Raw genomic sequence first — 138,634 nt, forward strand, 5'->3', positions numbered from 1 at the left:
GCTTTTTGGAAAACATAGGGAAGGGTTATCACCCCTGTATAATTTGTTTTGTTGTCCATCTTTTTTCATCTCACTTGCTGCTGTCTCCTTGCGTTTGCAAGTAGGAGATGTTTGTAAGTTGGATGTTTGAAAGTAGGGGCCTGCCCTATATTATAGCGGTATGTACTGGGTACAGAGCACGCAGACAGCACGCACTATCTCCTAACACTACTGACTGCAAGCTCTATTATTAACCACTTGACCACTGGGCACTTAAACACCCTTAATAACCAGACCAATTTTCAGCTTTCGGTGCCCTCACATTTTGAATGACAATTACTCAGTCATGCAACACTGGACCTATAGGAAATGTTTGTCCTTTTTTTCACACAAATAGAGCTTTCTTTTGGTGGTATTTAATCACCTCTCAGTTTTTTATTTTTTGTGCTATAAAAGAAAAAAGACCGAAAATTCTGCGAAAAAATGAATTTTTCTTCGTTTCTGTTATAAAATTTAGCAGATTAGTAATTTTTTCTTCATAAATTTTGGCCAAAATTCATACTACTACATATCTTTGGTAAAAATAAGTACAAATTGGTGGATATTATTTGGTCTTTGTGAAAGTTATAGAGTCCACAAGCTATGGTGCCAATATCTGAAAATTGATCACACCTGAAGTACTGACGGCCTATTTCCTTTTTTTTTTTTTTTCCACAAAATTGTCATATTATCAGGTTATTTCACACACAGCATATGCATACCAAAAGACCCTGGAGAATACAATGGTGGTCGTTGCAAATTTTTATCTCACACGGTATTTGCACAGCAATTTTTCAAACGCGTTTTTTGGGGGAAAAAAACTGTTTTGTGCTTAAAAAACAAACAAAAAAAACAGTAAAGTTAGCCCAATGTTTGCATAAAGTGAAAGATGAAGTTATGCTGAGTAAATAGATATCAAACATGTCACTCTTCAAAATTGCACATGCCCGTGGAATGGCGCCAAACGTCGCTACTTAAAAAATCCCCATAGGCGACGCTTAAATTTTTTTTTACTGGTTACATGTTTTGAGTTGCAGAGGAGGTCTAGGACTAGAATTATTGCTCTCGCTCTAACGTTCTCGGCGATACCTCACATGTGTGGTTTGAACACCGTTTTCATATGTGGGCGGGGCTTACGCATGCGTTCGCTTCTGCATGCGAGCACATGGGGACATGGGCGCTTTTTTTTTTATTGTTCATTTTACTTTATTTATTTTAGTTTGACATTTTTTTCCCCAAAAATATATTTTTGATCACTTTTATTCCTATTACAAGGAATGTAAACATCCCTTGTAATAGGAATATGGGGTGACAGGTCCTCTTTACAGTGAAATCTGGGGGTCAATATGACCCCACATCTCACCTCTAGGCTGGGAAGCCTGAAATAAAAAATAAAAAAAAGATTCTGGCTTTGATCGTACTGGCGAGTTGGTAGAAGCACCGGAGGGCGGTGAGGGGTGGGGGGCGTCTATGGCTGGGTATTTCAGGGTATCACCGAGTATGGCTGGGTATCTCCGAGTATGGCTGGGTATGGCAATTTATGGCAGGGTATTGCAGAGTATTGGCGGGGTATTGGCGGGGTACTACAGAGTAATAGCAGGGTACTGCAGAGTAATGGGGGTTACGGCAGAGTAATGGGGGGTACTGCAGAGTAATGGCAGGGTACACCAGAGTAATGGCAGGGTACTGCACTGCAGAGTAATGGCGGGGTACTGCAGAGTAATGGCGGGTACTGCAGAGTATTGGGGGGTACTGCAGAGTATTGGGGGGTACTGCAGAGTAATGGGGGGTACTGCAGAGTAATGGCAGGGTACTGCAGAGTAATGGCAGGGTACTGCACTGCAGAGTAATGGCAGGGTACTGCAGAGTAATGGCAGGGTACTGCAGAGTATGCACTGGTATTGCAGAGTATTGGCAGGGAATTGAGGGGTTAAATTTGGTGAGCAGCGATGTGGGCACTGCAGATGCAGCCCACATCGCTGCTGACACCGATCTCTTTCCCCTCCGCTGTACTGATCGGTACAGAGAGGGGAGGGAGGAACCGGCGTCATAACATGACGCCGGTTTGTTTACAAGTGATCACTCCGTCATTTGACGGAGCGATCACGTGGTAAACGGCCGCGACGAGCGGCCGTTTACCGTGATCCGTGATGCGCCGGGTCCTGTGGACCCGGCGGTCACGGATGCTCTCGAGTGCGCGCCCCAGGGGGCGCGCGAGAGCAGAATTCTGGGAGCCCGTTAATTAAGGGCCTCTCAGAGTTAAACAACCGCCCTGAAGCCGTTAATCGGCAATGGGCAGTTGTTAAGTGGTTAAAGCTAGATCACTAGCTATATAGGTGAGGTGAATATAGTGGTGTATACTGCGGTCAGGGCACAGACAACAACCACTACACAGCAGCAAGATAGGAAATCAGCCAAAAACGATTGGTGTGTACTGTGTTGAAGGTACACAGAACACCCACTGCTTCAGATGCTAACACACTACACGAGGCCGCCTCAAAGGCGGCCTTATATAGTGTGGGGCGTGCACTACACAACCTGAGCTATGATTGGCCACAGGCAGGATGCCTGTGGCCAATCATGGCTCTCCTCGCTGCTGGCGCTACGATTGGCCAAGCATGCGGGGTCACAGTGCATGCTTGGCCAATCATGAGCCAGCAATGCACTACGCCACCGCAGTGCATTGTGGTCCGCGCGCGCCACTCGAATTTTGCACGAACGGCCCAAACGTTCGGAATTCGCCGAACAGCCAATGTTCGAGTCGAACGTACGTTCGACTCGAACACGAAGCTCATCCCTAGTGCTGGAATAGTGTTGTAAAGTGAGCATTAATAACCATGACCAAAAGAAAGGTTAGTACCTGATTATTTTGTTGGCGTTGTTCATACACTGTAAAAACCAGAGTAGGTATGCAGTGCCTGTATAGTCATATCAAAAAGAAATGAATGCTGCCTCTAAATTCGAAAAATCCACAATGAGCTAATCCGTTACAAAGACAAACTTTATTTCGAAACTAATAAAAACCCAGCAGAACGCCAACATCTGTCCTTACCCATTCATCATAGCGTGCAAATCACTTCGCTCTCACCGGGAATCAGCTGTATAATCCTGGTAAAAGACACATCTTAAATACCTTACTTTCTTTTAATTAGAAATCATCCACAATCACTCCGGGGGAGGGGGGCCAGTGAGCCTCTGATCACGGCTCTTCTGTGGCCACCTCGGCATTCCGGAAGGCAAATCTGCCCCGCTTTCCTCGGTCGCCTCCAATGCAATCACATGACAAGGGAGATGAGAGGTGACGCGCACGCGCTGCGGGGAATGCCCACACTTCGTGCGGCAAACGTACAGCGCAAATGCGCGTGACATCACATACCCATCTGACGGCGATCACATAATGCCGCCGACACGGTAAGTGCTCCCCACAGTGGTGGATGTTAGAATTGCGGGGATGAACAAGTCTAATACACGTCTCGGCCCTGTGTCGGGAAGCCTAATAGGTCTAAGGTGTCGCCACCCAAGGGCGAGAGGCAGACAAGACAGTGGAGGTCCAAAGGATCTATGAAGGAAAAAACAGTTCTATGTTTTATAGTAAACTTTACACATGACCAACAAAAAAATCTAACATAGTGACATCAATGTTTCTATGTATAAACATATTCATTTAATAAATTGTTTTTAATGACCAAAAAGAATGGTACGTTGTGAAATATATGGCAAACATTGAAAACATTTTTATAAAGTATGATTTCCTTGAACCCAGTTTGAGGAAGTATAGACCAGTCAGAAATGACTTGGCATGGGAGTAGATCTACAATTCCTAAAAAAAAGAAAAAACAGGGGGGGGACAAAAATAAAAAAATCCTCTTTAGGAGCCTATATTTGTATTAATAGTTCTTGATTTTTTTGAGATTTTTTCCGAAGAAAGAAAATTACTTTTATATCTAGGAAGTAGAACAATATCTTGGATATATTTGGCAAAAAGACTATTGTCATAAAAAGGTAACGCCTGCAATCATAACAATAGGACATTTCCCCATCCTTTCTCCCTTTGTCATTGCTCCCATAGCCCAGCCATCCTAGCTCGTCTTCCCAGAACTGAAACCTTTTAGGAAAGGTACATATGAAATGGACTCATTCAGGTCTGGATAAATCGTGGCCTGAAGTCTATATATCCATTTTTGTTCGATTTGTAAAAGTTTTTTATTCCAATCGCCACCTCGACCTGGAAAGTGTATCCGGTCTAAGGCGGCAAAATAAATTTTTGGCATTTTGTAGTGATGCTGTGTGACTGTGTGTCTCCCTAGGGGAAGATGGATGTTACCAATCTCCATGCTATAGACATGCTTAGATGTTCTGCACCAGAACCTCTGCCTCGTTTTGCCCACGTAAAATGAGCCACACTCACAGGTCATCAAGTATACCACTCCACAAGTTTGTCAGTTTACAAAGTGTTTAGGTTTAAAAACCTGACCGTCTGGGAGAGTAAATACTTTCTCCTTTCTAATTAATGGGCAGTGGGCACAGTGTGCACATGGGAGTGGTCCATGTACCTGAGCAATGTTTTTTGTTGAACTTATGGTATTCACTTTTTACCAATTTGTCTTTCAGGGATGAGGCTCATTTGAAGGTGACAGAGGGGACTGGTGGTACAAAATGCTTCACCTTGTCGTCATCTGTGAGGATCGACCAATGTCTCTCAATGATGTTACGAATCTGTTTATGTTGTTGGGAAAATCGCATAATAATGGGCATTGAGTCTGTCTTTTTGCTGCTTTTTGTTTGCGGCCTAAAGAGCAAATTTTCACGGGTTTGTTGAATTGTTCGATTGTATGCCTTGCACAAACAACAATGACTGTAACACTGATCCAACAGGCAAATTTGAAGCTTACCAGTTTCCATTTTAAATAGTGTCTCATTGGAACAATTCCTCCGCAAATGGAGGTATTTTCCATATAGGATGGAATTCTTCAAGGGAATTAGGTGGAAACTATCCACGTGCAAAACTGTATTCCCTGCTGTACATTTCCTATATAGGGTGCAAGTTAGATTACCCTGTGAATCTCACTCTAGCTTTGCGTCTAGAAAAGTCACAGACCTGGCATCGAGCAACCAAATCTTCCTCAGTACCTTCCCAGATGAGGAAGATGTCATTGATAAACCTGAGCCATGTGAGGTCCTCGTCATGGAAGAGGGACCGCTCCCACTTCCCCAGGTACAAATTGGCATAAGATGGGACACAACATGTCCCCATCACTAAGCCTTGCACCTTGATGTAGTGGGAGCCGTCAAAGGAGAAATAGTTATTATTCAGACTATGGTCAGGTCCATTGAAAATTAAATTGTTAAGAGCCCCATCATACCGGGAGCCCTGTTGCAATACATTCTGGATGGCCAACAATCCTTTCCCATGTGGGATTGAGCAGTATAGAGCCCCAACATCAATTGTGGCCAAAATAGAATTTTCAGATACTGTTAGTTCATTTATTGTCTGTAGAAAGTGAATGGTGTCTTTTGTAAATGAGGGTAATGCCACTATGAATGGTTGTAGATATGAATCAATCACCCTACTTAAATTTTCTGAAATTAAGCCATTTCCAGACAGTATTAGTCACCCTGTTGGCTGAGTGGGATTCTTGTGAATTTTGGGAAGGCTGTAGAAGGTGGGCGTCCTGGGATGCTTAGTTATAATGAAATCATAAAGATCTTTATTGATTGTCCCATTTCTATGGGCTGTATCAATAAGATTATAGAAAGCCTGATTTGATTTATCTATGTGTCTGATATGGATGGTTTTATACCATTCCCTGTTGTGAAGAATGTTTCGGCACATTTGTTTATACATAATGTTGTCCATTAGGACGACGTTGCCTCCTTTATCTGATGGCTTAATTATAAGTGAATTGTTCATGCGTAGGGATTCAAGTGCCCTACTTTCATCGACCAATACATTTTGTGGAATGTCGGTATTATAGGTATACAATGATGGAAATTTGGTTGAGGGTTTTTTTTAAAAGGGTCACTGGATTCTGAATGGACTTATTAACCTCTTTGAACAGTTTATCTAGATCCAATTGATCAATTAGATCGTCTGAGTTACTTTCTTGGAATAACAAGGTCAAATCCCTCAAGGCTTTGAATTCTCTCATGGTGTATTTAGACCCATCTGTAGTGTCTATTTCCTTATCTGTTTATTCATATTGACATTTTAGTAATAATTTTCTGGCAAACAGGTCCGTAGCCAATTCAAACATATCAACATTTTGTTCTGGGCAGAAGCTCAAACAGTTAGATAAAAGGCGAGTCTCCGCTTGTGTGATCACATGGGAGGACAAATGAATAACATTTAGGGGTTGTGTTGAAGGCAGATTACATGTGGTTCCATCCCTTTCCAAATTTTGTTGGATTGTGGGGAGCTCACTCCCCGTTTGGAGTTTAAAGTTTTCTGAGATGTTGTGCGTTCAAAAGAGCTCAATGATCGATTTGTTGCAATGGTGGCATCCGATAGAGACGAATCAGATTCACCTGGTGTTGCATGAGAGGCTTGGCCTCCTCGCAACTGCCCACTGCCCATTAATTAGAAAGGAGAAAGTATTTACTCTCCCTGACGGTCAGGTTTTTAAACATAAACCCTTCGTAAACTGCCAAACTTGTGGAGTGGTCTACTTGATGACCTGTGAGTGTGGCGTATTTTACGAGGGCAAAACGAGGCAGAGGTTCTGGTGCAGAACATCTAAGTATGTGTATAGCATAGATAGGTAACACCCATCTTCCCCTAGGGAGACACGCAGTCACACAGCATCACTACAAAATGCCAAAAATGTATTTCGCCTGCCTTAGACCGGATACACATTCCGGGTCGAAGCGGCAAATGGAATTAAAAACGTTTACAAATCGAACAAAAATGGATATATAGACTTCAGGACTCAATTTACCTAGGCCTGAATGAATCTATTTCATATGTACCTTTCCTAAAAGTTTTCAGCTCTGGGAAGATGAGCTAGGATGGCTGGGCTATGCGAGCATTGCCAAAGGGAGAAAGGATGGTAAAATGTCCTTCTATTGTTTCAATTGCAGGTGTTACCTTTTTATGACGATAGAGTCTTTTTGCTGAATATATCCAAGATATTGTTCTACTTCACAGATATAAAAGTAATTTTGTTTCTCCTGAAATCTCAAAAAATCAAGAATTATTTATACAAATATAGGCACCTAAAAAAAGAGTTGTTCTTTTCGTCCCCTCCCTGTTTTCCTTGTTTAGGAATTGTAGATCTGCTCCCATGCCCAGTAATTTCTATACTCGCCCAAAGTGGGTTCAGGGAAATCATTAGACATGTACAATTTGTTTAATTCCAAATTCATTTTTTAACTAATTTTGACAAATTTGTTCATTCTGAAACTTCAGAATTTCCAAATTTCCAAAATTCGGACTTTTCAAAATTACGAATTTCCGAATTTAGAATTTCCGAAATTACGAAATTCCATATTTCAAATTTCCGAATTTTCAAATTTCCATATTTCACATTTCCGAATTTCACATTTCCGAATTTCACATTTCCGAATTTACGAACCTTTTTATTATTTATTATTAATTTGTTCCTTTCCATTTGTTTAGATGCAGTATTTGTTATTTCAGATAATTTGTAACTTCAGATAAATTTCTATTCGTTATGTTGAAAGGAAATTCCAATACCTATAATTTAATAGTTAGTTATTTCAATTTTAAAGATTTTCTTTCTTTTCTTCTGATTTTTGAATTTTTGGATTTTCAAATTTTTGAATTTCCGAAAAATTCGAAATTTGGAAATTCGAAAATTTGGAAATTCGGAAATTCGAAAATTCGGAAATCTGAATATTAAAATTTTCGCTTTTCTGAATTTCCAAATTTCCGAAATAAGCAAAAAAACGAATGAAATGAAAATGAAAATTTTTTGTCAGTGCACATGTCTACCATTTACTCCCATGGAACTAGAACACGTCAACAAAAAAAGCATTTTACATAAACTGAACAAATTTTAATTGTACAAAAAATTAAAAGCAAACGTTCTAAAACATGCCAATTCTCTGGTTTTACTACTCAACGGTACATACAATGTGCTATAATACCCCTATACCCTCTGGTAGGGTAATTATATGAATGTACAGTGCTGTGAAAAAGTATATCCTGATTTTCTTACATTTTTTTGCATATTTTTTTATTAAATTTAAATTAAATTAAATGATTCAGATCATCAAGCAAATTTTAATATTACACAAAGATAACCTGCGTAAATCCATGATGCAGTTTTAAAATGATTATTTCATTTATTAAGGGACAAAAGCTGTTCAAACCTGCCTGAGCCTATATGAAAAAGTAATTGCCCCCTCCCATGCTGAATCATGAATGAACTGTGATTGAGCACAATTTTTTTCCAGAATTTGTGACACTGATAGAGAGGATAAGTCCTCCTAAAAATGGACACCAGAGTGGCTGTCACCTACATCAACAGGCACCAGAAGCTCCTTCATGATGCAGGAAGTTCGCCCCGTGAAGGAGTGGGCACAACTGAACCTACTGGACTTGAGAGCAGCTTACATTCCGGGTGTCGAGAATCTCCTGGCCGACTCACTCAGCAGAAGCTTTATATCCAACAACGAGTGGTCTCTGAGTCCCCAAGCCTTCACTCTCATATCTCAGACCTTGGGCCACATCGAACATAGACCTTGCCACAACACCAGCAAATTCAAAGTGCCAGAGATTCTTATTGAGAATACCCTTCACTTCAGCGGAGGGAACAGATGGCCTCCAACACCACTGGAACTTTCGTCTTGGCTACATCTTCCCTCTGACTCCCCTCATAGCGAGATTCCTTATGAGGCTCAAGAGGTCGGCGACACTGTTAGTGACTGTGATCCCTTTTGGCCGAGGAGGCCATGGTTCACTACCCTAATACAGCTGAACACGGCAGACCCACTTCTTCTCCCGCTGTCAGCAGACTTGCTCTCTCAAGGCCAGCTACTTCATCTGAACCCGGAGAAACTACATCTGGCGGCCTGGAGGCTGATAGGGCTAGATATCTAGATCCGGGCTGCTCCTAGAGGGTAGTGGATACATTACTCTAGGCCAGGAGGCCTACCACCAACAGCACCTACTGAAGGGTCTGGGAAAAGTTTGTTACCTTTACTCAACAGCAAGGCATACCTGGTCATCTATCTGGACAGAATAGTACTAAGGCCTTTGGATCGCTTTATCCCTAAAGTATCCTTCTCTTTTCACTTTAATCAAGAGATCAACCTTCCAGCCCTTGTCATGGACCAAGGCGACCCTCATCCTCTGGATGTCAAGAGCAACATCCTGGAATACCTTTTGTCAACCAAGCTTATTAGGAGAACGGAAAACCTCTTAATTATTCCGTACGGCTTCAAAAAAAGCCAGGCGGCGTCGGCTCGTACCATCGCTTCATAGCTGGTGAAGACCATCAAAAAGGCCCATTCGTTGAGTACTCTACAAATTCATGAGGGCTTGAAGGCGCATTCCACCAGGGCAGTGGCAACCTCATGGGCAGCCTATTGTAGGGTCTCGGCGGAGACCATCTGTAGAGCAGCTACTTGGTCTTCCAGAAACGCCTTCATATCTCATTATAAGGTGGATTTCGCATTCCTATCAACAGTGGATTTCGGAAAGTCCGTTATCCAAGCCAACTCTTCCATTCTTTGTTAATATACTTGTTTTTCCTTGCATTCCCACCCAGTCTGTGAGTTACTCCCCAGAGTGTATGCTGCCATCTTCATGGCAGCATACAACGACCCACCCTTTTTTGAGGTGATTCATATATACGGAGAATACTGGGGAGGGGGCCATCTCGCCATCTTATAGCTATATGGTCCTATCAGGTTGTGGAGGCGGAGTCACAACCCAGAGTGTATGCTGCCATGAAGATGCGACAGGAAAGGAAAATTACGGAAAGGTGAGTATACAATTTTCCGATTTCGGCACACTGTGCTCAAAAGGTGGCCTACCCCTGGTCTATGGCGATGAAACTCTATCTGGTCTAAATTGTGTTAACAAGTTACAATTTCTTGAAAACCTGATATGAATGTTTTTTTGTTTTTTTTTAACATAAACTGTGCATTGTGAAAATTCAAATATCAAACCCTGTAATTTTCAGTAAATTGCTGTAGATTTACCCATCAGATATCGGTGATGGGTACAGAACATAAACAAAGATGCTACTTTGCATACAGCCTGGCAGATCATTGTCTTGGAAATGTTACAGATAGGCAACTTCTATCCAAAGGCGGATCCAGAGTCAAGTCTCGGGAGGGGCACTGCCAGAAACTAAGGTGTTGCTTACAGAACTCTAACGTATTGTACAGTCCTAACCTTGTTTAAAACAGTGATACTTTTATCATTCCAGATTAGATTATTACATTACAAACAGACAAGATAGGTTTAACCACATATAACTTTATTATTACAAAAAGCATAAGCAGTTTGTATACTTATAACAGAATATTACCAGACAAAATATTCACAAACAATATAAAATTATGTGTAAAAAAACAAATAGCAGAACCCAAACATTATCACTCTCCTCTGTCTCCAAACACACACAACAGAAACATTTTATTTGTAATTTACATAACATGAAAAAGTCACAGAATTAGCTCAAGTCTTCGTTTTCCTTGTTTGGCAAACAGCTCAATAACTCGGTCAGTATTCACAGAAATATCTCTATGAATGTAAAATAAACACAAGCCATTTAACCGGTCCTCCGCCATTCGTGAACGAAGCCATGTTTTAACACGACAGAGGGTTGAGAAAGATCTCTCTGCTGTGGCCACACTTACAGGGAGAGTAGCTAAGATCAGAAGTAAACTTCTGATGGTTGGGAAGAGGTCCTGTTCACACAAGTCCAACACTTCAAGAACTGTTTTTGGAATTTCCTTATGTTGTGATAACTCTCGTTTCCACTTTGTAAGCCATAGACTTAGTTCTCCCTGCAGCAATGTCTCCATTATCTTCTGCTTACCATCAGCTAGAAGAGGGTGGAAACGCTTTGATAATGATTGCACAGCCACAGGAACCATGCTTTCCATTTTTTTACCAAAAAGTACTGCTGGCATTAAGATTTGAATATGGAAACACTGCATCGAATTTTCTGGAAAACGAGTTTTTAAATCATTAATAATGTTGTCCAGCAAGGGAATATACAACGATTTCCTGTAGTATTCTTCAGTTGATTCTACATTGCAATTGAATCTGTGCACTTGCCTGCCTACAAGATGCCAATTCTGTAGCCTCCATATGCAAAGTGGAAAAAGTGCCATCAGCGTTACATTGCATATTCTCCATTCTCCATTCTTGCCATGGTATCAGTCAAACAGTCAGATGCGCTTGTTAAATCAATTGTTGGGGATTGAAGGAAACGACTCAGAGGAAGGGTTACTTTAACCACTTGCCGACCAGCGCACGCCGATGTACGTCGGCAGAATGGCACGGGCAGGCAAATGGGTGTACCTGTACGTCCCTTTAAATTTGCCGCCCTGCCATCGGGAGAGCGCCGCTGGCGGCACGCTCCCGCGCTGGTCGGGACCTCCGTGAGTCCGGTCACGGGACCCGCGGACTCGATCGCCGCGGGCATACCCGCAATCGTCTCACGGAGTGGCCGAATTAAGAACGCCGTTGTAAACAACATTTCTCCATTCTGCCTAGCAACTAGTGACGCTGATCTCTGCTCCATGTGATTGGAGCAGAGATCAGTGTTCACTAAATTAAAGCCCAACCCCCCCACAGTTAGTAACACACCCCTAGGAACACTTAACCCCTAAACTGCCACCCACTGGTTAACCCTTTCACTGCCAGTGTCATTTACACAGGAATCACTGCATTTATATAGCAGTGATTATTGTATAAATGACAATGGTCCCAAAAATGGGTCAGAAAATGTCCGATGTGTCCGCCACAATGTCGCAGTCACAATAAAAAATCGCTGATCGCCGCCATTACTAGTAAAAAAAAAAAGAATACAAAATTATTAATAAAAATGCCATAAAACTATCCCTATTTTGTAAACGCTATAACTTTTGCGCAAAGCAATCAATAATCGCTTATTGCGATTTTTTTTTACCAAAAATATGTAGAAGAATACGTATCAGCCTAAACTGAGGGAAAAAAAGTTTTTTTATATATTTTTGGGGGATATTTATTATAACAAAAAGTAAAAAATAATGCGTTTTTTTAAAAATTGTTGCTCTATTTTTGTTTATAGCGCAAAAAATAAAAACCACAGAGGTGATCAAATACCACCAAAAGAAAGCTCTATTTGTGGGAAAAAAAGGACATCAATTTTGTTTGGGAGCCATGTCGCACAACCGCGCAATTGTCAGTTAAAGCGACACAGTGCCAAATCGCAAAAAGTGGTCTGGTCTTTGACCAGCAAAATGGTCCGGTCTGTAAGTGGTTAAGAACACTGATGAGTGAAATCAAGGAAAATATGAATTCTGTACTGCACAGAGAATGGATGAGAGTAGATGCTGTTGAGCTAGTGCTTGAGCATTTCCATTGAGATATTGCAGATAGTGCACTCACCACTTTTACAAGTTCATCTCGAAATCTTATGAGAGAATCATGGCGCTCTACCCATCTAGTTTCACAAAGACTGGTAAGCTGCTTTAAAATAAAATGACGCTTTGCTGATTGGTTAAAGAATGAAATGGTTGATTTGACCACTGCTACTGCATTGCGAACTGCTGACACTTGTGAGGACTTTGAAATTGAATTGTTCAGACAATGATTGTAGCAAGGGCATCTGCAACTGTTGGGTGCTACATGGAGAATCTCTGATACAGCACCAGCCACCTCTGAAGACATAACACTGCAACTGTCTGTTCCAATGCCAACACAATGAGTGATGTCCAGGGAGAGGTCTTTAATTAGCTGGATAACCATCTGGCCTAAAACCTTTCCTGTAAGCCTTGGTTCTGAATTATCAATTCCCGATTCGTTCTGGGTTGCAAATTCATAAGCATCTACAAATTTTATAAAATCCTCACGAATCGATCCATTGTAGACATATCTAAAGTTCAGTGTAAGTTGCTCAATATGGGAAATGTCTGTAGTTTCATCAAATATTATACTAAAATAGCAAGCCTCTTTAATTCTAGCTACAATGATATTACTGATTTCCTCACCACAACACCCGATTATATCATTTTGTGTGGATTTTGAAATGTATGTAGCGCGAGAAGATGCAGTAAGGAGGTGCTTCTCTAATACTTTGTCTCCAGATGCAACACGGTACCTCAGCAATTCCCGAAAGTTGCCTTCATTCACCTCCGGGGTGGAGTCATCCATTAAAGCACCATCATCTCCGTGGCCACGCAGAGGTATATTTTGTCTACCCAAGAATATAATTGACTCGACGATAGGACGAATTCGCTCTCGGTTTTCTTTCACTTTCTGAAGTCGATGCAAGTTTATTTGATTAACAATTTCATTTTCCGGTCCATGGTAGGTTTTTAAAAATGCATTTCCTTCAAATACACTCTCCTGGTGATAAACAAGCCTTGCATGGACTTCCAAATCTCCATCCTTGACCTTAAGCTTTTTAAAATTAGTAAGGGGCTCCATGACCAATTTTCCAAGGGCCATGCCTTTGTTATGACCAGCTTTCCGATGTTGTGCAAATAATGCACAGTACTTGCAAAACAATCCCTTTTTGGCAGGTGAATATACTAGCCAAGGAAAACTGTCAATATGTTGTTTTGACAAGTATCTCTTTATTTCCAGAGTTTCTTCATTTTTGGAAGTCATGTTCTGAACAGAGAAAGGTAATTCATATCCAGGAGGAGGTTGCCATGGACTTTCCAATAGCAAGCATTTCGTGTAGTCACTGATTTTTTTCCCAAGATGTGTGCCAATGTCATTAAATAACATACTGCTGGTTTGAGGCAGGGTATCAACACAGTGGCGACACATTAGGATCTGTTTCACCAGATATTCTCTCTGCAAATGCACCAGAACAGGATGGGAGGGTAGTGTCAATTTCCATACGTGAAGTGCTTTCTACTATTGTATGTTCTCCTGATAACTTTTTTGCACTGGCACTGAAGAAAGAATCTATAGTCCTGCAGTTCACTCTTTTTTCTGACTCATTTTTCTGTTTCTATAATTAAAGTACAAAAGTGCACACTACATAAAGTAATTGGCTTTATAGAACAGCACAGCACTGCACACACATTGTTGACATGTACATGTACAATAACTGAACTGATTTAAATATGCAAGAATACATTGCAGACATGATACAAGAGATGATCAGAGACTGCAGACATGATACAGGAGATAATCAGAGACTGCAGACATGATACAAGAGATGACCATAGACTGCAGACATGATACAGGAGATAATCAGAGACGGCAGACATGATACAAGAGATGATCAGAGACTGCAGACATCATACAAGAGACGATCAGAGACTGCAGACATCATACAAGAGACGATCAGAGACTGCAGACATCATACAAGAGACGATCAGAGACTGCAGACATGATACAGGAGTTGACCATAGACTGCAGACATGATAAAGGAGATAATCAGAGACTGCAGACATGATACAAGAGATGACCATAGACTGCAGACATGATACAGGAGATAATCAGAGACTGCAGACATGATACAAGAGATGACCATAGACTGCAGACATGATACAGGAGATGATCAGAGACTGCAGACATGATACAAGAGATGATCAGAGACTGCCACCATGATACAATAGATGATCAGAGACTGTAGACATGATACAAGAGATGATCAGAGACTGCAGACATGATACAGGAGTTTATCAGAGACTGCAGACATGATACAAGAGATCAATGCAGCCTCACCAGTGCCCATTAAATGCAGCCTTATCAGTGCCCAACAGCAATAAAAAAAATTTGTCAGGAGTTCTAATGATCAAGTCTGTCGGTCAGTTTTTCAGGGGGACCTGACTGGAAAGCTCAATGCATTCCTATAGACAGGCAGGTGTAAATGGCCCATTTATACCTGCCTACCTCCTCTCTGATTTGCTCTACAAAAATGGAGGGGGATCTGTCCTCTTCTGTGTTGGCAAATCGGATTAGAAGTAGTTGGGTGTAAACAGACAGCGAAGTCCGTTTACACCCAGTCGCTCATAGAGTAGAGCAGGCTTAGTCTGTGTTTGCTCTTCATAAAGTTGGCGGATACAGATGTGTCATCCGCCCACTCTCATCCAATCAACAGTCAGCCACTCCCCTGCTAAATTAAACAGAATCCGTGAAAGGGGCCTAATGTTCTTCCTAAAATGACAGCAACATTGGTTACATTGTTTTCCTCAAAAACTCACCTGTTCTGTTTCCTTTAAGCTATAAACTTTTGTACCACAAAATACCAAAATATTGCACGGAAAACCTGACAATTTTTGCTCAATTGCCATGTCAGTGTTTAAAATTCAGTGTTAGATTTATTGATTTAACAAATGTTTCCAAAATGTAAATATGAAAAATAAATTCAGGTGGCCAGATTAAAGCACTGTTTGCTCTTCTGCAGCTCCACATTTAAAGAGGGATTTCACTGTGAAAAAAAATATTAAAAGCCAGCAGCTACAAATACTGCAGCTGCTGACTTTTAATAAATGGACACTCACCTGTCCCAGGATCCAGCGATGCCAGCAGCCGAGGCAGATCGATCGCTCGGCTCTCGGCTGCTGCCGCCACCATTCTAGGTGAGGGAATCCGGAAGTGAAGCATTGTGGCTTCACTTCCCGGTTCCCTACTGCGCATGCGCGAGCCGCGCAGCTTAATAGGAATGGTATGTGCTGTCTCTGGGACCCGTGTGTGTCAGGGGCGGACTCCAGAACTAAGATTGCTGGCGCTCTGCAGACTGTGCTGGATGCCTTAGTTTTTTAGCGGAACACCCACTCAATGTCTCAGTCACACTGTGATTGATTATCACAGTCACTGGCATATAACATTGACTCCTCCGCTCTCCCTGGCTGCGGCTGCCTGACTTGTTCTCCAGACTCCAGGCTCCAGCAGCTCTGCTCCGCTGAGTCTGTGTCTGTCTCCCTCCCACGTGACTCACTGTGACTGACCGTGACGTCACTCGTTGCTAGACGCCAGGCGTTAGCAACGAGTGCAGGAGAGAGGCTCCACCCACCGCTGTTCCTCCTCCTGGTATCTGATTCTTTCAATGGCCAATGAGGAGGGGGCGAGGCTGATCCAGCTTAGAAGTGTCCATGGAAACTGTCAAAGCTTCAGGATCTTCTGACTCAAGGTCTCAGTGCTGGGCGTAACTACAAGTCTCTCTCTCTCTCTGCGACGCTGATCGGGTTATGTGAGAGAGAGAGACTCGGGCAGAGGAGGCAGCGGCACGCGCGAACAGAGCAAGTGAGAATGGAACAATGACATGTCACTGTCTCACTCTCACTGCTACTATTTCGGGGGGGGGGGGGCAATTGCCCTGTTGCCCCCCCCCCCCTGGATCCGCCCCTGCTTCTATCCTAATATTGATCAGTGGTTCCAAATTAATAAAAACTACTGCAGTAGAGACCGGACACAAAAAAAAACACTCAGCATCTTTCCAAATAACTGTTCTATTTATTCGATGTATTTTTCTAGTTTTTTATAACCATGCTTATGAAGATATCACCTTAATATTACAAATATAGGCAGTATGTAGGTGGGCTAGATTCTTATCAGTGTAAAGAATATGAATATGTGCCAAACATTAATAGTGCCATGTGCAGAATATGAGTGCAGTGTGCAAAACATCAGCAAAGCATAGAGAATGTAATACAGTTTTACTAAGAATTTAAAATTTCTTGCATATTATACTGAAAAAGTAATCACATTCTTTTGTGATTTACCACTGTTGCACTTCTATAGATGGTGTTTTCACCTGGAAAAAAGAGTGACATAGGCCAGTGTTACGACAAGGCTTTACTAAAATGTACAGTACAAAATATGTCAGTGTATCATCTCACCATACGGTGAAGCCAAAAGGGATCCAAACACAAAGCAGAGCTATTAGAGTAAAGTCATTACTATAAAGTAAAACAGAAATAGATGGGTATCAGTGCTAAGGTCAATATAAATCATATTCAAAAGCTATAGTTTGTATATCAATGTCAAAAGCAGCCAGCACAGTTTGTTGATCACCAAACAAAAAATAAGATATAGTCTAAAATGCAGTGTTAAAGAGGAAGTAAACCCTTCAGAAGACAAAGCAAGAAAGGACACTGGGTTTTCAAGACAACACCCGGGGACTTTTAAGGTGCTAAACTAATAGTTAGTTAAGGTCATATAAGCAATATGCTCAAACTAAAAAAAAAATTTTTCATTTACAAACAATAAAAACAATAATATTATCAACATACACCTTACCGTAAATACTCCTGAAGAAGCTGAACAAGCGAAACATGTAGAGTGGTATATTATGGAATGATCAGTGGTTTTATGGTTACGACAAAGATTCGACAAAGCAGCAAAAAACATACAAACGTTGAATCTTTGGCTTATGGTGTCTGTCGAAAGTTCTAAGAAGATTCGACGGAGCAGCTAAACTGTATGGAGTCATACAGTTTATCTGCTCTGTCGAATCTTCTTTGAACATTCGACAGACACCATAAGCCTTCAATGACAGATTCGACCTTAATTAATTTTGATTTTTGGATGAATGCAATTTTTAACCAGTTCCCCACCGGCGCACGCCGATGTACATCAGCAGAATGGCACGGGCAGACAATTGGCGTACAGGTATGTCCATTTTTAAATGCCGCCCTGCCGACGGCGCGCTCGCGTGCCGGTTGGAACCCCTGTGAGTCCGGTCGCGGGTCCTGCAGACTCGATCACCACGGGCATACCCGCGATCGTCTCACGGGGAGACTGAACAGGGGGATAACGTTGTAAACAGCATCTCCCCATTCTGCCTAGCAACAAGTGAAGCTGATCTCTGCTCCATGTGATTGGAGCAGAGATCAGTGTTCACTAACACAAAGCCCAGCCCTCCACAGTTAGTAACACGCCCCTAGGAACACTTAACCCCTACACTGCAACCCCTGGTTAACCCCTTCACTGCCAGTGTCATTGACACAGGAATCAATACATTTGTATAGCACTGATTGCTGTATAAATGACAATGGTCCCGAAAATGTGTAAAAAATGTCTGATGTGTCTGCCATAATGTCGCAGTCACAATAAAAATAGCTGATTGCCGCCATTACTAGTAAAAAAAATTATTAATAAAAATGCCAAAAATGGTCCCAAAAATGGGTCAGAAAATGTCCGATGTGTCCGCCACAATGTTGCAGTCACAATAAAAATCGCTGATCGCCGCCATTACTAGTAAAAAAAAATAATACAAAATTATTAATAAAAATGCCATAAAACTATCCCTATTTTGTAAACGCTATAACTTTTGCGCAAAGCAATCAATAATCGCTTATTGCGATTTTTTTTTACCAAAAATATGTAGAAGAATACGTATCAGCCTAAACTGAGGGAAAAAATGTTTTTTTATATATTTTTGGGGGATATTTATTATAACAAAAAGTAAAAAATAATGCGTTTTTTTCAAAATTGTTGCTCTATTTTTGTTTATAGCGCAAAAAATAAAAACCACAGAGGTGATCAAATACCACCAAAAGAAATCTCTATTTGTGGGAAAAAGGGGACGTCAATTTTGTTTGGGAGCCATGTCGCACAACCACGCAATTGTCAATTAAAGCGACGCAGTGCCGAATCGCAAAAAGTGGTCTGGTCTTAAAGTGGTTGTAAACCCTTACAAACCACTTTGACCTACAGGTAAGCCTAGATTAAGGCTTACCTGTAGGTCCAAGTAATATCTCCTAAACCTACACGGTTTAGGAGATATTTGCCGAAAGACAGGCACCGCAGGCGCACTGAGAGCGTCACAGTTAACGGCGATATCCCGTGTGCATGCGCGGGAGTGACGTCATCGCGGCTCTGACAAATGACAGCGCCGGAGCCGCGAGACCCACCGAGAAGATGGAGGCTCCGTACACAAGGGGACAGCGGTGACTTCGCTGGCTCCTGTGTCAGGTAAGTGACACATAATGGACTACTATGAGATGCATAGTAGTCCATTATGCTTTACCTTTGCAAGGAATCAAAGAGGAAGTAAACCCATCAGGGTTTACTTCCTCTTTAAGCCAGAAAAATGGTCTGAAAGTGGTTAACGAAAAACTAAATTAATTAAAAACAAATTTCGGGAGTAACTAAATAAATGTATTTTTCAGACGAAAACGAAATTCCAAAACAAAATATTTCAGTGTGCACATGTCTACTTATTATGCACATGTTGTTAGGTAGAAGACATATACAATTTACATTTGGAACCAAGATTTGCTTTAGATATGAAAAGTAGCATATCAATAAATTTTGTGGAACTAAAATTCCTTTTCACACTTTCTGTGAAGGAGAATTGTGCTCCTTTCTAATACTCACTTGCGTTCCGCAAAATCACTGACACGGGACAACTCACACGTCTCTCCCAAAAAATTGTCCATACATTTACACCTTCCACATTCACATATTCCTCTTCCATTACATAGCTGACCATTAGATGCCATGCATGTTGATTTATCTTCTGAGCAATCACAAGCACTACCAGAAAAGTTAGGGAAACACTCGCAAACTCTGCAGTTGCAGACTCCATTATCTGTAAGAAAACACATGTTTTAGGGAACAATCCAGTTTGAAAACCGACACACGTAACTACCATATTCACCCCTTTGTAATTAGCAAACACCTTTTCATTTCTGTCTGCAGCTACCCATGATTGTTACTTCTTGTTCAGGGGAATTCACTTTTCCAAAGTGCTTTCCTCCATCCAAAAAGCAAAAGTCAAATGGCAGGCTGTCTGGTAGCAGAGTCTTTGAGTAACAGCCCAACTACAGAACAGTGCATGCTTATAAAGGAATGTTCAATCTCCACTCTGGAGCATGAGCATGAAAAAAATAAAAAATTTGGCGACACGGACAATTGTTAGTGTTACTAAACCCAGGACCCTGCATTCACTATATCTGGTCTCCCACAGTACACAGAACATGGAAATGCAATTATTTAGTAAATATAAACTGCTAAATACCCTTTCTCATCAGCAGTATATAGCAGTCTTGTAACTTCTATCAGTGTCTGGTTAAAGCTTGTAGGATGAGTTTTCATTCTTCCACGATTGTCCTATGAGAATGCAGGACCCCTGACCCTCTGCCTGGACCGTGCAGATTGGCACTGTGCTGATCACATGCACTCTCCAAAGAAAAAAACTCTCCAGAAATACATACCAAACTGAGCATGTGCAGACTGTCACCTGGTTCTGTAAATATCAGGATTTATATTGGAGTCAGTGGAAGAAGGAGGTGATCAGAGAAGGCAGGATCGAACAGCCTTTTTAGGTTCCACAGTGAGTATAACAAGCATTCTTTACTGCATATAAAGACTGATTTTGATGTTGTGGGTTTAGTAACACTTTAAAATGTTCGTAAAACTTTTTTTTAATAAAAATAATAAACATGTTATACTTACCTGCTCTGTGGAAGTGTTTTGCACAGAGCAGCCCTGATCCTCCTGGCTCCTGCTCATCAGGGGGCCCCAGTGGAAAGCCACTTTTCCTTGGGGAACTGTGCGGACTTGCTCCCACCCCTCCCCACTCCCGTGTCACAGGATTTTATTGACAGCAGCGGGAGCCAATACCTCCTGCTGTTATCAATCAATCCAATAAGGAGAGAGACAGTGGCTAGAGCCACTGCACTTGTGTGCATCGCTGGATTGGATCAGGCATATGCATTTCACCTTAATGCATAAAATGCATTAAGATGAAAAACTTTGAGACTTAACTACTTTAAAGGGTAACTCCACTTTCATGGGGGAAAAAAATAGCAAATAAAGTAAAAATAATATAGCGTATACAATTGCAACACTAATAATATTGTAATTTCCATTTCAATCTGCAGCTGCTGTAATTTTCTGAAAATGCAATGCAATATGCCTACCTGGAGGTGTTCTGTACACAGAATGTGTACAGGACGCCCCCCAGAAACATAATTTTCTGTTTTTTGTAATTGGTTTACTGATTTCCCCAGAAGTCTGCCCTAAGATACAAGTCAGATTTCAGGCATCCTCTGGAACAAAAAATGAATGTCCCTTCAAAGGGATGCAGGTCCAGCAGCTTTCCTCATTAGAGACCTGCAGGTGCACAGTTGATTGATAATTGTGAAACCACTCCCATTAGACTCTCTCAGCCTAGAGGCACAGAGGAACAAACAGTGATTTCTTCTGAATAACAAAAGGTAGGAATCTGCAACAAAAATGTGTTAAATCCTTGCAGTGTACATAGATCACCCAGAGGGGATTTTAGTTAGTGGTGCTAGAGTGTACGTTGGGTTTTTCTTTGGTTGTATACGCCGGTGGCGGTATATTGGGGGGGGGGGGAGGGGGGGGGGGTTTGTTGTTATTGTTGACTCAGGGGGTTGTAGTAGTAATCAGCCTGGGTATGCCCAATAGGCTGTAAGTTGTTTTATGTTATTGCAAACTCAATAAAAAGAATGAAAAAAAAAAAAAGAAAAGTGGAGTTACGCTTTAACCACTTTCAGACCGGACCAATTTGCTGGTCAAAGACCAGACCACTTTTTGCGATTCGGCACTTCGTCACTTTAACTGACAATTGCGCGGTCGTGCGACGTGGCTCCCAAACAAAATTGACATCCTTTTTTTCCCAAAAATAGAGCTTTCTTTTGGTGGTATTTGATCACCCCTGCGGTTTTTATTTTTTGCGTTATAAACAAAAATAAAGCGACAATTTTGAAAAAAACGCATTATTTTTTACTTTTTGTTATAATAAATATCCCCCAAAAATATATAAAAAAACATTTTTTCCCTCAGTTTAGGCCGATACGTATTCTTCTACATATTTTTGGTAAAAAAAAATCGCAATAAGCGATTATTGATTGGTTTGCGCAAAAGTTATAGCGTTTACAAAATAGGGATAGTTTTTATAGCATTTTTATTAATATTTTTTTTTTTTTTTACTAGTAATGGCGGCGATCAGCGATTTTTATTGTGACTGCGACATTGTGGGGGACCCATCGGACATTTTTGACACATTTTTGGGACCATTGTCATTTATACAGTAATCACTGCTATATAAATGCAGTGATTCCTGTGTAAATGACACTCGCAGTGAAGGGGTTAACCAGTGGGTGGCAGTGTAGGGGTTAAGTGTTCCTAGGGATGTGTTACTAACTGTGGGGGGGTTGGGCTTTCATTTAGTGAACACTGATCTCTGCTCCAATCACATGGAGCAGAGATCAGCGTCACTAGTTGCTAGGCAGAATGGAGAAATGTTGTTTACAACGGCACTTCTCCATTCGGCCGCTCCGTGAGACGATCGCGGGGATGCCCGCGGCGATCGAGTCCGCGGGTCCCGCGACCGGACTCACGGGGGTCCCGACCAGCGCGGGAGCGCGCCGCCAGCGGCGCGCTCCCGATGGCAGGGCGGCAAATTTAAAGGGACGTACATGTACGCCCATTTGCCTGCCCGTGCCATTCTGTCGACGTACATCGTCGTGCGCTGGTCGGCAAGTGGTTAAACATTGAGTAATATTGTTGCCTACAATAGGTTTATACACTAGCAAACAAACAAATTTAGGCCAGCCCAGGATAACCCCTCATACTACTAGCAGGTCTCCATTTGGTGGAAAGGCAGTACAAAGAGCATAATCATAAACAGAGGAACTGGACTTGTGTTCCTCAATGGTTTTCAGGAAAAGGATGTTATAGCAAGTACAAAATCAAATTTTCATACTTTTCCATTGAGGGACACAGAACTCTAACTTTTGGGATGCCCAAAAACAGTCCAACTGAGGGATGGGAAATACAGCAAACAAATACCAACAGGGCCAAGAAAAAAAAAAAACAATAGAACTGGGGGATACCTACAGCTCAAGCCTAAAAGGATTGTAAGCTCTAACGAGCAGGGCCCTCTGATCCCTCCTGTATTGATTTGTATTGTAAGTGTACTGTCTGCCCTCATATTGTAAAGCGCTGCGCAAACTGTTGGCGCTATATAAATCCTGAATAATAATAATAATAATAAAAGACTTTGTACCCTTTGCTGGCATCAGACCAGACTGAAATGTTGACCTGGTAGAACATGTGAACCAAGAAACAGTTGGCTGATGCCGAAAAGCCCAAGAAGACTTCATAGAATGAGCAGAGTAGCCTTGACAGGAAATGGTGGAACGTGATCATTGAGACCATAGGCTTGGATGATAGTCTTTCTGAGCCATCTACAGCTAGTTTAAAAAGAAGCCAGTGCACCCTTTTGGGGTCAATCCTAGATGACAAGAAAATAAATCAGTCTGACAGAATCAGTGGCTGAGAGGACTCGACAAGGCCCTATGTAAAACAAGAAAGCATTACTTGGAGGATAAGAATGCCAATTTAAACACTCACATTACACAGGTGATGACTGCAAGAAATGGCATCTTGTGGGCGAGTGCAGAGAGGAATGTCTAATGAGTTTAAAACAGCAGTTTCTAAAGTGCAGAGAGAACCAGTCACAGGTGAAACAGACGGGGGGTGCTACATGAGAGACACCCTGGACAAAGGTCTTAATCAAAAGGATGAGGCCAACAGTCTCTGAAACAGACTAGAAAAAGCAGAAACCTGACCCTTGATAATGCTGAGACAACTACAGGAAGTAGAGGATTCATGCCATAGAGTAGAAATCCACACAGACTCGACTCATACCACCTGAAGTATACTTTCTGTGTCTACCTGTAGATCTTGAAGGAAGTGGACTCCCTAGGGTTGAAGTAACACAAATCAGAGACTTAGCTCTTGTACACACGGTCGGAGATTCTGACGGAATGTGTCCGATCGGACCGCTTTGTCGGATATTCCGACTGTGTGTGGTCTACATCGGACTGTCGGATACTCCGACGGACCAAGTTTTCCAACTTGTTGGTAAAACTTTCCGACAAAATGCTCTGATCGGACATACTCCGATCATGTGTAGAGAATTCCGATCGGACAAAGTGCCACGTATGCTCAGATCAAATTCCTACACCAAAGCTATTGGCTACTAGCGTGAACTTAGTCCCGTCGTAACGAAATAACGTCATCACGTCGGATTTTCCGACAACTTTGTCCGACCGTGTGTATACAACAGTTTCGGACAAAATCCGTCGGACAAAATCCGATGGACAAAATCCGACGGATTTGATTGTCGGAATCTCCGACCGTGTGTACAAGGACTTAGAGATGCCCCTATACATCAGAACCTGGGCTTGAAAATTCAGTGACCATGAAGAAGGATGGAAAATTAGTTCCTGGGACAAAAGATTCTGTTGATCTGGCAGTACCCCCGAAGCATATGCCAAATGTCTTACAAGTTGGCCAACCACACTTTGGCCTGGGCCAGTCCAGAGCAATGAAGTCCATTTGGAATCTTCCCATCTTTATTTTGGAAGAGGTTTTAGCGCAGTAAAGGCATATATCAAGGTATACTTATTCCATAGAGCCACCAGAGCATCCACTGTTTCTGCTAGAGGGTCCCTGTAATTGGAAACAAATCTTTCCAGTTTGTTGTTGAGCCTGGAGGCCAGGAAGTGCATATCTGTTATCCCCCACCTGTGACACAGTTCTGGGAAAATTTTGGCATGTACTGACCACTGCATCAGGTCCAAGTACTGAGGAAATATGCCTGCCAACTGTATATGACCCCGGAATATGGACAATATGTCAAGTACTTTTCTGCAGAAGAGAATGACCTTTTGCGACCCGATTTTGGGGCCACGTATCTCGGGGCCACTTGTAGCTAGGAACCCCAAATTTGGTATGCAAACATAGTAGAACTAGCATTACAAAATCACCAAATTTGGGGTTATTTCAACCAAATTCGAAAATATTTCTACCGGATTCGATATGATTTCAACATGATTTGAAATTATTTCAACCGCATTTGAAACTATTTCAACCGGATTCGAAAATATTTTGCGACCCGACTTTAGGGCCATGTATCTCAGGGTCACTTGGTGCTAGAAACCCCAAATTGGAGATGTTTTAGTGCTAGTTCTATTGTGTTTGCATACCAAATTTGGTGTTTCTAGCTACAAGTGGCCCCGAGATACGTGGCCCCAAATTCGGGTCGCAAAATGTAATTTTTTGAATTTGATTCGAATTTCGTTTGAATTCGTTAGCATTGTAATTCGGTAATTGCACAATGAAAATTCGTCCGAATTTCGTTTCGGAACAAAACGAAATGCACATGTCTAGCCCTTGGCTTCTTCTGTTCCACCCTCAGCGGGATCAGAGATGGAGATACAAGAGAGGCCGACCTCGTCAATTCAATCTCCTTTCAGGTGCGTGACGCTTACCTGGTAAATGATCCTATCCAGTCCTGTGTTGTCAGTACTTCCGTCTGTCATGGGCACTGCCAAGTTTTCCTGGTCTTTCTTTTGGACAAATTTTTCAAGATTATGTTACTCCCACACATGCGCATGGGATTCACATCATCACACCCAGAGCAGTGCATAAATGCTCACTGAGCTGCGCATGCCTGGCTTATAATACATAAATTCTGACAGGCAGTAAGAAGGGTTTATGACAAAAGGGACCAATAGGGTCTCTTCTGTCATAAAAAACATTTCCTGTTTGCCAGTGATTTTTTGTTTTTTTTATTTTTTTAGGTTTAATAACAATTTTAACAAACAAAGCTGTCCAGGAAAAGTGGCAGTTTAGACAAACCATTTAACACTGACAAGGGTGCTTACAATGATCAGCTTTTATTCATTTATGCAAAACTATAATCCCAAAAGAAAAAAAAAAAACAACTGCTTAAAGTGTTAACCCTCTACCCAGATTGACAATGCTGCTGTCCAAAGGTGTCTCAAGGAAAATAAAAATAAAAATTAATGCAGCTACTACATTTAAGGATTGTTAAACTGCAATAAATGACAATTTTGATTTGGAGTTTAATAAAGCTTTAAGTATCTAGGGTTGTATTTTTCTAGGGTTTGTAAATATAGTGCTGAACTCACCTCCACAAATTAATCCATTGTATCGGTCACAATTGAAATTGTCACATTCACAGTATTTTCCAGAGTAGACCTCATTGGGATTTTCCCTCTTCTTACACACACACTGGCCACAGATACAGTCTCCATTGTTACTGCAGATATCTGAGTAGTTCTCCTTTCTGCACAGAGCATCTAAGTCTTCAATTTCAATACCGGCTTCCTTTGTGCTGCATTCACATTGTTTTCCAATACGACCCTCATTGCATCTGAGAATAGAAGAATCCAGTGTGAAAAGCCAACGTACACCAAAAATAAAATAACCAATTTTTTGCCTCCATGACCTGAAGCCCGCACTTCTAGCAATTTATAAAATGTAACTTTGTAATCTAACTGTAGCTCTGCACTTCCAATAAAAAAAAAAAAAGTAAGAGGTACGTAACACAAATACCGTATATGCATATATGATTTGCTTTCAAAGTATCTTACCCTTCATATCTAAAAAGTAAAATTCCCAGGAACTAAAGCTGGCCAAGCTGGCCAGCTTTAGAGAGAAATAATGCCTTCGTTGGCCAAATCCTGCCCGACATCCCAAGATCGAAGGAGCCAGTGAAAAAGTGATAGCAGAACAGCACCTGATCAGGTATGTTGACAGCTGGCAAAGCTGGCTGTTAAATTACAGTAGGTGCTGCCGATAATGTGTTTCCAGGGCGATCCTGTCGTGCTGGTTCCCGGCGACAGGCTCCTCTAACCAGCGTCGTGCTGGTTCTCGCACTGGATGCAATAGGAAAATTACATTTTCCTATAGTAGCGAGCGAGAGAGATCAGCGACAATGTCGCCTCACTAATGAGACCTGCATGCCTTCAGGGGCATACCAGGCCCTTAGGTCTGGTAGGGATTTTAAGGGGAAGCCCCTACTCTGAAAAAAAACAGTGTGGGGGTCCCCCAAAATCCATACCAGACCCCTATCCGAGCACGCAGGCTGGCTGGTCAGGAAAGGGGGTGGGGACGAGTGAGCACTCCCCCATCCTGAGCCGTACCAGGCCGCGTGTGCCCTCAACATGCACCCCCCCCCACCCCAAAGCACCCTGTCCCCATGTTGATAAGGACAAGGGCCTCTTCCCGACAACCCTGGCCGTTGGTTGTCAGGGTCTGCGGGCAGGGGGCTTATGGGAATCCAGGAGCCCCCTTTAATAAGGGGGCCCCCAGATACCGGCCCCCCACCCTATGTGAATGAGTATGTACCATGTACCCCTACCCATTCACCTGGTGAAAAAAGTGTAAATAAAAAACACAACACACGTTTTTAAAATACTTTATTAGACAGCTCTGGGGGTCTTCTTCCATCTTGGGGGGGTCTTCTTGCCCGACTCCTTTGCTATCTTCTGCTAGCTCTTTAACTACCAACGGAGCGCAACTTTCTTCTTTGTCGTCGCCGCCGCTATTCCGGGGGTCTTCTTATGACTTTGGGGGTCTGGTCCCCCTCTTCGGGGGTCTTGTCCCCCTCTTTGGTTCTTCTTGTCGGGCCTCCGATATCTTCTTATAGCTATTTTACTAGCGGTGGCCCGGTCTTCTGTCGCCACCTTCTTCTCTTCTTCCGACTTCAGGGGTCTTGTCCCCCTCTTCGGTTCTTCTTGCTGGGCCTCCGCTTTCTTCTTCCAGCTCTTTTACTAGCAGTGGCCCGGTCTTCTGTCATTGCCACTGCCTTCTCGTCTTCTCTTCTTCCTTTCGATGTTGACACGACTCTCTCTCCGGCCATAATGGCAGGGGGGCATTGTGTGGCGACTTATATAGGTATAAGGGGCGGGGTCACCGGGTGATGTCACATGGTGACCCCGCCCCTTATGATGTCACAGTCCCAGCATCATCCGTGGCTGTGACAACATAAGGGGGCGGGGTCACCATGTGACATCACCTGGTGACCCCGCCCCTTGGCCCTATATAAGTCACCGCACAATGTGTCCCTGGCATTGCGGCCAGAGAGAGCGTTGAGTCAACATCTCAAAGAAGAAGAGAAGACGAGAAGGCGGCAGCAACGACAGAAGACCGGGCCACCGCTAGTAAAATAGCTGGAAGAAGAAAGCGGAGGCCCGGCAAGAAGAACCGAAGAGGGGAACAAGACCCCCGAAGTTGGAAGAAGAGAAGAAGGCGGCAACAGAAGACCGGGCCACCGCTAGTAAAAGAGCTATAAGAAGATAGTGGAGGCCCAGCAAGAAGAACCCAAGAGCGGGACAAGACCCCCAAAGTCGGAAGAAGACCCCCGGATGGTGGCGATGACTAGGAAGAAAGATGGGCTCATCCGCTAGAAAAAGAGCTAGCAGAAGATAGCAGAGGAGTCCGGTGAGAAGACTCCCCAAGACAGAAGAAGACCCCCGGAGCTGTCTAATAAAGTCTTTTAAAAACTTGTGTTGTGTTTTTTATTTACACTTTTTTCACCAGGTGAATGGGTAGGGGTACATGGTACCCCATACTCATTCACATAAGGTGGGGGGCCGGTATCTGGGGGCCCCCTTATTAAAGGGGGCTCCAGGATTCCGATAAGCCCCCCACCCACAGACCCTGACAACCAACAGCCAGGGTTGTCGGCAAGAGGCCCTTCTTCTCATCAACATGGCGACAAGGTGCTTTGGGGGTGGGGGGGCCGCCCAAAGCACCTACCCCCCCATTTTGAGGGCACGGCCTCGGCCTGGTACGGCTCAGGGGGGGCGCTCACTCGTCCCCTCCCCCTTTCCTGACCGGCAGGCCTGCGCGCTCGGATAGGGGTCTGGTATGGATTTTGGGAGGGCCCCCACGCCTTTTTGTTCTGAGTAAGGGGTTCCCCTTAAAATCCCTACCAGACCTAAGGGCCTGATATGCTTCCTGAGGGGGAACCCATGCCGTTTTTTTATTTAAAATTTAGCGTGGAGTTCTCCCTTAAGATTCATACCAAATACAGTGCTTGGTATTGGCGGGAATACAATTCGGATCCCCGCACCAGTGTGAGCCCGGCCTTAATGTCAGCGATGCTTGTTGCTTATCGGGAAAGGAAAAGAAACATTTTTCCTTTCCCAATGCGAGCCGGCTTGGCGCTGGCTCCTGTGACGGGGCTCGCAGGGTGTCAATCTCACCGATAAAAGCAAGGCACCTACTGTACAAATGTCCGCAGTGGGAGATTTGTCCATCCGCACTGTGTAGTGTGGACAGAAGAATGTTCAAGGTCTGCACTTGTCTGCGTGTTGGTACAAAACTGGGCCAGTCCCTGCCCTGCTTCTTCTTGGCTAGGACAACAATCCACCGGCTGGTAGCTGGATGCCTTCACCATATTGTACCAAACTCCTGGCCATGGGCCTGCTCAAGGCAGCCCTGTCCATTGGCCTTAAAAATAAAGGAATGTCCACACAAGGAAAATGTTTCCCACACTTTACTGTAGCTTTCAAAGATGGCTGTGACATCTAACATCATAGGGACATAATTCTGTAATTTGGGCACATAACACCAACACATAAATAATAAGCAAAATAAGAAAAAGAAAAGAAAACCATGATTGTGCTAAAAATTATCACATAAAAGCAGCTGCAAGCACACCCTGAGATACTATCATAGTCAGAGATTTTTTTCATTGGGAACGTGGGGGAACGCAGTTCCGGGACCTCCAGCATTAAATATATGTAAGGGGTGTGGGGTGTATTGGAGGGTCTATGATGCTGGCAGCTGGGGGATCTATTGTCACTGCTGGGGATCTCTTTTTGTGTGAGGGTCTATTGTTACTAGTGGGGTATCTATTGTTGCTGGGGTCTTATATCACTGGTAGGAATCTACTATTGAGGGAGAGGTCTATTGTTGATGTATGCTGATGAGTCTATTGATGCTGGCAACTGGGAGATCTGTTGTTGCTGCTGGGGTTCTAATGTTGCTGGGGTGGATCTTTTGTTGCTAGGGGTGGTATTTTGTCATCGGTTTGTCCATTGTTGCTGTGTGGGGGGTCTATTGTTGCTGGTGTTGGGGTCTATTGTTGCTGGGGGTGTCTATTGTTGTGTGAGGGATCTATAGTTGCTGTGGTGAGGTCTATTGTTGCTGAGGGACCTATTGTTGCTGGGGTGCGGTCCAATGTTGCTAGGGGAGTCTGTTTTCGTGATAGCAATCTATTGTTGCTAGGGTGGGATCCTATTATTGCTGAGGGAACCTATTGTTGCTGGGGTTCATTGTTTCTGGGGTGGGGTCCATTGTTGCTGGGGGCGAGTCTATTATTGTGTAAAGCAGGGATATGCAATTAGCGGACCTCCAGCTGTTGCAGAACTTCAAATCCCATGAGGCATAGCAAGACTCTGACAGCCACAAGCATGATGGGACTTGTAGTTTTGTAACAGCTGGAGGTCAGCTAATTGCATATCCCTGGTGTAAAGGATCTATTGATGCTGGGTGGGTTCTATTGTTGCTGGGGGATCTATTGTTGCTGGCTCCAGGGGATCTATTTTACTGCTTTTCTTGTTATTAGATAAGAGCAAATTCCATACAAATGATTTAGAACCACAAAATGGCACTTGGGAGGAGCGCAGGGTGCGTAGACAAGGGGGAACTCAGAAGGAAGGAGTTCCTGCACCTATTCTCTGAGGAAAAAAAGCCCTGATCATAGTAGATAGCATTCACAAAGATGATCCCACCAAGGGACTCAGAGAGTGGACTGCTAACATTACCAACTGGAGTGAACCCCATAAAGTAATATATATCATAAAACTTTAATTATAAGTTCATACATTTCTGGTAAGAGTACATTTGAATCTTCGGATGTGATTCCATTCCAAGAGGTGACTGTGCTGATTAGACATGTGCACTGCCAAAAAATTAATTAATTTTCGTTTCATTCGTTTTTTTTTTTTTCATTCGTAATTCGTAAATTAGAAAATCCCCAAAGTTCGGAAATTAAAAAATCCGAAAAATAGAAAATGTGAAAATTAGTAAATCCGAAAATAAGAAAGGAAAATCTGAAAATTCACAAGAACAAAAATCCGAAAATCCAAAAGTTTGAAATAATAACTAACTAATAATAACTATTATAAATTATAGATATTGGAATTTCCTTTCAAATTTGTCTGTTAGTGAACGTAACGAATACAAATATATCTGAAGTTACGAATTATCCAAAATAAAGAATGCCACATCTAAACAAATGGAATGGAACAAAGCAATAATAAATAATAATATTAATAAGTTTTTATAATTATTATTAATTTTTTACATTCCATTTGTTTAGATATGGGATTTATTATTACGGATAATTTGAAACTCTGATAAATTCATATTCGTTATGTTCACTAACAGCCAAATTTGAAAGCAAATTCCAATACCTATAATTTAATAGTTAGTAACAGTTAAGTTTATTATTAGTTAGTTATTATTGCAGATTTTTTAATTTTGGGGTTTTTGAAATTTTGGATTTTCGTTCTTATTTTTGGATTTTCATTCTTATTTTTGGATTTCCGAACTTATGGATTTTGGATTTTCCGAATTCTCTAATTTTGGAATTTTCAAACTTCCAAAATTTAGAATTTTCGAATTTTAGAATAATTTTTGAATTTATGAATTTTCAAATATTTGGAAAAATTTGGAAATTCGAAAATTCGGATATTTCTGAATAAACAAATTGTTTTAAATTCGTTAAAAAAAGAATTTGGAACTAAACGAATTGCACATGTCTATTGCTGATTCCTTTCCATGTATCTGTTTAAACAATATTGTAGTCCCGCTAAGTCGCTGATCACCGCAATTACTAGTAAAAAAAAAAAAATTATGTTTGGGATAATTAATAAACCATCTTCCCTAATTAACTATGTAAGGTAGCTCTGTCCCAAATTAGTGTGCTAAAGTATGCAATTGGGTGTTAGGCCCCCTTTTAAAGATTTAGTGATGTAATAGGTGAGGTTAGTACCCATATAAGTGCCAGGAGGGGAGGAGCCATAGAAAGACAGGGCATGGGAGCCAAACACCCCTGAGTTATTCAGTAGTCAGCTATTGCCTTCACCTACTGGCAGACTATCTAACTGCTCCTGCAGGCTGAACAGAAAAAATCTATGTGTGTATGATCAGTTTTTTCAATTTATCAGCTTTCACATTAGTGGAGCTTTAAGAGGAACTATGGACATTGTTAGAAAAATTAAATGTCAGCAGCTGCAAATACTGTCGCTGCTGACTTTAAAAAAACAGACACTCGCCAGCCCAGGGTTCCAATGCTGCCTTCACTCAGGTCGCTTCCTCACCTTCATCAGATCCCCAGCACCACCATTGTGACTGTGGGAACCTGGCTGTAACTCCCTGCTCTTTCGCAGCTAGGTCCCCACTGTGTATGCATTGTCTTATTAATTGACAACTTTGTGTAAAAGATAAAATGTATTTTCTTTCCACATTTTTAAAAAAAATTGTGGAAAAAAATAATCACATTTTCAAAAGACTCACTATGCCTCTTAGAATCTACTTTGGGGTGTTTTCTTTCCAAAATGTGGTCATTTTGTGGGTGTTTCCATTGACCTTGTGCTCCAGGGCCTCCAAAAGTGTGATAATATCACACAGGAAATTAGATACGTAATTTATGCCCCATAGAAAGCTTTAAGGTACTCTATGGATTTTGGGCCTCTTTGAAGAAGTCGCACACATGTGGAGGAGTAGCAGATTTTGTTTTGGGGTGTAAATATGCCAATGCTGTGTGTGAGAAAAAAATTGTTAAAATTACAACTTTGTGAAAAATAAGACTTATGAATATACACCTATTTTTTCTTCACCAAAGAAATGTAGCGGAATCATATCTAAATTTATGAAGAAAGATTATTTAATTGCAAAATGTTATGGACATAAACTAAGGAAAATGTTTCCTTTTTTTTTCATTTGTCCTTTATATAGCAAAAAATAAAAAACCTAGTAGTGATTAAATACTGCCAACATAAAGCTCTGTCTTTAAAATTAATTTGGGTACAGCGTTACATAACAAAGTAATCATCATTCAAAGTGTGACAGCGAGAAAACTGGCATGGACTGAAAGGGGGTGAAACAATACAGTATTCAAAAGGTTAAAATGTGCTGCATATTAAAAGTATTAAATTACAAAAAGGCTTTAAAACTTTTCAGTTCTACCAAAACTGTCCGTAGACAGCTTACAGCTTCAATACATCAAAGAAACCCTCAAAAAACTCTCATGTGTCAGCAAGCAGTAAATGTGCATTAGGGCATCCATAAAAAGCTATTTACAAAATGAGTTAAACTGGTAGGGACAGTCCAAATTTCTATCCATGTATGGGCACCCTGGTTGTACACAAGTTGATGATATAGAAATGAAATACAATTTATAAGGTGTTTTTTTCCACAACTTTTTTTTTTTCAATTACATTTTTTAACATTTCTTTCTTTTATTTATTTATTTTACATACTGTCATCAAAATAGTTCATTGTAAGCATAGTGACACTTTACTACTACTACTACTGTGGTGGGGAGAATCAGGGATTTGTTTTTTTTTACAGTGTGATTGCTTGTTACAGTGATCACCGTAACAGCAATCATTTGAACTGTCATGAATGGCTCTCATTGACTTGTTGTTTGCTATCTTGATGCTGTGATTTTCCCATAGCTATCACATAGTACACAGTGCTGTGATTAGCCCAGGTACCATGTGATCACTGGTGACCAATCACAGATCCCACAGTAGTAAACAATGATGTCATGAATATATTCCAAGCACTCAGGATGTGTGGTGGTAAGTGGTTAATAGCGTATTTTCATGTAAGGCTCAAACGTTTTTCATCAACCAATCAGCTGCCTTTACACCTTTGTAAATGGGGAAAGAAACTGTATATCAAGTAAAGATTTTTTTTGCACAATTTTTATTGAATTTTCACAATAATACAACAAAATTATCCAGAAAAGTAAATCCAGATAAGAAAAAATTTAAATAACCGTAAATAAACAGCATAAAATAAGAGAGAAAAAAAAAAAAAGAAATAAGACTTCAAATTGTCAAGTCAAAGAACACTAACCAGCCATGTTCCTATTTAGTTTGTTTATGTGAGCTTCTGACAAACAATAGAAACCAAAGGCCAAAGACCCTATGTATTGGTTATTATACTGACTCAACCTGGAATAACCAGGGAAAGGGAGCTGTATCCATAGTGAAAGCATGGACTGAGAAAGCAACCTTGCTTATATCAAAAGAGGTTTTCCTAAAATATCTCCTAATAAAATAAAATAAAATTAAATTAAATTAAAATAAATAAATCCAACAAATTAACAACAACTGCTATCTCAAGTAGTAGTATATTGTGGGTTGTAGCTTTATAGTATACAGTATGAGTGTTTTGTTTTCGTATTCTCTTAAAGTGGTTATATACCCCTTTTTTTTCCATTTTTACCTACAGGTAAGCCTATAATAAGGCTTACCTGTAGATAAAATTAATATCTCCTAAACCTGTACGGTTTAGGAGATATTCACTTTGCATGCAGACGCTGACGTCAGTGGAGCATTGTGAAGGTCTGGGCAGATGCTGCCGGAAAGAAGTCTCCCACATGTATGCATGGGAGTGACGTCATTGCGGCTCTGGCCACTCACAGCACCGGAGCCCCGAATCCGGAAGACACGTCAAGGGGGAAATGTCAGCTTTTGCCTTACAGGTTTTAAAAAAAAATAATAATTTGTGCAAGTATACAACCGCTTTAATGGGTAAGAGCTGTGAAATGTGGTGTATGATTTTGTAAGATCTTAAATCTTCCCGATTGATTATTTAAGTTTTCCTTAGAATACCAAGTAAAGATTTAGATTGCTAGAGAGGTATTAAGGAAGGACGGGTCTAGAATATAGCATATATGGAACCCACCTAAGTGTATAATATAGATTGGGCATATATGATGGATGGAGTGTCCAAATGTTTATGACAGAGAACTGGGTACTCTGAAGGCTTTTGGTTATAGTATTATTTTGGCAAGTACTCTGTTGGACTTCTATTTTGGGATCTAATAAATGCTTATACTTTTGGATTGAAGGTGTTTTCATTATATACATGTCTCCCAAAACCCTGACAATATTACGCTTCTTCTTGGGACTGGTGGGGTAGTACAGGGGTTTTATACCCAAGTTTGCCCAAATTGCAGCACCCCTCAACCAGCTGTTGTGTGGACAGCCTACCCAGTCAAAGAGCAGAGAATCGCCATCCATGCAGGTCTAATGACATGAACCTCAACAGACTGATTTTAAGACTCCTTAAAAATGGTTGACTTCATCCCGTCTACTAGCTTGTGTGGACTATACCAAGCCCTTTAAAGTCTACACTGCCAGAAGCCTGCAGGGTTTAGGAGCGGTACTGGGTCCAGATCAGAATGGGCTTGCATGAATCATTGTGTATCCTAGTGGCAGTCTTCAACCCTTGCAGCGTAACCCTCACAACAACAGCTCTTTTAAACTGTAACTATTGGCCCTCAGTTGTGCTGTAACAGAGGAATTTGCCGAGTGTGTTACAGAGGCTCAAGTCAATATTTATACTGATATTTATCCCCTTGCCTTAAGTTGATTCAGGTAAACCGGGGGTACTGGAGCAGAGATAGATGGCCTGGCTGGCCCGCTTCAATTACAAAGTTCACTACAAGCCAGGTCGTCTACACTTCTACATAGCAACGTGGATGTGCTGCCTCGCTTTCTCATGGAGGAGCCCCAGGGGGACGTGAACCAATTGCAAGAAGACTTGGAGGTAGTTCCCATACTGGCATCAACACAACCGGAAAATAATGTTTTGGTAGTCAAGTCTTCGCAACGACCTTCCACTGTGGAAAAGGTATACACCTTGGAAGAGTAGGCTGCCTTGCAGCAACATGACAAAGATATCTCTCAGATCTGTGGGTTTCTATCTCAGTACATCAGGCTATGTGGTTCATGCCCTTTTTCTTGATGTTTGGGCACAGTGGTCGTCTGCCTGTGGACTTGATATTTGAGAACAAGGAATCAATCCCTCTTTGTATACCAAATGACTGGGTCCAGGAACAGTGGACTCAGCTGAGGGCCAGACAGGTGGTTCTTGAATGTCACAAAGATTTGTCAGTTAAAGCTACTTTTGTCCTGATATCCTTAGGGTGGGCAGACAGCGTGCTAATTAAAAATCCAAAATTTGAGAGAAGTAGCAAGTCAGAATTCTGCTGGGGAGGCTTGTCCATACTAAGTCCAGAAGCAACCTTTTCTATGTAATGTGGTTGAGAGTCTGGGAAACACTCAGAAATGCCTCCACTGGAACTTGATCAGACCTTGTGTAATGGGTGGGGGCTGTTCTGCAAAGCCCAATGTTGATTTAGGGGAAGACAGCACCATGGATATTCCACTGATACAAGAAGTTTGTCACAAGGTTCAATCACAATCATCCTGCCATCACCCAATTTGTAATTGTTCCAGGTGAATATGTCATATATGTTTTAGTTTGTCCATATTGCATGTACTAAGCAAACCTTAAAAATAAGAATTGGGGTGCACTGTAGGTTCATAAAAAGCAGGTCCACCAAGGGAGTGGAATGGGGGGGGGGTATATTACAGTGTTAGGCTCTGCCAATGTATGAGAATAGGCAGACGACGCACAGGGTTCTCATGAATGTAGTGTGAAAAGCTCCAGAGTATTGTTTTCTGAGTGGAGAACACTGGCTTGTGTTCTTTAGATTTTGTAATCGGGGGCCTGGAGTTTGAATGCTTCAGAGTGTCTTGGGTGTGATGAATCAATCCTGTGTCTGGGTCTTGCTGGAGAACTGGAGGCTGTGGGAGTGCACAGGTGTGCATATTCATTATAGGTCAGGAGCTGGTCATACCTCAGGGTCCTTATTTGGAGATAGGGGGGTACTCCAGCCAGGGGAGGTGAACCACTTGGGAGACGAGACTCCATGTTGGAAAGAATCACTACCCATAGGACTATGAGGGATAGCTGAGTGAGTTCGCTGGACTGAGAGAGCTAAGGAAACTAGCAAGTCCAGAGGGGGGCTGGAAGGATTCTGTAAGTCTCGGAAGAATGGGAACACTTGAGGTCTAGAGGCCAGGAGTAGGCCCATGCAGTGAAGTGCTGTATTCTACTGTATATGGCTGGATAAGCCAGAGAGTTGTCTATGACGACCAGTGGCAATAGCAGTGGTGCGTCTGACTAGAGAACCAGGTGGCTCTGCATTTTTGGTTATATCTTTGATGAATAAATTCCCCTATGTGGGCATTTGTGTTTGAACTTTTACTTTCGTTTGCTTTTCCTTTTTTATGAAAAATGGGCCAGAATGCCCTTAAACCACAGTTCAGACTGGCGTGACTCATTTAGGCTGAATTCACACTGTGTGTGGTGACAGACTTTTTACGGCATTGTAGAAAGCCTGTCATTGCAAGGACCCACAGAAAACAATTGATTCCTGTGTGCCCCATTCACACTGCAATGCAGCCTGGCGCTGCATTGCAGCGTGCTTTGATAAATTGCAGACATGCTGCATTTTATCGCAGCGCAGTGTGCTGAATCACGTAGTACTGTACAACACCACAGCCCAAGGTGTTACTGTACATGAATGAAGTGTCATTTTTTGTACACTTCATGTAAAGTTTGGAAAAAAGAATTGTGAGCCGTGTGATGTGCTGAATCGCGTACCACAATGCCCCCTACCTCAGCCAGGAACTGAGAGCTGCTGGAGCGGCACTAGCACTGAGTTTATTCACCCTATATCACAATTAGGTTAACTAATCAGGGGAAACATCAGGGGTCTCCATAGGTACCTGTCCCCTGACCAAAGCTATCGCAAGGGGGCTTGTTTTCCTCTTGTGATAGTAATAAAATTAAATGAAAAAGTTAAGTTAAAAAAAGATTTTAAAAGCACCCCTGTGCACACGTGGCATAGGTCCATCACACATACAGTTATGTCCATATTTATTTGGACACTTTTGGCTCTGTATGAATCCAGAATAAAATTAAAATGGAACAATCCAAATTAATTTGAAGTGCAGACTTTTAGCTTTAATTCAAGGGGTTGAATATAAATATCAAGTACAAATGTTAGGAACTACAACCATTTTTATAGACAGCCCCCCCCCCCCCCCCCATTTTTATGGGCTCTAATTTAATTGGACAAATAAATATATAATCATAAATAAAATGTTAATTTTTAATATCTTGTTGAGAATCCTTTACTGACAATGACTGCCAGGAGTCTGGAACCCATGGACATTACCAAAGACTGGGTTTCCTCCTTTCTGATGGTTTGCCAGGCTCTAACTGCAGCTGTCTTCAGTTGTTCTTTGTTTGTGGGTCTTTCTGCCTTTAGTTTTGCCTTCACCAAGTGAAATGCATGCTCAATTGGGTTGAGATCAGGTGATTGAATTGGCCATTTCAGAATATTCCACGTCTTTTCCTTCAAAAGCTCCTGGGTTGCTTTTGCAGTGTGTTTTGGATTATTGTCTATCTGTACAGTGAAGCGCCGTCCAATCAACTTTGCTGCATTTGGCTGTATCTGGGCTGACAGTAAATCTCTAAACACTGCAGAATCCATCCGGCTGCTTCTGTCTTCTGTTACATCATCAATAAACACCAATTTTCCAGTGCCACTGGAAGCCATGCATGCCCATGCCATCACACTGCCTCCACCATGTTTTACAGATGACGTTGTGTGCTTTGAGTCATGAGTTGTTCCAAGAATTCTCCACACTTTTTTCTTCCCATCATTCTGGTACAGATTAATCTTAGTTTCATCTATCCAAAGAATGCTTTTCCAGAACTGGTCTGGTCTGGCTTTTGTAGATGTTTTTTGGCAAAATCTAATCTGGCTTTTCTATTCTTCAGGCTTATGAATGGTTTGCACCTTGTGGGGAACCCTCTGTATTTGCTCTCTTGAAGTCTTCTCTTGATTATAGACTTTGACAATGATACACCCTCCTGGAGAATGTCCTTCACTTGTCTGGATGTTGTGAATGGGTTTTTCTTTACCATAGAGAGGATCCTGCGATCATCCACCACTGTTGTCTTCTGTGGGCGTCCAGGCCTTTTAATGTTGCTGAGCTCACCAGTGCATTCTTCTTTCTTCAGAATGTATTAAGCTGTTGATTTTGCCGCTATCTCTCTGATGGATTTGTTTTGTTCTTGAAGTCTTACAATGACTTGTTTCACGTGCATGGACAGCTCCTTTGAACGCACGACGTAGGTTCACAGCAATAGATTTCAAATGCAAATACCACACTTAGAATAAACTTCAGACCTTTTACCTGCTTAACTGATGAAGAAATAACAAAGGAGCAGCCAAAATCTGGCCATGAAACAGATTTTGATTCAATTGTCTAATTACTTTTGGTCTCTTGAAATTTAGAGGGTAACTCCACTTTAGTGGGAAAAAAAATAACAAAGAAAAAAATAATACAGCGTATACAATTGTGACACAAGTCATACTGTAATTGAATGTTATTCAAAAATTACCTTTTCTTTTCAATCTGTAGCTCTGTAATTTTCTGAGAATGCAATGCAATATGGGTACCCCGGAGGTGTTCTGTACACAGAATGTGTATAGAACCCCCCCGAAACATTTCCTGCTCGTGTGATTGGCTCAGCAATTTTCCCAGAAGTCTGATTTCAAGCATCCCCTGCAGTAAAAATTTCATTTTTGGAGAGATACTTCCAATAGGAAATCACGTTGAAAGGGATGCAGGCCCAGGAGCTTTCCTCATTAGAGCCCTGCAGGTGAACAGGTGGTTGATAATGGACACAGACAAACACACAGGGATTTCTTCAGAATAAAAAAGGGTAGGAATCTGCAACAAAGTTTGTTAAAATCCTTGTAATGTACATAGATCATCCAGAGGGGAATTTTGTTTTCTCAACCAAAGTGGAATTACGCTTTAAGTGTTCTTCATTGCTGTCCCCCACTTGTGTCACCTTCTTCTCCTTCATTACTGTCCCCCACTTGTGTCACCTTCTACTTCATTACTGTCCCCCATTTGTGTCACCTTCTTTTTCTTTTTTTTTCCAAGAAAAGTTTTATTGTAAAAGTTGCATAAAACTTACAGTTCAGCACATCAGAGCAGTATATCACAGTGATGTCACAGTCGATTAATAATCAAGGAACATTGAAGGAAACAAAACACATGTCTACAAGTTAAGGCAAATACCTTTAGAGGAGACAGGGGTCATGAACAAACTGCCCCGTGTACCTAAAATCTCCTCTAGATCAAGAACCGACACAAAGAAAATTTGAACAATACGTGTTGATAAAACAAAACAGGAAAAGTACGTGCTAAGGCATGCGTAACAAACTTAACAATGGGTCATCATGAGTCAAGCATAAAGGTGACTGGAAACTTTAATACCCAGGAGCTTGGGGATTTAATTGGTAGCAATTATGCCGTATTACTATGCCGGGAGAGGTGTGGGGGTGCGGTCACGGACCCCTAGCGACCCCCCTGTGATTGCTACCCGAGAATACACATATAGCTACACAGCAGAAAAACTAAAACAAAGACGAAAGAGAAAAAAAAAAGAAAAAACAACCAACAACAAAACAGGGGAGATGGAGGGGAGCGGGAAGAGAAGGGACATGGAGAGATCCAAGAGTGATGCATACAAACAAAGGGGGTACCCAGACTAGGAAGTAAATGCCCTGCTTACACACGTACACGTCAGATGTGGTATCACTGCTAAGGGATGACAGCTGCCCTCAGAGCCAGCCTGAGGGTGGTAGGGGGGGCTATACCGCAATTACCCTAAGCTATCGAAAGCTGGGGATGCATTCTCTCATTGTGAAAGTAGAAGTTTATATTCATCAGATAACTTAAAGTGGTTCCAGCAGGACCATATCTTCGTGAATTTAGACGCTGTGTCTTTAGCTTGGTGTATGAGATCTTCCATTTCCGCAATTCTAGAAATGCGGTTGAACCAATCCGCAATTGTTGGTACTTTCGTGGAGTTCCAAAATGTGGGAATACACATCTTGGCCGCATTGATTAGGTGGAGAGCTAATGAACGATGATAATGATTAAAGGGGATCGAAGAGTGATGTAATAACATTTGCCCAGGAGTGTAATCTAACTGGTAAGTCGTGATCTTGGAAGTCAGTCGGTGTACAGTTTGCCAGAAGGGTTGGAGTTTGGGGCAGGACCACCATATGTGTAGCATGGAGCCTGTATCCTGCGAGCAACGCCAGCATTTGGAAGAGATATTCGGGGAGATCTTGTTCAATTTGGTCGGAGTTTTATACCATTTTGAGAAGATCTTAAAGCCATTCTCTTGGGTTGACACATTAATAGAACCTTTATGAATCAGCGTGTAGATATTTTCCCATTCGTCTGGGGAAAGATTAAGGGCGAGATCTCTTTCCCAGCTTCGAACGGCCACATTAGATTTAGGATCATGGGTCAAAAACAACATTGGGTAGATATTAGAAATTAAGTGTCTTTGCTGTTCTGTTTGCAAGCACAAATTTTCAAACAAGGTGGGTTGTCTAGAGAAGTCACTGCGCTTATGGGGATCATTTAAGAAGTGTCGCAATTGGAAATAAGTCCACATAGGGCAAGCGCGATCAACATTCCGTGAGGGGATATCAGCCCGGTCTAAAAACGACCCCGCAGAAAAGAAGTGTCTTGCCTGCATCTCATCATGGGGCCAAAATTCCGACAAAAAAGAGGTTGACATGCCCGCAGGGAATGCCGGATTCTGTCTAATTGGGGTTAGGGGACCATTTAATGAGGAAATACGGTGCCCCTTACAGGCCTTCCGGAAACATTTGAAGGGTGCAACCGATTAGTGGATGATGTGTACACGAACTAGGTATGTGTTCTGAGGCCAACCATGGCAATGAACTTATCGGCAGTCCAGTAAATTTTTGTTCTATATTAACCCAAGCTTTCGAGTGAATATGGACATTCCAGTCAATAATACGAGTCAACTGGCATGCCCAGTGGTACTTAGTCACGTCTGGTAAGCCTATACCTCCTGCTATTTTGGGTAGGGCCAGTCTATCAAGACTAAGTCTGGGACGTTGAGAGCCCCATATGAATCGACGTATGGCCATTCTATATGAGGTAAAAAAAGTCTGGGGTACATTGATGGGAATAGTTTGAAAAATATATAGCAAGCGCGGGAGGATATTCATTTTAAGGACAGCAGCCCTTCCAAACCACGAAAACATACCGGACGACCAGTCATTAAGATCTTTTTGAATGTTTCGAATGAGAGGGATATAATTAAGCGCATATAGGTTAGATAGGTGAGTAGGGAGCTTGATTCCTAAATAAGTGATGGCGTCTTTAACCCATCTAAAGGGGGAATTGGCTTTGCATAATGTGAGCGTCTCAGGATCTAAAGATACATTTAGGGCTTCTGATTTGGATAAATTAATTTGAAGATTAGATAGGGTGTTAAAAGTAGCGAAGTCCGCAAGTACATTAGGTAGGGATATATGAGGATCCGTCAAAAATAGGAGAATGTCATCCGCAAAAGCGGCTAACTTGTAAATAGAATCAGATATTGTAACTCCCTTGATGTCAGGGTTAGCCCGTAGTCGATTAAGCAATGGTTCCAGGGTTAACACAAAAATCAAGGGGGAGAGGGGGCACCCCTGGCGAGTTCCATTAGACACGGAGAAGGCGTCCGACAGGCGGCCATTAACTCGGACTCTAGCTGTTGGGGACGAGTACAAAGCTAAGATAAAATGAAGCATGTGATCCCATAGTCCTATCCGCTTGAGAACTGCTGACATATAGTCCCAGGCCACCCTGTCAAACAACTTCTCCGCGTCAAGGGAAAGGAAGAAACCTCGTTGACGGGAGGACGATAACCAGTGGTGAATGTTGATAGCTTTGAGCGTATTGTCTCTTGCCTCTCTGCCCGGTACAAAGTCACCTTCTTTTTCATTACTGTCCCCCGCTTGTGTCACCTTCTACTTCATTACTGTCCCCCAATTGTGTCACCTTTTTCATTACTGTCCCCCGCTTGTGTCACCTTCTCCTTCATTACTGTCCCCCACTTGTGTCACCTTCTTCATTACAGTCCCCCACTTGTGTCACCTTCTTCTTTATTACTGTCCCCCATTTGTGTCACCTTTTCCTTCTTTACTGTCCCCCACTTGTGTCACCTTCTCCTTCATTACCGTCCCCTACTTGTGTCACCTTCTTCTTCATTGCTGTCCTCCTCCCCCACTTGTGTCACCTTCTTCATTACTGCCCCCCACTTGTTGCACCTTCTCCTTCATTGCTATCCTCCACTTGTGTCACCTTTTCCTTCATTACTGTCCCCCTCCCTCACTTCATTACTGTATACTACTATTTCATTCAATGGTATGGTGGTGGGCCACGGGGAGATGAAGCGGTGAGGTGGAGACACTGGCATGAAGAAGATCACACACACACACACACACACACACTGACCAGTCCCTCCCTACTGCCAAGTCACTCCCTCTCATGCTGCTGTGCATCGGAGAAGGAGGAGGTGGGTGGAGACAGCTGTGCAGTGCAGCACTGGACACAGGCCTCTCTTCACTCAACCTCAATCTAAGTGTGACTGTAAAGTCACTGGTTGATAGATGCTGGGGCCTAGCAACCAGCACCGGCAATCTAGTTTAGAAGGGTGGCTGTGTCTCGGAGTCGATAATATTTTCTGGGGGGGGGCAATTGCCCCTGATATTGTAGCTTGTTTGCAGTCTTGACCACAGCTTTTGCCATGCTGTAGTCTGACTATGTCCTGTGGCATTTCAGCAGTCTCTGACCATCCCCTGTAGCATGCCTGTAGTCTCTGACCACGTCTGCAGTTTTTCACAAATTCTTGGGTCATGCCCATAGCCTTTGACCATTTCATGTTTTGCATCTGCTGTTTCTGACACTGAATATGCACTGAATTTTATATGTGGCCCTTTAGTAAAGCAAAAGCCTTCTATATCAAGAGAGTTGACAACCACTGCACTCGAGGAAATTAGAAGCACACTGGATTTTATTTCCAGGCATGTGTTGCAGGGATGTACTGCATTTATTGTCCTCAGCCAAGTAAATATGAAGGCAAAATACCCCCCCCCCCCCCCCCACAGAGTATAATGCTGCCTCCCCCACAGTACATGTGACACATAAGAGTAAACATAAATTATTGTGTACAAATCAATATAGTTTCAGCATGTAGATAAAGAAAAAACAGCCAAAAACAATTACCTGTATATTCCACATTCAAATACACCATGCCAAAAATGATATTCTGGGCTATCACGTGTTCCTGACTTTTCACAATCACATTCACAGATAAATTTCAGAAAAATCTCAACTTCCTCAGTAAATCCCAATGGCTTAATTTTAATGGAATGTCTTTGGTCCTTTTTGGGGCACTTGTGAGCAGTTACACTTATCTCAAATTCAACCTTAAAGAAAAAAACATAGTCCAGCTGATGCCATGTTGCCATACAATACAGATCTGTCCAAATACTACAATGTGATGCAGATCTTTTAGTGTAAATTGAATGCATAGGATATCATTTATATGTCATGTTATCTGCCACTTTGTACCCAGCTTCCTCTATCCTGCAAGAACAAAAGTTTTAAAGCGATATTGAACCCAAAAACAAACTTTTATTATATTGCGCTTACCAATTCTTAGTTCTAGTGGTTGCATTTGTTTTCTTTTTTAGGCTGTTATTTGTATATCTTCATCTGGTAATCCAGCCAGTAAGCCTGTTGATTTTCAAAAAAACTACAAAAAATACATATTATATCTGAGTGTTACTCACCCTAGTACACTCAGTATTGGGACTGCGGGTATACCATACCAGCTAATTTATTTGTCCCTTTATCTATTTATTTTATTATTTCTTTGGCAGTTTTTGTCCAATCGTTCTACTGTGACCTGGCTCCCACACTCATCCGGGATATTGCCTCCTTGGGGGCCTGTAGATGCCCTGCTGGTTTGGTCTGGTCCAGTCTCGGTAAGCTCCCAAATATCCATCTTATATGGCAGTGCCCATGTTTTCAGGGATTACCTATTTTATATGGTTGATTTGATCGCTGGATATTGAACTGGCCCATTTCTATGGCAGAATTGATCTGGGTTTACATATGTTCTAATCCATGCTATCTCTAATATTTACATGTTTTTTGTTTTGTAAACTGATTATCTATTATCTGTTCCTTGTAGAGATATCTACACACATTTTCCTCTGAAGTATACTCCTGAAGAAGCAGATAGGTATACCACGAAACATGTCGAGGTTGAACTGACACAGGTTAAAATCCATGGTCCCCTTGTCTGGGTGGACATGTGTCCAAGTGTCGGGTTCTCCTTCAGAGATTTTATACTGTGTATTATATATTTCCCTCTACAGGCAGTCCCCAGAGTTACGAACAGGTTAGGGACTGCCTGTTTGTTCTTAAATCAGATTTGTTCGTAATTCGGACGCGCATGCGCAGAACGGTGTTTTCCGATGTTTTCTGCTGTTTTCCAATGTGCCCGCCGGCGCCGCCTGCCGTTCGGAAGTAGGAGTTGTTCGCAAGTCGGAGGTTCATAACTTGGGGACCTCCTGTATAGACCTTTTTTAATGATGATTGTCCTAAATAAATTTATATTTTTTTACAAATACGTATATGAGTCCTTGTACCATGAAGAGTCCATAGTTGCCTCAAATCTTTTGCCTCAAATTAATAGGATGACGGTACATTATGTCTATGTTTATGGTTTAGTAGTGATATTATTCACATCTAATGATTGATAAGCTGCAATATAATACATTTTTGGTTTTGGGTTTAATAATGTTTTAAGTCACTGTCCACCACATTGATTGATTGTTGTGTGTGAGATGACATTATGATCAGTGATGTGTTGTTGGTATCTGTTTCTATCAAAATGAACAGAGAATAGTGATTAGCCGAATGCCCAGGGACATGCAGGAAAAATAATAATGCTTAAGGCTGGGTTCACCCTGGTGCTTTGTGGTTTGGCTACAGCGCAGGTCCCATAGAATTTGTGCATTTTTGGCACATTTTCTGAAAGCCCACTAAAGAAAATATGGCAAAAACCTGCAACTTAATAGAGGTCTATGGAACCACGGATAAAATGCATGAAAATGGTGGATACACCAGTGCTGCAGCCAAACCGCAGCATACCAGTGTGAACCTGGCCTAACTCCAGTCAAATAGTTAAATACATCAAACAGATGAAATACATACACTATATTACCAAAAGTATTGGGACACCCGCCTTTAAACGCGCATGAAATTTAATGGCACTCTGGCCTTGGTTTGGAGGGTTCAATATTCAGTTGGCCCACCCTTTGCAGCTTCAACTCTTCTGGGAAGTCCATCCACAAGGTTTAGGGCAGGGACATGCAGTCAGGGGAGGCATGAATATAAAAAAAAAAAAAAAAAAAAAAAGAAAATCGATCTTCGAGGGTTTGTTTTGTAGCTTGGCAACCTGAGGTCATAGAGACCCCAAATTTGAGGGGTATGTAACCTAAGTGCTACCCCACCACTTGGGGCTCCTACGACCTATGGTTTATGGTTCCAGAGATACGGGGCTCCTTGCACAGCCTGTCAGAAACTAAACACAGAGCGGCCACTTTAAGTACAAGCTGTTTCTCTGTTTCTCAGACTGAGAGGTTGAGCTCACAGTGCCTCTCCTCACTTCTTGTCAGAGGCACTGAGCTCAATAAACAGCTTGGAGTCTTGGTCCAAAGGTAAAGTACCATTGGTCCCAGCTGTCCAATAAAAATGCTACAGTGGAGGCATGCCTCTCACTGCAGTGTCATAGAAGGGGGAATGTGTAAAAGACAAATGCCCCCTTCCAGCCCAGCCCTCTTAACTAGAAGGAAATAACATAGGTTTATGTGTGTAAGATTTACCCATAATCCCATTTTTTTCTCACACAGTTAAAATGGTTGTATAGTCTTTTTTTACAACTTATAATAAGGCTTACCTGTAGGTATAAAAAATATCTCCTAAACCTGTACAGTTTAGGAGATATTCTCCTCGCAATGTGCTGCTGACTGCAGTGGCGCATGCTCACAGGGGATTCTCGGCTGAAAGTCCGGCAGACCCCGGACCCAGCCGGAAAGAAATCTCCCACGCGCGCGGGAGTGACGATGCCGCGGCTCAGGCCACTCACAGCGCCCGATACCCGGAAGACATTCCGAGGGAACATGTCAGCTCCCTCAGCGTGGATTGGGCCAGATGTCAGGGCCTCGTTCTAAGATAAGTATTTCATAATGAGCTAGTAGGCGATTGACACCTCGCAAGCCCCGTCACCTGGGATGGACTTACAGGGGAAGCCCTACGCCAAAAAAACGGTGTGGGGGTCCCCCCCAAAGTCCATATCAGACCCTTATCCGAGCACATAGCCTGGCCAGTCGGGAAAGGAGATGGGGACGAGTGAGCACCCCCCTCCTGAGCCGTACCAGGCTGCGTGCCCTCAACATTGGGTGGTGCTTTGGGGAAAGGCGGACCTGCGGCCCCCCTACCCAAAGCACCATGTTGATGAGGATAAGGGTCTCTTCCCGACAACCCTGGCCGTTGGGTGTCGGGGTCTGCGGGTGGGGGCTTATCGGAATCCGGGAGCCCCCTTTAATAAGGGGGCCTCCAGATACCGGCCCCCCACCCTATGTGAATGAGTATGGGGTACGATGTACCCCTACCCATTCACCTGGTGAAAAAAGTGTAAATAAAAAAACACAACACAAGTTTTTAAAATAATTTATTGGACAGCTCCGGTGGTCTTCTCTTTTTCCATCTTGGGGGGTCTTCTCGCCGGACTCCTCTGCTATCTTCTGCTCTTTTACTAGCATCCTCCGGGACTGTGACCTCATAAGGGGCGGGGTCACCATGTGACATCACCCGGTGACCCCGCCCCTTGTCCCTAGATAAGTCGCCACACAACGCATCCCTGTCATTGCGGCCAGAGAAAGCGTGGAGTCAACATCTCAAGGAAGAAGAAGAGAAGGCGAGAAGGCAGCGGCGGCCACAGAAGACCAGGCCAACGCTAGTAAAAGAGCTGGAAGAAGAAATTGGAGGCCCGGCAGAAGAACCAAAGAGGGGGACAAGACCCTAGAAGAGCGGGACAAGACCCCAAAGTCGGAAGACGACCCCCGGACAGAGGAGATGATGAAGAAGAAAGCTGGGCTCCTCCGCTAGTAAAAGAGCTAGTAAAAGAGCAGAAGATAGCAGAGGGGTCCGGCGAGAAGACCCCCAAGATGGAAGAAGAGAAGACCACCAGGGCTGTCCAATAAATTATTTTAAAAACTTGTGTTGTGTTTTTTATTTACACATTTTTCACCAGGTGAATGGGTAGGGGTACATCGTACCCCATACTCATTCACATAGGGTGGGGGGCCGGTATCTGGGGGCCACCTTATTAAAGGGGGCTCCCGGATTCCCGGATTCCGATAAGGGGGCTCCTGGATTCCGATAAGCCCCCCGCCCGCAGACCCAGACAATCAACAGCCAGGGTTGTCGGGAAGAGGCCCTTATCCTCATCAACATGGGGACAAGGTCCTGTTGAGGGCATGAGGCCTGGTACAGCTCAGGAGGGGGGGTGCTCTCTCGTCCCCACCCCCTTTCCTGACCGGCCAGGCTACGTGCTCAGATAAGGGTCTGATATGGACTTTGAGGGGGACCCCCACGCTGTTTTTTCGGCATAGGGCTTCCCCTATAAGTCCATACCAGGTGACGGGGCTAGCGAGGTGTCAATCTCGCCGATGGAGGCAGCAACATTGACTTCCTGTGCTAGTCCCATCTACCTGAAGCCATGTTCAAAATGAATGGACTTTTCTCCATGTGTGGGCAAGTCCGTTCATTTAAAAGTCCTCCGGAAAAGTCCAGTTGTGTGTGGGCAGGTTCGGAAAGTCAGGCGGACCTCCGCTGCAAAGTACAGCGGTTTGTCCGCCGGACTAAGTCCGCCGGATAGTCCGATCATGTGTACGCAGCATAAGAGACACCTTCACATTTTCCCATCTTCACTAACCAATCCATTATTCATCACATATTCCCCACAGGATATTATCCAGGCTACTTGTACACACATCACCTTGGATCATGCGGTGACCACCTTGCGTTCCTTGGGTGCTCTCCTTGCCCCTCGGGGGGCTTCCCTGTCTCAACCCCGGGGAAGATGTTATGCCCGGTATCCCCACTCTCCTGTGCAGACACCGGGTCCAGCTTTAAGGCCATGCAGTAAGTTCTCCATTTTTTGTTCCTATTTTGTTGGAATATATATATCTCTCTACTCCCACTTCAATAGAGGGTATCTTTAACAACCAATATCCCGTTTCTCTTTCTAGTATATTACATAATTTACACTCCTGATGAATGGCTGAAATGGCAAGAAATGCGTTGAGTGCCACTAGATGTCCAAAGATACCTGGTTTCATTATGTATTTTTATCTTTTCATGTATATTTTTCTTATCTATTCATCAATTGTATTGCATGCTATGAGCAGCATGTTTTAGTGTAAGTCATGTGACTACCTATATATTTGATACAATGTTTTTCTCATGAATCAAAGTTTGAGAGCTGGATATAAAATTTTCCGACAACATGATCCGATCAAACTTTGTCCGATTGTTTGTAGAGAATTCCGATCGGACAAAGTGCCACGCATGCTCAGATCAAATTACAAGGCCAAAACTATTGGCTACTAGCTGCAACGTAGTCCCGTCGCAACGATAGAATGTCATCACGTTCCGAACGATCAGATTTTCAGACAACTTTGTCCGACCGTGTGTATGCAACACCAGTTTCAGAAAAAATCTGACGGATTATGTTGTCGGAATGTCCGAGTGTACAAGGGCTAACGATCGTGGCATATGTAACCTGTGTGTATCTGGCTCTGATACTAGCCAGTGTCTCACCAGCCACTGACCTTACCGCACGTCCCTGGTTTAGGAGTGTGTCTATGGGAATGTTTGACCATTCTTCCAGAAGAGCATTTGTGAGTCAGGCACTGATGATGGACAAGAATGACAAGAAACAAGAAAGACCTCTTTCCACTGACCTTCCCACAGTCCTCTCTTCTGCACCCATCTCAAACTGCATTCTCCCAGTTCTCTCAGATGTGCCTCCTCAGTCCTCCCAACTGCGCTCACTCACCAGCCCTCCTGGCCGTGACCAGTTGTCCTCCCTGGAGGCTCTTAGAAGCGTTCTGTCCCACTATCCTCTCCTTGCTCTCTCATGTGCCTCTATTTCCAGAATCTCTTCACTTCCTCCTGGATACACGTGGTCTCCGACCAAGGGTTACCTCCCCTCCCCCCAGACTGGGGAGCTCCCCATGGGCCCCAAAAGCCTCCAGACTTTCTCACTCCAGCTCTTCCACCCAACAACTCCTCCCCAGCTGGGCTGACCTCAGGTATTTAAGGAAGCCTGCCGACTGTCAATCAAGTCAAGGCTCCTTAAGAAACCTCAGGTAGCTCCACCTCTCCTTCCAGCACTTTCTACAAGGGAGAGGGAGTTGACAGTGATGCTACCTGTGAGTCAACAGCTGCTACCCTGAGCCACTCCTAGCCCAGAATGAAAACAAACAGGCCTAGCCACCAGCTAGACCTACCTAAATTTTCCTACTCTACAGAAAAATCCTCACTCTAGCACCTACCCAACTAGAGGGTGCTACAGTTACAGCAGAACTTTAGATCCACTTTAGGAAAATTAAGTACATGCAACATAAGTTATTAACCTGCAAATTCTTACCTGATCTCCAATAGAGATATTGGAGCATTTCCTTCCATTCTCTCCTGTTCCAATCTCTCCGTTCTTACAGAATGACTTATAATTGATTGTTACACCTTTTGGCAATTTGGTGTTTTCTAGAACAAGCTCTGAAGACAGTGACTGGATTTAAAATATAAAAAAATAATTTTAACATAAGAAGTGCATACATCCCAATCTTTGAACTTCAGAATGAGGGACACTTAAGGTGGGGGGATATCGCATCATGCAAAATGTGAGTGTGACCAAAGTCTTACCAATCGGAGGGGCTTAAGAGGTTAAACAAAACAAAGTTTCCTTTTCCCTTTAAAAAATGCAGGGGGTAGGGTTCAAGGGTACACTATGTACAGAGTGCAAAGCCAAGGGGTACACTACATACAGAGTGCATGGTTGAAGAGTGTGCTACATACAGAGTGCAGGGTTAAGGAGTGAGCTACATATAGAGTGTAGAGTTCAATAGTGCACTACATACAGAGTGCAGGATTGAAGAGAAAGCTAAGTACAGAGTGTAGAGATGAGAAGTGCGCTGTGTACAGAGTGCAAGGTTAAGGAGTGCGCTACATACAAAGTGCAGGGTTAGAGGAGCACACTAGATACAGAGTACAGGTTTGAGGAGCACGCTACATAAAGAGTGCAGGGTTGAGGAGCACACTGTGTACACTGTGTACAGAATGGAGGGTTGAAGTGTGCACTACATACTTGTAGGGGCTGTAGAGGTTGTATATGGAGGGGATCCCCCTGTCGTCCCTTAGCAGGGTGAAGCTACCACTGACATTGTCAGAGAGCCACCGGTGGTGGTGGAGGGTAGGGCGGAACTTGTCTGACATGGTGGAGATAGGAGGCAGTGGCTGGAGTGGCATTACGGTGGTGTAGGTGCTGCTCATGCACAGAGTCACAGAGTATGCTCTTGGCATGGTGCAAGGGGATAGACAGCTTGAAATGATAGTCCCCAGTTCCATCCAGGATGGAAGCTATGGTGGAGACCATAGCAGACCTGAACCTTGGAGAGGACAGCTCCTGGTTGATCCTCTGGGGGATGATGGTGGTGGTAAGCACTGTGGCTGCTCATTGGATCCTGTTTGTGGCTGCTCCCACACAGCCGTATGTCACTAGGGTTGGCATCTGACACAGGGCTCCACTCCGGGACTTAGCCTAGATTCGCCCGGGACGTCAGATTTACATCAAATCCCGGGACAGTCCCGGTGAATCCAGGATGGTTGCTAGATATGGAAGTACCACAAAGATTTGAAGGAAGCAGACAGAAGCCGAGATGATTATCAACCAGAGTCAGAAGTGCATACTTACATTATAGGTATCAATGATCAGCTGAATTACATCACTAGAGTTTGAAGACAGAGTTGTGACAGCTGATTTAGGGATCATGTTTGTCAGCTCCTAGAAATAAAAAATAACACTTAATTACAATTGTAGCCACTTTTTATGGGGGAGTATGGAAAATAGACATCACCAAACAGAATATTGCACTAAACTGTAGGTAAATAAGAAAACTAGAAGATTCCCTTCCTGGGAAATTAATTCATAATCTAATATTGGGAGCAGGAGAACTACTGCAACCAGCATATAACATTAACCATAAATATGATAATGCCTCCATGCCTCTGGTTTCCACCCACGCCCACTCATAACTTCTATACCCTTTAGCCAGTACTTGCGTACTAGATGAAATTGCTCCCATGAGAAAACTTCACAGATCGAAGCAAAAAAATTGCAGATTCGATTATTGGAGAGAGGATACTCTAAGCCCTTGTACACACGGTCGGAGATTCCGACGGAATGTGTCCGATCGGACCGTTTTGTCGGATATTCCGACTGTGTGTGGTCTCCATCGGACTGACGGACACAGTTTTCCAATTTTTCCGACAAAATACTCTGATCGGACATACTCCGATCATGTGTAGAGAATTCCGATCGGACAAAGTGCCACGCATGCTCAGTTCAAATTCCTACATCAAAGCTATTGGCTACTAGCCTGAACATAGTCCCGTCGTAACAAAATAACGTCATCACATTCTGAACAATCGGATTTTCTGACAACTTTGTCCGACCGTGTGTATGCAACAGTTTCAGACAAAATCCGTCGGATTACAAAATCCGTCGGATTACAAAATCCGACGGATTTGGTTGTCGGAATGTCCGACCGTGTGTACAAGGGCTAAAACATGCCTCAAGAAGGCCTATAAAAAAATCATTAGAAAAGACCAGATGTGAACTTCTATATTCCCAAAACCCAAAGAGAAATGGCCAAAATGAAAATGTGTCTAGATTAATAGTACCCTATTCTAATCAACATGATAAAATCCTTAACATGGTGCAAAAGTATTGGCATCTTTTGTCCATGGACCTGAACCTGGGCAAATTTGTGTCAACTAAACCACTTATTACATTTAAATGTGCCGCATCAATTAGGGATTGCATTGTCCAAAGTGAGCTTAGAGGTGAAACCTGGGGCGACCCTTGCAAGAGCAAAGGCACATATACATGTGGGGGTTGCACCTTTTATCAGTTCATACAGCTGGGACCCACATGTATACTGCCTAATGGAAAATCTTTCAAAGCAGCACATTTTGCCAACTGCAAGACCAAAGGGGTGGTGTATTTGTTACTCTGCGACTGCGGTTCATTTTATGTGGGCAAAACTAAGATTGAGCTGCGCTCCAGGATGTCTAAACACATCTGGAGCATGAAAAGATGTAATCCAGATCTCCCCCAGGGAGGACACGTAACATCTCTGCATGACACCTTTCTGAGAATCAAGTTTTTGGTTCTCGATAGAGTACATCCAAGTGCATAATAAAATCATATTACAAGAATTTAAATGGATTTTCCTGCTCCAAGCCACAATCGTTCCAGGTCTAAATGAGGCAGTCAATTACAAGCCCTTTCGTGAAGGCTTTGTATCTGGAGGGATGGAAAAATAGCCCAATCTGTATTCACACATTCTTTGTTGTTTGTGTTTTGACTTTTTAGGGTATAACTCGCCATGGGACAACCAAAGCTTTTTATTTCTATCTGTTTAGATATGGTGATATTTATTGTGATTGAGATGTATATGTCAATGCTTTGCCCTATGATTGTGTATTCGTTCATATATGGTTGTTGCTATATGTACACACAGTGTATATTTGTATGCTTTTGAGAAAAAAATCAACTCTAATTCTGCTTTTCTGCTCTTTTGTCTTATTTAAATTCTCTCCTCCTCCCCCCCATTCTTGTTCTTTATTATTCTTTTGATCTCTTTTTGGTAGTGGGATTCAGAGTGGGTCATGTGATTGATCTGCGGGAGACCGCATTCCAGGACCGAACGGCTGTCCAAATCAGAGAAGGGGGTTAAGCGTGCAGCCCTAACAGTACGGTAAGCATATTGTACGACTTCTCTGATTGGGTCGGTTGATTTTGTCTCATTGGCTCCTTTAGATTGTTCAAAGAGGCAGGTAACTTATTTCTCGCCTGGTGCTGTTTTAACAAACCTGCTAATGGTTTTCTGCTGACTGTATTATCTGTTCAGTGTCTGTCATTCTGAAAGACTGCAAATCAGCAGACTGAAAGTGCAGCTGCACGTGTGTGTCCATCCTCACCCCTAGATTCTGCCTCTAATGGTGGGGTGGAATTCTGCAGGTGTTTATAGATGGGTTACTCGAGGTTGGCTGTGTAGGACCTCTGAGGGGTTTCTCAGCTGCGGAAATTGGCAGTCTGAATGAAGGCTTGCTGGAATTGGGCAGTCTTGCAAACGTCTATAAACGGTTTTGTCGGGTGAGCTTTTCCTGAGGGTTTTTCTCAGCTGCGGGAATTGGCAGTCTGAATGAAGGCTTGCTGGAATTTGGCAGTCTTGCAACTCAGGTGAGCGGCTCCTGAGGGCTATTTCAGCTGCTGGAGCTTTCCAGTTCAAAGAGTGGCAGGTGTAATGTCTTGTCCTAAATGTGTGTTCAATACCGCAGGAAGTACTTGACAGAATCCCTGCGTGCCTATGATCCACAGGACCGGAAGACAACTGTCACTTAAAAGATGCCACCAGTTTCAGTCAAGTTCAAAGAGGGTACATCATTGCCCCGGAAACCACAATACCCCCCTTAAAGTTAGCTCAATCTGCAGCTATTTTAAAGCCTGTCAAGGCCCTCGTGTCAAATGGAGCCCTGATACCCTGCGCATCTCCATGCAACACACCTCTGTTCTCTAGGAAGAAGAGAACCCCTAAAAGAGAACCAGCTACTTGTAGGGGTGTCCCTGACTGCAAAGTACCTCACAGTGGTGGACCATGCAAACGCTCTCTTCAGTGTCCATCCTCACCCCTCCTGCTGGTACCTTTTGCATTCACCCACAAAAAAATAAAAAATCAGGAACATACCTAGACAGTTATGCCAAAAAGGGCACAGAACTCTCCAAGCTAGTTTGCAAAAGCTATGGCTATCATCCTTGACACATAACAAGAGGATCACCTGGAAGCGATTCTCCTCCAATATGTTGATGACCTTCTCCACTGTGCAGCTGACTTACCCACTGTTGAAGTCGCCTCAGAAAGCCAGTTGTGCTATCTTGCCAAACAGGGTTGCAAAGCCTCAAAGCAGTGGTGCTCAACATCTGTCATTTTTTCTTGGACACTGTCTTGTCCCATGGGACAAGACACCTCACTGAAGACAGGGTGAAAGCAATCTCCAACATTCCACTGCCACAAGGCCAGAAGCCCCTTCATTCCTTCCTTGGACTAATTTCCTATTGCAGAGCATGGATTCCAGAACTCTCCCTACTGATGTAACCTTTGTATGATGCCCTGAAATCAGACCCCTTCCAGATGTCTCCTGAAGCAATATCCAACTTTGAGGCCCTCGTGCATACCATCTCTGGCGCTAGGGCTCCCAGACTATGACAAAACGTTCAAGCCCTTTGTATCCGAACATCTGGGACATGCTACAGGTGGACTCACCCAATCACACGGCATCTGCCTACGCCCTATAGGATATTATTCCTGTCGGCTGGATGCGATAGCAAGAGGAGGCCCATCCTGTCTGCGAGCTGTCTTTGCTGCAAAAACTGTTTGACAAAACTTCAGGATTGGTCCTCGGACTCTGCCTCGTTCTGCTTGCTCCCCATGACATTGCTCCCATACTCAACCAAGATCCAGCTGAAACATCTGTCCACTGCTAGACACTTGAGACTCCTGTGTTCCTACCTTCTAGACAGCATTATTCTATTACGTTGTCAAACACTGAAACCTACCACCCTTCTTTCACTTCTCGAGGGGGGAAAGGAGGAGGAGTCGAGTCTTGACTTGTCACCCCATGACTGCATTGAACTAATGCGGCTGGAAACCACGCATCTCCCCACCGTGAGTGAAATACCCCTGCAGGATCCAGGTCACTACTGAAAACTCGGTTCTCCAAACTGAAACCTTACCACCGGTGATGTCTGCACAGGTGGCAGAGCTGAAAGCACTTACTACAGCATGTAAATTAGCAGAGGGAAAGAGCCAACATTCATACGGACTCAAGATATGCTTTCAGCGTTGCCCATGATTTTGGTGTTATAAGGACAGAGGGTTCCTGACGGCTGCAGGAACACCTGTGAAACACAGCTCAGCCATCAAGAACTTGATGGACGCCCTGCTTCTCCCAACCCAAGTGACTATTCTAAAAGTAAAGCACACAACAAACTCAACTCGAAGGAAGCTCAAGGCAATCTAGCCGATTCAGCTGCCAAACAGACAGCCAGAGGTCTACGGGAAGTGGACAGCGGGGTGGTAGAAGAAGACCATCATGTGCTTATCCTACAGACTTTCCCAGTGGACAGAGTTTATCTGAAAGAATTACAGGAAGCAGCAAATTCGGATGAGAAGGAAAGCTGTAAAACGGAGAGGAGCAACTCTCAGAGATTGACTATTCGAGTGCAACAAGAAGCCTTGTCTACCCAGGAGTATGTACCCAGCCATGGTGCAATGGGCAAATGGAGCTGCCCACTTGACAAAGACTCTGATGAACTCTCTAATCAAGTACTATGTAGCACCAGGAGTTACTCCATTGACCAACAACTTCTGCAGATCATGCACTATCTGCAATAAATGTAACCCAGAACGTAAAGAAAAGGCACAGAAGAAGCATTTGGCAAAAGCTCTATACCCCTTCCAGAGGATACAAATTGATCACTCCCAAATGCCAAAGGAGTGACAGATTCGAATACGCCCTAGTGGAGGTGGACATGACTGCCAGGACCACAGCTAAGGAACTACTGAGTGAGATAGTATGTAGATTAGAGAATGGATCGATCAGGCCCAGCCTTCACAGCAACCCTTACAAAAGAGATTTGGGCAGCACTGGGGGTTCAGTTGGCTCTGCACACCCCTTACCACCCTTAAAGTAGCGGGAAGGTAGAAAGGATGAAAGGGACACTAAAAAAACAGGATGTTAATGATGACCCAAAAGACTAACATGAGTCGGCCAGACAGTTTGCCCATTGCCCTGTTCAGTGTCAGACACACTCCTCGGGGGAAACATGCTCTATCCCCTTATAGAATGTTGTTTGGTTCAGCCCCCAGACTTGACTGTTACTTTCCACAACAGTTACAGTTGCAATCTGATGTGTTGACTAATTATGTAACCGCATTATCACGGGAATTAACCCAAATGCATGTCCAGGTATTTTCTTCCATTCCAGATCCTGAATTAGATACAGGAACACACCAACTACTGCCTGGAGATTGGGGGCTGGTAAAGAAATTTGTGAGAAAACATTCTCTTGAACCCAGATATGATGGTCCATTCCAAGTTTTGCTGACCACAGCCACCTCAGTTGAATTGGCCGGGAAGAGCACCTGAATACACACTTCCCACTGCAAGAAAGCTCCAACCCCTGAAGACAAAATCCCGCTTGTCCAGATAGGGGTAAGGGTACTAATAATCCTGGTTCTTTTACCCCCGATTGTATGCTGTATTCAACCTTTCGTAAAGAAGTTAATGAGCAAGGCTGTAGACAACAGCACACCTACATTTCTCCACCAAGAAGAAGAAGACCCTCTTATGATGGAGGATGACAAACCCTTCACTCCTCTACAGTCACTCCCTGTCCAGAATCTCACAATCTTGTCCTTGGCGTTGATGTTCTTTTTTCCTAACATCTATGTCCCAGCCTCCACAGCTGTGTAGACTGGCAGATTCGCTGCCTGTCTCTGCGTAGGCGCTGTCTGCCGGCTTGGAGATGATATGTTACTTCTCTTCATCTCCTGCATCGCATACCGTGGTCTCCTAGGTGACCATGCATGCATGACATCTTGGATGTGGGCAGGGGGTGGCGGCTATTTCAGCACACATGCATGTGTGGGTGATTACCATCACCCACACCTGCTAGGAGGGTGAGGCATTTTGATCAGCCCCTATATATAGGGAGGGCTATCAATGGTTCAATCAGTGCTGTGGCTTTTGATGAGGCAACACACCTATCTATGGTCGCTGCTGACACCCCCTATTCAGTGCCAGGCCATTCTTTTGGGTGCTGGCCATCTGAATTACACTGGCGAGGGTGTTTTTTGGAAGCGCCCGATTAGAGCCATAGGCTTGAATAGGTGTCAAAAATGTGAGAAGCAGGCGTAACGCTGTGCGTTGCTTCTCACTCAGCTGTATGTTGGCAAAGCGAAACATTGAACCACCTCTCAGCCAATCTGGTTGCCGGGTCTGTGTTACCTGTCACCTGATTTGCTGAAATGACAGGCGCTGTGATTGGACGCCTATCAGGCATCCAATCATAGCAGGAGCGGGCGAGAGAAGACATCGGGTCGGAGAAGAAATGGAGGACACCGGACACTGCTCACCTCCTGCTGCCATCACCTGCTGCCCACCCGAGACAAGGTACGTGCCAAGCAGATGGCGGGTAACATTTGACACTGTGGCAGTGGCAGCACTTGGGGCACATTGGCGGCACTTGGGGCACAGTGGCAGCATTTAATGGGCACAGTGGAAACATTTGGGGCACAGTGGCAATATTTGGGGCACAGTGGCAGTGTTCAATGGGCACAGTGGCAACATTTGAGACACAGTGGCAACATTTGGGGCACAGTGGCAGTGTTTGATGGGCAAAGTGGCTGTGTTTGATAGGCAAAGTGGCTGCGTTTGATGGGCAAAGTGGCAGCGCTTGATGGGCACAGTGGCAGCGCTTGATGGGCACAGTGAGGTTGCAATTGATGGGGGGGGTTTTTTCAGAAATTTTCAGTTTGTTTGCAACCCCCCAAAAAATTTGAGCACCAGCCGCCACTGGTCCCGAGTAAGTAGTAGTACATGGCTGGGAGGATGTAGTTCCAGATACTATAATCCTCAATGACCACGAGGACTCTACTTCTCATGCCTCTGCAAACTTGCGTTGCATGGGCTCCCTTATTCTTCAAAGCCTGCGAAAGGACCTGAGAATTATTGGCATACTTGACCACTGATGCAAGGGGAAAGTCTCGGAACTCATCCTCCCCTCGCAGATGGAGTATAGGATTAATATCTTGAGGGCACCTTAAAGAGGACTTTATGCCTTTCCAGACTTTGGTAGGTTACAGTCTCATGGAAAAGCTAGTTTTAAGGCTTCTGTTGGTCAAAGGAGAAGCGGTGGAGAAGGGGGCCGCCTCAATGATGCATTTTTAAAAACAAAATTGTCCTCCGTGCCCAGAGCTGTCAGCTTCAAGATCCCAACAGTAGTGTCTGCATCATATGCTGGAAGATTATTTAGGGGCAAAAACGGACATGGACAGCTTTCCAGTAGATGATCCACTGGGTTTCTGGGTCATGAGAATAGACCACTGGCCAGAACTTGCCCAGTATGTTGTTGAGCTGCTCGGCTGCCCTGCATCCAGCGTACTTTCCAAAAGGGCATTTAGTGCTGGCGGAGGTTTTGTGACAGCTAAAAGAGTGTGTCTGTCCACAGACGCCATTGACCGGCTGATATTTGTCAAAGTGAATCAGTCCTGGATTAGCAGCAGCTATCGAGTCCCAAATGCTGATGTCTCTGATTAAGTGTTTTTGGGATCTCAAATCTCTGCAAGACTGTCTAGCTTTGTAGGTGTTGATTTTATCTTGAAGTAATTTTTTGGTATAGGTTTCGTGAGCACAATTAACATCCAAGGACCAATTTTTCTGCACCTGTTTGACAGTGCATCAAATTTAAATTTTTTACAGAAAGGTCAATTCTTGCTTTCATCAAGAGTACTTCTAGAAGGTTACGGGGTGAAGGCACCACCAACACCCAAAGACCAATTTTTCCACAACTGTGTGACAATAGCATTGATTTTCAACTTTTTACAGCAAGGCCAATTTTTGTTTTCGTCAAGAGTACCTCTATAGGATTATGGTGTGAAGGCACCACCAACACTCAAAGCCGAATTTTTCTGCACCTGTTACTTCTATCTAAAGTCTACGAAAGGGACACTAGACTTTATCTAAAAAAAGGTGTTAAACTTGGCCTGAGTGTACTATAATTTGACTTCTTCTTTTAAAGCTTGCTTACTGTGGTGCAAAACTTTATTTCCATCCAAAGTTTGCCAAAGAGACACCAGAATTTATTCAAAAAATCTCTAATCTTGTTCCAAATGCACTAAATTGTGACCTCATCATACAGACTGGATCCCCAAGTTCACAACTCACCTTCTCCCTCCTCATTCACATTCTCTCTTCCCATGCACAACACACCTTCTCCTTGCCCCCCAGCTCATATTCTCACCCCCTTGCCTATCCGTAGATCACATTTTCCCCCCTCCATCCACAGTTCACCTTAGCATGGCCCCCATCTACAACTCACCTTTTTATTCCCTGTCAACATTTCACCTCTACACATCTCCCTATTCACAGCTTACAACCCCCAGTCCACAACTCACCTCTGCCCCTCCCATCCACAGTTTATTTATGTCCCCATCCACATTTCATTTCTGCACACCCCAATCCACAGCTCTCAACCTCTGCAACCCCACATTTTCCCCCACAGCTGTCTTAACTTTGTACCAACATCCACAGCTCTCACTTTGCACAATATAACCCCCCCCCAGCTATCACCTGTACACAACACCCCCACCACCTCTCCACAGCCATATCTCTGTACAACTGCCTCCACAGCTGTCACCTTGTGACCTTGATGCATTAGAGCGGTGCAGGTGGCACTGATCTATTAGGCATGAACTGTTTTTTTTTTTTCTCAGATTACTTCATGTTCATCTGTGCAGGCGGAGACAGAAGCTGCCCCTGGAATCCACACATTTAAAAAAAGGCTAGTGGTTGCAATGTTGGGACCCAGGCCACCCATCAACAGATGTGGGGCACCTGCTGGATACTGGAGCTAGCACACAGAAGCCTGTGGAGAAAGTGATTAGCACAGAAAACCTCCTCTACTGGCTTCTGTGTTAAGTGACAGGCTGAGGAGGACAGGGCTTCCAGAGGCGGTTAAAAAAAACTCTGATTCTTTGTTTCAGAGACCTGAAGACAAGATCAACGCTGATGGGGAGATCCTCCAGCTGTTGTCCAACCAGCGTGGAACACAGCTTCTCATCAGCAGAAATCGGAGTGTGGCACTGAATCTCAGAGTCAGCCTATCTACTATGCACTTTAATCTCTCACTAGTAGTATCTAATCTGACATGTAATCGGAACTCTATCTACCAGAAGTGGCTGGTGGATATCTAACCTGGCTCTAGCCTATGCTAGTTATTGAGCCCGAAGCCAAGTATAGTTATAGAATCCCAGACCAGAAGAGACAGGGTTAACAAAATAACAGGAGCTACATATAAACTCTACTGTAATAAACCGGTTCATCTATTAATACGGTATACTGGAAGGTGACTACTACATATATACAATAGCACGGACCTTGCTATCTGGCAATGTGCATGTGAGATAATAACAATAGGACAGAGGCTTGTCTGTCACTAGGATTCAGATCAAGAAGTTATGGGCAGTTATAGTTAAACAGCCAGAACACAGGAACAATTACCTAATACTGTAGTCTCTGTTTCTGGTTTGGATATAATATGCAGCTACTGTATGTGGACATGTGGTGTCAACCCTTCCTCTCTCTCCACTTTCTCCTTCTGGGGTTTTTAATCCCTTGGCGCCAGCCTTGCGTGCTCCCAGCACAGTTAGCATCCCCTAACTGAAAGTTCCCGATTGCTTCAAAAGCTTTCAGACCTTGTGACCACCGTGACAGCCAATCACAGCTGTTACGTGATCTTAAGCCGCGCCCCGCCTCCCGGTGTCATAAACCTCTTAAAGAGGTTAAGCTTTCCCCTCAAGACAGGAAGTGCTAAAACATAATTATACATAACACTGTGATATTAGCAGCTAACACTAGAGAGCAGTAGATCCCTACACTATTTATAAAAATAGAACTATTCTAGTGGGGTAATTATCTGGGATGCTCATACACAAAGTACAAAAAAGAAAAAACACTTCACATACCTTGTAAAGAGGCTGAAATTCCTCAGTAACAACAAAGACTGTTTGTATGTTGTTTTCTCTGAGCTTCTGGACCAAGTGTGCAATTGATGGGTAGTCCTGTGAATGTACGTACTCAGTAAATATATACAGTATATATTTTGGTTGGTTTAAAAGTATATCACTATGCCCATGTTAAACAGGAAATTGTGCAAGCTGTTCTTAGGGGACCTAGAATTCAGACATTTTAGATTCTTTTTCAGCTATCCAGTCCACTAAGATCTGTTCTAGAAGTATCTAACTATACTCCCTGTTTCTTCCACCAAAAGCCTAAACTTCAGCCACGCATGCCAATAATATAGTAGGCAGTAAGAATATGCCAGCATATTTGACCCTTATATATATATTTGACCCCCATGGCCAGAATTACACCTAGCTGACCTCCTGGACAGTAATCTGGAAGAAAGGTTGACAAGGTAAAATTGTAAAGCGTCATGCAAACTGTTGCACAATATATGGCACTATATAAATCCTGTATAATAATAATAATAACAAGGAAAAAATGGAAAGGTTGCACTCAGCAGGTATTAGCTTCATTTTTGCATTGACATTGAAGTGCCAATAGCTTCTGTATCTTGAGCTGTGCTAAGGGATTAGTGTTTATAAGCCTTTAATAAATCAAAAGCATCAGCTTAACCACTTCAGCCCTGGACCATTTTGCTGGTCAAAGACCAGACCACTTTTTGCGATTCGGCACTGCGTCGCTTTAACTGACAATTGCGCGGTCATGCGATGTGGCTCCCAAAGAAAATTGATGTCCTTTTTTTCCCACAAATAGAGCTTTCTTTTGGTGGTATTTGATCACCCCTGCGGTTTTTATTTTTTGCGCTATAAACAAAAGTAGAGCGACAATTTTGAAAAAAGCGCATTATTTTTTACTTTTTGTTATAATAAATATCCCCCAAAAATATATAAAAAAAACATTTTTTTCCCTCAGTTTAGGCCGATACGTATTCTTCTACATATTTTTTGTAAAAAAAAAAAAATCGCAATAAGCAATTATTGATTGGTTTGCGCAAACATTATAGCGCTTACAAAATAGGGGATAGTTTTATGGCATTTTTATTAATAATTTTTTTTTTACTAGTAATGGCGGCGATCAGCGATTTTTATTGTGACTGAGACATTATGGCGGACACATCGGACATTTTTTACACATTTTTGGGACCATTGTCATTTATACAGCAATCACTGCTATATAAATGCAGTGATTCCTGTGTAAAGGACACTGGCAGTGAAGGGGTTAACCAGTGGGTGGCAGTGTAGGGGTTAAGTGTTCCTAGGGGTGTGTTACTAACTGTGGGGGGCTGGGCTTTCATTTAGTGAACACTGATCTCTGCTCCAATCACTGTTTACAACGGCATTTCCTCGTTTAGCCACCCCGTGAGATGATCGTGGGTATGCCCACGGCGATCGAGTCCGCGGGACCCGCAACCAGACTCACGGGGGTCCCGACCTACACGCGAGTGCGCCGGCGCGCTCGCGATGGCAGGGCGGCAAATTTAAAGGGACGTACGCCCATTTGCCTGCTCGTGCTATTCTGCCAATGTACATCGGCGTGCGCCGGTCGGGAACCGGTTAATTAAAAATTAATTATATCTTTGGATACAAAGCAATAGAAATATACCCAATTTTCCTAAGCTTTATAATTATACTCTTACAAATGAAGAATCCACATTATTAACACAGTCTAAGAGGAAAAATATGATCAAAAAGCACAAAGAAGTCTGCAGACTCACATAATAATGGCTCATTGTGTACATATTGTCTTGCATGTAACATTTCCCATCATTTGGCAGAACGATTCCTCCTAATTTGCCATCACCAGCAAAATGGAAACCATTATCCGTAGAGATCACCAACAAGCGTGCAACATTCCTCCATCCAATGTGTTCCTAAAATAAAACACCACAACATAAAGGACATGTTTTCATGGCAGAAAATGCAATGCTTAAATACTTATGGAAACATGAAACTGTGTCATAATCTTCTGTGTCCAATGCCACCATGACAGGACAAGACGGCTAGGCAGAATGACAGCAGGATTACCACCATTCCCGTTATTTTATATACAGTGAGGGAAAAAAGTATTTGATCCCCTTCTGATTATGTACATTTGCCCACTGACAAAGAAATTATAAGTCTATAATTTTAATGGTAAGATTATTTTAACAGTGAGAGACAGAATAACAACAAAAATATCCAGAAAAACTAATTTAACCACTTGCTTACTGGGCACTTAAACCCCCCTCCTGCCCAGACCAATTTTCAGCTTCAGCGCTGATGCACTTTGAATGACAATTGCGCGGCCATACAACACTGTACCCAAATGAAATTTTTATAATTTTTTTTCCCCACAAATAGAGCTTTCTTTTGTTGGCATTTAGTTACAGCTGGGAGTTTTATTTTTTGCTAAACAAACAAAAAAAGATGCAAAATAAAAAAAATAAAAAAATCATGTTTCATAGTTTGTTATAAAATTTTGCAAACAGGTCATTTTTCTCCATCATTGAAATGCGCTGATGAGGCGGCACTGGTGGGCACTGATAGGCTGCACTGGTGGGCACCGATAGGCTGCACTGGTGGGCACTGATAGGCACAGTTAAGGCGGCACTAATAGGCACAGATAAGGTGGCACCGATAGGTACAGATAAGGCAGTACTGATGGGCACAGATAAGGCGGCACTGATGGGTAGTGATGGACGAACTTCCGACGGGACATTTCGCGAACGCGGACCGCGAACGCGGCCGATAGTTCGCGAACCGTAACGTTCGCGGCGGGCCCCATTGACTTCAATGGGAGGCGAACTTTGCAAACCTACAGCTCAAATTTGCAGCCACAAAATAATTACTAGCTGTGCAAACATAGTTCCACCACATGGCCAATGACATAACACATGTATGAGGTGAATCTGGGATCGACAACTACAAGCATTCTTTTTTTATATGGGAAATTGTTGTGACAATTCAGGACTGTGGAGCGCATGAAGGCAATGGAGGAGAGGGAAGGCCAGGGTAGGCAAAGAAGAGGGTGCAGGAGATGATCACCAGCAGCGTGACATACAGCAATGACACCTGCACCGTGATAGAGATATCTGACACCAGCACCGTGATAGAGAGCACTGACACCTGCACCGTAAGCAGCCCCAGGAGGAAGTCAGCATAGCACAGGGATGGTGGGAGCCCCTCATAATGAGCATAGCACAGGGATGGTGGGAGCCCCTCATAATATGCACAACAGAGGTACAGCCCCAGGAAGAAGTCAGCACAGCACAGGGATGGTGGGAGCCCCTCATAATAAGCAGTCCCAGGAGGATGTCAGCATAGCACAGGGATGGTGGAAGCCCCTCATAATAAGCAGCCCCAGGAGGAAGTCAGCACAGCACAGGGATGGTGGGAGCCCCTCATAATAAGCATAGCACAGGGATGGTGGGAGCCCCTCATAATATGCACAGCAGAGGTACAGCTCCAGGAGGAAGTCAGCACAGCACAGGGATGGTGGGAGCCCCTCATAATAAGCAGCCCCAGGAGGAAGTCAGCACAGCACAGGGATGGTGGGAGCCCCTCATAATAAGCAGCCCCAGTAGAAATATGACACCGCTCAACCTCTTCAAACAGGAGGGTACGGGCATATAGTACGGTGTGCTTTTTTTGGACAAGGAAGTGAGCCAAATGAAGAAAGAAGGTCTGTGTGCTCGATTAAAAAAATCGTTTATAGACATATACATGGTCTACTGGTCACATGTGTTGAATTCCTCCGAGATCCATGCCTCATTCATTTTTAGAAATGTGAGGTAGTTAACACTGTCGTGAGCTAGGCGAGTACGCTTATCGGTCACGATCCCCCCTGCTGCGCTGAACGTCCTTTCGGACAGGACACTGGACGAGGGGCAATTCAACAGTTCCATTGCAAATTGGGCAAGCTCTGGCCAGAGGTCAAGCCTGCCCACCCAGTAGTCCAGGGGTTCATCACTCCTCAGAGCGTCCACATCGGCCGTTAACCCAATGTAGTCGGACACCTGATGGTCTAGGCGTTCCCTGATGCTGGATGCGGATGACACCTGTCGATGGGTCGGCTGAAAGAATGACCTCATATCCGAAGTCACAACACATCTTTAAACAGGCCTCTTCTTGCAGGCGCTGTTGGATTGGTACCCGCAACTCCTTCTCTGGGAGTGGGAATTGCTCCTCTGCCAGCGCACGCAAAAGCAGCATTTCTCGAAGCAAGGCCTGGAAGTGCTCCATTCTGACAGCCCTCTGTGACGGCGGTAACATTTCCGCCATTTTGTGTTTGTACCGGGGGTCTAAGTATGTTGCCACCCAGTACTGGTCCTTGACCCTTATGCTTTTTATACGGGGGTCCCTATTAAAACACTGGAGCATGAAGGCCCCCATTTGCACTAAACTGGAAGTGATGTGGTGGCCTGGCTCCTGCTCATCATCCAGGATAATGTCGTCCTCTTCATTCTCCTCTCCCCATCCACGCACAACAACAGGGATCCCAGAAAGGTTTAAAGCATGCTCTTCTTGCTCCCCCTCATCCGCCCCGGCACCATCCTCCTCTGACTCCTCTTCAGAAACCTGTTGTTCACTTGTCTCAGATAGAGTAGCCCCCCTGGGAATTCATCCAGCATTGCGACTTCCTCATCTTCCCGCTCCTGCTCCTCCACAGCTTGATCAATGACACGACGCAATGCACGCTCCATAAAGAAGGCATAAGGTACCATGTCACTGATGGCACCATGGCTGCGACTGACCAGTTTGGTGATCTCCTCAATTGGCCGCAGAAGTCTGCATGCATTGCGCATTAAAAAAAACCAAGCTTCCCAGAACCTGTTCTGCCTCAGAGTTCGTACAGGTAGTCGTTAACTGCACGTTTCTGCTGGAACAGCCTATCAAGCATATAGAAGGTTGAGTTCCATCGCGTCGGGCAAGCGCAAATAAGACTTCTGACCGGCAGATTGTGTCGCCGCTGAATGTCAGCAAGGCGAGCCATGGCCGTGTAAGATCTTCTGAAATGGGCTGAGATTTTCCTTGCCTGCCGCAAGATGTTCTGGACCCCAGGGTATTTGACAACGAATCGCTGCACGACCAAGTTTAAGATGTGTGCCATGCATGGCACGTGCGTGATTTTGCCCTGTTTCAATGCGCTAAGCAGATTGGCACCGTTGTCACACACCACTTTACCAACTGTCAAATTGAGCGGTGTTAGCCACTGATCTGCCTGTGAACGCAAAGCTGAAAGGAGTGCCGGGCCAGTGTGGCTCTTGGCTTCCAGGCACAACAGACGCAGCACGGCATGGCAACGTCACACCTGGCATGTCGAATAGGTTCTGGGGAGCTTCGGCGGCGCAGAGGAAGAGATGCTAGCAGCGGAAAAGGAGGAGTCACCCGAGGAGGAGAGGGAGGAGCATGGAGTAGGTGGAGGAGGAGAAGAAGAGCCAGGCCTGCATGCAATCCGTGGCGGTAAAACCAAATCTACACGGGTGCCACAGGTTACATGCTTGACGGCCGTCAGAAGGTTCACCCAGTGGGCAGTAAAAGTGATATACCTTCCCTGCCCGTGTTTGCTAGACCACGTGTCTGTGGTCAGATGTATCTTGGCACCGACACTGTGTGCCAGAGATACATTCACTTGCCGCTGAACATGGCCATATAGCTCTGGGATGCCCTTCTCTGAGAAATACTTCCTTCCTGGGACCTTCCATTGTGGCATACCAATGGTCACAAATTTGCGAAAGGCCTCCGAGTCCACCAGTTTATATGGCAGTAGTTGGCAGGCCATCAGTTCTGACAAGCCAGCCGGCAACCATTGGGCAAGAGGGTTATTCGGCGTCATCATTTTTTTACGCTCGAACATTAGGCCCACGGAAGCCTGCCTTTTTGCAGAAAAACATGAGCTTGGCGTGATGGAAGGTGGAGTGGAGGACAATTGTGAGGAGAGAGGAGAAGGAGAAGTAGAAGACGAGGCTGGACAATGAGAGCCTGGAGTGTGGCTTTGTGTGTTCCGTTGCTCCCACTGGGCTCGGTGATGGCTGCTCATGTGCCTTCTTAAGGCGGTCGTCCCTAGGTGAGTGTTGGGCTTACCACGACTAATACGTTGACTGCAAAGATTGCAGATGGCAACGCTATTGTCAGCAGCGGACACGTTAAAAAAAGCCCACACTGCGGAGCCATGTGCCGGCGTCCTGGGAGCGCCAGATGGGACCGTACATGGTCGATGACTCGCTCCTGATACATTAGCAGTCTGCTTTGTCCCTCCTGTGCAATGTAAGTTATTCCTGCTTCTCCTCCCTATCTTCTGGTCCATATCTCCCTCTGAACTCCCCTCCTCTTCCTCTCTTGTGGACACCCACGTGACATCACTAGACACGTCATCATCGACGTCACCTTCCCCACCGCTATAAGTAGAGATCTCGGAGTAGGCAGCAACACCGGGGACCAACCTCCTCCTTGGGCTGATCTGGGTACTGTCGTCAGACTGCTGAGTGGTGGTTGTTGCTACCTCCTCTTCCTGATCCAATGCCAAGAGTGGCTGCGCATCAGAAATGTCTTGATATGGATCGGAAAATAATTCCTGTGACTCAAGCGGAAGGTATGTGGTGGTGGTGGTGGTGTTGTTGGTGGTAGATCGAGAGGATGAGGAGGGTGCAGAAGAGTAAGGCTGAGTGAGCCACTCAACCAAGTCTGGTGCGTCCTTTAAAGTAATTGAACGCACCTTCTGCAACTTCCCACTTTGGCTCAAGCCTGTTGCTCCTGCCCTACCCCTACCACCCCTGCGGAAGGGCCTGCCTCTTCCTCTGCCTGTCATATTTTAAATGACCCTGTGACAAAACTCTCAGTCCCTATACTGATAAAGGACTGCTGCAGTATAGGGCAGCAGTCAGCAGTAGTGCACCTCAACCCTATATATTGTGGACCTATACCAGTCCTTAAGGAATAGCAGACTGTACCTCACTCAACCCTATGTACTGTAGTACCCTATACCTTTCCAGTCCTTATAAGGACCTTTGTGGAACTAGTAGGTTGTGAATGATTAGCAGACTGTACCTCAGTCCCTATACTGATAAAGGACTACTGCAGCAGAAGGGCAGCAATCAGCAGTAGTGCACCTCAACCCTATATATTGTGGACCTATACCAGTCCTTAAGGAATAGCAGACTGTACCTCACTCAACCCTATGTACTGTAGTACCCTATACCTTACCAGTCCTTATAAGGACCTTTGTGGAACTAGTAGGTTGTGAATGATTAGCAGACTGTACCACAGTCCCTATACTGATAAAAGACTACTGCAGCAGAAGGGCAGCAGTCAAGTATAATATTCTTTCTATATTTGGAAGAAAGAATATTATACGTGTACAAGCCTATTACCATACTAGTCCTGAAAAGAACCTTTGTGGACCTAATAGTAACAGCTACTGATTAAACTGACTGTCCCTCACTGCCACACACAGCTTCCTGCCTGTCCCTATTTAAACTGACAAAACACAGGCTGCTGGAACAATAACTTGAATAGCACTCAAAACTATATCCTGTACTACTTTACCATACCAGTCCTGAAAAGGACTTTTGTGGACCTAATAGTAACAGCTAATGATTAAACTGACTGTCCCTGCTGCACACAGCGTCCTGTCCCTCTCTCTATACTGGCAAAAGACAGGCTGCTGCAACAATCACTAGCACAGCAGGGCCTCAAACCTATATCCTGAACTACACCTAACACCTATACCATACCAGTCCTGAAAAGAACTTTTGTGGACCTAATAGCTAGCGATTTGGGTCACTTCAGTCTTCGGTCACTTCAGTCTCTCCCTGCTCCACACAGCAACCTCTCCCTATAGTGACATACGAAAGAATGTAAAATGGCCGCCGGATCGGGTCTATTTATAAGTTAGGGGGAATGTCTAAGTGTCCATGTGCTGTAATGTCTCAATTGGCTGTCCTGTACCCCATGATGGATGTGTCATCATAGATCAAAGTTCTTTTACACAGTAAACACGGAAGTCCGCCGGGCGAACGGCGGCAATATTCCGCCGATCGGGCGGACCGCGAACAGCCGAAATTCACCACGAAACGACCGCCAGGCGAACCGTTCAGCCATCGCTACTGATGGGCAAAGATGGGCACAGATAAGATGGCACTGATGGGTGGCACGGATGGGTGGCACTAAGGGGCACTGATAGGTACCACTGATAGATGGGACTGATGGGCACTGATAGGTGGCACTGATAGGTGGCTCTGATAGGTGGCACTGCTGGGCACTGATGGGCGGCACTGATGGGCACTGATGGGCACTGGTAAATGGCACTGATGGGCACGGATATGTGGCACTGGGGTGCAGCACTGTTGTTGAGGCAGATTGTGGGCACTGATAGGTGGCACTGTGGGCACTGATAGGTGGCACTGTGGGTACTGATGGGTGGCACTGATGGGTGGCACTGTGGGCACTGATGGGTGGCACTGATGGGGGGAGCTTTTTTATTAAATAGGTGGCACTGTCAGGGGGCAGATGGGCACTGATACGCTGGCTGTGATCGGGACTGATGTCCCGATCACGGCCGCTGGTGATCTGCTTTTTTTTTTTCTCCTCGCGCTGACAGGAAAAATAGCCGATTCCCGGCTCTGTTGTCTCACATGAACAGCTGTCATTGGCTGACAGCTGATCACGTGGTAAGGGGTCGGGATCAACCCCTTGCTCCGATCCGTGATCAGGCGACTTTCATAGACTCGCTGATCACAGAGCGCGCCGCGCACGCCCCTCAGGGGGTGCGCAGGCCGCTCATGCATGGGACGACGTCAATAGACATAGTCCCGGCAAAGCCGGTCCGCGCTGTAGCCGTCATTCGGCTATAGCGCGGATCTCTAGAGGTTAAAAAAAGTTATAAAGTGATTTGCATTATAATGAGTGAAATAAGTATTTGACCCCATCGCAAAACATGGCTTAGTACTTGGTGGCAAAACCCTTGTTGGCAATCACAGAGGTCAGACATTTCTTGTACTTGGCCACCAGGTTTGCACACATCTCAGGAGTGATTTTGTCCCACTCCTCTTTGCAGATCCTCTTCGAGTCATTAAGGTTTCGAGGCTGAAGTTTGGTAACGCAAACCTTCAGCTTCCTCCACATATTTTTTATGGGATTAAGGTCTGGAGACTGGCTAGGCCACTCCAGGACCTTAATATATTTCTTTCTAGTGCCACTCCTTTCTTGCCTTGGCCATGTGTTTTGGGTCATTATGTTGGAATACCCATCCATGACCCATTTTCAATGCCCTGGCAGGAAAGAGGTTCTCACCCAAGATTTGAAGGTACATGGCCCTGGTCATCTTCCCTTTGATGTGGTAAAGTTGCCCTGTCCCCTTAGCCCTTGTACACACGCTCGGACATTCCAACGGAAAATGTCCAATCGGACCGTGTTGTCGGATAATCCAACCGTGTGTGGTCTCCATCGGACTGTTTCCGTCGGAATATCCGACGGACCAAGTTTTTCAGCTTGGCTATAAAATTTTCCGACAACATGATCCGATCGGACTTTGTCCGATCATGTGTAGAGAATTCCGATCGGACAAAGTGCCACGCATGCTGAGATCAAATTCCTACACCAAAGCTATTGGTTACTAGCGTGAACGTAGTCCAGTCCTAACGAAATAACGTCATCACGTTCTGAACGATCGGATTTTCCGACACCTTTGTCCGACCGTGTGTATGCAACAGTTTCGGACAAAATCCGCCTGAAAAAATCAGACGGATTTGGTTGTCGGAATGTCCGACCGTGTGTACAAGGGCTAAGCAGAAAAACCCCCCCAAAGCATAATGTTTCCACCTCCGTGTTTGATGGTAGGGATGGTGTTCTTGGGGTCATAGGCATCATTCCTCCTCCTTCAAACACGGCGAGTTAGGTTGATGCCAAAGAGCTTGATTTTGGTCTCATCTGACCACAACACTTTCACCAAGTTGTACTCTGAATCATTCAGATGTTCATTAGAAAACTTAAGATAGGTCTGTACATGCACTTTCTTTAGCAGGGGGACCTTATGGGTGCTGCAGACCTTCATTGCATAGTGTGTTACCAATTGTTTTCTTGGTGACTATAGTCCCAGCTGCCTGGAGAGCACTGACAAGAATTTCCAGTGTAGTTCTGGGCTGATTCCTCACCCTTCTCATGATCAATGAAACTCCATGAGGTGAGAACTTGCATGGAGCCCCAGCCCGAGGCAGAATGACAGTTATTTTGTGTTTCTTCCATTTGCGAATAATCGCACCAACTGTTGTCACCCTCTCACCAAGCTTCACGGTGATGGTCTTGTAGCCCATTCCAGCCATGTGTAGGTCTACAATCTTGTTTCTGACATCCTTGAACAGCTCTTTGGTCTTGATCATGGTGGAGATAGTGGAATCTGATTGATTGCTTCTGTGGACAGGTGTCTTTTATACAGGTAACAAGCTGAAAATAGGAGCACTCCCTTCAAGGGAGTGCTCCTAATCTCAGCTCGTTACCTGTATAGAAGACACCTGGGAGCCAGAAATCTTGCTGATTGATAGGGGGTCAAATATTTACAGTATTTCACTCATTAAATGCAAATCAGTTTATAACTTTTTTGAAATGCGTTTTTCTGGATATTTTTGTTTTTATTCTGTCTCTCAAAATCAGCAGGGGATTACCGCTTACCGCCATACTGTGGCCTGCCAGTCCACAGCCATCCTAGCACTGCCAGCGAGTGGGAGCCTCCAAATTCTCCCTGCTCGGCCCCGGACGGCATCTGCACCCGCCTCAGCCGAAATTGTGAAGCTCGGCCGGCCGATTGGGTGTCCACAGGGCCGTGACCGGCTCCACACTTCGGGGACCTGCCTCCATCTTGAGGCCTGCCTTGCCTCCGCCATCCTCAGGCTCGAGTGCCGCGATCCACGGAAAAAGTGGCAGAAAATCCACAAGTCTGTACTGGCTGTCCCTGGGAGCAACTAGGATTGTGAGGGGGACTGGAGCCCCAGAGACACACCGCACCCCTCTTCCTGTGCCACCATCTGTGCCCCAGAGGCGCCGCACTCCCCTTTCCGTGCTGCCATCTGTGCCCCAGCGATATTGCTTCATCTGGACACAGACTCTCAGCCCTACTCCATCTCGGGTGAACCTCGGATGGGCCACCCTAGGACCCGCTACTCCAAATCTGGTCCAAAAGCTCCTCGTGCCCCCCCCCCCCCCCCGGCGGCGGCTGCCTCGTCTACCAGACGGTCCGTGGTTAAAATGGCAACCGATGCGCAGGCGGTTTGCGGGGTCGGGGGAGGTGGCGGCTCCCACAGGAGTGGAGATTTTAGAAGCCATTCAATCCTGCAAGGAAACCCTGACAGCAAGGATCGACTTCCTGACAGTGGACGTTGGGCTTATCTGCCAAGATATGGACAAATTCCGGTCCCGCATTGCTGAGTTGGAGGACAGGGTCTCTACGGTGGTGGACATGGTCCTGTCAGACTCCAGGGAGGTAAAGGCCCTGCAGATCCAGGTGAAAGCACTCCAGGAGCGTGCAATAGATACTGAAAACCGCCTCAGGCAGAACAATATCCACATACTTGGACTGCCCGAGAGAGCTGAGGGCCCTAGACCCGCCGAGTTTACTGAACAGTTGCTGTCCACCTTGTTCAACCTGGGGGACGTACCGCCAACCTTTGTGGTTAAAAGGAGCCCACAGGGTCCCGCCGCTCCCTCCGAGGCTCGGGCCCCTCCCTGCCCTTTCCTGTTGCGGCTGTCGAATTACCGCGATCGAGATCGCATCCTGGCGGCGGCTCATGCGATGCCTGATATTAAATATGAGAATACCAGACTGCTCTTCTTCCCGGACTTCTCTCAGGAAATACAGCAACGACGCAAATCCTTTACTGATGTGAGACGCCGGCGATGGCGATAACACTCATTTCTTTGATACTCCAGAGGCCGCGGCGGCGTGGCTCGATACCCGCTGATGATACAAGGCTGAAGAAATAATGACCGACTACAGCTAGTGGGGAGTAGCCAAGTATCCCTTTTCTTTTTCAAAAGGACTGCCTCCTGATGAATCCCAGCATCAGTTACTCTCTGTCTCCAATCCCTTCCTACCTATTGCATCCCACTTTTGTCCATATTGACTGTTATTTGTCTTCTTTTGTTGGCTGGTCTGCTGATCATTCCTGCCAGAGGAGCTCCAGCGGCAACCACTGAATCACCACACCTTTGCTCAGAGGCTTTTTGCCCCCTCTTTCCTTTCTCATGTATTGGATTCTCCTCCCTCTCAAGATGGGCTGTTTCAGGAAGGGCTCTACCCACCTCCGGCCCTATGGCCTAATGTCTAAGGGTCCTAGGAACCTAAAGACTCTGTTTTTTCTAGTTATGGGACGAAACCCTGCATCAGTTTGTATAGTTCTCTGGCCTATTTTTTTGGTCTCTGAACTGGGTGTTAAGGATGTTTGGGTAGGGTGTTATGTGTTCTGGGGGGAGAGGTTTCTCTGCTTTGAAGAACTGAATATGAACTGTGCTGCTCAAATACTGTTGACTATATATGCCAAAGTTGGGTCTATTTACATCTACCGGTTGGATAGGCGCATCCTGCTTTTGTTTCCCCCTGGTGTTCCATGATGGCCCCTTCAGATGCTGAGTCGCTGACCATTCTGTCGTGGAACGTCAGGGGGCTTAACTCCAAATACAAACGCTCATTGTTGTTCCAATACTTAAAACATAACCCCCACATAGTGTTGTTACAGGAGACACACTTAACTGGTAGTAAGGTTCTGGTGCTCTAAAAAAAAATCCTAGGTGCAGCAGGCGCTTCATGCGACCTACTCCTCGTATTCTCGAGGGGTATCTATACTGATCAGCAAACGAGTCCCATGTGCAATTCAAGAGGTTCATTTGGATCCCCAGGGGAAATTTGCTATGGTGGTAATGAGCATTTATAACCAAAAATATGTAATTGTGAACATCTATTTGCCTCCTCCGAGCCAAGTACACGTTCCGTACACACTATACGAAAGGCTGGCTCCACACTGCCCGGCGTGTGTCCTGTTCATGGGAGATTTTAATGCCACACTGTCCCGTGACCTAGATAGATCTTCCCCACATTCTACTTTCAATCCTGATCTTGGTACGTGGGCTCAGGCTACAGAGTTCCAGGAGGCATGGCGGTGGCTTCACCCCAGGATAGAACGTACTCCTGCTTCTCCTCCACTTTTAAAACATCCTCCCAAATTAATTTAGGTTTTGTAAATGCTGCCCTCCTGGCCAACATCCAGGAGGCCTGTTACCTTCCTTCTGGCCTCTCTGACCATCATCCTCTTAAACTCACCATTAGGACTACCAAGTCGAGGAGCAAAGCCCTCTGGAGGTTACAAGCCCATTGGATCAACAGTGAGACAGTCCATGACAGGGTCTCTCCCTCCCTGCAGGATTACTGGGTTCACAATGCGGGGTCAGCCTCCCTGGAGATGGTATGGTATGCTTCCAAAGCTCACAGCAGGGGTCAGTATATCTCGGCCGTGGCGGTGGTCAAGGCTGAACTTTGGGATAGGGTCTCTGACCTACAACACAAAGTTGATGAGGCTTTAAATAAATATACGGCCTCTGCAACGGTCCCCAACTTCGAGCACCTTTCATAGCTTAGACGAAAACTACATATCCATGTATCAGACACCACCAGGCTTGGTATACAAAATAGCAGACAGAAATATTTTGAGCACGGAGACAAGAACAGCAAATTACTAGCGATGTTGCCGCAGCAGGACAGGCCCTTAGCAGTTATATTAGAAATCCTTACGGCAGAGGGAGTATTAATCACCTCACAGGAGGATATTCTGTCTGCCTTCACTAAGTTTTATACCTCTCTATACGTTTCCTCACTCCCTGATAGATTTGACCCTACACCTATGACCTCCATGTTGGACACACTGGCACTGAGGTGGCTCTCTGATGCAGAGAGGTGACTCCTTGTCTCAGAGATCACACCAGAAGAGGTCATAACGGCCATCAAATCTTTCCCAGCAGGAAAGACCCCGGGGCCGGATGGACTTCCCATAGAATATTATAGAGCCCACGCAGAACTACTTGCCCCCAGATTAGCTCAGATGTTTCAAGCCTGTCTCCATCAGGGCTCCTTACCGTCCTCTATGAGAGAGGCTCATATCATTCTCATCCCAAAGCCTAATAAGGATCCCAAGTTGTGCGCATCCTACAGGCTGATTGCACTCCTAAATTGTGACCTAAAAATATTAACCAAGTTACTGGCCCTTATACTCAATAAAGTAATAAAATCTCTGATTGACTCTGATCAAACAGGCTTTATGCCAGGTAGGTCTACAGACATCAATATAGGTAGACTGTTTTCCAATATTCATGCTGCCCACACTAATCAAGGCACTAGGACTATTGCCACCCTTAATATGGAGAAGGCGTTTGACATGGTGGAATGGGTGTATCTGTGGGAGGTGCTTAGACGAATGGGTTTCCCACTGAAATTTATAGCCTGGGTACGCACACTATACACTGGTCCCCTGGCACGTATAAAACTGAATGGCTCCCTGTCTCCTTCGTTCCCCCTGCAGAGGGGCACCAGACAAGGATGCCCTCTCTCCCCAGCTTTGTTCGCCCTGGCCATGGAACCAATTGCTGAGGCCCTCGGGAGCTCGGCCAAGGTCCGTGGTCTTCAGGTGGGCTGGCTGGAGGAGAGGGTGGCTCTTTACGCGGATGATCTTTTGCTATTTTTGAATGATGCTGGTGACTTTCTTTGGGGCGCACTCTGGATGTCTTCTCTACCTTTACAGGGCTAAGAGGGAATTGGCACAAGTCTCAGCTCTTTCCGGTAGATGAGGGGGCCAGGTCCTCCTCACCCTCCTCTATCCCAATCCAATGGGTTGATAAATTTACATATCTAGGTGTCATCATTTCAAGAGAGAGCAGGGATTTTGCCCGGCTTAATCTTGAGCCTGTCCTGGTAGGGATCAAGCAATAAACTGAAAGTGTGGAGCAACCTTCCCCTTTCCCTCATTGGGCGCATAAATCTTCTTAAAATGAAAGTCCTCCCCAAATTTACATACCGGTACATCTTTAGAAATTCCCCACAATGGCTGACCAAAACCTTCTTTAACTCTCTTAAACAACTTTTTCTCTCATTTATTTGAGGGTCTAAATCACCTAGATTCAAATACACGACTCTGACCAGGCCTGTGGACAGTGGGGGTTTGGCTCTTCTGGATTGCCATAAATATTTCCTGGCCATTCAGCTTGTAACCGCCCATTGGTGGTTGCAGCCAGACCTGACTAATGCAGCAAAGGTGCTGGAGGCGGCTGTAATGGGGTCTCTGGAGGCCTTGCACGGATTGCTATTCAGGGGTCCAAAAACCCCTCACTGCCTCACTCCTTCTTTGAGCACCACCATGCGGGCGTGGAGGGTGGGAGAAGCGTTGAGGGCACCCCAGCTGAACTTCTGGTCCCCTCACACCCCTCTGTGGCTGAATCCTAACCTACCACAGTTTAATACCATCCCAGATCCACAGGCCTGGGTCAAATATAGAATACTGACCCTTGAGCATGTTATCACCAACAGAGAGCTCACTCCCTTTCATGTATTGTGTACTAAGTTTAATGTACCTGCACGGGCCCATTTCAAGTATCTCCAAATCGCTCATGCTTACAAGTGTCAGTTCTTAGGCCGACCAATTACATTGGAATATTCCGAGCTTGAATCCATCCTTCGGGTGAAGAATCTAGAAAAGCCCACGTGTCAGATCTATGGGTCCCTGCTGGTTGCTGCTGTCCCCGAGCTGTCCTCCCTCCGCAGGAAATGGGTGGAGGACATACCGGGGCTGGACGAGGATGATTGGAGGGAGATTTGGGGTTTTCCGTTCTCCCCTCTGGTCTCAGCCAGGGACAAACTGGTCCAATACATTATTATACACAGGGCTCACTACACGCCTCACCGGCTGCACCATATGTCGCAGGCGTATTCTCCGGCGTGTTGGCACTGCTCATACCAGCTGGGGAATTTCTTTCACATTTTCTGGACTTGCCCAGCAATTGTACACTACTGGAAAGAAGTTCTCCAAGTGATCGCTAAGATCACTAGGACTAGTGTCCCTTATGACCCTAAACATTATCTCTTGGGACTGGTGGAGCAGATGTCCATGCTCAGAGCTAGGAAAATACTCATATCCCTGTTATTGTATTATGCACGCAAGGCCACCACGATGAACTGGAGGCAACCATCTCCTCCCCCCTGTCAAATTCTGGAAAAACCTAGTGAACGCCAGTTTACCCCTTTACAAAGCCACCTACTTGGGCAGGGGTTGCCCACACAAATTTGAAAAGATATGGAACTGTTGGCTAGAAGATTGTACCACAGCAACCGATGTAGTAACCAATCCCTAGATTAACATTATGGCTAAAGTATGATAATATACTGACCCAATTACCCTCATGCCACCCCATCCTGTCATTATAATGTTGACCACAGATTCTCCTGAATTAAACCTCTCCCCACATTGGGGTATAGATAAGTTTAGTTAAGTTGTTTATATTGTATGACCTGTCCTGTTGTGGTCTGTTGCTGCATCAGTGACAGGCTATTTATGTTGTATGATGTACCCTGGTGTGGTCTGTTGCCGCATCAGAAGTTCTACCCCTACGTGGGTAATGTTTGGCCCCTGTGTGGGCAACACTGTGTGCTATTGAAAAACCCAATAAAAAATAGTTTTTTTTTAAAAACATTGACCTAAAGCATTTTTTGTGGTGTAGTGACAGGTCATCTTTAAAAAACACATGTGAGTGCAGAAATTGTTGGTTCCAATGAATGCTATACAGTATATTCAGTACTTACACCACACACAGCAACTTGCATAATTGCATCAAATACACCTTTTGTGGAATCCAGGTTTTCAGAGATCTGCTGCTTGCCTACTAATTCATTGAAGATGTTTCCATTACTTGTAAGGTTGAGTACATTCTTATAAATGACACATTTCTGATCATTGGAGCACGGGCGGATGAGTTTTGTAGGTAAAGTCCCAAAACCTGAACCAAAACAGATAGTATAAAGAAAAAAATTGAGTACATTTCCAAAATACAAAGAACAACTTACACTGGTCATAGGTGGATCAAACTTCATCCAGGGAGCGGCCAAATTTTGATCCATTCATGGCCATTCTCATTTGAGAGGAGTCAATCTAATGATCTACTTAAACTGGACTGTTGGTATATTTCCATTCAATCAATGCTTTCAGACACTCAGCTGCAGGGCTGATTTGTGTATTCTGACAGTGGGGGAGTCCCACTATCAGAGAACAATAGAGCAGCAGGGAGAATTTTGCCATTAACCTCGAATGTGTGGATGGGGGATTTAATCAGTTTCTTTCAATCAGCCTTTTGGCTGAGCAAAAAAAGCTCAACAGTGTTTGGCTGTACATCAAACAAACCAAGGAAAAGTATGTGGGCCGCCCAGGCTTGACAGGGAGGGGCTATGTGGACAGTGTATCTGCAGCTGCTGCTGGAGTGCTGACAGGGGATGGAGCTCGCCCTGGCTCCTGCAAAGGTTCAGGGAAGAAAGGGTGACCCCTAGAAGTAGCACATCTATGGTGTTCTACTGCAATGACCAGGCCATGCATTTCAATCAGCCTCCCACTGGAGCTTAGTCATGGGGATCCCCATGTCTAAGCTCTGTGGGGAGGAGTGAAACGCGTCAGAGGGTCAGGGTCCAGGGTGAGGTTGCCACACGATTCATTGCAGTAGGATACTATAGATGTGCTACTTCTAGGGGTCACCCTTTCTTCCTGGAACATCAAACAAACCAAGTTATTTAAGAAAATTATAATCTCTTTTCCTCTTACATACAAAGCATAACGGTTGAAAATTGTCGAGTCAAACACTACAGTTTCTTTGCTTTGTACAGCAACACAAGTGTACTGTATATTGTGTCAAAATATCCCTAAAGACCTGCTCATACTTGGGCCTTTTCCCACAGTAAAAGCATAGCTCCCAACTGTCCCTGATTTCAAGGGACTCTCCATGATTTGGAACAAAGTCCCTGTGTCCCGCATTCCATCTCATTTGTCCCTCATTTTGGTTTGTATATAAAATGCACAATTTATGCACAATTTATATTTCAAAAAGTGTTTCCCAGTGCTAAACCTTTCATCCAAATTCTAAATGGCTGCATTTGTAGATTTCAAAAGCAAATATAAAAGCAAAAAAAAACACCTGTGTGTTTAACTAATAATTGTTTTGTATAATTATCCTTTAAGGGGGTGTGTCCTATGCCTAAATATTTTTGCTAATACAGTGCCTTGAAAAAAAAGTTTTCATACCCCTTGAAATTTTCCACATTTTGTCATGTTACAACCAAAAACGTAAATTTATTTTATGTGATAGACCAAAACAAAGTGGTACATAATTGTGAAGTGGAAGGAAAATGATAAATGAATGTCAACATTTTTTACAAATAAATATGCGAAGTGTGGGGTGAATTTGTATTCAGCCCCCCTGATTCAATGCTTTGTAGAACCACCGTTCGCTGCAATTACAGCTGCAAGTTTGTGGGGACGTCTCTACCAGCTTTGCACATCTAGAGAGTGAATTGAACAATTTTCGAGTCTTGCCACAGATTCTCAATTGAATTTAGGTCTGGAATTTGACTGGGCCATTTTAACACATAAATATGCTTGGATCTAAACCAGGGGTCTCCAAACTATGACCCTCCAGTTGTTCAGGAACTACAATTCCCATCATGCCTAATCATGTCTATGAATGTCAGAGTTTTACATTGCCTCATGAGATGTGTAGTTCTGCAACAGTTAGAGGGCTGTAGTTTGGAGACGCCTGAGCTAAACAATTCCATTGTAGCTCTGGCTGTATGTTTTAGGGTCATTGTCCTGCTGGGAGGTGAACCTCCGCCCCAGTCTCAAGTCTTTTGCAGACTGTAACAGGTTTTCTTCTAAGATTGCCCTGTACTTGGCTCCATCCATTTTCCCATCAACTCTGACCAGCTTCCCTGTCCCTGCTGAAGAAAATCATCCCCACAACATGATGCTGCCACCACCACTATGTTTCACGGTGTGTTCAGGGTGATGTGCAGTGTTAGTTTTCTGCCACAAGCGTTTTGCTTTTAGGCCAGAATGTCTTGGTAGGTTTGTAGTTGTGCCATACTCTTTTCATTTTTGGATGATGGATTGAACAGTGCTTTGTGAAATGTACAAAGCTTGAGATATTTTTTTTATAACCTAACCCTGCTTTAAACTTCTCCACAACTTTATCCCTGACCTGTCTGGTTTGTTCCTTGGCCTTCATGATGCTGTTTGTTCACTAAGGTTCTCTAACAAACCTCTGAGGGCTTCACAGAACAGCTGATACTGAGATTAAATAGAGGTGGACTATATTTACTAATTAGATGACTTCTGAAGACAATTGGTTCCACTAGATTTTAGTTAGTGGTATCAGAGTAAAGGGGGCTGAATACAAATGATCGCCTCACTTTTCAAATATTTATTTGTAAAAAAAATTGAAAACCATTTATTTCCCTTCCACTTCAAAATTATGTGCCACTTTGTGTTGGTCTATCAGATAAAATCCCAATAAAATACATTTCCATTTTTGGTTGTAACAAATTTCAAGGGGTATGAATACTTTTTGAAGGCACCCTTTTTCAAGTGTCCCTAGTCCCCATCTGAAAAGTTGGGAGGTATAGTAAGAGGGAGGTGAATTTCAAATAAGGTTCCCATTTATTGCTATGTGTCTAGATCAAACCTAAGCAATTTTGTTTCCTAAAATATAGAACATGCCACTTTTTTGAGCATTTACATGAATTGAGCAAGCCCAGTAAAAGAAATGGTAGATTCTGTATATGTTCCAATTTCTTTCTTTTTCTGCAATAAATCTAAAATGCCCTGCACACGGTTGGACATTCTGGCGACAAAATCCATCAGATTTTTTCAGATGTATTTTGGCCCAAACTTGTCTTGCATACACACGATTGCAGTTGTCAGAAAAAATCAGATCGTTCAGAACGAGGTGACGTACAACACGTACGACAGGATTATAAAGAGGCCAGTAGCCAATAGCTTTCATCTAGTAATTTATTCTGAGCATGCGTGGCACTTTGTGCGTCGGAATTGTCTACACACGATTTGAATTTAAACGATCCGATTTTTTTGTCGGAAAATTTTAGATCCAGATCTCAGACTTTGTGTGTCAGAAATTCAGACGGAAAAAGTCCAATGGAGCCCACACTTGATCGGAATTTCCAACAACGCGGTCCGATTGCACATTTTCCGTCGTAAAGTCCGACCGTGTATACAAGGCATAAGACCCCAAATCTTTCCTCTACCTTTAAAAGCAAAAGATCAAAAAAACTTCCTGACCAGAGAACAGAGTTGTTTACTTATTCCCTAGACCGGAAGTGGGGTCATGACGTCTTTCTGGTTCTCCAAGATCACGCCAAGCTGCATAAAATTGCTGATGCCATGGAACCACATGATCAATGCATATCTTATGCAGGTGAAAAATATAAGGTACAGGTAGAAAGGTTTATACCTTGATCTTTATTCATAATCTCTATTATAAACCAAATCGATTGGTAAAAATGTGTCTTCAGACCATGGTCATATCTTGCTGCTGACTCTGCAGATCTTTTCTATATGTTTTGCTTGTGTCCTCATACCCAAACCTACTGGTCCAGAATCTGGTCAAGTCTTGGGATACAACTGGGCTTTCCAACACCATATGAAATGTTTTTTCCAGAATATAAATAATAAACATCTTCTAAGAACTAGCACTTATTCAGGTATGTTTGCTACTATGCTACCAATGCAATTATTTTACACTGGATGGATTCCCACCCCCCTCATGTAATTTTTTTTTAAATTTGATAAATTAATTGCTGCCAAAATACAAGTTAATCTACTCAAGCCAAGCATGCACAGCTTAATTTACAAAGATCTGGAACCTTTGTGAAAGCAGGTGAAGTTGGTTAGTCTGTCATTAGGTGGCTCTGTCCCAGAAGCGTGTGTGGTAACAGGGAATAGTGTAATCAGGTGCTAGATCCCCTTTAGCTAAAGTCCTCCTGTGATGATGTCATCAATGAGTCAGTGGGCATATATATGCCAGATTGAGAGTAGCCTAGTTGCAGTTGGGGCATGGGAGACAGAGGCCCCATCAGCATATAGATGTAGGCAGCTAAGCGGAGGCCCTGGATCGAGGCAAGAGTACAAGTTGAGGTAGATCTGCACTCAGAAGGGCCCGCTGTAGTCATCCTGTCACTTATGATGGTAGAGGCTAGAGGAACACCTGGCAAACCCCATACGCATGCCTATGAGTGACAGTAGTGTGGAGTTTTACACACATTGCACTTGTGTAAATCTGACATGCCAATTGTCAGGTGGAATCAATCAGGTGTCTGTTGCACGACAATGTGAAAGCCCGAGGGCTTTCACACTGGAGCGGTGCACTGGCAGGGCGTCAGAAAAAGTCCTGCCAGCAGCTTCTTTGGAGTGGTGAAGGAGCGGTGAGCTCACTGCTCCTCCACCGCTGCTCCTAATTGAAATCAATGGGGCAGTGCTGCAATACCGGTGGCTTTTTGCGGGAGGATTTAACCCCTTTTCGGCTGCTAGTGGGGGGTTAAAACCACCCCACTAGTGGCTGAATAGCACCGCTAAAGCGACGGTAAAGTGGCGCTTTACCACTGATGCCTGGGCAGCTAAGTGTGAAAGGGGTCTTAAGTCTGGATCCACCAGATGCCTGTCTCAGCCTCTCAGCGAAGCCGATGAAAGGCTGAGACAGCCGCTCACTGCCCCTCCACAGTAGGATACATGCCATGGGCAAGTCATCAATGAGTCAGTGGGCATATATATGCCAGATTGAAAGTAGCCTAGTTGCAGTTGGGGCATGGGAGACAGAGGCCCCATCAGCATATAGATGTAGGCAGCTAAGCGGAGGCCCTGGTCAAGGCAAGAGTACAAGTTGAGGTAGATCTGCACTCAGAAGGGCCCGCTGTAGTCATCCTGTCACTTATGATGGTAGAGGCTAGAGGAACACCTGGCAAACCCCATGTGCATGCCTATGATTGACAGTAGTGTGGAGTTTTACACACATTGCACTTGTGTAAATCCGACATGCCAATTGTCAGGTGGAATCAATCAGGTGTCTGTAAAGCCTTTCAATGGCTTCCGTACACCCCTGGTACTGCTAATGGTACACGATCTACAGGGCTGTACTACGAGCATCATGGGCCTGGTGCTTAGGTTTTTTGTTGGAAATAAATAAAATAAAAAATGCAAACATTTTTTTGTTAAAACAAATTGAATTAAATTGGGGTGGGGTTGAGAGAGGAGGGTAAGAGAGAGAGGAAGGGTGAGAGAGAGGAGGATTTAGAGGGTGAGCGAGAGAAAGAGGGGGTGAGAGTGGGAGATGTAGGGAGAGAGGGAAAGGGTGAGAGAGAGAGAGAGAGAGGAGATGGGGGTAAGAGAGAGGGGGGTGAGAGAGAGGGTGCCTTTGGTAGTTTTAGTAGGGTAGTAATGTGGCACACATAGTGTGAACTGTGAATGGTGAACTGTGGGTGGAGCCACGTTGTGGTAAGAGTGGGAGAGGCTCATTAAAGAGAACCTGTGACAAAAAATAGCATCACATAGGGGAACGTTGGTCCCCTGTGTGGGTAAAAAAATAAAATAATAATTCAGTAAATAAAAAAAAGGGGTAAAAAATGTAAAGTTTTACCCAAGCAGTTCTATAATTTAAAGGAGAAGTCCAGCCTGAGCTTGTTTGGCTGGGTTTCTCCTAAGAGGAGAATAGGAGTGCAATGTGTTTTGCATTCCTGTGCCCCGTTTTCAGCAGAGAGCGGTTTGAAGTCTGCTTTCTGCTGACGTCACTGGAATCAATCCAGGCACCAAATCATAAGGACAATAAGACCCCTTTCACACTGGAGCGTTTTGTAGGCGCTATAGCGTTAAAAATAGCGCCTGAAAACCGCCCAAAAACAGCTGCTCCATGCATGACAATGTGAAAGCCCGAGGGATTTCACACTGGAGCGGTGCACTGGCAGGGTGTCAGAAAAAGTTATGCCAGCAGCTTCTTTGGAGTGGTGAAGGAGTGGTGAGCTCACTGCTCCTCCACCGCTGCTCCCCATTGAAATCAATGGGGCAGTGCTGCGATACCACAGGAGGATTTAACCCCTTTTCGGCTGCTAGCGGGGGGTTAAAACCACTGGCTGAATAGCGCAGCTAAAACGATGGTAAAGTGGCGCTTTACCGCTGATGCCTTGGCAGCTAAGTGTGAAAGGGGTCTTAAGTCTGGATCCACCAGATGCCTGTCTCAGCCTCTCAGCGAAGCCGCTGAAAGGCTGAGACAGCCGCTCACTGCCCCTCCACAGTAGGGTACATGGTGGCCCCGTCCCCCTCTGACGCCATGGGGAAGCCATTGGGAAGTCCCCGTGCGCCAGAGGGGAGCAGGGTCATCCAGGTACCCGTTTCAAATTGTTCGCTATCCGGCGAACACCCGATGTTCGAGTCGAACTTGCGTTCAACTCGAACATCAGGGTCATCCCTACTCCACAGCTCAGCGCTCCAATGAGCTTGGAGGAGCAGAGAGGAGAGCTGATTGAGAGGTTGAGGATCTGTGAGAACCGAGCCATCGGCGGTGTGCGATGGCTCGGTTCTCAGTGCAGAGGCAACGGGGGACAGATGCCGCATCGCTCCGATGCTGCATCCACCTAACTAAGTATGATTAGGGAAAAAAAAGAAAACCCATACTTCTCTTTTAATACAATTTAATTTGCACAGCTACTTTTCCTTAGAGAAGGGTTTGTTCTGATCTCTTCCACAACAAGCATATGATGTAACTCTTACCTATCCGAAAATCTGCAGTAATATTTTTAATTTCTTCCATGAGAGCCATGCCAAGGCTTTTTGCATTCTCTAAATCATCTTTCGTGGAATATGACAGGTCCATAAGATAATACAAGTCAATAGGATAATCTTCTGCTCTTCTGAATGTTAAATTAAATGTCTGGGGCTCTCCTGTACAAAACAAGAAACAAAAGTTAGATAATCCATGTGACAAGGCTTATACACAGAAACCCACCATGCTCAGAATATATGTCCGCACCTGATCTCAGTTCAAATTTTAACTGCTGGGGTCTGATCTGTGTAATTTTGGAGGGGTCCATACGCTCTCCTTTGGCCTTATTTGTTATAGGGTTGTCCTTTAGCTTTTCTTTTCTTCCTCTGGGATTCTGAATGTCTTCCTCTAGACAGCCCTTTGTTTTTAATGCAGCAACGTCATCACAGCGTGCAGATGTGGGCTCACCTTCTTGCAAAAAATCCTAAAATTAAGAATAAGGTATAAAGATTAAAATGCATGACAAGTAAACACAATACTGGATAAAATATTAATGGCTTCTAACTTGTTATAGCAGTTCTATCAGCATGAATTCTACCATTTTTTTTTTATTGGTTTAACTGGTTCCACTCAGCACAATGTTGTGCATCAAAAGTTATCAGTATGATCAAGAAGGCTGGACATATTTTAGCCAAATTCTTGGGTTTAAAATCCAGAACAAAAGACTTAAAAAACAAAATAAAGGCTTACGCCTCAGTTCCCACTATGAACCGCACTGCATTCCTGTTCAATTTACATGTGATTTATTAATTTTGAATGAGCTCAAATTGCACTGCAGCCGTGCAGGCAGCAATTTTGTAACCGCACTGCAACCAGATTGCATGGTCGTTTTGTACCATGTGATCTGGTGCAGGCAAATGCACCGCGTTTGGGATGTTGTTATAATTACACCGACCCTCGCTGCAAGTCACAATGACAGTGCGATTTGAATGCAGTGCGGGAAACCCGCGGTCCATGCACGCTTCCCGTACCGCATTCTAGTGTGAACCTAGGTTAAATAACCAAGCAGATTTGTTCATGCATATACATAGGATTTCAATAATCAATTATAAATAATTAATTTAGCTATATTTCGCTAATAATAAAATAAAATCGTTATTAGCAGACACAAATACGATATGCTCCTGCTAAATCATAATAAATAAAGCTCTTTGTGGATAAGGTCTTGGGGCTCATTCACATGGGTGCTGTGGTCTGTACAGTGTGAATCAGTGAGCCACCTGAAGCTGTACAAAGCTGCACGTCCTAATTTGACAAGGCATGGGGATGCAGGTGTACAGCCCAAACACAGAAAGTGTGCATTTGGGGGCCACTCACCTGCACACCTGTCAAAATAGGGCCTGCGGCTGTGTTCGTACAGGCGCTGCACCCCCATAAAATGACAGGCGGCTCCAGCAAAAACCCCTCCTTCACACAGCCAGAGTACCTGTGTGAATAAGCCCTTAATTATATTTTTGTAACAATTTTTTTTGACAACCCTGTAGGGAAGGGGGGACGGGCTTTGGTGGATAATAATTATGACAGATCTCTCAAGCGACACGCTGTCACTACTGAGAGGGATTCCCTCTTCCTTTGGTCTTCTCTCTGGGTTTTTGGGCACCAGCCATTTGGCCAAACCGTGATGATGTAACTCTCACGCATGCGCACAGGAGTCATGGTCCCAGCGCAACTCTCTCAGTGGATGGTATGCTGTCCACCGAGAGTGCAGTGCACATGCGCCAGTGTTATCACTGGCTGCAACGTTTAGGAGATCACTGTACCTACAGGTAAGCTCTATTATAGGCTTACCTGTAAAAAAAAAATGAAGTTTACTACTGCCAGATCAGTAGGTAAATGGTTAAATAGAAGAAGATGTTACATGGTTTGCAGAGGGATCTGGCAGTGTAGGGGAGAGGAAGCAAAGTTGCATAGGTCAGGAAGCAGTCTGGGGCAGAGGAGTGGGAAGCCCAGCTACATAAAGCACACTATTACAGAACTGTGTTTCAGCAGTTAAAATCTGGCAGCAGGGAGAGGGGGAAAGACCAGCTTTCAGCTGCTGGAGGAAGAGTTCTGTAATTGTCATCCCTCACTAACCCCCCTCCCTTTTTCGGGCTCCCCTGTGTGCTCAAGCCCCCTACAAGAGGACCGGTAATCCCCCCCCCCTACCAGAGGCCCTGAGTACAGTAAGGAGAAACTTTCTCATGTCAGCACACTGGTGATGGTCACAAACTTTTCAATGACCTTTCTCTGTGATATCATTCATGGCCTTGTGTATTAGTCAGCCTTATAAATATAGACAAAAAAGGCCATCGACTGCCATGTTCATTAGTACATAGCAAAAAACACAGTGATAAAGTTTGCTGAATTGCATAATATAAAAATTGCTGTAGCAGATATCTTTATAAAATGAATACTCTTTATCTACACCACACAATTTTACTAAATACTACAGTGTATATACTGTGAGGCACTATATATATTGAATGTCCCACTCTCAAGGGTTTATTCTTGCTTCATAAAGTAACAGAGGGGGTTATTTACTAAAGGCAAATCCACTTTGCACTACAAGTTCAAACTGCACTTGAAATTGTACTGAAAGTGCACTTGGAAGTGCAGTTGCTGTAGATCCGAGGGGGACATGCAAAGAAGATAAAAAAGCATTTTAGCTTGCACGTGATTGGATAATAAAATCAGCAGAGCTTCCCCTCATTTCAGATCTACACCTCAGATTTACAGAGACTGCACTTCCAAGTGCACTTTCAGTGCAATTTCAGGTGCACTTTGCACTTGTAGTGCAAAGTGGATTTGCCTTTCGTAAATGACCCCCATAGTGTCATAAAATCATAATGGTTTAATAATTGTAGCTAATACCATTATGCATTGATATGTAAAATGGGTATCAGCAAACATGTTTATTATTGTAACTATACTGTCTGCCCTCATGTTAAGCACTGCGTAAACTGTTGGCGCTATATATAAATCCTGTATAATAATATAATAATTATTGAAAGACATAATGGATTGCTTGAAAAAAAGAACTGGTGCAAAGTTATAGGTAATGGGTCACACTAGGAACACTTACGTGTCTTTTTCAATTTAGTTACCGTAACTCACGGACAATGTAAATTTTAATAGACGTGCTGTACACTATATGCATCTAGACTGTCCTATAATATTCCAAAGCCCCCTGTAAATACTGTACAACACACACTAGTTACACTGAAATATACAGTATACACGCCCGCCTGTGCCCCTAAACTTTATACCTCTTCTACGGGATATTGCCACTTGCCACCTTTTATACCCAGCAACCCACCCCACCACCACCTAAGCTCTAACAGAATGCTGGGTCAAAAAAAAAATATTTTAAGATTTGGAGGAAAGCTGAGATCAAGAAGCTTTTTTTCTGAATGAAAAATACATACTTGAATAAAGTATATATGTTTTAGAACCACCACGTTTAGTGTCACTTTAATAGAGTACAGTAGTTAGTGTAGCACCCTGAGGTTTAGGCAGGGCTGCTATTAAATTTAGTTGCCAGGCGATTATTGCCTTGGCCAATTGTTAGGAGATCAATTGATTTCCCCCTAATTCTGGAATTGCTGCACTTCTCTCTTCTGTCACTAGGTGGCCTGGTATCTGGTGACATTGGATAAGACAAGAGCATCACAGATTATGAATGGATGGTGTGTCTCAGCCAATGGGCAGGGATTTTCTTGGGTCCCTTGGCCTGCTGGGAGAGCCTATTTATTTGGGTGGAGTTAGGTGTTTGGGGTTCTGTTAGGCCTATCCCGGGGGACATCTGGCTGCTAGGCAGTCTGGGGCCTATCCAGAAGCAGGAGAGCAGTGTAGGGTTGGGACTTCAGGCTTGTAGTTCAACCAGAAGTGACGGTTCTGCTGGCTGGGGAACCAGTCATGGTCGGTAGAGGGGAAGCTATCGCCACTACGGGACCATCCACCTTGTTACCAGAGACCACTTTGAGTAAGCTGAGGCCAGTACCCTAGCAGACTTCTCACCAGCTGGGGACGGTGAAGAAATGGGAAAACCTCAGCAAGTGCTAAGTCAGGGACCCAGCGGAACAGCAAAAGGGATGCTTGTGGAGCATCAGTAAGTTCCAAGCCAGGGGGGGTGAAGCTTGAAGAGTCTGCCAATTAACATTGCATCTACCTACAGGTGTCCTGGCCCTAACTCTCTCTCTCCCCCAGTTCTGTTTAAGAGACAATAAATATCTTTGCATTTGTTGCACATATACTGAAAATATGGTCAATAATTCAAATTCTGCGAAGGGAGCGGGCCGGGTGAAACCAGAAGTGTTTTTATTGAAAAGTTTCTGCAATGATACAAACAAGACCTTCAGTCTGGTAGACAGGATAGCAACTGCTATTCTGTTCATCCATAATACTACATGACTATATCTATAATAATAACATTCTCATATATTGGAATAACGTCCTCATAGAAAATAATAAATAACTGCCCATGTCTTGATAGGTTATTTAATCACACAGTAGCGACCGCAGCCTTTACTGATCACAGGGATGTAAATTAAATCAATTTTGCCCTGTTTATAGCCCTAAATATTCCCTCTCTTACCTGCAATGGCAAAAACATGAGCTTCAGTCTGATAGACAGGATATCAACTGCTATTCTGTTCCCACCAGAAACAAAGGTCTGTCTTTTTGGTTCCCCCTGCTATTTTAGCAGTGTTCCATTAAAATGTGCTTTCTGTCATTCAGGCTTTTAAATCTATGCTGCCATTTACTGGTGATTTAATAGAAATTACAAAGCCTGATGAAGGGACACGCATGTCCCGAATGCGAGTTCCTCCCCGCTGACCCGACCCGGAAGTAACCCCGATCAACGTCAGTCATGTGTGCCTGTGTTTGCGCTCCACGCCATCTGGAAGCACCATATCGCAGCGGTGTGCCCAGACCAGGGACTGCACTCAGAAGCCTCTACATTGCTGTCATGTATCAGATAAGACCAGAACTGTGTGGACTGCAACAGAGGAAACCCAAACGTGTATAAGTGAAATATAATGATTTATTAAGGGAAGTGAATAATATAAATACAACCACACAGTGCAATACATCAACCAACAGAGACCCCCAAATAACAACAGACAGATATGTACAATAAATGGAAAATACCAGGATCCTAAACGATAGCCAGGTCAGGGTCATGCACAGAGGATCAGTAAATAAACAAAGAGCAGTCCAGAATCAGAGACACAAGCCAGGCAAAGGTCATACACAGGGAGATTAGCAGATGGGGTAAGGAACACAGGACAGGGAGAGGATGGACAGATCAGACTGCAGGACAGGGATGATAGTAACAGGTGGGACAGGGTAGGGACCAAGACAGGGAAACAGGATCAGAACATCCCGGCACCATGGTTGTTATGGTGTCAGGATGATTGAAGCGCATTATTACATTGTAATATAAAATGAAATAGTTCAACTCACCATAATATAGAATCAGTGGGAGCCCCGAGTGTGTCACTTGCAATGCCGCCTGCCACCAGATGCAATCAGGTGTTCCCCACTGGAGCCCCCCCTTACATCAGGTATCCCCCAGTGGAGCCCCCCTTACATCAGGTGTCCCCCAGTGTAGCCCCCTTTACATCAGGTATCCCCCAGCGGTGTCCTCCTTACATCAGGTATCCCCCAACAGTGTCCCCCTTACATCAAGTGTCCCACAGCAGTGTCCTCCTTACATTAGGTTTCCCCAGCGATGCCCCCTTACATCAAGTACCCCCCTTACATCAGGTATCCCCCAGCGTTGTCCCCCTTACATCAGGTATCCCCCAGCGGTGTCCTCCTTAAATTAGGTGTCCCCCAGCGATGCTCCCCTTACATCAAGTGCCCCCTTACATCAGTTATCCCCCATCATTAGTAAATTATAGATTATCCTCACGCCACAATCTCGCGCCACAATGTTTCAAATAAAGGAAAATACAACAAGGAAAAAAAGGAAACGTCCGGAGTACGAACGTGGTGTCCGTTCGTTTGATGCTGTTGCTTTGTTTATAGTATGCCTATATGCTCCATTGTAAATGTGAGTACCCAGGACTATGTCCTTTTTAGAATAAAGTTTGATTTTATTACATACTTCACTATTGGAGCTCCTTCTTTTCTCCTATGGATGTGAATATTGGTTTGGGGCCGAGGACCTAGAGGGGACCACCCATATTGCCTATACCATCTGTTTGTAAAAGAAATATCTGCTGTTTACCTTACAGCAGTAAGGTAAGGTAGCCATTACACCTAGTGTGTGGACACCTATTCACGAGATCACCGGTGGAATTATTGTTTATTCACGGAGTCATTATATGTTTATGACACAGAATGGATACACAAAGTGCATGTTTTGATATGGACTGAGAATTTTTCCTTTACAGAAATAGACACTATCACTATTACTTCGTTGCACCTTATTGGATATCTGATTATTCATTGTTTGGCTATTTTATATATTTTGTTATACACTATTTAATTTAAAATTTTGTGTTTTACACTATATGCACTATGGATCGAATTATTATATTTCATATTTAATATATATCTATATTTTTAGCTTAATTATATGTATTATTTTCTGGCACTGAATGCACTTTATTGTTTATTGTCACTAGATGCACTTTAGTTGGAAGAGGGATTATATGATAGATCGCATGCGTTTAGATATTTTTTGAAGGAGCATTTACTCACTACTCGAAAGAGATAACAGTTATTATATAATTATTTGCACATTGTATATTGACATATATATCTATATTTATTTAATTGATCTATTTGTACTAATTGTGGAGCGCAACACTATTTAACATATATCCCCCATCATTGTCCCCCTTACATTATGTATCCACCAGCTGTGTCCCCCTTACATCAGGTATCCCCCAGTGGTGTCCCCCTTATATCAGGTATCCCCCAGCGGTGTCCCCCTTACATCAGATATCCCAGCAATCAAGTTTGCACCGCCATTACAGAATTCCAGAGGGGATCACGATAGAGGCAGATCCGGCCGGGTGTCTATAAGAGAAATTGAGCTGCAGCGCCACCCACCCCCGCACCTTTCCGCAACAAGTCACAAACAGACCAGCAGTGGGGCAGGGGTGGGCCGCGCCGCAGCTCAATTTCTTTTGTAGCCACTCGGCTGGCTTCACCTCTTATTTTTTCTTGGTGTTACTTCTTCTGGTCTCCGCCGGCCGCAGACCTCTAGTGGCAGCGGGCGGTGAAAAATCTGGAAAAAATTGATTTCCCGGGACATTTCCCAGGAAACACTAAAATCGGGAAAAGGTCCAAATCCTGGGAATGTCCTGGGAAATTCGGGACAGTTGGCAAGTATGCACCCACCATGCCTTGTAACCCACTCTACACAGAAGGATGTCAGCTGTCCTTGACTCTTGAGGTCACCATTAGGCCTAAAGGTCCAGGACTTTGCTACATTAGCTATTATTTTCCTAAATATCCCTATAACAAATCCATCTAGTAAATATGTAACCGTACAATTATAAATTCCTTTTGGATATCACAAACAGTTCATCATACCAACTTACCACTTTTGTGCACCACCCACAGTTTGGTCCAGCTTCTATACATTCTCCACAAGATCTGGCCCTTGCTTGTAGACACTCCTTTCCAACTACAAAAAATATTATATTAGTTACCCTGACATTATCATACCAAGCTAAAGCAATCTTATGCTAGTTTAAGGTAAGAGCTTTCCAAAAGCCATTTATTTTTTTAACCAGTTCCCCTCTACAGTAATTATGTACACTTAAATTACTTAAAAACCCCCAGAGGCCTTGTAGAATAAAGATACAATAGATATGTTTTTTTATGTCGCTCAGTATTTGCGCAAATTTTTATTAACTAAAGAAAATTTTTAAACATTTTGCACGCTTGTTAAAATGTACACTTTTAACTATGACATTACTTAAAGTGATTGCAAAGTCACATTTTTTAAATAAAAATAATAAACATGGTTTACTTACCTGCCCTGTGCAGTGGATTTGCAAAGAGCAGCCCAGAGCCTCCTCTTCTCGGGTCCCTCTTCTGTGTTTTTGGCCCCTTCCTCCTGTCATGTGTGCCCACAGCAAGCAGCTTGCTATGGGGGTACCCGAGCCGAGCTGCAGCTCCGTGTGCCCATTTAGACATGGAGCCTTGGCCCCACCCCCTCTCTCTCCTGATTGGTTAACTGACTTTAATTGACAGCAGCGGCAGCCAATGGCACCACTGCTGCCTCTCAGCCAATCAGAAGGGAGAGTCTGAGGCACTCTTGGACATCTCTGGATAGAGATGGAGCTCAGGTAAATAGGTGCAGGGGCAGCTGCTGCACACAGAGGGTATTTTAACTTAATGCATAGAATGCATTAAGATAAAAAAAATGCAACCTTTACATTCACTTTAAATCACCCGGAGGCCTTGCATAATAAAAAAGTTAAGTTATTAAGTTATTAAGTTATTAACGTAACTTTACTCTACATTTTCATGAAAAAATAAACTAAAATAAATGTAATTGCACACAAACAATTTAATGGCCAATTTTTTGTACAGAATAAAGGATAACATAAATAGATACCAAATGTGTGTAGCCTCAAAACTGCGTGTGTTCGAAAAATGATGATGAAAAATGATGGTACCCAAGAATTCAGTGACACTGACAGCAGTTTGCAGCAGCACAGATGATGATAACACCTCACCAACACGACACGCCCCTTCCTGAGTCACAGTGACAGTCTCTTTCCATGCCAGGTGATCCCTTCAGTCCACTCCAATCCAAACAACAATGACAGTCCCACTCCCGGCTTGCCTTGCTCCCTTCCCACAGTCCCACACACGAGGATCTGGCCACTCCACACGGCTCGGCTCCTTTGCACCATGATATCACACGACATACTCAGGCACTGCCTCTGCCAGACCCGCCTCCAGCTGGTGCTGCCCAAACACATTGTAGCAGGCATAAAGCTTTTATGTTTTTATTACATTTTTACTTCTTCTTTTTTTTAATTAGCTTTATTGCTATCACAAGAGGCCTAAAAATGATAGAGGATATAGGAGGTAATACTGCCCTCACTGTAAGTCCCCATGCACAGAGGGTGTTTTTACAGCTGCTTTTACCAGCGTAAAAGACAAGAGTTAGAGCCGGTTCACACAGCGGGCGATGCGAGGCGACACGACTCGCCTCGCCTCGCTCTCGCAAGTCTCCCCCGTTCTGTACAATGGAACCGTTCTGAGAGGAGCGACTCGAGTCGCTCTGACTCAGAAAAAAGGTTCCTGTACTACTTTTGGGCGACCTCGGGGCGACTTGCATTGACTTCTATACAGAAGTCATTTGCAAGTCGCCGCTGAGGCCGCGGCAGGTCGCGGCGAGGCAAGTCGAAGTCGCCTCGCCTCGCCTGCTGTGTGAACCGGCCCTAAAAGAAAGAGTGAACAGGCTCTAGTGTGATACCGTTTACTAACAAATTAATGTAGTACACTCACATTGTGTTGATAAAAGCAAGTACATCCATAAAGGCTGTGGTTGCTCTCCTGAGTCCAGAAATCCAAGCTGGATGTAAAGTGAACTGACAGTCTCTGTCTGAATAGTCCACGAGCAAACGCCAACAAACTGCACGAGATTCGCCTGCTCTCAGCGAGGATCCTGGAAAGCAGAGAGACTCCACACGTGCGCGTGATCCTCAGAAGATTGCTAATAAATGGCGATTGATGGTTGCTATGACTACGCATTTCAGAGGACGTGGCCTCCTTCTACCATGTGGTCTCATAGGAGCACTTAAATAGTCTATGGATACGCTTCTTTTTATTAACACTATATGAGTGTACTACATTCATTTGTCTATATCTTTTTTAATAAACGATGTCACACTAGGGCCGGTGGCGCTCTCTATTTGACTTGTCTTTTCAGATATCAGTATTCCTGCTGGTTGATGGAGCAGCATGACTCAACCTATATTACACCTAGGGATGAGCTTCGTGTTCGAGTCGAACGTACGTTCGACTCGAACATTGGCTGTTCGTCCGTTCGGCGAAATCCGAACATTTTGGTCCGTTCACGTCAAATTCGCGTGGCGCTCACGGCCCACAATGCACTGCAATGGCGCAGTGCATTGCTGGCTCATGATTGGCCAAGCATGCACTGTGACCCCGCATGCTTGGCCAATCGCAGCGCCAGCAGCGAGGAGAGCCATGATTGGCCACAGGCAGGATGCCTGTGGCCAATCATAGCTCAGGCTGTGTAGTGCACGCCCCACACTATATAAGGCCACCAACGTGGCGGCCTCGTGTAGTGTGTTGGCGTCTGAAGCAGTGGGTGTTCTGTGTACCTTCAACACAGTACACACCGATCGTTTTCGGCCGATTTTCTATCTTGCTGTTGTGTAGTGGTTATTGTGCGTGCTGTCTGCGTGCTCTGTACCCAGTACATACCGCTATATCCACCTACATAGCTGTTCTCTATTTGAGCCCACTTGCCATCTGCAGGAGTTATTGGAAGTTGTGTGTGCCTCCAGCACAGCACAGTATACATCTGTATGTACCCCTTTATCTCTGGTGTTTTCTGGTTATTGTCTGCGTGCCCTGACCGCAGTATACACCGCTATATTCACCTCACCTATATAGCTAATGATCTATCTTTAATAATAGAGCTTGCAGTCAGTAGTGTTAGGAGATAGTGCGTGCTGTCTGTGTGCTCTGTACCCAGTACATACCGCTATATCCACCTACATAGCTGTTCTCTATTTGAGCCCACTTGCCATCTGCAGGAGTTATTGGAAGTTGTGTGTGCCTCCAGCACAGCACAGTATACACCTGTATATACCCCTTTATCTCTGGTGTTCTATAATAAAGGCATCTGCAGGAGTTAGTGGGTGTTGTGTGCCTCCAGCACAATATAAACTACCCAACTGCTGTTTTACCCAACTCCCTTCAGGCCATTACCATGTCTGGAAGGCCAGCAAGGAGAGGCAGACAGGCGCGAGCCGATAAAAGAGGGCAAGCAGGCTCTGTGTCTAGAGACAACAGTGCTGGTCGTGGACGCGGTGCATTGTCATCAGCACGTGGCCATGGGACATGCTTGTCCTTCTTTTCGGCAGCTGGACATGTTGAACCGCAACATGCCAACGACTTGGTAGAGTGGATGACCAAGCCCTCTTCATCCTCCTCATCCTCTCTCACCCAGTCTCAGGGTAGTAGCAAAGCAGCTGCCAACGCATGGTCTTCCCTCCTCTCAATGTCATCATCAGTGACTCCTTCCCTAGACCCACCACGACCTCCTGAGGAGTCTCCTGAACTCTTTGAGCACAGTGTTGGGTACATGCTCCAGGAGGATGCCCAGTGTTTTGTGGGCTCTGATGATGACACTCAGCTAGAGGAAGGCAGTAGCGTGAGCGCAGAGAGAGGGGATGCTCAAGAAGGACAGCAATCTGGCAGTCATGTTCCACAAGCTGCAGCATACTGCCAGGTTTGCTACAGCGATGAAGAGGGAGGGGATGATGAGGGCACTGACTCCACGTGGGTGCCTGGAAGGAGGGAGGAGGAGGAGGAGGAGGATGAGGCACATGTCCAATGAGGCAGGATGCCCTCCGGGGGCCAGCTTAGGGGCAGCACACCGACTGAATCACACCGCAGAGCTCCGCCTGTGCAGAGCGCTGCCTCTGCGCGTTATTCTAAAAGTTCTTTGGTGTGGGCCTTTTTTGAGACGAGTGCATCAGATCGCACCGCTGCTATTTGCAACATATGTCTCAAGCGTATCTCACGTGGCCAAAACATCAGCCGCTTGGGCACCACATGCTTGACCAGACATATGTTGACCTGCCATGCAGCTCGTTGGCAAGCGTACCTCAAAGACCCACACCAAAGAACAAAGCGGACCTCTCCTTGCTCCTCATCAGCTGGCATCTCCAACCCCACTAGACCTTCAGTCCTCTCTGAAACCTGCCCTGAGAGGAATGAAGGTGTAGAATTAGGTGTGTCACAGCCAAGTGCTTCCGGGAACTCTGCTAGCGGTACACCCACATCCGATTATAGCAGGCAAATGTCCCTGCCCCAGCTGCTGGACCGGCGGAAGAAGTTCACTCCCAGCCATCCACATGCCCAGCGGTTGAATGCTAGCTTGGCTAAATTGCTAGCACTTCAACTGCTGCCTTTTCAGTTGGTAGACTCGGCCCCCTTCCGTGAGTTTGTACAATGTGCGGTTCCTCAGTGGCAGGTCCCCAAACGCCACTTTTTCTCACGGAAGGCGATTCCGGCTCTCTACCGGCATGTGGAAAGCAATGTCCTTGCCTCGCTGGACAGGGCGGTCAGCGGTAAGGTGCATATTACCGCTGACTCATGGTCCAGCAGGCATGGACAGGGACGTTACCTGTCTTTCACGGCCCATTGGGTCACTCTTCTGGCAGCTGGGAAGGATGCAGGACAAGGTGCAGTAGTGTTGGAGATTTTTCCGCCACCACGCCTCCAAAATGCTACTATTGGTTGTGACACACCTCTCTCCTCCACCCTCTCCTCTTCTTCTTCCTCCATGGCCTCTTCCAGTGCTCTGTCCTCAGAACCAGCGGTGCTCCGTAGGCGTTCCAGGGGCTACGCAAGTACGCAGGCAAAACGATGCCATGCCGTGCTTGCGCTGGTTTGTTTGGGGGACAGGAGCCACACTGGGGCGGATGTTTTGTCAGCTCTGCAGGGGCAGGCCGAGAGGTGGTTGACGCCACGCCAGCTTAAGCCAGGAATGGTGGTTTGCGACAATGGCACCAACCTCCTCTCCGCCCTCCGACAGGGACAACTGACCCATGTGCCCTGTGTAGCTCACGTCCTTAACCTGGTGGTGCAGAGGTTCTTGGGCAGGTACCCCGGCTTACAGGATGTCCTGAAGCAGGCCAGGAAAGTCTGTGTGCATTTCTGCCAATCATTTAATGCCTGTGCTCGGCTGGCTGAGCTCCAAAAGGAGTTGAACCTGCCCAAGAACCGCCTTATATGTGACATGCCCACCAGATGGAACTCAACATTGGCCATGCTGCAGCGGCTGCACACGCAGCAGAGGGCCATCAATGAGTACCTGTGCGACTACGGCACCAGGACAGGGTCAGGGGAGCTCGGTTTTTTCTCACCACGCCAGTGGCGCATGATCAGGGATGCATGCACTGTCCTGTCACCGTTTGAGGAGGCCACAAGGATGGTGAGCAGTGACAGTGCATGCATCAGTGACACTGTACCTCTTGTCCACCTCTTGGAGCATACGCTGCGTGGAATAATGGACAGGGCACTTGAGGCAGAACAGAGGCAGGAAGAGGAGGACTTCCTTGCCTCTCAAGGCCCCCTTTATCCAGACAGTGTTCCTGCTGTGCCACCCATCACACAGGAAGAGGATGAGGAGGAGGAAGAGGAGGAGGAGGATGATTGTGTCAGCATGGAGGTGGAGGCTGGCACTCAGCATCAGCATCAGCAGCAGCAGGGATGATTTACAGTCCCAAGAAACACGTGGACTTGTACGTGGCTGGGAGGAGGTAGCTGCGGATCATGTTGTCCTTAGTGACCCAGAGGACTCTGGACCGATTGCCTCAGCTAACCTATGCTGCATGGCCTCCCTGATCCTGCAAAGCCTGCGGAAGGATCCTCGTATTCTTCGGATCAAGGAGAGGGACCATTACTGGCTGGCCACTCTCCTTGATCCACGGTACAAGGGTAAGGTTGCCGACCTTATCTTGCCATCGCAGAGGGAGCAGAGGATGAGACATCTCCGGGAGGCCTTGTAGAAAGGTCTGTGCAACGCGTTCCCAGAGACTGGGAGGTTACAAACTCCTGGTCCTGGACAACGTGTTGCTGAGGCATCGGTCAGAAGGAGCGGTGGAGAAGGTGGCCGTCTGACTGATGCTTTCAGACAATTTTTTAGTCCGCAGCCCCAAGGTATGATCGGTTCCAGCACCCATCGCCAGTGTCTGATTTACATGGTGCAGGAATACCTAGGGGCAAGGTCAGACTTGGACACCTTTCCCACCGAAAATCCTCTGGCTTACTGGGTCTTGAGGATGGATCACTGGCCAGAGCTTGCACAGTATGCAATTGAGCTACTGGCCTGTCCTGCATCCAGCGTTCTTTCGGAACGCACCTTCAGTGCTGCTGGTGGCTTTGTTACCGATCACAGGGTGCGCCTGTCCACCGAATCAGTTGATCGACTGACCTTCATCAAGATGAATCAGTCTTGGATCACCCACAGCTACCAAGCACCTGAAGCTGATGTAACCGAATAATTTTTTTTGAAATACCACATCCCTTCAAGTCTGCCTATGCTGATGCTGAGTGACTGTCCTGTTATGTTGATTGTCTATCCTCTTCCTCCTCCGCTGATATGTTGGAAGAACATTTCTGGTTCTGGTTGATGCCATCAGCCCAATTTTTCTGCCCCTGTTTAACAGGGGCGTTTAAGTACAATTTTTGATGCAATGCTTTGCAGCAGGGCTAATTCCTGCAATAAAACTAGAGTATATGGCAGAGGTTGCAGTGTGGTGGCACCAGCACCAGTGCCATCAGCCCAATTTTTCTGCCCCTGTTTAACAGGGGCGTTTAAGTACAATTTTTGATGCAATGCTTTGCAGCAGGGCTAATTCCTGCAATAAAACTAGAGTATATGGCAGAGGTTGCAGTGTGGTGGCACCAACACCAGTGCCTAAGGCCTAATTTTTCTGCCCCTGTTTAACAGGGGCGTTTAAGTACAATTTTTGATGCAATGCTTTGCAGCAGGGCTAATTCCTGCAATAAAACTAAAGTATATGGCAGAGGTTGCAGTGTGGTGGCACCAGCACCAGTGCCTAAGGCCCAATTTTTCTGCCCCTGTTTAACAGGGGCGTTTAAGTACAATTTTTGATGCAATGCTTTGCAGCAGGGCTAATTCCTGCAATAAAACTAGAGTATATGGCAGAGGTTGCAGTGTGGTGGCACCAGCAGCAGTGCCTAAGGCCAAATTTTTCTGCCCCTGTTTAACAGGGACATGTAATTACAATTCTTGATATAATATTTCACAGGAGGGCCCCTTCCTGTGCCCACCCAGAGTAACGGTGAGGACTTATAGTGTTGTGGCACCAGCACCACAACCACCAAAGGTCAATTTTTCTACCACTGTTTAACAATGGCATGTAATTACAATTCTTGATATAATCGTTCACAGCAGGGCGCTCCAGCGCCCACCAAGAGTCACTTTGAGGGCTTACAATGTTGTGGCAAAACCAACACCTTGTTCCGCCATTTCTGCAGAGCATATAGGGATGGGCCCCTACTTTCAAACATCCAATTTACAAACATCTCCTACTTGCAAACGGAAGGAGACAACAGCAAGTGAGATGAAAAAAGATGGACGACAAAACAAATTATACAGGGGTGATAACCCTTCCCTATGTTTTCCAAAAAGCTTAAAAATAGTTTTTTTGACTGGAGCTACACTTTAAAAATGTACCAGTTGAAAATTACAAACAGATTCAACTTAACACAACAAACCTACACAGTCCCTGTCTTGTTTGCACCGCCTGTATACTGCTGTTCTGAGTATATAGGGCCTGGGGGCCACACGCATTTCCTTTTTTTAATATGGGTACGGGGTTCCCCTTAATATGCGTACAAGACCCAAAGGGGCTGGTAATGGGCAGGGAGGGCTACCCATGCCATTTTTCTCAATGATTTTCAACCATATTGCAGGAACCAGATATAACATTAAAACCGCAAGCAGTTTTAAATGGTGTTATTTCCGTTTAATGTCATTTTGTGCAGGGACTGTTCTAAACACGGGAAACACGTGGCACTTCACAGGCATACTACAGACACCCCTCAGGCACCATATTTAAAGGAATATTTCACTTTTTTTTTTCACTTTAATCGTCATTAAAATCAGTGCTCCCGCCAAAACGGCCATTTTTAAAAACATTTTAGGCATTGACCCATGTCCCCTGGGGCAGGAGCCAGGTCCCCAAACCCTTTTTAGGACAGTATCTTGCATATTAGCCGTTAAAATTAGTACTTTTCATTTCGAACGTTCGAGTCCCATAGACTTCAATGGGGTTCTAACGCTCGTTCGAATTTGGGGTCCGTTCGAAAGTTCTGGTGCGAACCGAACCGGGGGGTGTTCGGCTCATCCCTAGTTACACCCTACTGATTTAACCCCTACTATTTGGATCTCAACAGTTCCTTTCCATACATATACTTTATTGATGGATTCTCTATGTTATTCCATGGCCTCATGCACAAACAGGCTTTTAGGAGCTGTAAGTGGCATAGGCGTTTTCAAGCAGCAAAAAAAAAACAGGACCGGCACGTTCTGAGGACCAACGTTACAGCTACAAAAATTCCTTTACGCTGCTAAATGCGACTTAACACTGGATACAGCGTTGAGCTGCGGTAAGTATTTATTTTTTGTTTGACGTCAAAATCAATGGTTCCTTATCAGAGCCCATTGATTTGACTAGAAATCACATCCAAGTCTGATTATGATTATCCGACTTGTGGAGCGACTTGTGCTCTGAGGATCTTGAAGGGGAACCCCACAGCCAAAAGTAAAACCCTTCAGTCTGGTATGAATTTTGAGAGGAACCCCCACAGCAAGAGAAAACAGCACCAACCTGGGAACAAGGTGCTTTGGGGTGGGGGGCACAGAGCCCATCCTGACCCAAAGCACCCAACCCCCATGTTGAGGGCGTGTGGCCTGGTATGCTACGGGAGGGGGATGCTTGCTCATCCCCTTCCCTTTCCTGATCTGCCAGGCTTCATGCTCAAGTAAGGGTCTGTTATGGATTTTGGGGGGTTCCCCTCAAAATCCATACCAGACTAAAAGCGCCTGGTATGGATTTTGGGAGGGACCCCATGTCGTTTTTTTATTTCATTTTGCCGTGAGGTTCCCCCTCAAGATCCTCAGAGCACAAGTCGCACCACAAGTGGAATCGCCAAATATTCAAATCAATGGGCTGGAAGTCGGATCAGTTAAGACAGCTCTCATAAGCAACCATTGATTTTGAATAGAGGCAGAGAAAAGCTGCTAAAAGCTAATGCGGCTAAATGCACATTAACGCCAATGCAAAAAGCTACTAAAAGCACGTTTTTACAGTTGCTTTTTCCTGGCGTTGGTAGTGGCTTCACAGTTAGTTTTTTCTAACATTCTGTGTGCATGAGGACTAAAGGTGATATTGCCACCCAAGTTACTTTCACGTAACAACTGGGGGGACATTTTTAAAGCCTTCATTTTATGTACATCTAGACATAGGTAATTTATGAAAGATGTCAGTATTAATGTCCCTCCTTGAGCTGATAACTGCTGCATCATCTAAGTGTACCTTTTAATAAAAAAGAATGGAATGCTGTCACAAGCAATGATCAAATGAGTGACTAGAGGTTTCTGGAATGAGAAACATTTATCTGACATAATTTCCAAAGAAGGCAAAACATCAAAATGTTTTTCTTTTAAGAAGGCTACACAGAAAGTCATACTCACTTTGCTGAGCATTGCTGTATAAAAGGGAACCAAGACACAGCCCCATGAAGATGAGTTTATGCGCCATCTGTAAGGAAACAGAATGCTTTTATTAGTGGGTGCATTGCATTAGGAATGGTAGCCTGCTTGACAGGGACCTCAATGTGACAGTCCCTGCCTTTAAATACCATACTGCACAGGAATTCTGCCAGATGAGGCTCCCAGCAATTAAATAAAAGTTCCCAGGCCCTATCAGTTCACCAGCAGGGGTCAGCTATAGAGAGGGGGCTATTTACTCATTTTCAGGATCAGGCAGAGTAATCTTCTGTGCTGCCACTCCAGGCAAATAGTTATGTCCTGCTAAACTGATAGGGCCCCAGCGTGGTACAGCAGAGGGTCCCTCAGATGATGTAGTGAATGACAAAACGCGTCAGGGTGGAGCCATATGATGAATATTATAGTAGTGATGTCAGCACGTAATTCAGGGATGCGGTATCAGGAACCATGAATCAGACCGAGACAGAAGTAAAGTTAAATCACACTTATTCAATAATAATAATAATAATAATAATAATAAGGTAAACAGAGTAAGCGTAGTCAAAATAAGCCAGAGTTCAGTAACCAGATCGAGTAGTCAGCCTAGCAAATGTCAGAGAGCCAGAGATAAACGTAGTAGTACAGCAAGCAGGATCAGGAGCCAGAAGGAACATCAGCCGAGGAAGTCTTCAACAGGAATGCAGGAGAAAGTCCCTGAGATGTTGACAAAATCGAAGGCAGAGATCAAGTGAGCTGGACGGCTTTAAGTAGGCAGGACTGATGAGCAGAATCAAAAACAGCTGGGTATCTGTGGAGAGAGATGGGAGCTGGCAATTTGCTGACAGCTGGGTGGCCAGCTCAGAGAAGGAAGGCCTGAGCCCAGCCCTGACAGTACCCCCTCCTCAATGACTCCTCCCCCCTCGGAGGACCACCGGGCTTGAGGGGAAAACATCTATGGAAATCACAGAGGAGAACAGGGGCATGTACGTCCAAGGATGAGACCCAAGAGCTTTCCTCCAGACCGTACCCTTCCAATGCACCAGGTACTGTAAGCGTCCACGGCACCAACGGGAGTCAACAATGGATTGTACTTCATACTCCTCATGGTTCTCAACCTGTATAGGGTGAGGACGTGGCACAGAGGTGGTAAAGCAATTGCAGACCAAAGGCTTCAATAAGGAGACATGAAGCACATTTGAGATGCGCATACTAGGACGAAGGTCCAAGGTGTAAGCCACTGGGTTAATCCTGTGAAGGATACGGAAAGGCCCAATAAACCGAGGTGCAAACTTTAAAGAAGGAACACAAAGTCGGAAGTTGCGAGACAACAGCCAGACTCTGTCCGAAACCTGGTAGGAAGGTGCAGGCAGGCGTCTGCAGTCAGCATGGAGTCTGTACCTATCGTTAGCATGTTGCAAAGCCTCCTGAACTTGTGCCCAAGTGGAACGAAGACCACGGAGATGCTCCTCTAACGCATGAATGCTCTGCGGAACAAACAAGTCAGGCAACATGGAAGGTTGGAAACCATAATTTGCCATAAACGGGAACAATTGGAAAGCAGAATTCAAGGCACTGTTGTGAGCAAACTCTGCCCATGGTAATAAGTCTGACCAGTTGTTATGATGGTCAGAAATATAGCAATGTAAGAATTGCTCCAAGAACTGATTGGCTCGTTCTGCAGCCCCATTAGACTGTGGGTGATATGTAGAGGAGAAAGCAAGCTGAATTCCCAACTGTGCACAAAAGGCTCGCCAGAACACAGAGACAAACTGATTACCCCTGTCCGAGACAATCACCTCGGGTAGCCCATGTAAGCGAAAGATCTCCAGAGAAAAAATGGAAGCCAGTTCCTTAGAAGTGGGCAACTTCTTAAGTGGAATACAGTGACACATCTATGAGAACCGGTCAACCACCATAAAGATAACAGTGTTGCCTTGGGAGTTGGGTAACTTCACAATGAAATCCATAGATAGGTGGGTCCAGGGCCTCTCTCCATTGGGTATGGGTTGTAGGAGGCCCACTTGAAGGTGTCGTGGAGTCTTACTCTGAGAACACACGGAACAGGCGGCTACGAAGGCAGTTACATCAGCCCATAGACTAGGCCACCAGAATTGTTGGGAAATGGCCCAAACGAGTTGATTCTTCCCAGGGTGGCCAGCTGCCTTAGGAGAATGGTAAGTCTGGAGCACGGTAGTACGGACACTCTCTGGGACAAAGCAGCGGTCACAAGGTTTCTCAGGGGTAGCATGGACCTGAGCAGCAAGAATTCTGTCACCCAAAGGAGAAGTAAGATTGGTGCGAACCGTAGCCAGAATACAATCAGGAGGAATCACAGGAACCAGAACCGACTCCAACTTGGAAGTGGAGAATTGTCGTGACAAGGCGTCAGCCCTTACATTCTTAGTACCGGGTAAGATTGAGACAATGTGATTAAAACTCGTCAAGAAAAGAGCCCATCGCGCTCTTCTGAGAGAGAGGTGCTTAGCCTCAGACAAGAATGTGAGATTATTATGGTCAGTAAGAATGAGAACCGGCACAGTGGTACCTTCAAGGAGATGTCTCCATTCTTTCAGGGCTAAAATGATCGCTGACAGCTCTCTGTCGCCAATCTCGTAATTACACTCTGCAGGTAACAATTTCTTGGAAAAGTAGCCACACGAATGCATAGCGCTCTCAGAGTTAGGACGTTGAGACACAAGGATGCCAACTCCAGTCTCAGAAGCATCAACTTCTAGGATAAAAGGCAATGTAGGATCAGGATGTGCCAACACTGGAGTAGAAACAAAAGCAGCCGTGCAGCCCTGAGACTCTCAAGGTCCTCAATGGACTCCGGAGACCAACACTGTGGGTTACCATCCTTTCTGGTCATATCAGTCAGGGACTTGATCAGAGACAAGAAGTTATGAATAAACTTCCGATAATAGTTGGCAAAGCCCAGGAAACACTGCAGAGGACATAAACCCACATATCAAGGCCACTGTAGAACTGCCGAAAGTTTCTCTGGGTCCATCGAAAACCCAGCAGTGGAAATGACAGCCCAGTAGTGATGGACGAACTTCCGACGGGACGTTTCGCGAACGCGAAACGCGAACGGACACAAACGTTCGCGAAAACGACCGTTCGCCGCGGGCTCCATTGACTTCAATGGGAGGCGAATTTCGCAAACCTTTAGGTCGAATTTGCGGCCACGGGGTAATTATTAGGGGGTAGCACGTAGTCCCACCACCTGGACAATAGCATAATACATGTATGAGGTGAATTTGGGATCGATAACTACAAGCATTTTTTTTTTATTTGGGAAATTGTTCTGACAATTCAGGACTATGGAGCTAATGAAGGCAATGGAGGAGAGGGAAGGTCAGGGACCAGGGTAGGCAAACAAGAGGGTGCAGGAGATACAGAGCACTGACAGCAGCACCGTAATACAGAGCACTGACATCAGCACCGTGACATACAGCGCTGACAGCAGCTCCGTGACATACAGCGCTGACAGCAGCTCCGTGACATACAGCGCTGACAGCAGCTCCGTGACATACAGCGCTGACAGCAGCTCCGTGACATACAGCGCTGACAGCAGCTCCGTGACATACAGCGCTGACAGCAGCACCGTGACATACAGCGCTGACAGCAGCTCCGTGACATACAGCGCTGACAGCAGCTCCGTGACATACAGCGCTGACAGCAGCTCCGTGACATACAGCACTGACAGCAGCTCCGTGACATACAGCGCTGACAGCAGCTCCGTGACATACAGCGCTGACAGCAGCACCGTGACATACAGCGCTGACAGCAGCTCCGTGACATACAGCGCTGACAGCAGCTCCGTGACATACAGCGCTGACAGCAGCTCCGTGACATACAGCGCTGACAGCAGCTCCGTGACATACAGCGCTGACAGCAGCTCCGTGACATACAGCGCTGACAGCAGCACCGTGACATACAGCGCTGACAGCAGCTCCGTGACATACAGCGCTGACAGCAGCTCCGTGACATACAGCGCTGACAGCAGCTCCGTGACATACAGCACTGACAGCAGCTCCGTGACATACAGCGCTGACAGCAGCTCCGTGACATACAGCGCTGACAGCAGCACCGTGACATACAGCGCTGACAGCAGCTCCGTGACATACAGCGCTGACAGCAGCTCCGTGACATACAGCGCTGACAGCAGCTCCGTGACATACAGCGCTGACAGCAGCTCCGTGACATACAGCGCTGACAGCAGCTCCGTGACATACAGCGCTGACAGCAGCTCCGTGACATACAGCGCTGACAGCAGCTCCGTGACATACAGCGCTGACAGCAGCTCCGTGACATACAGCGCTGACAGCAGCTCCGTGACATACAGCGCTGACAGCAGCTCCGTGACATACAGCGCTGACAGCAGCTCCGTGACATACAGCGCTGACAGCAGCTCCGTGACATACAGCGCTGACAGCAGCACCGTAAGCAGCCCCAGGAGGAAGTCAGCACAGCACAGGGATGGTGTGATCCCCTCATAATAAGAACCCCCAGGAGGAAGTCAGCACAGCACAGGGATGGTGGGAGCCCCTCATAATAAGAACACCCAGGAGGAAGTCAGCACAGCACAGGGATGGTGGGAACCCCTCATAATAAGCAGCCCCAGTAGAAATATGACACCGCTCAACCTCTTCAAAGAGGAGGGTAGGGGCATATAGTACGGTGTGCTTTTTTGGGTCAGGGAAGTGAGCCAAATGAATTAAGAAGGTCTGTGTGCTTGATTCCAAAAATTGTTTATAGACATATACATGGTCTACTGATCACATGTGTTGAATTCCTCCGAGATCCATGCCTCATTCATTTTTAGAAATGTGAGGTAGTTAACACTGTGGTGAGCTAGGCGAGTACGCTTATCGGTCACAATCCCCCCTGCTGCGCTGAACGTCCTTTCGGACAGGACACTGGATGAGGGGCAAGCCAACAGTTCGATTGCAAATTGGGCAAGCTCTGGCCAGAGGTCAAGCCTGCCCACCCAGTAGTCTAGGGGTTCATCACTCCTCAGAGCGTCCACATCGGCCGTTAACCCAATGTAGTCGGACACCTGACGGTCTAGGCGTTCCCTGATGCTGGATCCGGATGACACCTGTCGATGGGTCGGCTGAAAGAATGACCTCATATCCGAAGTCACCAACACATCTTCAAACCGGCCTCTTCTTGCAGGCGCTGTTGGATTGGTACCCGCAAATCCTTCTCTGGGAGTGGGAATTGCTCCTCTGCCAGCGCACGCAAAAGCAGAATGCAGCATTTCTCGAAGCAAGGCCTGGAAGTGCTGCATTCTGACAGCCCTCTGCGACGGCGGTAACATTTCCGCCATTTTGTGTTTGTACCGGGGGTCTAAGTACGTTGCCACCCAGTACTGGTCCTTGACCCTCATGCTTTTTATACGGGGGTCCCTATTAAAACACTGGAGCATGAAGGCCCCCATTTGCACTAAAGTGGAAGCGGTGTGGTGGCCTGGCTCCTGCTCATCATCCAGGATAATGTCGTCCTCTTCATTCTCCTCTCCCCATCCTCGCACAACAGGGATCCCAGAAAGGTTTAAAGCATGCTCTTCTTGCTCCTGCTCATCCGCCCCGGCACCATCCTCCTCTGACTCCTCATCAGACTCCTGTTGTTGACTTGTCTCAGATAGAGTAGCCCCCCCTGGGAATTCATCCAGCATTGCGACTTCCTCATCTTCCCGCTCCTGCTCCTCCACAGCCTGATCAATGACACGACGCAATGCACGCTCCAGAAAGAAGGCATAAGGTACCATGTCACTGATGGCGCCATGGCTGCGACTGACCAGTTTGGTGATCTCCTCAAATGGCCGCAGAAGTCTGCATGTGTCGCGCATGAGCAGCCACTGGCGCGGTGAAAAAAAACCCAGCTCCCCAGAACCGTTTCTTTCGCAGAGTTCATACAGGTAGACGTTAACTGCACGTTTCTGCTGGAGCAGCCTATCAAGCATATAGAAGGTTGAGTTCCATCGCGTCGGGCAATCGCAAATAAGACGTCTGACCGGCAGATGGTGTCGCCGCTGAATGTCAGCAAGGCGAGCCATGGCCGTGTAAGATCTTCTGAAATGGGCCGAGATTTTCCTTGCCTGCCGCAAGATGTCCTGGACCCCAGGGTATTTGACAAGGAATCGCTGCACGACCAAGTTTAAGACGTGTGCCATGCACGGCACGTGCGTGATTTTGCCCTGTTTCAATGCGCTAAGCAGATTGGCACCGTTGTCACACACCACTTTACCAACTGTCAAATTGAGCGGTGTTAGCCACTCATCTGCCTGTGAACGCAAAGCTGAAAGGAGTGCCGGGCCAGTGTGGCTCTTTGCTTCCAGGCACAACAGACGCAGCACGGCATGGCAACGTCTCACCTGGCATGTGGAATAGGTTCTGGGGAGCTTGGGCGGTGCAGTGGAAGAGACGCTAGCAGCGGAAAAGGAGGAGGCAGCTGAGGAGGAGAGGGAGGAGGATGGAGTAGGAGGAGGAGAAGAAGAGTCAGGCCTGCATGCAATCCGTGGCGGTAAAACCAAATCTACACGGGTGCCACGGGTTACATGCTTGACGGCCGTCAGAAGGTTCACCCAGTGGGCAGTAAAACTGATATACCTTCCCTGCCCGTGTTTGCTAGACCACGTGTCTGTGGTCAGATGTATCTTGGCACCGACACTGTGTGCCAGAGATACATTCACTTGCCGCTGAACATGGCCATATAGCTCTGGGATGCCCTTCTCTGAGAAATACTTCCTTCCTGGGACCTTCCATTGTGGTGTTCCAATGGCCACAAATTTGCGAAAGGCCTCCGAGTCCACCAGTTTATATGGCAGTAGTTGGCGGGCTATGAGTTCTGACAAGCCAGCCGCCAACCGTTGGGCAAGAGGGTTATCCGGCGTCATCATTTTTTTACGCTCAAACATTAGGCCCACGGAAGCCTGCCTTTTTGCAGAAAAATGTGAGCTTGGCGTGATGGAAGGTGGAGTGGAGGACAATTGTGAGGAGAGAGGAGAAGGAGAAGTAGAAGACGAGGCTGGACGGTGAGAGCCTGCAGTGTGGCTTTGTGTGTTCCGTTGCTCCCACTGGGCTCGGTGATGGCTGCTCATGTGCCTTCTTAAGGCGGTCGTCCCTAGGTGAGTATTGGGCTTACCGCGACTAACGCGTTGACTGCAAAGATTGCAGATGGCAACGCTATTGTCAGCAGCGGACACGTTAAAAAAAGCCCACACTGCGGAGCCATGTGCCGGTGTCCTGGGAGCGCCAGATGTGACCGTACATGGTCGATGACTCGCTCCTGATACATTTGCAGTCTGCTTTGTCCCTGCTGTGCAATGTAAGTCATTGCTGCTTCTCCTCCCTATCTGCTGGTCCATATCTCCCTCTGAACTCCCCTCCTCTTCCTCTCTTGTGGGCACCCACGTGACATCACTAGACACGTCATCATCAACGTCACCTTCCCCACCGCTATAAGTAGAGTAGGCAGCAACACCGGGGACCAACCTCCTCCTTGGGCTGATCTGGGTACTGGCGTCAGACTGCTGAGTAGCGCTTGTTGCTACCTCCTCTTCCTGATCCAATACCAAGAGTGGCTGCGCATCAGAAATGTCCTCTTGATATGGATCGGAAAATAATTCCAGTGACTCAAGCGGAAGGTATGTGGTGGTGGTGGTGGTGGTCGTGTTGTTGGTGGTAGTGTCTTTGGGGGTGCACATAGCAGAGAGTGAAGAAGAGGGTGCAGATCGAGAGGATGAGGAGGGTGCAGAAGAGTAAGGCTGAGCGAGCCACTCAACCAAGTCTGGTGCATCCTTTAAAGTAATTGAACGCACCTTCTGCAACTTCCCACTTTGGCTCAAGCCTGTTGCTCCTGCCCTACCCCTACCACCCCTGCGGAAGGGCCTGCCTCTTCCTCTGCATGTCATTTTTTAAATGACCCTGTGACAAAACTCTTAGTCCCTATACCGCTGAAGGACTGCTGCAGTATAGGTGAGCGGTCAGCAGTGGTGCACGTCAACCCTATCTATTGTGGACCGATAGCGGTCCTTACAGAACAGCAGACTGTACCGCACTCAAGCCTATGTACCGTAGCACCCTATACCAAGTTACCAGTCCTTATAAGAACTTTTGTGGACCAAGCAGGTTGTGTATTAGTGTTTAGCAGACTGTACGTCAGTCCCTATACCGCTGAAGGACTGCTGCAGTATAGGGCAGCGGTCAGCAGTGGTGCACGTCAACCCTATCTATTGTGGACCGATAGCGGTCCTTACAGAACAGCAGACTGTACCGCACTCAAGCCTATGTACCGTAGCACCCTATACCAAGTTACCAGTCCTTATAAGAACTTTTGTGGACCAAGCAGGTTGTGTATTAGTGTTTAGCAGACTGTACGTCAGTCCCTATACCGCTGAAGGACTGCTGCAGTATAGGGCAGCGGTCAGCAGTGGTGCACGTCAACCCTATCTATTGTGGACCGATAGCGGTCCTTACAGAACAGCAGACTGTACCGCACTCAAGCCTATGTACCGTAGCACCCTATACCAAGTTACCAGTCCTTATAAGAACTTTTGTGGAACAAGCAGGTTGTGTGTTAGTGATTAGCAGACTGTACGTCAGTCCCTATACCAATGAAGGACTGCTGCAGTATAGGGCAGCGGTCAGCAGTAGTGCACGGCAACCCTATGTATTGTGGACCGATAGCGGTCCTTACAGAACAGCAGACTGTACCGCACTCAAGCCTATGTACCGTAGCACCCTATACCAAGTTACCAGTCCTTATAAGAACTTTTGTGGACCAAGCAGGTTGTGTATTAGTGTTTAGCAGACTGTACGTCAGTCCCTATACCGCTGAAGGACTGCTGCAGTATAGGGCAGCGGTCAGCAGTGGTGCACGTCAACCCTATCTATTGTGGACCGATAGCGGTCCTTACAGAACAGCAGACTGTACCGCACTCAAGCCTATGTACCGTAGCACCCTATACCAAGTTACCAGTCCTTATAAGAACTTTTGTGGACCAAGCAGGTTGTGTATTAGTGTTTAGCAGACTGTACGTCAGTCCCTATACCGCTGAAGGACTGCTGCAGTATAGGGCAGCGGTCAGCAGTGGTGCACGTCAACCCTATCTATTGTGGACCGATAGCGGTCCTTACAGAACAGCAGACTGTACCGCACTCAAGCCTATGTACCGTAGCACCCTATACCAAGTTACCAGTCCTTATAAGAACTTTTGTGGAACAAGCAGGTTGTGTGTTAGTGATTAGCAGACTGTACGTCAGTCCCTATACCAATGAAGGACTGCTGCAGTATAGGGCAGCGGTCAGCAGTAGTGCACGGCAACCCTATGTATTGTGGACCGATAGCGGTCCTTACAGAACAGCAGACTGTACCGCACTCAAGCCTATGTACCGTAGCACCCTATACCAAGTTACCAGTCCTTATAAGAACTTTTGTGGACCAAGCAGGTTGTGTATTAGTGTTTAGCAGACTGTACGTCAGTCCCTATACCGCTGAAGGACTGCTGCAGTATAGGGCAGCGGTCAGCAGTGGTGCACGTCAACCCTATGTATTGTGGACCGATAGCGGTCCTTACAGAACAGCAGACTGTAACGCACTCAGGCCTATGTACCGTAGCACCCTATACCAAGTTACCAGTCCTTATAAGAACTTTTGTGGACCAAGCAGGTTGTGTGTTAGTGATTAGCAGACTGTACGTCAGTCCCTATACCAATGAAGGACTGCTGCAGTATAGGGCAGCGGTCAGCAGTAGTGCACGGCAACCCTATGTATTGTGGACCGATAGCGGTCCTTACAGAACAGCAGACTGTAACGCACTCAGGCCTATGTACCGTAGCACCCTATACCAAGTTACCAGTCCTTATAAAAACTTTTGTGGACCAAGCAGGTTGTGTGTTAGTGTTTAGCAGACTGTGCGTCAGTCCCTATACCGCTGAAGGACTGCTGCAGTATAGGGCAGCGGTCAGCAGTGGTGCACGTCAACCCTATCTATTGTGGACCGATAGCGGTCCTTACAGAACAGCAGACTGTACCGCACTCAAGCCTATGTACCGTAGCACCCTATACCAAGTTACCAGTCCTTATAAGAACTTTTGTGGACCAAGCAGGTTGTGTATTAGTGTTTAGCAGACTGTACGTCAGTCCCTATACCGCTGAAGGACTGCTGCAGTATAGGGCAGCGGTCAGCAGTGGTGCACGTCAACCCTATGTATTGTGGACCGATAGCGGTCCTTACAGAACAGCAGACTGTAACGCACTCAGGCCTATGTACCGTAGCACCCTATACCAAGTTACCAGTCCTTATAAGAACTTTTGTGGACCAAGCAGGTTGTGTGTTAGTGATTAGCAGACTGTACGTCAGTCCCTATACCAATGAAGGACTGCTGCAGTATAGGGCAGCGGTCAGCAGTAGTGCACGGCAACCCTATGTATTGTGGACCGATAGCGGTCCTTACAGAACAGCAGACTGTACTGCACTCAGGCCTATGTACCGTAGCACCCTATACCAAGTTACCAGTCCTTATAAAAACTTTTGTGGACCAAGCAGGTTGTGTGTTAGTGTTTAGCAGACTGTGCGTCAGTCCCTATACCGCTGAAGGACTGCTGCAGTATAGGGCAGCGGTCAGCAGTAGTGCACGGCAACCCTATGTATTGTGGACCGATAGCGGTCCTTACAGAACAGCAGACTGTAACGCACTCAGGCCTATGTACCGTAGCACCCTATACCAAGTTACCAGTCCTTATAAGAACTTTTGTGGACCAAGCAGGTTGTGTGTTAGTGATTAGCAGACTGTACGTCAGTCCCTATACCAATGAAGGACTGCTGCAGTATAGGGCAGCGGTCAGCAGTAGTGCACGGCAACCCTATGTATTGTGGACCGATAGCGGTCCTTACAGAACAGCAGACTGTACCGCACCCAAGCCTATGTACCGTAGCACCCTAGACAGACCAAGTTACCAGTCCTGATAAAGAGCTTTGTGGAACAAGTGAGTTGTGAATGATTAGCAGACTGCAGCAGAAGGGCAGCAGTCAAGTATAATATTCTTTCTATATTTGGAAGAAAGAATATTATACGTGTACAAGCCTATTACCGTACCACTGATACCAGTCCTGAAAAGAACCTTTGTGGAACTAATAGTAACAGCAAGTCTTTAAAATTATCCTCACTGCCTGACACACTGCTTCCTGCCTGTCCCTATACAAATTGGCAAAAAAGAGTAGGCTGGAACGATTAGCTGGAACAGCTCTTTTGTGGACCTGATAGTAACAGCTAATGATGATGATGATGATGATGATGAAGAAAGACTAATCTGGCTGAGCTGTCCCTAAAATAGCAGCATACAGCGCTCTGTCCCTTTATCTAAACTGACAAAAGAAACTCAGGCTGCTGACCTAACACCTATACCAGTCCTGAAAAGAACTTTTGTGTACCAAATAGCTAGCGTTTTCTCTGTCCCTACTCCACACAGGATCCTTTCCCTACAGTGACAGAAGAAAGAATGTAAAATGGCCACCGGATCGGGTGTATTTATAGGTTAGGGGGAATGTCCAAGTGTCCATGAGCTGTCATGTCTCAATTGGTTGTCCTGTAACACATGATAAACGTGTCACGAAAGGTTAAAGTTCTTGTATACATTAAACACGTAAGTCCGCCGGGGCGAACGACGGAAAAAGGCGTTCGAACCCGCGGACGGCGAAAGTCGGAAATTCGCCGCGAAACGACCGCCGGGCGAACCGTTCGGCCATCACTACAGCCCAGGAATTTAACCTGTTCACGATGGAACTCTCACTTCTCCAGTTTACAATATAGATTGTTCTCTCTTAGTTTCTGAAGCATACAACAGACATTTGTGTGGTGGCTCTCCAGGGACTTGGAAAATATGAGGATATCATCGAGATAAACCACCACACATAACTGCAACAAATCTCGGAGGACATCGTTAATAAATTCCTGGAAAACTGCTGGGACGTTACAAAGTCCAAAAGGCATTACGAGGTACTCATAATGACCTGTTCTAGTATTAAACGCAGTTTTCCACTCATCGTCCTCCTTAATCCTCAGGAGATTATATGCCCCTCTCAAATAAAGCTTTGTGAAAACCATTGCTCCCTTGAGGTGGTCAAATAACTCCGTAATCAACGGAATCAGATAGGCATTCTTAATAGTGAAACAGTTGAGACCCCTATAATCAATGCACCACTCTTCTTCACAAAGAAGAAACCAGCACCAGCAGGAGACAAGGATTTGTGGATGAAACCTCGAGAAAGTGCATCTGCAACATACTCCTCTGTGGCCTTATCCTCCAAGACCGACAAAGGGTAAACCTGGCCACAAGGGGGTATGGCAACAGGTTGAAGGTCAATTGCGCAATCATACGACCGGTGTGGAAGCAAACTACAGGCTTGACCTTTGTCAAAGATATCGCTAAAATCGCGGTACTCCTCCGGCAGGGAGGAGAGTGAAGAGGTGCACAGGACCTTGGCTACCTTATGGTAGCATGTCTCACTACATTGTGGTGACCAGGAGAGAACTTCAGCATGGAGCCAATCAAAAGAGGGGTTGTGCCTCTGTAACCAAGGATAACCAATAACCAGCAGAAACTTAGGTGAGGAAATAACTTGGAATTGGAGTATCTCATGGTGAAGAACTCCTACGGCCATGGACAATGGAACCGTCTCATGAGTCACATGGTTGTAGAGGTCTCCTGTCAAGAGCCTCAATGGCAAGTGGAGTGTCACGCAGCTGCAGCAGAATCGAGTGCTTTGATATAAAGGCAGCATCAATGAACAGGCCTGCAGCACCAAAGTCGATTAAAGCCTGTATCTCGACGGACGACAAGAAAGGGTGACCAAAACCAGGGGCTTATCCTTCTGGATAACTGGGGATGAAACTACGTCACCTAAGGTCTGTCCATGACAGGACCTCAAGATTTGGGCATTCCCTGGACGGGTAGGACAGGACTTCAAAAAGTGACCTGCCTGGCCACAATAAAGGCACAATCTCTCCCTCCTCCTAAAGGTTCTCTCATCTGCAGAGAGACACATGAAACCCAAGTGCATGGGTTCACCTTCACTGCCTGACTCGGTACCAGGAGGCATGGGAGGTGAGGGAGGCATGGGTGGGATTGCAAATCTCGGAGACAAATTTACAGAAGGGTTCCACAAGCGCTCCTTAAGAGAGTCTTTCTCTGAGTTTGGAGTCAATGAGGATGGCAAACATGATCAACTTCTCCAGTTCAGTGGGTATATCTCAGGCTGCTATCTCATCCTTGATGGTATCCGAGACACCATGATAAAAAGCAGCCACGAGAGCCTCATTGTTCCATGCAATCTCTGCTGCCAGAGTGCGGAATTCAATGGCATAGTCAGCAACAGTTCTCGTACTCTGATGGACAGGAGGTACTTGGCAGCAGAAATGGAGCATGCGGGAATGTCAAATACCCTTTTAAACAAAGCCACAAACTCAGGGTAACTCAAGACAACAGGTTTTTGCGCCTCTCATAGAGGGTTTGCCTAGGCCAAGGCTTTCTCAGAAAGCAAAGATATCATGAAACATACTTTGCTTCTGTGTGAATCGCCTGGGGCAGCATCTCAAAGTATATCTCAACCTGGTTGAGAAAACCCTCTGCATTGTACTGAATCGCCCCCAAATCGCTGGGGAAGAGTAGGTAATACTCAAGGCGGGTGCCTGCACAGAGAATGGAGCAGCAGCAGGGTCGGCCTGCAACATAGGTTGTATCAGGGCGACCACAGTGGGAAATTCCAGGTGAGCCATGCGACTCAGCAGCGTTTGTAACGCCATGGCGAACTGATCCATGCAGTGATCCAGTTCATCCAATCTGGAAAAAACATTAACAACAAGTGGATTGACTGCATCTTGTGAATTAATGGCCTTTGCCTACTGTCAGAAACCATGAAATCAGGCTGAGACAGAAATACAGTTAAATCACACTTGTTTAATAATAAAAGTAAAAGAACAAATGTAGTCAAAACATAGCCAAAGTTCAGTAAACCAGAATGGATAGTCAGCCAAGCCAGAAGTCAGGAATCAATGTAGTGGAACAGCAAGCAGGATCTGGAGCCAGAAGGGATGTCAGCAAAGCAAGTCCAGGATCACAGGAGAAAGTTTCTGTGATGTTGACCAAGGCGAAGGCAGAGCTCCTCTGGACTGGACTGCTTAAGTAGGCAGGACTGGCGCGCAGGATATCGTCAACAGCTTAATAACTGTGGAGAGAAATGGGAGCTGGCAATTAGCCAACAGCTAAGCGGCCAGCTCAGAGAAGGAAGGGTTGAGTCCAGCCCTGACATCCACTCACTGTCTCTCCTTGCTCCTGCTGCCTTTCCAGAGTCTCTCCAACTGCTTTCTGTGGTGCTATCCTTCCAGGCCAGCCTTCCAAGTTCCAGCCCGAGGTAAAACCCCACGCCGCCAGGGGTCCCTCAAAGGCCACCAACAGGCTCCCCTCAGCACTGCTTCTCCATCTTCCACCCGACTCCCCTGCCAGCATGGCTTATTCCTATTTAAGGGTTCCCTAGTTCCCTGCAGGCCCAATTTCCGGTCCCCTAAATATTCAAGGCAACCCATTCTTGCTTCTGTCCCATTATCTTATAGAATGTTCTCCAACTTTCTAGAAACAGGGGGAGGCACCAGGGAGCTGCAAGGATGAGTCATCCAGTCATGACCTCTAATAACCCTAGCCCAGATTCCACGTCTCAGGTTTATCCCTGGGCCACATAAATTTGCCTGTACTCCTGCTAGTAGCATACTAGAAGGTACTACACTAGTAATAGCTGATTTCGGAGCTGGGCCTGCATGAGAAGAGAGCCCTGAATATCATCTTCAATTTCTGTCCACAAGATCCTTAAATTACGGTATACCATCTATAAGTATAGTAAGATGTTTATTTAAGACTGAGATGGCAGGGTCTACTACTGGAACAGTCCACTTTTTAGTTTACTATTTTCTCACTAAATATAGATCAACAATGATTCTCAGAAGAGGGAAATTATTTTCAAGCGTACTCCAATCGTCATAGATTGCCCATTCTATTTGCTCATGAGTGGAGAATGTGATCTTAACCATTTGTGGACCGCCCACCGTACATTTACTGCGGCAGGGTGGCTGCTCTGTGCCAAATCACATACCTGGTATGTGATTCTGACACTTCTGTGTCTGGGGCGCATGTGCGTGCCACCGGCCACCCGCTCCTGCTGTGATCACACGCAGCGGGAGCCCAGCGGTGGGTAATGTGGACTTGATGTCCGCCTGCACCCACTGATCACACAGGACACAGGCAAAATGACAATCTTCCTATATAAACAATAATATCGTCAGAAGGGAAGGTATTGATCCTGTATTTCTGAAAAGCAGGAACACGGATCTTTGCCTTCCTCTATTTAAGGCACCTCTCACACAGTACAACCTAGGCCAAAACAAATCTCTACTTGCGGAGAAAAAAAGGACAAAAAATTTATTTGGGTACAGTGTTCCATGCCCGCGCAACTGTCAGTTAAAGTAACGCAGTGCCGTATCACAAAAGGGCATGGTCATGAAGAAGGGTAAACCTTCCAGAGGTCAATTTGGTTAAACATTGCAGGTCTCTTAGTACCCAAAAGGACGAGACTCAAGTGTAACCATACCTCCAAACTTTTTGAGATGGGAACGAAGAACACCTATTAGCAAAAGTATGTAAGCATAGGATGCACAAAAAGATTAGTTAAACCCACAAGTGCTTTTTATACCACTACTATTCCTACATTTTCAATTGAAGCAATTTAGAAACTGGATGAATGGTTTAGCACCAGAAACATATTTTTAAAGATATAAAGTGCATTTTATATACAACTATATAGATCAGACCAAAATGAGAGACAATTGAGGAGGAAAGAGGGACAAAGGGACTTTGTTCCAAATCAGAGACAGTTGGGAGATATGCAACATCTGCAACAGACACTTATACAAAATATAAACACATTACCTGGAAGTGACTGCTGACACCTTTTTGGTTCACTGGTTGATTTCCCAGTGCATCCTGGGATATCTCATACCTGCAATACTTACAAAACAAAGCAAAGCTAACGCTGAATAAGGTGCTGTAAGTGAGCATTGTCACGGACGTCTATGGAGGTTTTGGAGACGCTTTGAAGCACCATGAAAGCGACATGAGATATAATGTTTGAAGCAAAGGATAGCAAAGCAAACACACAGTGTGAACAGAACTGTAAGGTAACCATTTTATTCACTGATAGGTGCTTTGATTGTCATTCAGTGTACTTTAAAAAAGCATGTCCAATGCCACATTTTGGAGCAAGTGTAAACAAGCCCAAAAGCCATCCCTCAATGAACTACACAAACAATCACCATTCCATGTGCTATGACAGTCCCACATTATGTGTGCATTGTTCCTGCATAGTTTATTTTAAGATTCTCCAGGCTAAAGTCATGCTGGGATAGTTTGGTTGTAGTAGCCTTCAAGGGCTGCTAAATAGGAGCCAGCTCAACTCTCACTGTACTGATTCTGATTTCCATATAAGTAAATCTCTCTTTAAAGCTACTGTGTATTGAAGAGGACATCCTTTCTAATGCCATTGAGACCATGTGTTAAGGAAATGGAGACTGCAACCATGATTTCACACAAAGTGGGTACAGACACAGAGACAGCTGAGGAGGATGTAAAGTGGATAGTGTTACTCACTGTCTGCCTTTTGCTCACTGGTAACATCTGATAGGGTAGAGGTGGAGGAATCCTCTATGGAACAATAATTTAAAGCCTTAGTCTGGCATCTACCAGGGAGATTTTAGAAGAAGAATATTTTGCTGGAGTGCAGGCAAATCACTCCATTCGAGATCCTGGAAAGAGCTGCCAATGCTTTCTCCTTGTTTTTCCTTTTGTTATGATGGAGAGGGAGGGGATAGCGGGAGGGCTCTCAACACATTCCAAATGAAGTATAGAAAGCAGTTTTATCACAATTCCCAAGCTCTAAATTCCTGAGCAGGGATGATGGGATTATCAGCATGAGTAAAGAGCACCACTGTAAACATATCCGCTCACATCCCCATGCAGAACCATTCACAAATGTTTGCCTGAGTGTTTGCTGTCATTCCCTATTGCCTAGTTTCCTTCATTTCTATCAGTAAGTGTATTCCCCTGTGGATTACTCACAGAGCTAAATGCAAAAATGGTTAAAGCGTGTCCAAAAGGGGATACATAGTGACACACCATTCCAAAGCAAAGTCCTCGTGGCTTATTGGCGGAAAGACTGAGCCCTGATTAGGGGAACTTTTACTGCCAAGTTGAAAAATTTCAACACCCGACAAGTGCCAATTCCCTGATAATTTTTGCATAATCAAATACTATACAGGAGACATTTAAATAACTTTACTGCAAGTACTGGAAATTGGTCTCATACCTTGCTGTCCTCACAGCATGGAGTTCGGATACAGTTATTACTGAGGCTACGTTGATCCGGAAGCACTGCTTCTACTGTTATAGTACAGGGCCTCGATACTTTCAAAACAAAGGGTCAGTTTACTGGCCTTCAAACTATAGGGGGGCCAGACTGTGGCTAGTGGGAGTAGAAAATGCCCTGGCATCAGTGTGAGTAAACAACGTTGTAGACTTGGCGGTCAGTTGGAGCAAATAAGTACATCATTGGTTTCAGTAGAAGGAATAGTTCCCCGTCTCTGGTGTCTGTGGAAAAAGTAGTTCCCCATCATTGTTGTCAGTAGGAGGAATAGGGCCTCGTATCAGTGGAAGGAATAATTCCCCAAGGGCTGGATAAAGGCAAGTAAAGCAAAGATAAAGGCAAGCAAAACTTCTCCATAGGGGAGAAGAGGCTCATCACCTAAGGACAGTAGCGAAAAACTGAGGTCTTACAGGGGGTACATCCAGGGGATGTGTCCAAAAGCTTTGCCAGTGTTCAATTACCTGAAGATAGCAGCCTATAACCCATGGTCTATGAATATTCAGACTGTGTCCTTTACTGTACGATTAAGAGAATAGGATTTTGAATGCTTAAAATATCCTAATATCATTCATGATGTGTGTTTTTGAAATTTAACGTTACGCCTGAACTGCAGTTTGGTTTGGGTATAATTATTCAAAATTTTGACCTCAGCATCAGTCTGACTGGACTATAGGGTGTTCGCCCTGGCCATAGGGGGCGCTGTCTCTTCTGGCAGGCATGGAAACACAGTCTGGTTGGGTGCTTTAAGGTTACTTTCTCTTGGAGCCAGGCGGGTGGGAGTGTCACTCTTGCTGTGCTTTCTGGGAGAGGGTACTTAAGATGCGGATGTCATGTGGTTCGGGGTTCCAGACCAGAAGTATGTTCTGACTCCATGGTCCTGGTCCTGCTGACCAGCCCCCAGGAGGCCTATGGCCTGGGGTGCGGATCCACCCGACTTTACATCTCGGGGCTGGCTAGCCTGAGGCGAGGAATCTAAGGAAGGGATTTGGAAGTGGTCCGGTGCCATCTCTAGTTACATAGTTACATAGTTGGTCAGGTTGAAAAAAGACACAAGTCCATCCAGTTCAACCAAAAAAAAAAATATATATATATATATAATAAATATCATACCAACCCATATACCCAATTCTATACCCACAGTTGATCCAGAGGAAGGCAAAAAACCCCAGCAGAGCATGATCCAATTTGCTAAAGCAGGGGAAAAAATTCCTTCCTGATCCCCCGAGAGGCAATCGGATTTTCCCCGGATCAACTTTACCTATAAATTTTAGTACCCAGTTATATTACGTACACTTATGAAATAATCCAGGCCTTTCTTAAAGCAATCCACTGAGCTGGCCATAACCACCTCTGCAGGGAGTCTATTCCACATTTTCACAGCTCTTACTGTGAAGAAACCTTTCCGTATTTGGAGATGAAATCTCTTCTCCTCTAGACGTAAAGAGTGCGTCTTGTCATCTTTGTTGACTGTAAAGTGAATAACTCGACACCAAGTTCCCTATATGGACCCCTTATATATTTGTACATGTTGATCAAATCCCCCCTTAATCTCCTCTTATCAAGAGTGAATAAATTCAGTTCCTCTAATCTTTCCTCATAGCTGAGTTCCTCCATGCCTCTTATCAGTTTGGTTGCCCTTCTCTGCACTTTCTCCAGTTCCCCAATATCCTTTTTGAGAACTGGTGCCCAAAACTGAACGGCATATTCCAGATGAGGTCTTACTAATGATTTGAACAGGGGCAAAATGATATCTCTCTCTCTGGAGTACATACCTCTCTTAATACAGGAAAGGACTTTGCTCGCTTTGGAAACCGCAGCTTGGCATTGCATGCTATTATTGAGTTTATGATCTACCAAAACCCCCTGATCCCTCTCCACTAAGGATTCCCCCAGTTGTACTCCCCCTAGCATGTATGATGCATGCACATTCTTAGTCCCCAAGTGCATAACTTTACATTTCTCAACATTAAACCTCATCTGCCACATAGTCGCCCAATTAGACAGAGCATTGAGGTCGGCTTGTAAATTGGAGACATCCTGTAAGGACGTTGTTCCACTGCATAGCTTGGTGTCATCTGCAAAGACGGAAATGTTACTTTTGATCGCAGACCCAATATAATTTATAAAGATATTAAAAAGCAAGGGTCCCAGCACTGAACCTTGGGGTACACCACTGATAACCTCAGACCATTCAGAGTAAGAATCATTAACCACTACTCTCTGAATTCTGTCTTTTAGCCAGTTTTCTATCCATCTACAAACTGATGTTTCCAAACCTATGGACTTTACCTTACACATGAGCCGTGTGTGCGGAACTGTATCGAACGCTTTTGCAAAATCCAAATATATCACGTCCACCGCCACCCCTCTGTCCAAGGTTTTACTTACCACCTCATAAAAAGAAATCAGGTTTGTCTGACAACTTCTGTCTTTCATGAAGTTGTGGAGAGGCCCAGCAACTTCGTAGTTATCCAGGGGAGGACTCTTCAGAAGAAGGCCATGCAAGGGTTGGCTTCTTAGCAAGAGCCTGGTAAAGCTGAAGGACCTAAATAAATCCAATCTTGCGTGGTATCGCCGGACCGGCTGCAAGATACTGGTGCCACGCGAGTGTTCTACAAGTTTCTAGTTTCCTTGTTCATGTTCTACAACAAAGTCTTTGGCAGAGACTTGTTCTTGACTCAAACACCCTGTTGGCTGCTAGGCCTTGTGAGAGAGGGACTGTCCAACTAGAGTGAACATTCAGCTGTGAATTCAAAGTAAGAAAGTTCTTTATTACTGACTTTGACACTAAGAGTACCTGGACTTTTCACCTAACCCTCTGATCCTATACTGAGAGTCTGAGAGTCTGTTGTTAACTAAATTTTTGCAAATAAAAATCCCTTTAAGCACATCTGTCGTTGGTCTCTAAAGTTTCTGGGCCATCTACCCCGGGAAACCCCTACACACGAGGAGCGAGCGGAAACAGGTAACAGTAGGCCCATTAAAACCAGCCGCTCCTTCGGGAGTCAGGGCTACATATATATATATGTATACACACACACACAGAGTTGTGCTCATAAGTTTACATACCCTGGCAGAATTTATGATTTCTTGGCCATTTTTCAGAGAATATGAATGATAACACAAAAACTTTTCTTTCACTCATGGTTAGTGTTTGGCTGAAGCCATTTATTATCAATCACTGTGTTTACTCTTTTTAAATAATAGTCACAACAGAAACTAACCAAATTACCCTGATCAAAAGTTCACACACCCCAGTTCTTAATACTGTGTATTGCCCCTTTTAACATCAATGACAACTTGAAGTCTTTTGCAGTATTTGTGGATGAGGCTCTTTATCTTCTCAGATGGTAAAGCTGCCCATTCCTCTTGGCAAAAAGCCTCCAGTTCCTGTAATAATTTGATAGCATACTGCATTCATCTTGCCATCAATTTTGACCACATTTCCTGTGCCTTTGTAGCTCACACATCCCCAAAACATCAGCGATCCCCCTCTGTGTTTCACAGTAGAAATGGTGTACCTTTCATCATAGGCCTTGTTGACTCTCCAAATTAAGCGTTTTTGGTTGTGGCCAAAATGCTAAATTTTGGTCTCATCACTCCAAATTACTTTGTGCCAGAGGGTTTGAGGCTTGTCTCTGTGCCATTTGGCGTATTTTAAGTGGGATACTTAGTGGCATTTGCATAGTAATGGCTTTCGTTTGCAGCCCATCTTTCTTCAAGCGTCTCCTTATTGTGCATCTTGAAACAGCCACACCACATGCTTACAGACAGTCCTGTATTTCACCTGAATTTATTTGTGGGTTTTTCTTTGCATCCCGAACAATTTACCTTGCAGTTGTGGCTGAAATTTTATTTGGTTTACCTGGCCGTGGTTTGGTTTCAACAGAACCCCTAATTTTCCACTTTTTGATTAGAGTTTGAACACTGCTGATTGCCATTCCCAATTCCATGGATATCTTTTTATATCCCGTTCCTGTTTTATACAGTTCAACTACCTCTTCCCGCAGATCCTCTGACAATTCTGGAATCCAGAAATGTCAGTGCAGCACTGGATGAAAGATGAAGGGTCTGTCAGGATTCCAGAAACTCATTGACCTTTTATACACACACTGATTACAAGCAAACCGATCACAGGTGAAGATGGTTACCTTTAATAGCCATTTGAACCTTTGTGTCAACTTGTATGCATGTTATCAGGCCAAAATCACCAGGGTATGTAAACTTTTGATCAAGGTCATTTGGGCAGTTTCTGTTGTGATTATTATTTAAAAAGAGTAAACACAGTTGATTGATAATAAATGGCTTCAGCCAAACACTAACCATGAGTGAAAGAAAAGTTTTCCTGTTATCATTCATATTCCCTGAAAAATGGCCAAGAAATCATAAATTCTGCCAGGGTATGTAAACTTATGAGCACAACTGTATATGTCAGTATTTTACCATTATATATACACACACATATAAACCCATATACAATATATGCAGTATTCAAATATAAGTGTAGCACTGACCCCCGAAGGAGCGCCTGGTTTTGTTGGGCTTACCGTTACCTTCTTGGGGGGTTTCCCGAGGTAGATGGCCCAAAGAATTGCAGAAACTGAGACTGGATCCACTTTTGGGATATTTATTTTAAAAAAAGTAGACAAAACAGTCTCTCCATGAAGAGTAAAGAGTTAGGTAGGAAGTTCAGGTACTTTTGGAACTGCAAAAGATAGGAAGTCTCTCACTATAGAAATCCAGAGAACTACCGTTCACAACTGGATTCTCAAGGCTACTGGATAGACCTCCTCTCACTAGGCCTAGCAGCCGATAGAGTGTTTAAGTAGAACAAAGTCTCTGCCACCGACTTGAATGTAGAACACTTGAACAAAGCCTCTGCCACAAACTTGAATGTAACTGAGGGATGTAGATAAATTCAGAACACTATCATATAGTACCAGTATCTCGCAGCCGGTCCGGCGATACCATATGAGTGTAGATTCACTTAGTGTCCTTCAACTGAGCCTCCCTGGTACTTCTGAGAAGCCAGCCTTATGCATGGCCTTCTCCCGAAGAGTCCTCCCATGGTTGCTTCTCCAGTTGCTGGGCCTCGCCACAGATGAGACGGCATGGACCACCTTTGAATCCTCCTCTCAGTTACTTTGCCTTGGGCTAGCCAGCTCCGACACTCGGAATTGTATGGATCTGCACCAGCGCCATGAGGGCCATGGGGGCTGGTCAGGAGGACCAGGACCAAACAGACAGAAAGATCTTCTGGACCGGAACCCAGAAGCACCTGATGTCAGTACCTTAAATACCCTTTCCCAAAATACACAGCAGGATGACACACCCACTGGGTTGGTTCTGAGAAAGAATGACACTCAATACGCATAACTAGACTGCTTTCTCACACTTGCCAGTGGTGACAGCGACACCTGTGGCCAAGGAGAACCCAGCACAATACAGCAAGACTGGCACTGAAATCACAATTTGGCATAATTAACCCTAAAACCCAACTGTGATTTTAGGAACTTTAAATTGGAAAAAACACATAGCGCGTGCTCATCAGGAGCCGGCGCTACATAAGTCTCACAAATGGATAAATCTAAAATCCATAAGTGTGCAGATGAGAGGGTTCCACCACAGCTCTAATTTTATAAATGTAATGCACAGTTTATAAATTCCAAAGTGATTCTGTGACTATCAATACAGAGTCCCACAATCACCAATGTGACCACTCTACAGTAAATACCCCCACCAATCACTCTATGCGCTCACCTAAACACATAGATCTACTATAGGTCACCACACGCTTTCCCAGTGGCGTAACTAGAACCTTCAGGGCCCCGATGCAGGAAACCATGGAGGGCCCCCCCCCCCCCCCCCGACCTCCGGACAGGGCTCTTTTCTCCAAGCCCGATGGTGGAACACCAGGGCCCAGTCCCAAGTGGGTGGCCGCATATAAAGGAACCAATTTAAAAAACATCAATTACAGCCACTGTGCCCATCAAACGCCACCACTGTACCATGAAATGCCACCACTGTACCATGGAACGCCACCACTGTGCCCATCAAACTCTGTCGCTGTGCCCATCAAATGCCACCGCTGTGCCCATCAACTGCCCCCGCTGTGCCCATCAAATGCTGCCACCATGCCCATCAAATGCCGCCACTGTGCACATCAAATGCTGTTGGTGTGCCCATTAAATGCTGCCACTGTGAATCCCCACTGCCCACTCGCTGTCTGCCCACCACTTACCCTGTCTTGGTGGGGCAGCGGGTAACGGCCATGAGCGGGGTCCTCAATGCATCTTCTGCCATCCTCATCTCCCGTCCTCTCCTCCTGATAGGCGTCTAATAGCTGCGCCTATCGTTTCAGCCAATCAGGTGATGGGTAACAGACCCGCACACCTGATTGGTGGAGAGGTGGTTCAGTGTTAGGAAAGTGAATATTAATTCATTTTTCTAACACACCTGGGTAGACTGTGAGCATCAAGAATGGTGCTCGCAGTTCACCTATTTTGAAGCCTATTAGAGCTCATGGCTCTAATCAGGTGCTGCAAAAACACCCCCCCCCCAGCCGCTGTAATTCAGGTGCCCGGCACCCCAAAAGGGACCAGACACCTAAATATGGGGGTGGCAGTGGTGGCCATGGATAGATTCATGCTATGCTATGCATGAATCTATCCATTGGTCATAGAGGGGGTGGCTGGAGAGAGGGGGCGGTACCTGTGCACCCTTTTGGATGCACTGCCACTGATAAACACATGCACATTCACATACATGCACACTCACATACATGCGAGCACACACATGCATACATACACATACATATATGAACACACACACACATGCATGCTCACACACACATACATACAAGCATGCTCTCACAAACACATACATGCATGCTCACACAAACACACACACAAGCATGCTCACACACACACACATACAAGCATGCTCACACGCACACATACATACAAGCATGATCACACACACACATACATACATGCATGCTCACACACACATGCACATACAAGCATGCTCACACACACACACATACATACATGCTCACACATACACATACAAGCATGCTCACACATACACATACAAGCATGCTCACACACACACACAAGCATGCTCACACACACCCACACATACAAGCATGCTCACACATACACATGCAAGCATGCTCACACACACACACACACACACACACACACACACACATCAAATGCTGTTGGTGTGCCCATTAAATGCTGCCACTGTAAATCCCCACTGCCCACTTGCTGCCTGCCCACCACTTACCCTGTCTTGGTGGGGCAGCGGGTAACGGCCATTAGCGGGGTCCTCAATGCATCTCCTGCCATCCTCATCTCCCGTCCTCTCCTCCTGATAGGCGTCCAATAGCTGCGCCTATCGTTTCAGCCAATCAGGTGATGGGTAACAGACCCGCACACCTGATTGGTGGAGAGGCGGTTCAGTGTTAGGAAAGTGAATATTAATTCATTTTTCTAACACACCTGGGTAGACTGTGAGCATCAAGAATGGTGCTCGCAGTTCACCTATTTTGAAGCCTATTAGAGCCCATGGCTCTAATCAGGTGCTGCAAAAACACCCCCCCCCCCCCCAGCCGCTGTAATTCAGGTGCCCGGCACCCCAAAAGGGACCAGACACCTAAATATGGGGGTGGCAGTGGTGGCCATGAATAGATTCATGCTATGCTATGCATGAATCTATCCATTGGTCATAGAGGGGGTGGCTGGAGAGAGGGGGCGGCACCTGTGCACCCTTTTGGATGCACTGCCACTGATAAACACATGCACATTCACATACATACACATACATGCACACTCACATACATGCGAGCACACACATGCATACATACACATACATATATGAACACACACACACATGCATGCTCACACATACATGCTCACACACACATACATACAAGCATGCTCTCACAAACACATACATGCATGCTCACACAAACACACACACAAGCATGCTCACACACACACACACATACAAGCATGCTCACACGCACACATACATACAAGCATGATCACACACACACATACATACATGCATGCTCACACACACATGCACATACAAGCATGCTCACACACACACACATACATACATGCTCACACATACACATACAAGCATGCTCACACATACACATACAAGCATGCTCACACACACACACAAGCATGCTCACACACACACACAAGCATGCTCACACACACCCACACATAAAAGCATGCTCACACATACACATGCAAGCATGCTCACACACACACACACACACACACACACACACACACACAAGCATGCTCACACACACGCACATACAAGCATGCTCACACACACACACACACATACATACAAGCATGCTCACACACACACATACAAGCATGCTCACACACACACATACACAAGCATGCTCACACACACACACACGCATATACAAGCATGCTCACACACACACACACACACACACACACACACATGCATGCTCACACACATAAACACAAATACATTAGCTAGTGTTATAAAAAAAATAAACGGCAGACATTTACCTTGGCTCTTCCTGCCGGGTACTGCACTGTAGGGGGAGACAAAGAGCACACGCTCTGCTTTCACTTTACTCTAATGTGAGGAGCTCCCCCCATAGTGCCGATTACAGTTCGGCTGATGATCTCAGCCTCCCCTCCTATGGAAGAGTACAGGGGGCCCTCAAGGGCCCCCTGCAGCAAGGGGCCCGGTCGCCATGGCGATCTTGGCGACCCCTATAATTCCGCCACTGTGCTTTCCCCTTATTGGGGTCTTATTGGCCACTCCAGGTACTTCCTCCGGATTATACCACCAACATGATGAAATCCAAAATGATGTAAAATTATGTAAAATCACCCAAGCAAGCATTCCACCATCAATACCACTCAAAAGGAATAGAAACTACACATACATACACTTCATTTAATAAAACTGGAGAGTGCAAAGCCTGGTGCATGGTAGCCAATGAGCTTCTAACTTCAGCTTATTAAATGAAAGTGATAGTAAAATCTTGTTTTAAAAAAAACACATCCTTGCCGCTCTTACAGCGGCAAGGATATGTTTTTGTAGTTTAAGATAAAACCTAATTTTTTCTAATTTTTATTAGTGGCCATGTGTCTTGTTAAACTCCCTTCCACAAAAAAGTTTTATCCCTATTGTGGGGTCATCAGTACGGTATTTGTGAATTGAAATCATATACCCTCTCATATCCCCTCTCAAGCGTCTCTTCTCTGGAGAGAGTAAGTTCAGTGCTTGCAACCTTTCCTCATAACTAATATCCTCCAGACCCTTTATTAGCTTTGTTGCCCTTCTTTGTACTCACTCCATTTCCAGTACATCCTTCCTGAGGACCGGTGCCCAGAACTCGACAGCATATTCTAGGTGCGGCCAGTCCAGAGTCTTGTAGAGCGGGAGAATTATCGGTTTATCTCTGGAGTTGATCCTCTTTTTAATGCATTCCAATATTCTGTTTGCTTTGTTAGCAGCAGCTTGGCATTGCATGCTATTGCTGAGCCTACTACTAGTCTACTAGGACCCCCAGGTCCTTTTCCATCATAGATTCCCCCAGAGGTTCTGCCCCCAGTGTATAGATTGCATTCATATTTTTGTCACCCAAATTCATTATTTTACATTATTTTTCTACATTAAACCTCATTTACCATGTACTGTAGTTTCCCACCCTATTAATTTGTTCAGACATTTGGACTATGGAGAAGTTTTTGCCCTGCTTAGCTTAGTATTGTCCCCAAATACAGACATTGAACTGTTTACCCCATCCTCCAGGTCATTTATGAACAAATAAAATAGGATTGGTCCCAGCACAGAACCCCCACTACTCACCCCTGACCATTCCGAGTACTCCCCGTTTATCACCACCCTCTGAACTCGCCTTTGTAGCCACGTTTCAGTCTATGTACTCACCCTATGGTCCATGCCAATAGACCTTATTTTGTACAGTAAACTGTGTCAAATGCTTTTGCAAAATCCAGATACACCACGTCTATGGGCCTTCCTTTATCTAGGTGACAGCTCACCTTCTCATAGAAGGTTAATAGATTGGTTTGGCAAGAACAATTCTTCATGAATCCATGCTTATTACTGATAATGATACCGTTCTCATTACTAAAATCATGTATGTAGTCCCTTATCATCCCCTCCAAGAGCTTGCATACTATTCACGTTAGGTTAACTGCTCTGTAATTCCCAGGGATGTATTTTGGGCCCTTTTTAAATATTGGTGCTACATTGGCTTTTTTTCCAATCCGATGGTACCATTCCAGTCAGTAGAAATTAGGAATAATGGTCTGGAAATTACTTGACTGTGTTCCCTAAGTACCCTCATGTGCAAGCCATCTGGTCCCGGTGATTTATTAATGTTATGTTTCCCAAGTCTAGTTTTAATTCTGTCCTCTGTTAACCATGGAGATGCTTTCTGTGATGTGTCATGAGGATAAACACAGCAGGTCAAGACTGAGAAGAATAAATTCAATACCTTCGCCGTCTCCCCATCCTTTGTAACCAGATGTCCTTCTTCATTCTTTATGGGGCTAATATGGTCTGTCCTCCCTTTTTTACTGTTTACATACTTAAAGAATTTCTTGGGATTTTTTTTGCTTTTCTCCGCTATGTGTTTTTGGTGTTCTATCTTAGCTGTCCTAATTTCACCCTTACATTTCTTGTTGCATTCTTTATAAAGTCTGAAGGCTGATGATCCCTCAACCTTGTATTTTTTGAAGGCCTTCTCCTTTGCTTTTATATGCATTTTTACATTGGTGTTAAGCCATCCAGGACTTTTGTTCGCTCTTTTACATTTATTACCCAATGGCATGTATTGGCTAATGCCCTTATTTAATATGCTCTTAAAGCAAACCCATCTATCCTCTGTGTTCTTTGTTGCTAAGATTTCATCCCAATTTATATCTTCTAGCAAAGTTCATAGTTAAGGGAAGTTGGCTCTTTTGAAATTCAGTGTCTTTGTATTCCCCTTATGTTTCCTATTTGTGTGATTTATATCGAAGCCAATTGGCCTGTGATCGCTGTTTCTTAAATTGCCCCATATTTCCACAACCATGATCAGGTCTGTATTGTTGGTAATCAGTAGATCCAGTAATGCTTTATTTCTAGTTGGTGTGTCTACCATCTGAACCATGAAATTGTCCCGCAAGACATTTTGGAACTGGCGAGCCTTAGAAGAATGTGTGGTTCCCTCTGCCCAGTCTATGTCTGGATAATTAAAATCCCCCATTATGATTACACTTCCCATCTGTGCTGCAAATCCAAATTGTGATAGGAGATCTGTCTCCCCCCTCCTGCCTCAGGTTAGGGGCCCTATAGCCAGGGCCGCTGATAGGCCAGTATGACTGGCCCTGTTGTACCAGGCCCGGCCAGCAGGGGGGCCCGGGCAAGCTGAGCAGATAAATAATTAATATATAAAAAAAAATCCTCCAGCCATGGCCGATCCGGCTCAACTACCAACCAAATAGCCCCCACCACCCCCCGGTTATTTTTACGTTTTTTTTTTTTGTGCAGATAGCTATCTGCAGACTAGGTGGCCAGGGCCGGCGCTCCCACTAGGCGAACTAGGCAGCCGCCTAGGGCGCACTGCCGCCTAGGGGCGCAACCACAGCCGCTGGGTCCCCTCAGGAAGATCGGATTCCCCCTTGGCAGGTGGTGGCTGGTGCGGTGCGGAATGTAACCAGAGGTGGTTCTATCTGGCGGCCGCAGAGTCGCTGGGCGGGGAGAATATGCAGGCAGATCCCCCCCCCCATTCCCCTGAGCCAAAGGCGACCATGCCGATGTTACAGCTCTCTGCCCGCCCCGCCTTCCTCTCTTGGTGATGTGCAGCCATTGGAGGAGCAGGGCGGGTGGCATTGTGCACAGAGAGAGACAGCCAGGATGGATCCACCTAGGCCCGGACTGGCCATAGGAAACTCACTGGGCCGAGGCCGCCGGGCCACTTGTCCTGGAGCTGGAGGATCCTAAGCAAAGCTGCTCCTGCAGCCCGCCCTGCTTAATCAGCCTCACTGCGGCCGCCGGAGCCCGGGGGTGGAACCGAATGATCAGCTGATCTGAACGGGGAGGAGCTGGATGAGGTTCCCCGTGCAGGATCATGGGACTGGTGATGACGACCGATGCCCGCTGCCTGACATGTGGAGTGAGCTGGAAGGAAGTGCCCCAAGGTAAGAACTTGTCAGGTGGTGGGGGAAGCGCTGGGGATGAGTGCCCCAAGTCAGACCTTATCACTGGTGTGTGTGACTCCCTCCACCTTGCTGCACCCACCTCTTGGCTCATCACTCCTTCTGACTCCATCCCTCCACCTGGCTGCACCCCCTCCTGTCCACCTGGCTGCACCCCCTCCTGTCCACCTGGCTCATCCCTCCACCTGGATGCACCCCCTCCTGTCCACCTGGCTGCACCCACCTCCTGTCCACCTGGCTCATCCCTCCACCTGGCTGCACCCACCTCCTGTCCACCTGGCTCATCCCTCCACCTGGCTGCACCCACCTCCTGTCCACCTGGCTCATCCCTCCACCTGGCTGCACCCACCTCATCCCTCCACCTGGCTGCACCCACCTCATCCCTCCACCTGGCTGCACCCCCTCCTGTCCACCTGTCTGCACCCACCTCCTGTCCACCTGGCTCATCCCTCCACCTGGCTGCACCCCCTCCTGTCCACCTGGCTGCACCCCCTCCTGTCCACCTGGCTGCACCCCCTCCTGTCCATCTGGCTGCACCCCCTCCTGTCCACCTGGCTGCACCCACCTCCTGTCCACCTGGCTGCACCCACCTCCTGTCCACCTGGCTGCACCCACCTCCTGTCCACCTGGCTGCACCCACCTCCTGTCCACCTGGCTCATCCCTCCACCTGGCTGCACCCACCTCCTGTCCACCTGGCTCATCCCTCCACCTGGCTGCACCCATCTCCTGTCCACCTGGCTCATCCCTCCACCTGGCTGCACCCACCTCCTGTCCACCTGGCTCATCCCTTCACCTGGCTGCACCCTCCTCCTGTCCACCTGGCTCATCCCTCCACCTGGCTGCACCCACCTCCTGTCCACCTGGCTCATCCCTCCACCTGGCTGCACCCCCCTCCTGTCCACCTGGTTAATCCCTCCACCAGGAGTTCTGGTGCTAAAACTATTGAATTCATTTTAGAATTTTTTTTTGGGGGGGGGGGCGCAATTAGCTGGTTTCGCCTAGGGTGCAAAATAGTCTAGCACCGGCCCTGTAGGTGGCGGCAAGGGAGGGACTATTTCCTCTATTTCGGGTGCAGAAGAATACCTCTTCTGCACCCGCTCTTCATGCTGGCTGTGGCTCAAGTCCCAGCCAGTGCATCCTCTATCGTGCCGTCCCCCTTGGCGCCGTGGAGTTCCTCCCCCTCCTCTTGCGAAAAGTGCCAGTGAGGCGAGCGGCGGTGGCAGAACACAAAAAATAAGTAGCTGGCATCATTGACATGATCGCATCTGAATGGAATCATTTGTGGACAGTTGGACACTCCAGTCCAGGCAGCAGCAGGATCAGGGAAGAAGTGCCTCATGGAGCCCAGCTAAAAATGACACAGGTGTGTGCTTGCTTGGGGGGGAATTCAAGATCTACTACTGATGCAGCAGCCTATATACATTATGGTATTAGCAGCATGGGTGGCACTGTCTGCAGCAGAATATGGCATTGGTGGCACTGTCTGCAAGTAGCACATGCGTTATGGTCCATAAGACATGTTCTGCCTGCAGACAGTGCCACCCATGCTGCCAATGCCATATTGTGCTGCAGACAGTGCCACCCATGACGCTAATGGCATTATGCCATTGGCGGCATGGGTGGCACTGTCTGCAACACAATATGTCATTGGTGGCCTGGGTGCACTGCCAGTAAGTAGCACATGCGTTATGCCATTAGTGTCATGGCTGGCACTGTTTGCAGCACGTTACAGCATTGGCGGCACTGTCTTCCAGGAGCACATGCTTTATGGCCCTAAACGCATTTGCTGCCTGCAGAGACAGTGCCACCTGTGCCGCCAATGCCGTAATGTGCTACAGACAGTGTCACCCATGCCGCCAATGCCGTAATGTGCTACAGACAGTGCCAGCCATGCCTATCACTTGTAGACAAACCTGCACTTTGTTTCAAGGCGGGGTCTGGGGAGGGGCTGGGAGGGGCTGGGATAGGGCGGAGCTGAAGGAGGGACCATGGGCGGGGCCAGGGGTGGAGCTGAAGGGGGCCCGTCAGGTAGGCTGTACGGGGCCCCATGATTTCTATCAGCGGCCCTGCCTATAGCATACTCCCCGTATTATTTTACCCTTAGCTTCATCCCTTTGGAGCTCTACCCATAAGGATTCAACCTCCTCCCTAACTCCCTTAGTGCTGTCATCTCTCACATTAACTTGTACATTATTCTTTTTTACCCTCTCTATGCCTGCAATAAAGTGTATACCCTTGAATGTTTGCCAGCCAATTATGAGAGCTGTTGAACCAGGGTCTGTGATATTCCCACAAAATCCAAATCCTCCTCGTACAACAGTATCTTTAGATCACCCATTTTGTCCGCTAGGCTCCTGGTATTGGTTAACATGCGTAGCTTAGGCCAGTCGCATACTATTCGAGACTGCAACTAGGACTTGTTACTGTACATACCTTGTGTTCATGTGCTTTAGTCAACCTACCACTAATGCCCCCAATACTACCTTTTGGAATATGTTCCATGCTGACTATCTCTACCTCTGGGCCCTCCCCCCCGTCGCCTAGTTTAAAACTCCTCTAACTTTTTGGCCATCTTTACTCTCAGCTTATCTGCACCCTCCTCATTTAGGTGCAGTCCATCCCTTCTGTACTGTGACCGATGGGGAAGTCCGCCCAGTCCTCCAGGAATCCAAACCCCTCCTTACTACACCAGCTCTTCAGCCACTTGTTTACTTCCCTACTCTCCCTGTGCCTTTCTGGTGTAGTTCAATGTACTGGTAGTATTTCTGAGAATACAACCTTGTAGGTCCTTCCCCAGCCCCTCCCAGTAATCTGTCCACCAGATCCGTGATGTGCTGAACCCGAGCGCCCGATAGACAACATACAGTTCAGTGCCCTCTCTGTCCTAAGAATTGAGTCCCCTACCACCAGAATCTGTCTTTCCTCTCCCTTCACTCACACCCCCCCCCCAGAAGAGTTCTTCCCCTGGCAGCTAGTTGAGTAGTTGAGTCCCTCAGCTCCAGCAGTGCTGGTCCCTGACTGGTTTCATCATTGTCACTCAATGGAGCGTACTTATTGGGATACTCCAGCCCTGAATTGGAATAAAAAATATTCCTGCTCCAACCCAATAAATAAGATGTATACTGCTGCAAACGCTGAAGGTAATGTCAGAACCCTAGTAAAAATATATAGAATCAAGATAGTGCTGCGCTGTAATAAAACAATAAAATAGTTCAAATGTGCAAAATAAAGTGACAAAGTGTACAGTGTTAGATACACATCTCCCCCCACGTCCACCCACAAGGCTTACTTGATCCAGCCATACTTGGCAAAAAAGGGGACTCTGATTACAGATACAGATATACACCAGCCGAGCCGGAGACACCAGCCTGGGAGGCTGCCATACATCTACATCCACAAGGAACATATTGGTTTCCTATAAAGATACACCCATATGCTGTTACCTTACAGCAGTAAGGTAAGGGGGCATCTATATACCACATTGCACAGAAGACAGAAAGTTACCAGTCACTCCATTCAAGAGAGTTGCCAACAGCACCATATGTTTGTTTGTTGACACTGAGGGTATACAGTCACCAGCCATCTTGCACTTTATATATTAAATACTATCATGTTTACAATTGCTCACTTGTTTACATTTATGAAAAAGGATAACTTCACATGTACCTAATATTTATACGGATTTATTTGATGCTCCAGCCCTGGATTGGCCTCCCTGGTACAGCCCCCTCTACTCTTCCTGTCACCCATCTACTCTTTTCTACTGCCTGCACCTCTTTGTCTCTGTGTTGGCCCCTGCCGGGTATGTTCCTGGCTCTCCTTTAGTATGGAGGGTTTTCTCAGTGCTGACAGTTGCTTCCCCAGATTCAGAACCTGGGCTTCCAGGGAAACAATGTACTTACATTTTGCAAAGCAGTATTCGCCCTCGATCAGATGATCAGGGAATGCATACATGCCGCAAGATGTACACAGAGTCGCATCTCCACACCCACCGGGCATCATACCTACTAACTTAATGAGGTTTGGGGATTATAACCTGTCCAAATTACCCAACAACTAGCTTCACTAATACTAATACTCAACAAGATAATACCAACACTTCACTAACACTATTACTCAACAAGACAATACACAGGTACTCGCAGAGCCACGTGAACACACAATACACAAGTACTAACGATCCACACACACTACTCAGACAACACTCAGGAACTCACAATACACAGGTACTACCTGACACTAATACTCAATACAGCCCACTGCACTCCCAGCACTCATGTACTTACACTACACAGATACACACTCACAGTACACAGGTACGTTGACCCCTGTTATAACCTCCTGTTATCAACTCTAGTTTTTAACTTACCACTTAGTCCAGTTCCACTTGGTCTAAGTTCCAGAAAACTCAAAGATGAGCAGGCTCAAAATGAGTTCTACAGAAAGTTATATAGGCCTCAAGCACCTGTGACCAATTAACCACTCCCCTTAATAAGTTGACGTAAGAAAAGAAAAGACAGTTTAAACAGTGACAGATAAAGGTGTCAAAAGGCTGCAAGCAAAAGCCCCAAAAAGAACCTAAAAATGCAACACAGCAATCACCAGAAGTCAATAGCAAAACTTGTTCACACTCTGCAGTCAAGGTCCTCACTGTTTAGCTTCCAACCAACAGTCTTCCCTAATAGAATGCATTAAGATAAAAACCCTTTTGCCTTTACAACTCCTTTAAGCTTTGACAATAAAACCTGGAAGCTGGTTGTTTTTTATGCAGAGCTGCACAGGGTCAGGTTTCGCACTCTCCAGTTTTAGTAAATCAACCCCATAGTGTTTTAACACTTCAAAATATAATTCATGATATTGGGATATTCTGAGCATTAATCACATTTTATTTGAGGGCTGTAAATGTCGCACAGCACTTTATAAGAACATATTTATTTGTGGTTTTATGTGGGAACACAGTCAATGATTTGCAGCAACAGTTAGTGAATCTGGAGGAACATTTTTATAATTTTTGCTTTTGAGGAGTTTTTAAACATTGGGTAGTGTACGGATCTTTTTCATTCACTTAGGATTTTGTATTAACTGTAATATCCTTTTCTATGAGTCCATGGAGGGATTAGGTTTTAATGGTAATAGACAACCAATGTTTTTTCTGGCACCTACAGTAGAAATGTAGACACTGGCCACATATAAAACTGAAGGCCAGCCCCCTAGGGCTAGAATGCCTCACACCTGCTCAGTTGTAGCTAATGATAGCATGAGGAGAGGAAGCTGTGTCCCAGAAAAAGATTTTCATGGCAAGTACAAATTTTTAAATCTACTGTCCATTCAGGGACACAGCTTTACTGTACCCTGACTGTACACAGCTGTACTAACTGCTCTAGTGTAGTGGGCATT

At 45.3% G+C, this 138,634-nt stretch overlaps 1 protein-coding gene across 3 annotated transcripts; it reads right to left on the bottom strand.

The window, feature by feature from the left end:
* Positions 1-16,598: 16,598 nt before the first annotated feature.
* On the bottom strand, positions 16,599-120,425 carry LOC143996174 (integrin beta-1-A-like). 3 transcript variants are annotated; one of them, XM_077491085.1, is made up of 15 exons: positions 120,226-120,424; positions 103,507-103,573; positions 93,599-93,684; positions 86,268-86,484; positions 86,009-86,179; positions 79,000-79,193; positions 63,908-64,063; positions 62,133-62,228; positions 52,016-52,105; positions 50,693-50,833; positions 44,188-44,390; positions 26,083-26,327; positions 19,487-19,700; positions 17,005-17,064; positions 16,599-16,919 (listed from the first exon to the last, which is right to left on the bottom strand). In XM_077491085.1, the coding sequence occupies exons 1-15, from the start codon at positions 120,250-120,252 to the stop codon at positions 16,916-16,918; spliced, it is 1,971 nt and encodes a 656-aa protein (XP_077347211.1). In that variant the 5' UTR covers positions 120,253-120,424; the 3' UTR covers positions 16,599-16,915. The 3 variants fall into 3 exon arrangements, with proteins under 3 accessions (XP_077347211.1, XP_077347213.1, XP_077347212.1); XM_077491087.1 differs by lacking the exon at positions 63,908-64,063 and having other exon boundaries at positions 120,226-120,425; XM_077491086.1 differs by lacking the exon at positions 17,005-17,064.
* Between the last annotated feature and the right edge of the window lie 18,209 nt (positions 120,426-138,634).

This window comes from Lithobates pipiens, unplaced genomic scaffold (assembly GCF_037356315.1).
Source record: "Lithobates pipiens isolate NorthernLeopardFrog02 unplaced genomic scaffold, aLitPip1_a1.2 Scaffold_19, whole genome shotgun sequence".
Classification (NCBI taxonomy): domain Eukaryota; kingdom Metazoa; phylum Chordata; class Amphibia; order Anura; family Ranidae; genus Lithobates; species Lithobates pipiens.

Bases quoted from the DNA above. Each gene is read 5' to 3' on its own strand.
- LOC143996174 (XM_077491085.1), bottom strand. From the start codon at position 120,252: ATGTTACCAGTGAGCAAAAGGCAGACA. The intron at 44,391-50,692 runs GTAAGAATTTGC...TTTTTCTTTAAG, and splicing joins ATATCTCTATTGGAGATCAG to GTTGAATTTGAGATAAGTGT. The intron at 19,701-26,082 runs GTGAGTTCAGCA...GTTTTCTTACAG, and splicing joins CAATGGATTAATTTGTGGAG to ATAATGGAGTCTGCAACTGC.